This window comes from Orcinus orca, chromosome 3, assembly GCF_937001465.1.
Source record: "Orcinus orca chromosome 3, mOrcOrc1.1, whole genome shotgun sequence".
Taxonomy (NCBI): domain Eukaryota; kingdom Metazoa; phylum Chordata; class Mammalia; order Artiodactyla; family Delphinidae; genus Orcinus; species Orcinus orca.
Genome location: NC_064561.1, coordinates 61,559,912 through 61,681,807, shown reverse-complemented (window position 1 = coordinate 61,681,807; position 121,896 = coordinate 61,559,912). Strand labels below are relative to the sequence as shown.

At 43.9% G+C, this 121,896-nt stretch overlaps 1 protein-coding gene across 2 annotated transcripts; it reads right to left on the bottom strand.

Annotated features, from left to right (window-relative positions):
• Nucleotides 1-1,211: 1,211 nt before the first annotated feature.
• Nucleotides 1,212-115,823, bottom strand: DPYSL3 (dihydropyrimidinase like 3). Of its 2 annotated transcripts, none has more exons than XM_004280386.3 (14): nt 115,160-115,823; nt 39,576-39,664; nt 34,840-35,024; nt 32,228-32,392; nt 29,638-29,699; nt 28,652-28,732; nt 24,586-24,654; nt 19,954-20,074; nt 15,979-16,135; nt 15,163-15,304; nt 10,814-10,984; nt 9,413-9,592; nt 5,851-6,013; nt 1,212-4,447 (listed from the first exon to the last, which is right to left on the bottom strand). In XM_004280386.3, the coding sequence occupies exons 1-14, from the start codon at nt 115,538-115,540 to the stop codon at nt 4,359-4,361; spliced, it is 2,055 nt and encodes a 684-aa protein (XP_004280434.1). In that variant the 5' UTR covers nt 115,541-115,823; the 3' UTR covers nt 1,212-4,358. The 2 variants fall into 2 exon arrangements, with proteins under 2 accessions (XP_004280434.1, XP_004280435.1); XM_004280387.3 differs by lacking the exon at nt 115,160-115,823 and adding an exon at nt 67,807-68,011.
• Between the last annotated feature and the right edge of the window lie 6,073 nt (nt 115,824-121,896).

Genomic DNA, 121,896 nt, shown 5'->3' with positions numbered 1-121,896 from the left:
AGATACTGTGCTGAGAAAACAGTCGTGCCCTGCAGGCTTGAGAATGCTGCCGTGGCCACCTGCTGTGTTTATCTGCCTAGCATCCATGCCCTCCTCTTCTGGGATCACAAATTGATTTTCTTCGAGTTACGGACAGTCCACGTGGTTCAGGTGGCTCAGGAGCCGGGTGTGTTACCAGGTGTGGCCAATCAGTCCCAGTCTCCAGGCCACAGTGCCGAGGTCAATGGTGAACACGTGACCAAGCCAGACCAATCAGAATCCGTCTCCTTGGCTGGCACTACGGAGAGAACCTCTCTCCCCCCGAAATCTCTTAAGCAGGTAAAAACTGCAAACTTGGAGGCGCTGATGGTCAGTTTTGCTCCCACACGGAAAGAGCTTTCCTAAGAATGAAGCACTTACTAAAGGCAAGCAGGGCTAAGAGATGGAGAGAAACAATATTCTCCATCCAGCTCTGCTTCAATCTACCCAAATCTATCCCTGAAGTTTTCAGTTACACCAGACTTCAAAAAACCCTTTCCAAAATTTTTTCTTTGCCTATACACGTCTAACATTTGCCATGAAAAATGCCCTGCATAAATTCTAATTGGATCCAGGAGAGTTTCCCCAAAAGGGTTTAGTGTAACAGGTTTGGCAGAGCGTAAAAGATGATATAGAAGGTGGACACATTTTGAAAGACATAAAATTTCTCAGAGCTTTTAACTTGATGATATGTACGTTAAATCTCTCAGATTATTAGAGTAAACAATACTTTCCCCACACTCATTAGACACCTTGGGAACAGTCTGCTAAAGAATATACTTTGAAACATGCTTTGGTTGAATTTTCTCAAAGTCCAAGTTTTTAGAAAGAAGCAGAAAATGCTTTAAGGGGATGACCTAAGCAAACAAACAAAAAACCCAAAACAAACAAAACTTTTCAGGATCTGTTCTGTACTCAACTAGATTTTTCCCAAAGGGCCTTGTACATTAATGCTAAATTTGATGAACATTAAAAAAAATTAGTTATTCCCCAAAGTTTTAGTAATGGTCATCTAACTCTGTGGCCAAAACAAAACCTCAAGCTCAACTGAAAAGACGGAAAACTCCCACATTTTCTCAGGGTTTACATCAGATGTGCCCTCCTACTAATAACCCTGTCAGTTCTATGGTGCAGTTGTCACACTTTAGGTCGACCGGCATGACACACACAGAAAAAGGCTACACAACCACAGCTGCGATTTTATAGTTATTTTAATAACCAGGTTTACATTAACAGTCACTTGATGAACTTTTTTTTCTTAATTTCAGCTAAACTCAAAACACAGTTTTCTTCACGGTTCAAAGCAAACAGCTCTTCGCGTTCCAGAGCTGCCTCACAGCTACCACAGATCACAGGGAGATTTACTGTCTGTCCATAGTCACCAGACACAACTGAACACCCACACACCATTTCCAAAGGGGAACTTAAAAGGAATGCTGGCTGCTCAGGACAGCCCATGTGTACACTGGGACTCGAGCTGGAGTTTTCCAGGGGAGAAGGCCTGAGAAGCTGTGGCAGAGAGCTGCTGGGAAGATCTCTCAGGGGGAGGCCAAGGGCAGGCTTGGGATTGAGGCCTGTGGAGCAGAACATGACTCTGCGTGAAGTCATGAAGAAAAAGGCCATAGGATGGCTGGACTTTGAAGAAACCCATTCTCGGGATAACTACAACACTGCCATCTTTAGAAAACTTAGAGGAAATATCTCTAGTGGGGCAGCTGATTTAACAGTTCTACTAATGCCTTCTCAACTACCCAAGATGGTGGCCGCCCCAGAGAGAAGCCCAGGTGACTGACATCCCCCCCTTAGAGAAGGGCCAGGCCAAGAGATGAGACAGCAAAAGAAAGCTTGGGGGAGACGGAAGACCCGGCATGGCCTCCCACACGTGGATGAGATGCCAGGGAATTCTGAGAGGGCTGTGACTCACCGCCATGTTCTCTTCCTAAACCCTCAGGACAGGGCTCTTGAACGGGTCTCATAGAACAGGGCACATTGGAATATAAATGTTAACTTAAGTAACAAGGCATCAGAAATCAAAGTCAAGAATATGGTGGGAGTTTTCTTGGAATTCTCAGAACTTTCTACGCTTGGAAAGTTACTAATTGTACATGAAGACAGAGAGACTTCTCAGATCCTGTTGCCCATCGTGAAGACATACAGGGGTTGTTCCTACAGCACAGGAAACCTGTGTAGAATATAAAGTTCTGCTTGAGTGTTTCATTCAGAAGTCCCAAGTGCAACCAACTTGGCCATGAAAGATTTATTTTTCAAAGCACAGAGAGGTCATGGGGAGGATGAGTTGGACTCAGGCCGGGTAAGAGCAACAGAGGGCACACAAGTGGATGCTCAGACTAGAGTCATATACGTGTCTCTTCCTCCATCTGGTGGTTATAGCTGGTACTGCAACGTATCCTAAAGCCCAGCCCAGCCAATGAGGCATAGATACAGATGGTTCAGATCTGACTAGCTCCTCTGCTTGCAAAGCTGTCATTCTGAGTTCTGTTGTACCACAGGCCCCCAAATCTTTGAGTTATAAATCAAGAGCTACATCCTCCCCTTCGCTTATGTTTCCCTTAAAATAAAGGCACCGTGAAAAAGCCTTAAAAACAGCAAGACTCCTTTTATGAAGGGAAATCATCTTTTTCATGATTAGAACAGAAAGTAGCTTGCTAGGGAAATCCTCTTCCTTGGCTATTTCCAAATTCCTTTTAGCCACGTGTCCCCTTTTCTCTGGTCTTATTAAAACTTGCAGAGATAATGGCTTCTCCTATGCACCTGAAAGGTGCTCGAGGCCTGCTCTTTTCATGAAAGTATTTAGTACAGAGTTGCGGGGTCTACCAGCTGGATCCCCTGAGCACCGAAGTCTGATCCCAGGTTGAATCTATTTTTCCTGCATATGGGCCTCTTGGTTCTACAGATTCTCATTGGGCTCACAGAACTTGCTCCAAAACTGAATTTTCAGAAGTGGCATGATAGGGAATTGGACATTCATGTCTGACAGACAAGGTGGATACGAATGCTTTATGCTAATTTCCTTTACGTGTCATGTCACTTCCACTCACTGGGAGATTCTGGTACTAAAACAAAAAGTTCCCCTAAGGGATATGCTAACGGAAGGGGAAAGAGATGGTTCAGAATTGACAAAGAGAAGCACGGCCACAGAGCATGCACCTTCTGCTCCAGACTGGCTTTCCCACATCCCTGCTGGCCTCCCATAGGAGCTGAGACTCCTGATTAGTAATAAAAGCTAGGGAACATCTAAGCAAACACATTTTTAATAATGACAAAAAAATCATATGCAATCATGGATGTGCCTGGATCTTAGGAGATCAAGAGAATCACTCACCCCTGGCAAGAGAAGCCCATCTCAGCTCCAGTCCTAACTCGAGAAGCCCCCTGCTTGCCTGGTTTGCAAAGAGCCGTGAGAGGTGAGCTCCAACACGTGTTTAGAGGGAGGCGCTATTTAAGCGTGGCTGCCCTCCCCCCAGGGCCTGTGCTGTGCTCCCAGCTGCTGCCTTTTAAGAGCACCAAAGAGGCAGGGAGGGCAAGAGCAAGAGAAAGGTCCTTTCCTCTCTCCCCTCTTCCTTCCCAGCCCAGGAAAGAGAAGAATTTGAAAGCAACAGTGAGAAAAAGGCCCGGCCAAACACTGGCACGACCAAGCAGGTGGAAGCAATGGTTGGGTTTTGGTGTTTTGGTGTTTTAATAAAATGTTCCAAGGGATAAAATCTACTAGGAGGGGATGTGACAAAGTCCAGAACCCGAAGACTGCCTGCCTTCTCCGCAGACCCCAGGGGACCGTGATGGCGTGACAGCTGCCCCGAGTGGCCATCTTCCGTGGAAATCAACGTTACTTCATCAACACAATACACAAGACCCCTTATGCTCACCCACCCGCCTCCCCCGCACACACCCTACCCCAGTCCCTCTGAGCCCTCTGCCTTGCTCTGGGCTCCCACCACCCACTCACCCCAAATAACTGGCGTCCCTTTTGTTCATTTTCCTGACGTCCCAGCTTTGTCTGTCCCCTTGTCATAAGATGCAGCACTACACACGCTCTCAACACTATATAGCGGATGCTTTTACCTTAGTGGCCTGATTGCATGCATGTAAATGGGGGGTAGGGGCGTCCAACAAATCAAGGCTATGCATAAACAGAAAACAAAGCAATAATCGTAAAGCTAGGCAAGCGAGCGTTAACATTGGAGAAACATAAGGCTTGAGGCTTATTGATTCTTTAGATCGAAACTGTTTGGATTCACTTTCCTTCTTAAATATTGGTGTACCATTTTGGCTTCAAAAGAATCGCTTCTTGCTTCCGCCCCTCTCTTTGGGGGAGGGGTCGCTTAACTCAGGGATGTGATGTTAGAACGGCCTCCAGGGGGCGCCACGATGCGCTTGCTGGCCGAGCGGACCCCCTCATCCACTTGGGTGCCTGCAGGTGGCAATAAGTTCCCAGGGATTAAAAAGGGAGAGAGACAGGGGGGTGTGGACAAGAGAGAAAATGGATTAATTTGAAGAGTGTAAGATATTAAATGCCTTCCTCATCTCCCAAGAAACTTCCATTGCAGTCTGTCACAGCTATTCCAGGCTTTTCATACCCACCATCCTGAAAACAAGCCTTTGCCAGGAAAAGCCAGGGTCTTAACTGGATTTCGTCGGACCCTCGGCATCATAACAATGATAATAAAAAGAACAACGGGAATGATAGGAAAAATAGCTGCTCACATTCGTTTTGACGAGCAACGTTTGAAATACTCGTCAGATCATTCCATTCTGTCCTCACCGCTACCCTTGAGGCAGGTACTGTTATTACGTCATTTTACAGAGGAGGTGACTGAGGCTGTGAAAGGTTAGGCAACCTGCCCAGTGTCTCACAGCTTGCAGTGGTGATAGTCTGGCCTGGGGCCGCAGCTAAAAGGAAACACTGATATGATATGCACTCATGTCCTTTAGAAAGGAGCCAAAAAAAGTTTACCGGTGACAGTGGCCAGGGAGCAACAAAAAATGGAAAAACACTGAAAAATTTCTGGCAACTAGGATATGTGATCTCTGACAACGTCACCTTAACTTTTAGCACTTTTCGTCTTCCTCCCCTATGGCCCGTTATGTCTTTTCCTCCCTATCTTCCTGTTTCTCCCACTTCTTCCTCCTCTTTCTTCCCCACAGATACTGTCCCTTTACATGTCTCTTTCCTTTTTTGTCATCTCATTTCCCTCACTTTACAATTTCCAATATAGTGATGCAAATCTACACTTATTTTTCCCCATTTTAAGGCTACTGGTTATTGAGCAATTGAATATTTTCTATGAATATCATAGTTCTTAAAGATTCATGATACAGCTAGGCCATGGTAAATGTTCAGTAATTGCTAGCATTATCATCATGACAAGGAAGGGGAGAGTAGAATTAAAATCCTAGATTAGAAGAAGCTACTGCAATTTGAGCATAAAAATAATCTGAGCTATCTGGTAACCTGGGCAAACAAAGGAAAGAAAGCATACTGCAGGGCTCTCTGTTTAACGCAGAAAATCACTCTCAATTCATAAGGACGTCATCCCGGCCCCGCCCCGCCCCCGGCCCCGCCAGGTGTTATCTCTAAGCAGAATTGGCCATCACTTAAACCTGATCTTTAACCTGGCTGAGCCCTGGCTTCCTTTCCCACCAGGACTTCTCTTTGGTTCAGCAAACGTCCCAGCTTGCGGCCCAGTGACCGTCTCCCTAGAAGGCAATCTGGGTTAGCTCCCGGCATCACCGCTAACCTCGCAGCGCTGAGCTTCCCCTCCCCCTTCCGTCCTCCCTGTTTCACTACCTTCACCATCAGCTTCTCCGACTCACCTGACAGGCTAAATCCGGACTGATGGAGGTTCCTCACAGGCGGGTTGGGCCGCGTGGGAGAGCCCCGGGTGGAGCCGGCGGGGGTGCCCCCCTTGGGCGTGGTGGTCAGGTCGAACACCGGCCCGTCATACATGCCCCTGGGCACTGCGTGCAGGTCCGCCATCTGCAGCAGAGAAAGCGGGCAGCAAAGTTCATTCGCTCAACGGTTAAGGGTGTGTTCTAGGTAGCACAGAGGTGGCAGTGAATTAAGTGCATGTAGTGAGAGCCAGAAAGCAATAATCATGTTATTTTTACTAGGGATGCAATGTACAACATGATAAAGATACTTAACACTGCTATACGCTATAAATCACATCCTAAGAGTTTTCATCACAAGGAAAACAATCTTTTTTCTATTTCTTTAATTTTGTGTCTATATGAGATGATGGTGTCCACTAAACTTATTGTGGTACTCATTCCATGGTGTGTGCAAGTCAAACCACTATGTTGTACACCTCAGACTTATGTTTGTGCTGCACAAGTCAATTATATCTCGATAAAACTGGAAAAAAATTAAAAGGTTATTTTAAGGAAAGGAGAAGCAGTATAAAATAAATAATGTGCGGTGTTGTGATAGAGTGACCATGGAGGTGGCGGGTGAAGGCCTCTCTAAAATAGATGAGCTTCTATCTTAAGGACCAAAGGAGATTGTTGGTGGGGCCAGGGTGGAGGGAGGGAGGGAGGGAGGAGGCTGGGGGAGGTGTGGATGGCAGTGTTCTCAGCAGAGGAAACTGACAGTGGGAATGTCATCAAACAGAAGAACCTCCCATGCGGCTGGAGCAGAGCGGTGGGAAGGGTAGCAGTTTGAGATAGGGTCGTAAGTGCTGGCAAGGACCGCATGGGAGCTCCATCCTCACACTCCTCAGCACAGGTCAAAAGCGGCTGTCCTCATTGACAGTCATTGAAATGACTGTCCTCATTCAGTGGGTCTGACCCCCTGGCCTCTGGCTGTGATCCCACAGCACCTGCCCTGGGACCGTGGAACCCGCCAGCAACATCAGCAGAGGCCAGGCGTGGTGGAACCAGAGCTCACGGTCACATGAAACAGGGCGCCTCCCACAAAGGTGCTCACAGTCTATTATGCAAACACCGCAAGACCACCCAAGGCAGCAGAATGGCCGGCGCACAACCTCTGCCTGTTTCTTATCATTGCCCAGAGGTGAGGCAATGAGGACACGCCGACAGCTGACATCACAGGACAGCTCGTTGTAAGATCCAAGGAAGCTGGCCACAGAGGCTTCCCTCGCATCCGTCAGTGACTCAGGTGCAGGTGCAGAGGCAAAGCTCACCAAATTTGCAGATGTTAATGATTCAGGTGAGATGATGACTCTATCTGGACTCCCCCCAAACCTTGACCAATAACTGTATTTCAGTAACATCTCTTGGGGTCCAGAGGCTAAGTCACATTCATGGAAATACAAAGCTGATACCTGAGACGTTTGAGTTTCATTCTCTTCTCTATTAGGCCAAAACTGGAGTGTGGAATTTTACTCCATACTAGCTACCTTTAAAATACCACTCATAAAGAGAGAAGAATGGTGAAGGGATTTAGAGCACTGTCATGAATGAATAGCGGAAGGCTGCAGGGGTATTTAGACCGAAGGACAGATGGCTTTGGGAACACAGAGGTGCTCAGATGGGTTTAACTCATTCTGTGCAGGTGCCTGGAGCAGAACTGAGCTTGGTCTGCTGCAGGGAGGTAGACCTGCAGAACGAACGAAGTTCGTTCTCCGATGGAGGCCACGGATACGGCTGCTGCCACCCATTGGGCTCTGGAGGACATGGATTCTCTCTGGCTTCTACTCAACAACTGCCTCGGTAACCCTACGTCTGAAACTACAAGGAACTTCCCAAGTAGGAGCTCAGTGATTGGACAACCAAGATCATGCTGGGGCTATGTGCACAAAAAAGGCTTCTCAGAATTCTGAATATTTCAATTTATGTTTCTGTCTCCATCATAATTCTAGAATCCTCTATTTTTGATTTTATAACTGATTGGATTATCTGTTCCCCTTCCAATAAAACATTAAATTTGAAAACAAAAACAGACAAAGAAAAGAAGTTGGTTCTCACAGGCAAGGGTGGGCAGCTGCCTCATGAGATGGGAAGGCCCCCTGTGTTGCCAACATCCACCCAGAGGCTCGACGACCACTTACATATTGAGTTTCTGTGATTCTCTCTCTAAGAGGTACTGCAGTGGGCACCCATTTCCTGTCCCCAAGCCCCCGCCCCAATGTCGCCACGACTGAAGACTCATTCTCCCTGCTGGTGCGGGTGTTGGCAATAGGAAGGGCTCACCGGAGTCCCACCCAAGAACTGCCCTCAGATGAAGAGAACCGCTAGGCCCAAAGCCCCACCCTCTGCGCCGGGGCAGCCCACATCCCATACTGGTTTGTAGGTTGGCGGGGGTGTGTGTGTGTGGAGGGAGTGAATATAAGGCCCAGACCCCTTTCAAGGACCAGCCCAGCTGAGGTCCAGCTGAGGCCTTGGTTACAGCTGCATCCCAGCCTGACTTCTCCCTCTGCCCTGTTCTGCTTCCTTCATTTGGCCACAAGGGGTGATCCTGAAAGCAACACCCAGGAAACCTCTTGCGTGAAAATCTCCCCTTCGGAGCCTGTTTCCCAGGCAACGTACTCTGCAGGGAAGTTGGAAACCCCTGGGATGGGTCCAGGCACAGAGGTGGCATGGTTCCGTTTCCTCTCGCCTGGCCCCCAGTGACTTACACAGGGAGCCCCCTTCCTCCTCTCCCCACCATCTCCCCCATCCCATGTGCACAGATGACTTTATTCTGTCTTAACAGACAAGGTCAGTACCACGGCTCAAATCCCACAATCCCAGAGCTGGTCAAACCCTGTTTTGAGGAGCCCTAAGGTTTCCCTACAGGAAGGCGACCTGGAGATGAGTGTGGGGATAGGAGAGGGAGCTGGAAAGACAGAGTTCTGGGCCTCACCCCTCCATCAGCTAGAGCTACTCTGTCTGTAACGTGTAGGGAGGTAGGCAGACATGTACACAAACGTGTACCCATATGGCTGTGTATGCATCTACCTATTTATCTGTGAAATCAGGGACATAAATAAGATTTTATATGAACCACAGAACTTGCTAGAAGAGTTATAAACATCTGCCCCAGTGGAGCAGCATCAGACAGATGCGGGATGGAACAAGGAGGGGTGGGTGGGGACTGCTGGTTCTCTTTGTAAGCCTTGAAGAGTAAATTATTAACAAAAAATAGATACTTTATTTTGAATTATTAAAATGTTTAATTACTTTAAGGAAAAGCATTCTAAAAACGGGGGGAAATCGTTTGCAAAAAAGCTTTCTTTAGCCAAGAAAGTTTTTGAACCCCCCTTTTATAGTCCATTAAATCTGTGCAATGGTCCTTTGGGAAGAGATCGGTGCTGTGAATTTCTTTGGGAGGATCTAGAGCACACAGACCCCTCCCAATCTCATGGTTCCTGTCCCTGTGCTGAATGGGACACAGAGCCCATCCCCCCCCCACCTCTGGGCTCTGCCTGCTTCTCACCTTCCTCCGGGCTTTAATGCGCTTGTAGACATAGTCCGAGTAGGGGCTGCAGGGAATGAAGCGGCCAGCCCCCTGGGTCACGTGCAGGTTGCCATCTTCCAGCATGATTTTGCCCTGGCAGATGACCACCAGAGGAGCCCCGCGCAGCTCCATCCCTTCAAAGATGTTGTACTCTGCAGCCTAGAGACAGGGGCGAGGGACAAAGCCTTGGTTATGGGTGCAGTAAGGACAGAAAGAGGAACGCGGTTCTCCTGTGCTTGGGATCCTGCCTTCAGCATCCCTAGGAACTGATTCACCAGGTAAGCCAGGAACAGCTTACAAAGCATCTGCAAGCTTCTAGTGGGTGGAGGCCTCGGGAGACAGATGCTTGCTAAGAGTGGGCTTCCTGGCCAAGAGAAGCATCCAGTCTTAAGTAAGGTCCTCACGTGGAAGAAAATTTTTGTCACTGGCAGTGTTCGAAGAGAAGGTGGATAACTACCAGAGATGGTGTATTTGCCATCTTGGACTGGGTAGATGGGTTACATGACCCTTAAATCCCCACTAGCTCGAAATTAAACAATGTAATATGACACAGTGTTGAAGCAAAGGCCACTGCCACCCCAGATGGGCTTCTTCCCTACCTCCTTCATTTATCCAATAAGTGCAAGGCATTATTGAAAAGTGGTTAAGGATATCAGCTTGGAGTCAAGTTATCTGGGTTTGAATCCTAGCTTCCCCATTTACTTGCTGCATAAATTATTTAATCTCTGCATCTCCACTTCCTTAATAATAGTGCCCACCTGAAGAAGACTGTTACAGAGATTCAACAAATGAAAAGCACAGTGCCTGAGACATAAGTGCTTGAAAAATGCTCTTTTTACTAACAAGCACTGTATTTTTAAAACCCTTTCTGTTAGGTACCGGGCTTTAACCGTCATCTTTCACATGGAACTCCTCATGAGGAAGGCATCAGAGCTGTTCACCAATTTTTTTCCCATTCTTTCTCCTTCTAGGCACAAGGTATCCATGTACTTCCTGACCTCCTGGAATAAAGTATGGCCTCCGGCCTGGCTCTGGCCAGTGCAGGGTGAGAGGAAGTGAGATCTCGGAAAAGCTTTCAAAGCCGTGTCCTGGTCCCCGACCTCAACAATCATAGCACGTGTAGAGAGCTGGTGCCTCTACCAGCCCCCAACCCTGAGCGACTGTGATGGGCAGAGCCCCTCTCCTCTGCCAGCCCATTTTGGAAAGCAGGAGTGAGAAAGAAACTGTTGAGGTTTTAAGTCCCTGGGAATTGGGGGTGGTGTGTCATTGCAACACGTCCCTGCCTGACTATCCCGGTTCAACACAAACACATGTCTCTCACCACCACGTTCCCTGCCCACATTCCCCACTCTGCTCCACTCCCACCTGCTCAGGTCTTACCGACTGGTGGTTCTTGGCAGAGACGATCTTGACGGCATCTGGATCCCAGATCACCAGGTCGCTGTCAGAGCCCACAGATATTCTTCCCTTGCGGGGATACAGATTGAAGATCTTGGCAGCATTTGTGCTTGTCACGGCCACGAACTGGTTTTCATCCATCTTCCCCGTGGCCTGTTGAAACGTACACACACAAAATGGTCCATCTAGGGCCTCTGAGCTCAGAGCAGGGGGACCACGAAGGCCCACATATACAAAGAGGGACCTCTGAGACGGTGAGCACAGAAGTCCACCCAGCAAGCTACAGAATCAGTGGGGCTGTCACCATCACCCAGAGAAAATGGTTAAATGCATGGCTTAAGATGGAAGTGACGAAGAACTACAATCCTGCAGCCTGTGGAACAAAAAACACATTCACAGAAAGACAGACAAAACGAAAAGGCAGAGGACTATGGACCAGAGGAAGGAACAAGATAAAACCCCAGAAAAACAGCTAAATGAAGTGGAGACAGGCAACCTTCCAGAAACAGAATTCAGAATAATGATAGTGAAGATGATCCAGGACCTCGGAAAAAGAATGGAGGCAAAGATCAAGAAGATGCAAGAAATGTTTAACAAAGACCTAGAAGAATTAAGGAACAAACAAACAGAGATGAACAATAGAGTAACTGAAGTGAAAAATACACTAGAAGGAATCAATAGCAGAATAACTGAGGCAGAAGAAGGGAGAAGTGACCTGGAAGACAGAAAGGTGGAATTCACTGCCATGGAACAGGAGAAAGAAAAAAGAATGAAAAGAAATGAAGACAGCCTGAGCGACCTCTGGGACAACATTAAATGCACAAACATTCACATTATAGAGGTCCCAGAAGGAGAAGAGAGAGAGAAAGGACCTGAGAAAATATTTGAAGAGATTATGGTTGAAAACTTCCCTAACATGGGAAAGGAAAGAGCCACCCAAGTCCAGGAAGCGCAGAGAGTCCCAGGCAGGATAAACCCAAGGAGAAACACACCGAGACACATAATAATCAAATTGGCAAAACTTAAAAGACAAAGAAAAGTTATTGAAAGCAGCAAGGGAAAAATGACAAATAACATACAAGGGAACTCCCATAAGGTTAACAGCTGATTTCTCAGCAGAAATTCTACAAGCCAGAAGGGAGTGGCATGAAATACTTAAAGTGATGAAAGGGAAGACCCTAAAACCAAGATTACTCTACCTGGCAAGGATCTCATTCAGATTTGATGGGAAAATCAAAAGCTTTACAGACAAGCAAAAGCTAAGAGAATTCAGCACCACAAAACCAGCTCTACAACAAATGCTAAAGGAACTTCTCTAAGTGGGAAACACAAGAGAAGAAAAGGACCTACAAAAACAAACCCAAAACGATTAAGAAAATGGCAATAGGAACATACTTATTGATAATCACCTTAAATGTGAATGGATTAAATGCTCCAACCAAAAGACACAGGCTTGCTGAATGGATACAAAAGCAAGACCCATATATATGCTGTCTACAAGAGACCCACTTCAGACCTAGGGACACATACAGACTGAAAGTGAGGGGATGGAAAAAGATTTTCCACGCAAATGGAAATCAAAAGAAAGCTGGGGGCTTCCCTGGTGGCGCAGTGGTTGAGAGTCTGCCTGCCGATGCAGGAGACACAGGTTCGTGCCCTGGTCCGGGAAGAGCCCATATGCCATGGAGCGGCTAGGCCCGTGAGCCATGGCTGCTGAGCCTGTGCGTCCGAAGCCTGTGCTCCACAACGGGAGAGGCCACAACAGTGAGAGGCCCGCGTACCGCAAAAAAACAAAAAACAAAAAAACAAAGAAAGCTGGAGTAGCAATACTCATATCAGATAAAATAGACTTTAAAATAAAGAATGTTACAAGAGACAAGGAAGGACACTACATAATGATCAAGGGACCAATCCAAGAAGAACACATAACAATTATAAATATGTATGCACCCAACATAGGAGCACCTCAATACATAAGGCAAAGGCTAACAGCTATAAAAGAGGAAATCGACAGTAACACAATAATAGTGGGGGATTTTAACACCTCACTTACACCAATGGACAGATCATCCAGACAGAAAACTTAATAAGGAAACACAAGCTTTAAATGACACAACAGACCAGATATATTTAATTGATATTTATAGGACATTCCATCTGAAAACAGCAGATTACACTTTCTTATCAAGTTCACAGGGAACATTCTCCACGATAGATCACATCTTGGGTCACAAATCAAGCCTCGGTAAATTTAAGAAAATTGAAATCACGTCAAGCATCTTTTCTGACTACAACACTATGAGATTAGAAATCAATTACAGGGAAAAAAACGTAAAAAACACAAATACATGGAGGCTAAACAATATGTTACTAAATAACTGAGAGATCACTGAAGAAATCAAAGAGGATATCAAAAAATACCTAGAGACAAATGACAACGAAAACATGATGATCCAAAACCTATGGGATGCAGCAAAAGCAGTTCTAAGAGACAAGTTTATAGCAATACAATCCTACCTCAAGAAACAAGAAAAATCTCAAATAAACAATCTAACCTTACACCTAAAGGAAACAGAGAAAGAAGAACAAACAAACTCCAAAGTTAGTAGAAGGAAAGAAATCATAAAGATCAGAGCAGAAATAAATGAAATAGAAACAAGGAAAACAATAGCAAAGATCAATAAAACTAAAAGCTGGTTCTTTGAGAAGATAAACAAAATTGATAAACCTTTAGCCAGACTCATCAAAAAAAAGAGGGAGAGGATCCAAATCAATAAAATTAGAAATGAAAAAGGAGAAGTTACAACAGACACTGCAGAAATACAAAGCATCCTAAGAGACTAGTACAAGCAACTCTATGCCAGTAAATTGGACAACCTGGAAGAAATAGACAAATTCTTAGAAAGGTATAACCTTCCAAGACTGAACCAGGAAAAAATAGAAAATATGAACAGACCAATCACAAGTAATGAAATTGAAACTGTGATCAAAAATCTTCCAACAAACCAAAGTCCAGGACCAGATGGCTTCACAGTTGAATTCTATCAAACATTTAGAGAAGAGCTAACACTTATCCTTCTCAAAAAAAAGAAGAAAAAAAAAAAACATAAAGAAGATGGAAGTGACTGCTCTGGAAGTATGCATTTTTTTCTGGACATGTACATACACTTACTTACTTATTTATCCCTTCTAACTCCAAAAAGGATTATAGACAGTTCACAGTAAAAACAAATGTAATTATCAGCCCATATCTCAGATAATATGTTTGTATTTGCATGGGCACAGGATAAATATGGAAGAACCTCACCCAAATGATAACAATGGTTATCCCTGGGTTGTGGGATTATAAGTGAGTTTTGTTTTCTTTCATGTGTGTACTTTTCTGTACACTCCAAATGTTCTTTACTGAGCATGTATCATGTTGGTAATTTTAAAATATATATTATTTTTTAACAGTTCCAGATATGCCAAGATAAATATATACACACATTCATAAATAGATAACAATGTAAAAAAAAGACCAAAAAAATCTAAGTTTGTAAGAGAAGAGACAAAAATATTTATACTTTCCCCCTTCACAAAACAACTTGGGTAAGGAAAGAAGAATTTAGTTTAAAATCTAGTTTTGCGCTTCCTGGGAGCCAAGAAAAGGGAAACTTGGATTACACTGTGTAGATATGTATTCTATTTGGCTCTGAAATGAGTGGCTTCAGGGTTTTAAAAATAAAACAGAGGGAAGTGATCAACTTAATAATGAGTTATTTATTAATTTTACTCAAATCTTAGGAAGTGACTTCATTTGCATGACTTTTTTTTTTTTTTTTCAGCTTCTGTGATGTTAAACAAGGAAAATAAAACCAGGCCACTTTGCCAGAAGACTTTGACAGACAATCACCTGTACAGCCCGGATGACCACACACCACTCCTTGGTGAGCAAATGACCTGAGTCTTAGTCACAGACCCTTTGCTTATCATTTCAGAGGGTTATATCCAACCCTCTCAAAAGAGATAATAAAACCCTCCAAACAAAAAGAATTTTTAATTCACTATTATTTTAAGCACAGATCATTCATACCATCAGATAAATGATCTGTGTTTCTGGTTCCTAGCCCTTAACAATCTAGAGGAGGCCTCCTCAGAACCTCAGGCCCCAGGATTCATCACTCTAGAAGGGACATTCCCAAACCACCTGAGCCACCTGGCTCCAGAGACACCTGGGCAGGTATGAGGCCTCATCTGTGCCCCCAGCACCCCCATGACAGGGCAAAGAGGAGCAGCGGCAGGAGGCTCTGATCTGGCCCTGGATGCCCTCCTATGACCGTGGTCCTTACCACGGCCTTGTCCCAGATGACAGACATCCGCTCTTCCACACCGCTGGTGCCCTCGGGAATGGCTGTGAAGTTGTCCTTCCCAATGGCCTTCTGGGCAGTGCTGAAGGTGCAGTGGGCACTGCCGGAGAGCTGCAGGTCCCCACTGGCGAAGGAGAAAAGCTCCATGTGAACGGGGAGGCTAGAGGCACCGCAGGGGCCCAGAAATGAGGGTCTAGGGTAGGCATGTGGAGTGCCATGACTTGAGTTTGGAATCCTTCTTCTCCCTCTCGCCAACTATGCGAACTTGGGTGAATTTCTTCCCCTCCCTAGGGCTCAGTTACCTTATCTGGAAAATGAGGGGGTGGGATTAGATCACCTCTTGTGTAACAAAAATGACCCACATGAGTGATGGGACTTATCCACAGAGGGCAGCAGCAAACTAGTCTCCCTGTAATTTTGGTTAGGTGGTCATCAAAACAGAGCAAATGATTTTGTCTCCCGGACCCTCAGTTGCTCAGTCTGTGAAATGGTGATGACAGTTCCTCACTCACAGCGTTGTTATGAGGAACAATGAGATCACACGTGTAATCTCACCCTAGTGCTCGACATACAATATGTATTAACTGCTGTTACCATTGCTAATATGATCACTGTAGTATCTTTTAAAATACACTAGGGAAGAGCCTGTTATCTGTGCTCAGCACTGCAGGGGAATTCTCGATATTTATTCCTCACTGCAGACTCTAGTCTAGCGGATGGATGGGTGGCTCCAGTCTTCATCCCATCGTTCCCAAGATGCCTCCACACAATGCCCGCTGCTTGTCATTCTGCACCAACCTGGCCAGCAAGGAGTTGATGTAGTCAGGGGTAGTTGGGTCAGGACTCAGAGGCGGGGATGTCACAAACGCAGCCGCCTTGGCCCAGTTCTTGCTCCAGTAATGGGTCCCATCCGTGCCCAGGCTGGCGGTGATGGGCTCACCAAAGACCACGTTTCCTGCAACAGGTAGGACAGAGGTAATGGGTGATACAATATATGTGCTGCCCTGGGCCGGGCTTAGATAATCATAGCCCCTAAGCCTACTCAAGGCTGTGGCTCTGGAGTCAGGCAGGCCTGGGTTCAAGTCCATGTTCCCCCACTTTTCTAAGCCTCTGCTTTTCTATCTTCTAAATGGGAACAATTCTGTATTCTGTAGAAGCCCCTAGTTGCAAGATGCAGCATCAATTCTCAAATTCTGAGGCAAATTAACATTTGAGGCAAAAAAAAAAAAAAAAAATATATATATATATATATATATATATATATATATATATATATATATATATAAATTGGAAGATTCATCCTCATTTCAGAAATGTTAAAATGTGGAATAAATAGGTCCTGGGGCTTCCCAGGTGGCGCAGTGGTTGGGAGTCCACCTGCCAATGCGGGGGACACGGGTTCGTGTCCTGGTCCAGGAAGATCCCACATGCCGCGGAGCGGCTGGGCCCGTGAGCCATGGGCTCTGAGCCTGAGCGTCCGGAGCCTGTGCTCCGCGACAGGAGAGGCCACAACGGTGAGAGGCCCGCGGACTGCAAAAAAAACAAAAACAAAACAAAAAACAGGTCCTGGAATTGATGAAATAAGACGACGTCTACTTCTCAGCCTTGTGAAAAAGAAAGGTTTGGCATACACAAAGTGTCTGCCACATAAGAGATGCTAAGCAAATGTGATTCCTTTTACACCTCTCAGTCTTCCCCACTGTAGAAGCCCAAAGCCCCATACGTGCCCACATCACTGGGAACCGCTACCTCCTGCTGTCGCAAAGACGTGCTTTGGTTCCACAAAGTAAAACCAATTCCTGAGGATGACACATCTTATTTGCAACATGTTTGTTACTCCTTAACCTAAAGCAATGAGTAATTTGCTCAAGGACACCCAACAACCAGGGACACAGCAAAGCTGAGGTTAGCTTCCCGGACCCTGTGTCTAGAATGAGAGGCTGCAATGCCCAAACGAAGGAGAGGGGAGGAAGGATACTGGGACATACACTGATCTAAACTGAGCTTGTGAAAGAAGAAGGGATAGTGATACAGAAGGTAAATGCTATCTCATAGAAGGTGGGCTGCTATCAAGTTTCTCTGTGCCAGAATCTTGGGCTAACGATTCCTGTGCAGCCCTTGGCTTCTTTAAGTTTGCTCCTCCATCTTCCACATTCAAGTTCCCCACAAGGTGGAAGTTTAAGAAGGCTCTATGGCTAGGATTACAGGTTTTGCCTTGCTTCAACTCCAATCAATTTTAGGTTTTAGTTGCCTGGATTTCTGTGTTGGGAAGAATTCTAAATATGCTTCTGGTCTCACTAGAAAAGGCTCAGGATTGATTTGTGATGTCTGCCATGGGCAAAAGAAGGAAGCAATGGCAATGATTCATATAGGACAGACCTGTTCTTTGGGGCGGCAGTGAAAAGGATCCACATAGGACTGAAGAGAATCTCAAGGGCTCTCCAAAAATATTTACCAAACTAAAGCATATGGGACCAAAAAGAAACGAAGAAATGAAAGTCAAGGCAAGCATTCAAGTACTATTAAGAGAAATACAACCTTAAAAGTGGAAGACCTATCCCTTTGGACTATCTTTAGACGGAAGACTAGAATAAGTAGAGATTGTAATTACATTATCGACACAATTGGATTTGGAGACTAGCTCTCCAAGCTGGGAGATTCTGGACAAGACGTGCTACAATTTCCTCTTCTGAAAAATGGTGATAATAAATGCCAGTTTCTCCTGGTGCTTTGTGAATTCTACATAATAATACATTTAAAGTATTTCCCCTCAATGCAGGGCATACAGTTGGTCCTCATTAAATTGAAATTCCTAATGTTGATTCTGAGCAGCCGTGCAGAGATGCTGAGGAGCACTTGGGGATTAAACACCCTGGGGCTTAAATAGTCCCCTGGTCCAGAGGGAAGAGTGAACCCTGCCATACACTGTCTTCCTGCTCTGAATGCTCTTGACTCCTTCCCTGAGAATGACGGTTCATGAGATGTTTATTGGCTTCCATCTCAGCAGCCGGTTTTTCATCACTAAAATAATGCCTCCCTTCCACCCTGGAGACACAGCTGTACTAGTTCTCCTTGCCAGAAAGTCATAAGCCAGGAGGCTAAGGGTGAGGAATTTTTCTACATGGAATTTAAAATAAGACCCAGCATATAATTGAAACACACTGTCTTTGAAGCCCCCAGGTCATCCGAGAATGGGTCCCAAGCAGGATGTGGCCATCAGCACGAGGCATGACAGGGTGAGGATAGTAGGTGGCCGTGGGGAGAGGAGTGGAGGTGTCCCCGTGCACTTTTCTTTTCCTTTTTCCCTTCTCCAAGAATGGGTAAGCAGCACTGGGCTTCATTCCTGGTTCTGTCCTGATGACTCATACCCAGCGAAGCAGCCAGGCCATATCATATGGAGACACTTAAAAGCTGAGCGAGAAAACAGCAGGCTTCCCATGAGCAGGGTAAGGTGAGCAGGTGGTGCCCCAGAATCTGCCAGCTAGAAAGGCTGGCGGGGCAATTAGGGAGATTCCCCTCCCGTAAGAAAAGGGTCCCGTTTGCCAGAAGGTCAGGCAGCCAAACACTCGGCCATCGGTCAGCTGGGACTATTTTTAGCCGCCCCAGTCACTCACATGCGGAGTTTTACAGACCAGTTCTGGGTTTGGTAGATGAATCATTCAGCTTGGTCCCACGGGCACACGGCAGTCACAATCATACAGCCGGGCCTAGGAAATCCTCCCTCCCAACCAAACGCAGAGCCCTACGGCTCCTGTGTCTCAACCACACTCTGTTCACAAGGGAGCCCATTAGTGCGTCACTGAGGACGAGAACGGAAAGCAGGAAAGCAAGTTTTGAAATGAGGGTAAGCTTGAGCTTAGCACGAGGTGAGCAAAGGAAGCCGAGTTAACAGCCATGGAGAAAAGAAACAGAAGTCAGAAGGCCATGGGGACAGAGCCAGGTCATGAAGGCCACACCGTTGGATGTCCTTTGGAGACCCATTCAATGCCTTCTCTGAAATAACCTGGGCTACCCTGAGTGGCTCAGGGGGTGGGACCTCCTCCCTATACACTGCCCTCAACCCTGGCCAATCAATTACACCACCTCCGGAGCAGATATTGGTTCAGAGATGAGCCCACAACCCAAGCCAAGGCAGTGGCAGTATTCCTGGGGACTTTCGCTTGAGCTATTGGAAAAGATGTTCTCTACTCCCTCACCATGCCCCCACCAAGTGTAGAGGACAAGAACAGCTCTTAGCATTTATTCCTGTCATTGTTCATACTGAAAAGAGAGGAAAGCAGAGTCCAGAAAGGAATAACAGTGATAGAGCTCTAATATCAGTGTTTAAACCCCTTGATCCAGCCATGCCTGAAACACCCTCAACCAATAATTTACTTGTTGAAGTCCATCTGAGGAGGGTCTTTGACTGCTGCACCAAATATGATCTTCATGAATATGTCCAGTTATAAAGTTCAGATAACATGAACTGACAGCGAAAGATCCCAGGGAGGAAAAGAGAGGCACCAATTCTCCAAAGAACTGATTCAAGCTGTGTCGTCTCGGGCAGACCACTTACCCTTCCTGAGCCTCAATTTACTCATCTGCCAAGTAGTAGAAATCCTGGGATCCTGCCATCCACACAGGATGCAGAAAGGATCCAATGGGCTAACAAGGATGAGGGGCTTCCCTGAGAGCAAGGCAATGAGCAAAATAGGCACCATGTATACAGGACAGCCAAGGGAAAGGAGCCACATGGCTCGTTAGGGGCTCTGAGATCTTCGGAGCACAAATCACCTTTTTTCCTGGCTTGTGAGATGAGGTCGGCTGCACTCTTGCTCATGACCTTCGTGACATAGAGAGGACAGTTGGTTTGGCTGGCGATGGTGATGGCACGGAACACAGCCTCAGCTTCCAGCTGCAAAAAAAAAGTCCCCGGGAGTCAAGGGGAGCACGAACCTCTCAGAGTGCCACTCCCCTGTCTCTACAAACTGAGAATGCAGTGCTGCACAGAGGTTAAAAGCCTGGAAGATCTGCAGTTAGACGCCCTGGATCCAAACCTCAGAACTACAGCTTCCCAGCTGTGTTGCTTCACTGGGCTTCTCAAAAGTGCAGATCAGCCCAGAGATAAACCCACCCACCTATGGTCAACTAATCTACAACAAAGGAGACAAGGATATACAATGGAGAAAAGACAGTCTCTTCAATAAGTGGTGCTGGGAAAACTGGACAGCTACATGTAAAAGAATGAAATAAGAACACTCTCTAACACCATACACAAAAATAAACTCAAAATGGATTAAAGACCTAAATGTAAGGCAGGATACTGTACAAACTCTTAGAGGAAAACATAGGCAGAACACTCTATGACATAAATCACAGCAAGATCCTTTTTGACCCACCTCCTAGAGTAATGAAAATTAAAAAAAATAATTTAAAAATGGGACCTAATTAAACTTAAAAGCTTCTGCACAGCAAAGGAAACCATAAACAAATCGAAATGACAACCCACAGAAAGGGAGAAAATATTTGCCAACGAAGTGACTGACAAGTGATCTCCAAAATATACAAACAGCTCATGCAGCTCTATGTCAAAAAAACAAACAACCCAATCAAAAATGAGCAGAAGATCTAAATAGACATTCTCCAAAGAAGACATAGAGATGGCTAACAGACACATGAAAAGATGCTCAACATCACTAACTATCAGAGAAATGCAAATCAAAACTATAATGAGGTATCACCTCATACTGGTGAGAATGGCCATCATCAGAAAACCTACAAACAATAAATGCTGGAGAGGGTGTGGAGAAAAGGGAACCCTCTTGCACTGTTGGTGGGAATGTAAATTGATACAGCCACTATGGAGAACAGTATGGAGGTTCCTTAAAAACTAAAAATAGAGTTACCATATGATCCAGCAATCCCACTCCTGGGCATATATCCAGAGAAAACCATAATTCAAAAACATACATGCACCCCAATGTTCACTGCAGCACTATTTACAACAGCCAGGACATGGAAGCAACCTAAATGTCCATCAACGGATGAATGGATAATGAAGATGTGGTGTGTACACACACACACACACACACACACACACAGGAATATTACTCAGCCATAAAAAAGAACGAAATAATGCCATTTGTAGCAACGAGGATGGACCTAGAGATTATCATGGCCCTAGAAATTATCGTAAGTAAAGTAAGTCAGAGAGAGACAAACATCATAGGATATCGCTTAAATGTGGAATCTAATAAAATGGTACAAATGAACTTATTTTAAAAACAGAAATAGAGTCACAGACATAGAAAACAAATTTATGGTTACCAGGGGTGGGGGAAAGGGGACAGTAAATTGAGAGATTGTGACTGACATATACACACTATTATATATAAAATAGATAACTAATAAGGACCTACTGTATAGCACAGAGAACTCTACTAGCTACTCTGTAATGAAATCAACTATACGCCAATAAAAATTAAAAATTAAAAAAGGAAGTGGAGATAGGGAGGGTGTATCAGGGGACGGTGGGGTGAGAGCAGTGCCTGGCCAGAGTGGGCGCTGCATCAGCAAAGCTAGAGTTTTCCCTTGGCCTATTCTCTCCTCTCCCAGTGATTATCACAAAGGCCACATGTGATGGAAGTCTTTGCTCCCCAGTCTGCCCAGGGCAGAATCTCTGGCAAAACACAATCCCAACACCAGTATGTATAAATAACCAGTGAAGGCAACTAGGCATTAAGTCCTTTCCTGCAGCAATGGGTGGTCAGTGATGGGTTCGCTCCCACAGGCATTTCTTACACTAATAATTCCCAGGCTTCTCAACACAAAGATTTCGTTTATCACTGATTTTCCTCCAGCCCACCCTAATGTAGAATTCATGTTTTCAAATATACTAACCGACCCAGTTGAATTTAATGAGTAAGAAATAATAAATCATCCCTTATTTTATTAACAAAGCAGGATCTTAGAGCTCAGCCTCTCTCATGAGCTGGATCTGTGTTCTGGTTCTGCCACTTAGAAGCCAGGTGATCTCAGGGATGTTACACAACTTCCCAAAGACTCAGTTTCCTGGTCCATAAAGCGGGGATAATAATAGGACGTGACACACAGGGCTGTTCAGAGAATTAACAGAGTTCATCCTTGTAAGGCAATTAGGTCAATCCTGGAACAAGGCAAGTGTTCCTTGAAGGCTGGCTATTGGTTGCATTGCTGATGACGGCTTCTGACCAGTGGGAGAGGCTGCGTTACTACCCAAAGCCCGAATTGGTCCAATTCAGCCCAACGCAGACACGCTGGCGTTTTTCCTTTCAATCAGCAACAGCTCCTTTTTAGATGGATATGACCCTCTGGTTAGCCATGCAACCCAACACTTTAAAAAATATCGAAAATAGCTTGCAGATACATGCCCAGTGTTTGTATAACGCAAACCAGTCACTGCCCTTGGTGAGTGTGACTTAGGAGAAAGACTCTAAGAACTTGGCTGGTCCAGCCAGCATCCCCCAAGCTGCACTTTGTTCCACGTGGTGAGATCAAGATCCTGGAGCCCCAAGCACAGGTGAACGTGGCCACCTTCCTGAAGCACCCAGACGTCAGAGTGGCTGTCTCCGAGCCTCGGCTTCAGCTCTCTGAACAGCATTACTCCAGATGCTATCTAGGTGCGCTTTGAACTGAAGAGGGGCTTCAGAGCCCCTCCTGCGCCCTCCTTCTTCATGCCTGTGCTGCCCACTCCAGCTCCTCCACGACTGCAGTCCCGGCCCCTTTGATCTCATCCCCCCTGCTCCAAGCACCGCGGGGTTTTCAGCACCTTGACAACATGACTATCTTTGGAAGGTTACATCACCCTCCAACTTCACCCAAACGGGCTTCCAGTGTTGTCGAGATCTGCAGCTGAGAGGCTTTTTACTAAAAAGGAGATGGGAACAGGGAGGAGAGTAGGGTTGGTGGGGTGGGGGGGGTTGGAAAAACAAACCAAGGAACAAAAATAGACTCTGCTCAGAAATCCCCTGGCTGCTGCTGCAGAAATCGATCTTGCCAGGACTTCTCCACAGTGAACAGCATTGAAGAAGTTTCACAAACAGTACTGATCACCCTGGCCTACTCACACAGGGTAAACAATTTTCCAGTCCCTCAAACGTGATGGCCAGTGGCTTAATCTCTCTGAGCTCCTGCTTCTTTATGTAACGATAATACCCAGACTGGGGCAAGGATAACCGTTATCTCCATTAAATGCAATGAGCATAGTACTGGGTATAGGCAAATACTCCAAAGAAGGGACCTGGTATTAAGGAGACCGACTTTTCCGGAGGGCTGTGACTGTAACCTTGATCACACAATTATAAATTATTTCAACTGGCAACAAAAATATCATTAAACACAATGGAGCTTCTAGGGTGCTAATAATGTTCTGTTTCTCCAACTGGGTGCTAGTTACACAAGTGTGTTCAGTTTGGGAAAATCCATTCCTTTATGAGAGGAACAGTATTCTCTATGTGTGCTACGTTTTCTTTTTTAAAAAGATCCTAACAGAGACAGCCAACGGGAATACTGTGATTTCTGGTTCTGGCTCCTTCTTCTTCCTGTTGTAGAGAGTACAGAGCTTGGGATGATACAACAGGAAAGGATTTGCTTTGTTGACATGGAGGGCCTGGAATTTGCTGCAGGTGCCAGACCCAGGCTGATCTCCCAAAGCCAATGTGCTCTCAGCCATATGGGCAGCCCATTCCCAGCTCCAGGCCTGTGCCAGCAGCTGAAGCTGCTGACAGCTCAGAGACGTGGAATCAGCCACTAGTTACCATTCTTTGGTTCTTTAGCTCCTAAGCACTGATGCTAATCAGCATTCATCTTACACGTGGGAAGAACGCACCTGGATGACCTCATCACCATACACAAATCAATAGATATAATGTGTGCGACAAACCCATTCGGCCCCCTGTCGATATTGTGCAGGACTCATAATATGGAATAAAGCAATAGTGGAAATGTCTGAGATTCACATGATTAAGAAAGGATTTAGATATTTACCAGTCCTAATGAGTAACTGTGCAACACCCTCCGACTTGTATTGTCTTTAGAGAGATCAGGGGCCACAAGTAAACACTCCCTTTCCACTCCTTGCTAATTTCCTCAGGGGCCTTGAGTTGGGTCTGTCAGATGTGGTCTTTGGAAGCAATGTTCCAGTTTCTGTCTGGTATTCACAGAGTCCCACCACCTTTCAGAGATGTTTGTTCACACACCTTATGTGTGTGTGCCAACAGAGGGGGAGCTGAACGCAAACACTACAATGTAAAATGGGCAGCAGGCCATAAAGCAGGCTGCTGCGATGACGGGAGTCTCCCGGAAGATGAGGCTAAAAAAAAAAGAGCCTCCATTGCTACTGCTTCTCTCCCTCCACCCCTCTCCCTACCACATCCTCCTGAAAATTACCTCCTCTGGTCTGCTCAGTACATGGCCTTCTGGGCCAGTTATCCCCATTTCCAACATCCGGGTTTGCTCCTAGAATGAGAAAAGAATGGAGAAGAGTTTTTATATGAGCTCAACCAAGGTTTGAAAGAGTTAGGCTGGTATATTCTAATCTAAAGATGTGTTCAAGGGAAAGAAAAGAATCAAATGGGGATGTTGAACAAATTTGTTAATTCTATACCTGGAATTGCAAAACAGGGTAGAGTCTTAACTAAAAGAAGAAAAGAGGCTTTAAGGGTGGCTTTTTTTATTAAAAGGACGACAGTCTGTCAAAGTATCAAGTTTTTTCTCCATTACACGTCAAAAGTCGCACCAGCTCACTTATTCATTTCTTTCAGATGCAGACACCTCTGAAAGGACACTGGCTTAACTCGTTTGTTTATTCATTCATGCATTTTGAAACCCATTCCTTCAACAAAATGTATTGACTACCTGCTCCGGGAGAGGCTCCAGGTTAAGCACTTGAATTAACTTCACGGAGCTTACAGTTTCCTGCTCTGTTTCTCAAAGTCCGCTCCATCCACCACCTGCATCAGAATCTGCTGAGTTGCTTTTGTAAAAGTGCAGATGTCTAGCTTTACCCAGGTCTACCAACTCAGAATATATGAGATCAATTCTAGGTTTCTGTATTTTAATAAGCCCCTCGGGCTTTCTCATGCTTTCAATGTTTGGCTATAATAAGCCGATTCAGAATTTCACCAGACTAAATCATGCCTCTAAACAGCATTACCTGACTTAGCCTTTTGGTCAAATTCTATTTAACTAGGCTGTGGATGTGGCAGAGCTCTCTACCCCTCACAGCTGATGGCTAACTTCCTCAGACTCGGCCAGCTTTCTGGAAGCAGGAGGCTGGGCTAATCGGAACTGGCACAGATCTTCAGCCGCAGATCTGCAGTTCTGCAGGCATTCACGCTCCAGCACTGAGGCCCGTTCCTAGGAACATCGCGCTGGTGACACAGGAGATGAAGGAGGGAGTGAGCTGAACGAGGCTTTGTCTCACCTGGAAACAATGAGATGCTTACAAAGGAAGGGATCCCTTCGCCCTGGCAAAGAAGAACTCTTTTTTTGTTGGGTTTTTTTTTTTTAATTCAGGTACATTTTTTAAAGAGGAGGAGGAGGAAGGTGCGTATGCTATCAGCAACCACGAGAAGTAAAATGGTCACTGCCTCTCGCTCGACAGAACTGGACCAAAGGTCAGACAGAGGCTGATACTTCCAGCAAAGTACTTCCACTTTTCATTCTTCCTGTTCCATGTATCAAAGCTTAGATTAAATACAATTTCTTCCAAACTCTGGTGACTTTTGACACTGAACTGCCTCGTGAAGTCACACAAGGGTTGAGGTGTCCAACTAAAGCATCTTCCATCTCACACGACGCTCTCCTTCCTATCTGGTCCAAAAATACTGCGACAACGCACAGGATGGAACTCGCTCGAACGATGGTCTCCGAGCACATTCCAATCACCAGGGCAACTTTTCCATAATACACCTGACTGAGCTCTCCTATGACCTCCCGAATCTGGATCTCTGGAACTCGGAGAATCCCAGGGAGCGTTCCTTAAGCTCCACGGGTGATTCTAGTGCACTGCTCGCATTGGGATGGCCTATTCGCAAAGCCACGGTGTCCCTGTAGCTGGAAGGTTAAGAATAACACGTAGGGCTTCCCTGGTGGCGCAGTGGTTGAGAGTCCGCCTGCCAATGCGGGCGACACGGGTTCGTGCCCCGGTCCGGGAAGATCCCACATGCCGCAGAGCGGCTGGGTCCGTGAGCCATGGCCGCTGAGCCTGCCCGTCCGGAGCCTGTGCTCCGCAAAGGGAGAGGCCACAACAGTGAGAGGCCCGCGTACCGCAAAAAAAAAAAAAAAAAAAAAAGAATAACATGTAAAGACCCATGGATGCCACCTGACATGGGTGGGGGAGGTGTGGGCACCTAGAGGCACCGATCGCTGCTGTGATTACGTCACAGTTTTGGTTGCTCCAAGAGGAAAGGGACCCTGTCTTTTTCACCTTCCCCCTCCAAGGTTTGGCACATAGTAGGCACTCAGTAGATATTTGTTGGACGAAGGGCTAAAGACGCTGTACTCTCCGACTGCCCTTCCAGCTTGAAACTTTTGAAAATGTCCCTTGTTGGTACCCTTAGAAAATACTTCTTGCTCTTCAGTCACTCTGCATAACATGTAGCAAAAACTCCGAGTATAGCAGCTGCCTTCATTTAAACAATGTGATAAAATCTTTCAGCTTGAGCTGAATTTAATAAACACATACACGAAACTCATCCAAATGGAAAAGCGCCTTTATTCTTTTCCTGACCGGGAACAGATCTTCCCAAGGTGGGGCGGAGGCGGGGAGGCGGTGCGGAAGCAGACACACTTCTGTGCTAAGAAGCCTCAAAAGGAAGCTGGAAAGGGGCTCTGAGTCGGAGCCTGTCTGCCTCCACATAGGCTAGGATGAAGAAGAGGGGGTCTGATTGCTAGGGCATCTGGAGGGAGGGCTGGGGCGTCTGGCTGCTGCACGGAAAGCTTGAGAATGGGGAGGAGAGACAGCTCCACCACCACCAGGATGCCTCCCATGGGAGCAAGGCATCTGGAGCCTCTTCGGAAAATGACTTCATTATCTGGGTGTGCGGGGGATGTGGGAGAAGGCTGTCAGGGGCCTGACTAATTAACCTCCTCGGTCATAAGGGAGTGGAAACTGCACGCTTAACTCACCTCCTCCGCTAGAGAGACAGCCCTGAGAGTCTGAAATCCTAACAGCTGGAGCCTGCACAGCCCAGGCGCTGCCTCTCCGGGAGCCTGCAGCTGGACTGGTGGAGAAGGACCCTTCTCCACCATCTCTGGGTAAAGATGCTCACTGAGGCACATCCCCTGAGAAGCTAAGATTGTGTCCTCCCAGTTGCTGGCTGTGATCCCTGGGCCAGTGACCTCATCCTTCAGAGCCTCAGTGTTCTCATCTATAAAACAGGGAGGAGGGTGGGCGCCACCTTGAAAGGCTTGGGCGAAGATTAAATGGGAACATACGAGAGCCCTGACTAGGGCTGGCACATGGTAGGAAGCGCTCCCCAGGTGGGTCCTGCTGTTAGAAGCTGACGGGTCTGAGACGAGGGTCGGCCTCAGTGTGTTCCCACACCCCTGCCGACCACATTCGCCATGTCCTGGACAACTTCTAAAGCACAGCCCGAGTACTCCAGAGCTCTGGAATGCATCTGTTTTGGCTCCCTGCTATAGCCTAGTGCTGCACAAGGCACTGCACTGGCACAAAGCACTCAGGAAATACTCTTAAAAGAATGAATAATGGTTTCTTGCTGTTAATGTTATCGAATGGACTAAGAGAGCTGACACTGTTTGCTGGCTGCCGCCTCCTAGCGGAAGCCAATCCTGAATGCTTCCGAGATCAACAAAACCCTGGCGAAGACACATCTGTGCATCTAGCCCATTAAGCAACCCAGGAGATGGCGAGAGAAGTGCTTTCTGCTTCCTTACAAATGATCGATTTGGGCCTTGGGGCCCTTGCTTTCATCACTCTTTCCTCAGGTTTCTCAATATGATTTCTAGGAAATCAGTGGGATGTCTGATCCCCACAAGACCTGAATTCATTATCTAAGGCCATGAGTTCCGCAGTCCTGGCTCAGATTTCCAGCTTCTGAAAAATGCTGTCTTAGAGTTTTTCTTTAGGACTGAGCGTGACACGTACCTTGGACTCATTTTCAAAACAGACTCAGCGATGCTCTCCCACTAAATGGCCCAATTTGAAAACCTCCTCTGCCAGGATGCCTTTTCTGATTCCCCAGAATGGCCAGACGGCTCCCTGCTCTCCAGCATCTTCTGCTTTCTCCCTAGCTTGTCTATTTGCCCTCATAATTCCTCCTCCTAGACTGTGAGGTCCTTGAGGGCAGGTTCTGTTCTTAGCAGAGTACTTACGAGGGTGCCTGGCACATACTGAGAGCTCTGGCAACAATGAAGAAATGAGAAAATAAATGGGAGGCAGACCCTAGCCCAAGCAGGAAGTGTACTGGAGGGAGCTGCGCTGTGTTACCTGGGCAATGATATCCCCATTCTCAGCGTGCACCTGAGCGATGGCTCCCAGCTCTCCCAGACAGGTGAAGATCTCATACAGCTGAAACAGAAATGAGTCTTTGTCACATTCACAAGACCCAGTGCCTTTAGCAATCTCATGCAAGGGCCAACGACTAGGGCCAGAGCTAAAATAAATGGGATGAACTAGAGGAAATAAGTGACTAGGGCAGAAATACAGACTAAAACATGCACAACCAAAGAGGAGTGCTAATCCAAAGGAACTCTAGGAAACTGTCTATATAAGGAACCCAGCATGTCTCCTAGGCAGACAGGGCACACATCTAACAGAGTGATACTGACCCCCCTACTCTGCCTCCTGCACACACTTTAAATGGAATTACTTCCCACTGAACTCAGATAGAGCTTCAGAATCCTTCTTAACACTCCTGAAAGGCACTGCAGCCTGGCCAGAAGCTAACTCAAAAGCTGAAACCTCTATCTCTTAGCCCCTCAAGGCAGACCACCCTTCATCTCCTTGCCCGGTGGTATGGGAATTCATTTTCTGTATTTCTTCTGAGAAGCTGAGAGTTGTCTAAAACAAGCACACCCCATGCATTTCGGAGAGAGTCAGAGGCAAGCTGGTACGATTACCCCAAAGAGTAGACGGCCCTCCTTAATCCCACAGGGCTGAGCACTTACACTCCCCCGAGTTCCCGAGGGGTGTAGAGTTTGTTTGGTAGATGGGAGATTTAGACACGCCCTTCCTCTTGTCCTTTTGAGAAGGCTGCTGCCAGTGGAAATGTTAGTTCCCTGTCTGCCTTGCCCCGGGCACCCTGCCCGTTACCTTATTTAAAATGTAGCGTAAACGGCGAGGACTTCAGGAAGCTCTCTTGCCCAGCAGTCTCCCACACTGACCACAGTAACTCATGTGCAAAGAGCCAAGGTCACCGGCAACCACAGGAAAGCCATCCAGAGCCCCCAAACCACACAGTGATGGGTTATTACCTCTGTGTTCGACATTTGATACAAATCCTTATAGGCCATGTAAACCATGAAGGAGTTCACCCCTGCAAGAGAGGGATGGGAGGGAAGACAGGAGGAAGACAGCATTATCACGACCCTGCTGCATCCTGTGCTCCCACTGTGACACCCCCCGGGCCCTGAGGGCATCGCAGGCCCCTGCCCAATGCAAAGCGGATGCGTCCCATTCTCCAAGAGCATTTTTCTATTTCCTCCTCTACCCTGTAAAATTGACGATTCCTATGACGTCACAGCAGAATGGTCTCTTCTTCTGCGGCTCCTTCCTGCCTCCCCCTCCACAGTTCCCAGCCCAGAGGGCCAACAAGCCTCGACCCTGCTCAAGGCAGGATACAGTGTCAGGAATCACTGCAGCACACTAGCCGTGTACACACACTAGGAGTGGCACCACGTGCTGGGTCAGCGAGCTTGGAAACGCTAACCCCTTGAGCCTCGGTTTCCTCATCTGTAAAATGGAAACATAACACCATCCTGCTTCGTAAGGTGGTTGGAAACTTTAAAAGACAACACATGCAAAACTCTTAGCACCAGCACGTGGTTGATCTCCTGGGAGCGGTTTATTTTGCTCTTTGTGAGTGCCTGCTCTCCACCAGGCCTGGGCAAGGTGTTGGGTCTGAAAGAGAACTAAGATCTAGAGCCTGTCCTAGGGGAAGTAACAGAGCTAATGCAGAGAAGTCAAGGTTCACCTTGGGCTTAAATATCTAAGTCACCAGCGTTACAAGGAAAGAACCATTTAATTTCTCCCCCCAAATACACTATTAATAGAGTAATTTACAGAAACAGGTGGGACTGGGGGACAGAGAGTCATTTAGAGGAAAGGAGGGTAATTTTGTTCTCCAGCCATTAGGGCCATCTCAGCCCACAGTACTCCAGGCCAAAAGTGGACTGTAATCTGGGACCTTCCCTACCCAGAATGGTGCAACTCAGGGCAGTTTTTCCCAACACAATCCTTCCCACAAGCCTCTGGGTCATCCGTGGTATGACTCAGTCCCTTCAGAAGGGAAGTGGGGGGCTTCCCTGGTGGCGCAGTGGTTGAGAGTCCGCCTGCCGATGCAGGGGACATGGGTTCATGCCCCGGTCTGGGAAGATCCCACATGCCACAGAGCGGCTAGGCCCGTGAGCCATGGCCACTGAGCCTGCGCGTCCAGAGCCTGTGCTCCGCAACGGGAGAGGCCACAACAGTGAGAGGCCCACATACCACAAAAACAACAACAACAAAAAAAAAACAGAAAAAAAAAAAAAAAAAGGGAAGTGGGTGTTAAAGCCATTCACTTTTCTACCTAGTTGAGATGCAGTGTGAAAGGAGACACAGAAAGAAGGGAGGCAGGAGACTTCCCTGGCGGTCCAGTGGTTAAGACTCCACACTTCCACTGCAGGGGCCGCGGGTTTGATCCCTGGTGTGGGAACTAAGATCCCGCAAGCCGGCTGTGCGGCCAAAACAAAAAAAGGGAGGGGTTAATCTCACCCTCTGTATCAGATAGTGAGAACTGGGCAGAGCTTGTGGGGTGAGCGGGGGATGCAAAGGAGAGCTCGTCCTCTGGGAGGTCATCCCCTCCCCCAAACCCCGAGCACACTGCCTTCCACTGCACTCCTGGCCTTTGCATCAAGACTGCTCATCGATAACAGTATTATAAAATTTGTATAATAATAATTATAATAATATTATTAGTACTAGTATCGTAGCACTATTGTTACTATTATAACAATATTCTGCATCTTGCGGCCTTTATCCTATTGCTCTGCACCGGCCTGCTTCCTTTTGCCATGGATACTGGCAGAGGCCATTCCTCATACTCCCCTAAGTCCTCCAGGCCCCCATCGGATGCGGAGCACGTCACATGTCTGCGGGCATGTAGAGAGGGTGGTGCGTGTGTGAAATACTTGACCATCAGAACACAGAAAGAAGTAAACATAGAAGAATCTAAGTCAATGGGAACCTAAATCATGGACTCATAGAGAGGACACAGACACACGCAGATACATACATACACACATACACACACACACACACACACACACACACACACAACTTTCAGGCCCTAAGCTCCTATCTGGAGTACGAACACATCTTTGCTCCCAGAAATGTCTTAGCCTTTTCCGAGGATGCGATTGTTACATAATAGTAATGGTTGGATCTTTGGAATCACAATGATAGAGGTTAAACATTCCTAATCTCGTATGTACTAGCTGTATGACCTCATGTAAGACGTCAACCTCTCCTGACCTCAGTTTCTTCCTCTGTACAATGGGCAGTATTGCACGGAGGTGCAGAGCACAGGCTTTGGGTAGATCTACTGCTTACAAATTCTATGATCTTGGGCTACTTATTCGGAAGCCTCAGGTTCTCCAACAGCAGAGTAAGGATAATCATCCCTATCTCATGGGGATCCTGTAAGGAATAAGTAGGACGGCATAAAGTGTCTGGTCCATAGTGGAACCCCTATATCTGGCATTCATACTCAGGGTTCCAGGGTCCAGCAAGGAGAAGCGACTAAATGAGTGGACAGTACGGGAAGGACAGGCAAGGGGGAAGGGAGGAAGGCACATCTGGGCTCACCTTTGTCCTTGATCAGGCTCTGCACTTCCTGCTTGACGCTGTCATTCCAGTGGGTAATGTCCACGTGTAAGGAATAGTCACAGCAGCTCTTGCCATCGGCCCACTCCCGCCACTTCTCATAGGCCTCCGTCAGGCTGGACTCGGGCTCGGGCACCACGTGGTCAACTGAACAACAGAGGCCCCGCACGGGCGATTCATCAACACAGCCTTTGGTCCCCTCTGTACAGGTCTGCTCTTGCTTGCTCAGCTACGACAGCAAAGTCTCTATTTCCTGAGCATAGGATTAACCTTAGAAAGGGTTCCCGGGTGGTTTCAAGGTTGCTGATGATTCAACTGTCACTTAGCTGTGGGATCTTGGGCAAATTACTAGCTTCTCTAAACCTTAATTTTCTCATTCTTAAAACGGGCACCAAGTGGGGATGGGGACAGGGGTAACACTGCCTTCCCTCTAAGTTTGTTAAGGGATTAAATGGGAAAATGCATGGAAAGTGCTTCACCTGATGCCTGGCACATAGTAAGCGCTCCGTAAATATTAGCTATCAATTGATGAGCGCCTACTGTGTGCCATTATTACCAGTATTACGGGAGTCACTGCTGGTGATCCAAGTTGGACTCCCTTTTATGGGCAGAAGGAGGGGCTTTAAAGTTATGTCTGGGCACAAGAGAATGAATGCTCGTGCTTACTGCCGTAGCAAAGACCTGGTATCGGTTAAGTGAACTTGACGCTTGGCCCACAGATATTATTTCCATGCAAACTTTTTGTCCAGAATATGGTTTCTTTGAGGCCAAAACCTACTCTTGCAGTACCTGCAATGGTGGATAATACTTTTAAAAAGAGTAAGATTTACACCAATAACATTGGTGAGGTTAAGGCAAAAATTAGAGTTTTTCATAGTTCCCCATGGCAGTCGAGAGAAAGTATGAATTGGTACAACTTTCCTAAGAACAATTTTGAAATGTATATCAAAAACCATGACATTTTTCATACCTCAACAATTATTCCTATGCCTAAGAATTATCCCTAAGGAAATAAACACGGCTATATGCAAAATCTGGGTTCTCAAGATGTCTGCCACTATTTATATATTCATGTAAGTGAAATACTGGGAACAAAGTCTTACAATAGGGAAGTTTGGTTAAATACATAAATTGTGATACCTTCATAAAACGGATGTCAGGAGCCCATTTAAAATTTGGTAGAATAAAAATAAATGAATGGAAAGATATACATGATCTATTAATTAGTGAACATAGAAGGCTAAAGCACAGTATGTTTATTACAATCCTTTTTGTTAAATAGAAAAAAATATATAGCCAAACTGTGACAGTGAAGTGAGATTTATGGAGTTTTTTTTCTTTTCTGCATACGTAGGGTTTTTAAATTATCTACAAAGGACATGTACACTTCTGTTGTTCTTATATGCTTTCCTCTCTTCTCACGTGGAGCTCCTTCCCTAATGCAGAAGTCCAAGCCTAGTGCATATGTCCAGGTTTCTGAACAGGTCCAGCTCCTCGGCAAGATGGCAGAAGGCCGGGCCAACAGCACTGATTTCCTCAGCCTTCTAGCGCAGGCAGCCTACGTGCGCTTATCGGAAAGCAAAGGCATGGAGCTATGTTACTGATGCTTGGACCCACACCAGGGCCTTCGTGGGCAGGCCGCTGCCGAGAAGTCAGCTGGCTTCCTCCCTTTGGTCTCCCAGAATTGCACCTTTTATGGCCCTGGCACAATTTTCCTGGGTTCCCACACCCAACTAGCTGAAGCTGAACCCTGCTACTGCTCCCGTTGAAAGGAAGCAAAAGACAGTGAATAATACAGCTCAGGCTGTACTGAGTTCTTAAGTGGATGTATACCGTGGTAAACAGTGCTCTTGCTGACCACGTCGGGGGCCAGGGCTGGGACGGGAGCCAATTCATTGGGATTCCTTTGGCTTAGGAAGGAGTGCCCTGGAATGCTATCTGCTCAGTAATCCTGGCATTCAACTCCCTAGGTCTGTTTGGAATTGCAAAAGTCACCAGAAAAACAAAACAAAACAAGAGAAACAACCCCCCAGCTTGCCCAATCTTAAAGATACGAATTGGTCAAAACACAGCACAGACTAAATAACACTAACCACCAATGAAGCCTCCTAAGCTCTCAAGAACTGTTAAGTCTCATTATCATTCTCTCTGGGATGCTTCTCAGCCCCATTCTCACTGCTCTGCCTGTACTCTCTGCCCCTGCTGCCTCAGACCCAAGTTGGAAGTCCTGAAATTACTTTTTGCCCACGATCCACAACTTTTTAAGTCCACTTTCCACAGAGACTGGCCCAGAGGTGATACGTGCTGATTCCCCACCCATGGTATACCGGACCCCAGCTCTAAGGCAAACAGAGAAGACACCTGCTTTCAAGGTCATGAACCTCCTGAATCTCCTCTATGTGGTTACAGGAGCTGCCAATGTCCTCACCATAACCAGCTTTTCTCAGGTCTCATCAGGCAGAAAGTCTAAAAACTGAATTGAGGGGAAGTGTACGAGTTACCAACAGAGACCACTGCAGTTAACATGTTAGTTAAACTCACTCCCTAGGACCCCTGGCACGCTTTACAGAAATGTGTAAAGTCGGGGGACTTACTGATCATGGTGGTGCCCCCCGCTAAGGCAGCCTTGGTCCCTTGGAAGAAGTCATCCACTGTGGTCATTCCCTTGTAGGGCATCTGGAAGTGAGTGTGGACATCGATGCCTCCAGGGATCACCATTTTCCCATTGGCCTCAATGGTCTTCACCCCTCCAGGGACAATCAGATTGTCTCCAATTTGCCTGGTGAGACAGGGAAACAACCAGCAATTTAAAGGAATGACTTCCAAGATAAACATAGTATTATAAGGATTTGCAATGTTGTAACTTATGTTTATCAAAGTAGTCTTTTGCAAGTGATTCACAAGTTTAGCAATCTAGAAACAAATAAAGACAGGTATCCATAACAGAAAACATTTTTTTTATTACAAGACATTGAATATAGTTCCCTGAGTTATACAGTAGGACCCTGTTGTTTATTTTATATACAGTAGTGTGTATCTGTTAACCCCAAATTCCTAAATTATCCCTACCCCCCTTTCCCCTTTGGTAACCATAAGTTTGTTTTCTACGTCTGTGAGTTTGTTTCTGTTTTGTAAATAGGTTCATTTGTATCATTTTTTTAGATTCCATATACAAGTGATATCACAAGATATTTGTCTTTAACTTACTTCACTTAGTATGATAATCTCTAGGTCCATCCAGAAAACAATTTTTTTATAGACACAAAACAATCTGATATGCTGTTTGGTAGGACCGTGTGTCCTGGCTTAGTACCGTAACCCCAGTGGCTTAACCATGTCTAGAATATAGGGTGTGTAATAAATATTTTTTAATAAGTGTTTTTAATATCCTTTTCATTTTGTTCTTTATTTAAAGGTCAGGAAGAACATTTGCAGAAGGACCAAATGGCTGTAAAATAATGAACTGTTAGGAGAGACTGAAGGAGGTAAAGAATCGTTTTAAAGAATAGGTGTGTGAACTTTGCTATCCTCTAAATGGGTTCATCTGTGCTCCTAATAACAAATGGAATCTGTCTAGGGCATTTCACAACTCAGACTTCACTCTCAATTCCATCCTTCCCTGACAGTTTATCTGTCAATCACAGCTGATGGCAGATTCTCAAAGAGGAAGCCAAAGACGCAGATGCCTACACCAGCTGCTTTTGTACGGTCAGCATCTCAGTAGAAGTTTCAAGCCAAGGAAGGTGATTATGACAACCTCCACCAGACACAGCTTCACCCAAGAAGCTTCAGAGCATCCCAGGGAGGCAGAGAGGGGGAGACTGGGGTGGGAAGGAAGCCAGTAAGTATGCCAAGGGCACACTACACAAGACAATTGGCAAATACAACTACTCCTAGCACAATGTAACCACATAGACCATCTATGTTGCTTAGTTCACATCCTTGATTGAAACATCCAGTTAATTCCAGGTAGACTTATGATTCTTTTTTTTTTTTTACTAAACTTATTTTATTTTTGGCTGCACTGGGTCTTCATTGCTGCTCACAGGCTTTCTCTAGCTGTGGCGAGCGGGGGCTACTCTTCATTGTGGTGCGTGCGCTTCTCATTGCAGTGGCTTCTCTTGTTGCAGAGCATGGGCTCTATGCGCACAGGCTTCAGCGGTTGTGGCATGCAGGCTCAGTAGTTGTGGCGCACGGGCTTAGCTGCTCCACGGCATGTGGGATCTTCCCGGAGCAGGGCTCGAACCTGTGTCCCCTGCATTGGCAGACGGATTCTAAACCACTGCGCCACCAGGGAAGCCCTAGACTTATGATTCTTAAGGCTCTACATTATCATGAGCCCTCTCCTACCTTGGGGACACATGTACCCCACTGCCAGTGGCATGAATACTTTCCGCTTTTGTTCACAGCCAGCTAAGAAAGACACTTTCCTGGGGTAGGAAGAAGTCTACCACTTGCCTGACAAAATCTAAGTTCTACAACTAAAATGAAGTCTTCCTGACATCTCTAAGAGTTCACCCTTACCACGTCACCACTCTGCCATTTCAGAGCCACCACAATTCAAAACACACTGTGGAAAAAATGCAGCCTTGATTTTAACTCCATTCTAGTCCAGATACTGGCCAGTGTGTTCTCATTTCCCTCCCTCACTGATTCACCTCTAAGAGAAATTGAGAACCAAGGGCATGAAGAGTTGCCTGGCTTGGGTGTGCCCATGTATGTATGCTTCTACCAATTTTGACAACTGGTTTAACACCCAGTCTGAAAAAGAAAAGCCTTCCCTCCTTTTCCCCACTGAACCAATCAAGGTCCCCTTAATCCTTGAAGGCATAGCTTCTATCTCCCCTCCTTGGTCAAGTTTCTACTGACAGCCAGGTCTAATAATTAAGAGTGTGGCTCTGCCCTGGATGTGAGCTATGTGGATTTGCAATCTTGGATCTGCTAATACTAGCGTTATGACTTCGGCCAAGTTACTTAGCCTCACCATGTCTCAATTTTTTCATCTGTAAAATGTAACAAAAGTGCCTCCTCCATAGGTCTGTTGTGTAGATTAAACATTAATCTGTGTTAAGCCCAAAGAACACTGTTAGTTAGGCACATGAAAATTTAGTAAATACCAGCTATTATAATCAATAACCACCTTAATCTCACATAGCCCTCTCCTTCCTCTGGATCTCATCTCTTCTACTAATTTAATACTCGATATTGATATTATCTGGTGATGTCATGTGCTTTGCATGTACAGACATGTCACTTCCCCTAAAAGACTCTCAGGTCCCTGGGGGAAGAGAGCACGATGATTTGGGTCCCAATGATATCTACCATAGCGTGTGACATAGTACGTGTCCAGTGCCTGAGACAACTTCTTTGCACATAGCAGGTACTCCATCAATCTTCACAGGAAACAACTCTGTAAAAACTGGAGGAAATTATTTCTGTTTTTATGCTCTGTGAGTTAAGAATGTTGTTGGAGATATATCATTTTATAGGACTGGATGAAGATCATGTTTATACACCCTTTTCTCCACCACCAACACACACATCTGATGGTTAAATTCCTTCTATAACATCCTTGACAAGTGGCCTTCCAGTCTATTTTAATAGAGATGGCAAAGAAGACTCAGTTTTTGTATTCAACTATGGTAGTAGGTGCCTGAATCACTGCGTGAAGATGGATTCTGAGCCTGTATTTAGGGCTCAACTGTGAAAAGTTCTGTGATCAATTAGTGATGCCTGCCATGAGCTCTGGAATGAGGAAGAAGCATTAGGTACTAAATTTTTTTCCAACTCTGAACATCTCTAAATGAGGGAACACACTTCCACCAGAGAGTGGACTATACACAATAATGTTTTAGTAAGAGAAAAATGTAGAATTAATCGTGGCTCATATTTTGAAGAAAGTACTGTTTTACACTGGTTGGCTTGTCTAACAATTCCATTTTTCCTGCTTCTAATATGAAAAAGTATTTATGCAAATTGGCAAGGCTACCAAACACAAATATCTTCATTCTTGCATTTGTTACTCATTCATCCATTCATTCAGTCACTCATCCATTCATTCAATGCATTGATTAATATGTTGATCTTTAGCAAGTTATTTACTCTCTCTTCCTCTTTCTCCTCTATCCTCCTCTGAAAAGGGGGTAATAAGAGTACTCACTTCATAGGATTGCTGGCAGATTAAATGATAAGGCATGTAAAACATTTAACGCAGTGCCGGGCACATACTATATACTCAATAAAAGGTAGCTCTTACAAAAGTCTCTATGTGTTAAGTACTGGGGTAAGTGCTGCAGATACGGAGAAGAATAAGATATGGTCCTTGCTCTAAGAGTGCCAACAGTGTCAGAATTGCTACAATTGATAAAAGCACAGGGTTTTTAAAAGCTCATCAAATGGAAAGCTAGCCTAGATTTAGGGGCTGGTAAGGAATGTTGGCCTACAGAAAGTTGTATTTAAGCCAAGTTTCCAAAGATACGTAAGCAATCTATAACCAGAATCTTAAGCTAGCCAATGAAGCTAAATAAGATAAAAATAAAACTGAATGAGGCCAGGGATGGCTCATATGGTGGGTTGGATATACCAGTTTTATACAATATCTTATCAATGTGGGGAAGTACCCGGCTTTATGTGATGAAGGCTATGTGTAAATCAAATCCTTTTTAAAGGTCACTATGAAGCTACCCATAAAGGTTACCTGGCTGTGCTACTTACAGGCATCCGATAGCAAACCATTTTGTAAAGTAATTATATATCCCTAGAGTATCTATTTGGAAACCTTGCCTGTCCTATGTATGTCCTATCTGTGCTCTGCCTATCCACGTCCTACCTAAGTCAAGGTTCAGTTTAAATGCCCTCTCCATCTCAGAACCTTCCTCTGAAGGGATTTCTCCTCCCTGTGCACTTCTAAATTACTTATCCTCATTTGAACTCCTTTGGTACCTATCACACTAGGCCTTATATTTTTAGGGTGCTGTGATTTGTGGACGTTTTCCAGTGACCTTAAGGACAGTGGTGACATCTCCCAATTCTCCAAGACACATAGAGTGCCCATCAATGCAGCTTGCCCAAAGGGGCCCTTAGCATCATTTGGGTGACTGAATTCAGATTTTTCATTTCACTCATGTAATCCAAGTGAACTAAGGCTAGCTCCCATTTCTAAGGGATTATGTGCATCCAGACTGAAGGGCTAAAATAAAAACTCATTTTTAAGGAGGAGAAATGAAACACACAGAAGCGACGGGTTAGTGAGCAAAAAAGAAGCAAGTTTCCTTCTGAGCCTCTAACGAAGAAAGTTCAAAAGACAAAGCAAAGGGTACTATATACCTACTTTATTAAGCCGTCTTCCATGTAAATATCAGCGTAAAAGGATTGATCATCGTTGACGATTCTGCCTCCCTTGATCAGAAGACGGTCGCTCTAGAAAAGAAGGAAAACAAACGGGAGTCATTCTCACAGCTAGGATTTCAGAGAAGAGAGGTCTGCCGAGGTGCTCCCAATTCATTGTTTTAGACGTTTAGCAGAAACCATTTTCTTAAGACATCTGTGTGCTCAGTGCACTCAGTCTTTCTGTTAGGTATCCAGTCTTTCTCGTTTGACCCTATTCAAATTATTCTGGAGTTTCACCTCTTGCTTCTGCAACCTATCATAGCCACTCAGAAATGTAGCTACTCTTTATATTGGCTTTTTCCAGAAAGCACTATATAATGCAAAGTGGGATAACATCTGCCTCAGTGCCTAGCACTCTGTCTGGTATTCTGTTGGCACTCAATAGTGATTCCCAAAAACAGAACTTAGGGTCAGGCATACAATGAAATGGCCTTTAAAAGTCTTTATATGACAGGGGGATCATGTTATGTTTAAAATTCAGGATACTTAAACATGTGCACACATGCACACAAAGTTGTGGAATGTATAACTCGAGGTGGAGAAATTATGCAGGATTCGTATTTGCTTCACTATACTCAGTATTTCTCACATTCTCTGAAACATATTTCTTTATTGCTTTTCTTGTGAAAAAAAAATTTCCTTTCTTATGAGAAACGTCTTTTTAAAAATTATAACTTAAATGAAGTTTGGATAAGTGATCCAACTGGAAACAAGGCACATACACTCCGAAGTTATTAATAAAATATAAACATTTTATTTGTAAGTCAGGAGAGACACAAATCACTAGTCAGCTTTAGAGATCACAGATTTCATTAAATGAATGGAGCTTAGACCCCAGCATGAAGGATGGACATAGCTTTGTTGGGTTCATGGGGGAGAAGAGAATCCCTAGGAGCCTGGATGAGTGGAACTGCAACCTAAAGAACAATGGTGGGCTGCAGTTTGTTAAGAATTCAACATACAGACTTCAACTCTCCACCCATCCATCCATCCATCCATCCATCCATTATTCACACATCCACTCACCCAGCAAATAAGTATCTAATATTTATTGTTAAATAGTGGGGAGGATGCAATTGTGAGTGAGCCACACCGTCAAGGTCACTGCCTGGATGGAACTTAAGGGGAAGTCTAGCAATAAAGAAATAAAGTCATCAAAATAAGTAAAACAATGTAAAATTGTATCGAGTGTCACAAAATACAAGGGAGTGGGGCTTGTTTAAATAGAGGCTGGAAAAGGCCTTTTCAGGGAAGATCAATTTAGATGGAGAACTGCAAGCAGAGGGAACAGTGTGTGCAAAGGCCCTGTGGTAGGAAGAAGTTTTGTTTCTTTGAAAACCTGAAAAAGATCAGTGTGGAGGAAGCTTAGGGATCAAGGAGGGAAATGGCATGAGATGATGCTGGTGAGGGAGGGCTTTCAAAAGAGGACATAGGTTTCATGGGGGAAGGAAGCCCCACAGACAGGCTGACTTCTGGCTTCCGAAATCAAAGACTGTGAACAGGGCCAGAAAATGAGAATTGAAGCTAGGACTCCTCTGGGGATATAGCCAATTACCACTTACTCTCTCCTGCTTCCAAGGTATTGGGTAAGAATAAGAAATTTCATCATACTGTATTGTCAGGGGGAAGGATTTTTTAAAGATACAGATCAATGAGGTGTTGAGACAAAACCTACATATATGGCAAAGAAGATGTGCTAATGAGGTCAAATACAAACTACTGCCACACGTGATCTCCAAGCCCCTCAGGAGCTGGCCTCTGTCATTACATCCACTCTGTTAGGTTCTATCACATGTTGCCTCATATTTTATATGGTGGCAAAACTAAGAGACACGTAGTTCCAGCCGCCTATCAGGCTCTCTGGCCACTAAGCCTTTGCAAAGATGTTCTCTCCGCCTTCTCCTATGTTCACCTCCCACTGACAACCATCCTCGCCATTGTCAAGCCTCAATCAAAGGGGTTTTCCCCTAGGATACACTACCTGACTTTCCAGCAAATGCTACCTGCTCCCACTGCAGCTGAAACAATGAATTGTTCTACAAGAGTTGGTTTACTGTTCATTGGTCTCCTGACTAGACCAAAGACTCCTGTAGTCTTAGAACTATGTGTCTTTTGATCTTTTTACCTTGTTCCCATCTTCTGTTAAATATTGGTTAAATATTGGTCAAATGAATGGCTGAAGGGTGGGACACAGGAGGTGGTATTATATATCAGAATGATAAAAAGGCCATCTGAGTCAGAAAGTTACGTGAAGTGGTCGGAATATTGGACTTGTAAGGAAAAACAATTTTAATTGAAGGCTACTGTAATCTACCACTTGAACAGAAATTGCAAAATTACAGGAGGCAGTCCTAGGACTGTGCTTCTCAAACTAGGGTGCACATTAGAAAAATATAGATTCCCAGGCCCTGCTCTAGGCCAACAACTATGTATTTTATAAGCTCTATAAACGGCTCTTAGGCAGCCATCAGCCAGCCCACAGCAAGTCACAGACCAGCACCAGGAACCACTGCCCCAGACACAGTTTGTGTTGTCTGTGAAGGCAACAAAATTTCTCCAGCAGGAGCTTCATACTAATAACAATCTTGGCAACTATAAGAGTTCCCTCTCACAGCTCAGTGCTTTTATGATGCTCTTTGTCTTTCTAGCAAAGAGCTGAAGTAAGCTGGGTTAGGGAAAGGGGCCAGTTACTGCCTGAACTGAGCCCAGTCATGAAATATGACCATCCTCCTGCCTGGGGGCATCCAGTCCTGAGCCACTGGGGATCATCACTTCCTTCAATAAGCATGAAATATCAACAAAGGGGAAAAAGCTATCAGGCCCCTTGTACATCAGGGGTGTAGTAAGAGGTGACCCAAGTGGAATTAACATCACTGAGATGGCATTGTTAAAAACTGTTCCAATGCCAGTGAAATAAGCTTGACTCAATCATCAGGAACCTAAACAGAGCACAAAGATGAACTGTAGGCCTGGTGTAAGTTTCAGAGATGGGAGTAACAAGACCCCTGCTGTATGCACTATAGTATTAATATTATTATTTGTCTTTATCACGTAGAGCAGAGATATCAAAACCACAACTCACAGAGCTCAAGCAAATGCTGTTCCTGGGGGTCTTCAGCCTGTCCCCTGAACTTTTATTAAAGTGGTTAATAAAACTGCTTTATTAATTTTAACTCTTTCCATGCATGTGGGATCCACTACAAAGGACAACCCAGGCAAACAGTCATCAGACACAGAAGCATGTGAAAGGCAAGTCTTGGACTTGGCATTGAAGAATGATACAGCAACGACTGACCACTCCCAGGCCACATGAAACCAGACCTCACTGGTTATGGAACATGCTTGTCTGTGAAGTCATGGACCAGCCTCAGGCAGTAACACATTCTGGGGCCCAAAGCCAACAAGATGAACAGCTCTGACAGCTCTGGTTAAAAGTTACCCTCGACGGCGTTAGAAAGGTGAGCATGGCTCTGAGGGGCTCTTTGCTCTCTGTTCTCAGTAGCTGAGGCGGTCAGGAACCCGAGAGCTGACGCCCGAGGAGGTAAAGTGGTCTAGATGGGAGCCGACCAACGTTTCTCATGCATTAATAGGTATTAAGGATGAAGGTACTTCTAGAGCACACAGGGATAGTCCGGAGGGTATTTGGAACCCAAGATGAAGCTCTTCAGAGCCTGCAGCACCAGGCCAAGGACTCTGGCTGCTTTGGGCCCTGCACGGCCACCAGGGCTGAGTGAAGCCTGGTCTTGCAGCCCAGAGGGGTGCCAGGGGTACCAGCTGCCAAGCTTGGGCTCCACTGAGTTCTCCCACTACTAGGAGAATCGGGCCGACCACTTAACCAGGTGTGCGATCTTGAGTTAGGACTTAACCTCTCAGCACCTCAAGTTTTTTATTAGCTCAGAGCGGATAATAACACCTAGCTCACCTCTCAGGGTGGCTGCCGGGACTAAATGAGGTGGATGAAGGGGGAAAGGTGTGTGTGTGTGGTGTGTGTGTACATGTATATATAAAATATCTAACACAGTAAACACCTATAAATATTAGTTATATTTATTCCACTCATTATTTACAGTACTTTAAATTTTTATAAAATGCCTTAAATTAAGAAGCATACTGGGGAGGGATTATTGTTCCCATTTTCCCAATGAGGAGATCTACACAGAGAGACAGATGACTTTCTCCAAGTGACAGCGTTGATTAGTTCCAGTTGGAAGTAAATCCAGGTCTCTCATCTCTTGGCACCAAACTGCTTTCCACCTGAGGCCACTGCACCAATAGTGCCTAAACCATATGCCAAGTGGCTCTTTCCGACAGGGCTGTCCTCTCTGTCTGACACTGCATCTGACAGTTCCAGAGCAGGAACGGCTGACTTCCTCTGCAGAAGGAAACTTCAGGAATCCAATCACTTGTAAGCCACTACTTATAAAACCAGTGGATTAGACCTGCCCCTTATGGCCTGAACGTGTTAATGCAGCTTATAAAGGGACCTGATTTACAATCCAGGGTAGCAGAGGCCCCTGAAGTTTGATAAAGTCCGACCCTTTTTCCTTCACTAGGATATGACGATGATTAGAAAAATCAAGCATAAAAAATCAAGTCTGTGAGAAAATGGGACAGAAAAGAGACAGAGAGAAACAAAGAAAAGAAGGAAGAAAGGGAGTGAGAAAAGACAGAGGTACAGAGGGGACAGGGGAGCAAGAGAGGGAAGGGAGGGGCTTCCCTGGTGGCGCAGTGGTTGAGAGTCCGCCTGCTGATGCAGGGGACGCGGGTTCGTGCCCCGGTCCGGGAGGATCCCACATGCCGCGGAGCGGCTGGGCCCGTGAGCCATGGCCGCTGAGCCTGCGCGTCCGGAGCCTGTGCTCCGCGACGGGAGAGGCCAGAGCAGTGAGAGGCCCGCGTACCGCCAAAAAAAAAAAAAAAAGAGAGGGAAGGGAGGAGGAAATAAACTTATAACAAGGGATGCTGTTAAGAATGGCTGTGATTCAAACTTGAATAGAAAATGCAAGCACAGGATCTTGAACTTAAGCCGGTTGGAGATGCTGGTTCCCATTTTAGTTTTCCTCACCTAGTCTTCAACGTAAAGAACTTAAATTACCACGTCTGTCTGAGCTAATGAGAATATGCCTCCCAGAAAACCCAGAGCCCTCCGTGGATTTCTTCTCACTCAGTAAAATCAGCCCCAGAACGGTACTTAGGACACATCTGTCCTATGCTCTGCAGACATGCCAGCAGCTCAGAATAAAAACTATAATCCTAGGAAGAGAAAAAGAGAATATAAACTGAAGAAGGAGTCTTCCACAATAAAATCTTTTAGTACCTGTGTTCAAATCACAATGCGCAGACTCTGACCCTCAGTGGGGACTCAAGATCCTTTCTAAGTCCAGATGAAGGCGCAGGTGGTTATTTAAAATAAATTCCCATCTGGGTAATTAGATTTGACTCCCTAAAAACACTCCCATGCTTAAGAATACAACAGGATGGATAGACTACACAGATGAAATCTTGTAGCTTTTCTTCCCCAAAGCAGCATCATTTAAAGAAGACAGAGAAAAGGCTTTCTAAGATAGTCCTGGTTGCCTCAACATGGTATTTAGGAAAAGGTACTGAATAGGCTTTCAGGAGACCAGAGATCTCATCCCACCTCTGCAGTTAAATATTCAGCCTTGGGTGAGATGCACAGGCATGAGTTTGAATTCTGCAACGAACACTACCTGTGTTTGGGAGAGTGACTTCACCTCTCTGGGCTTCAGTTACTTCATCTGTGAAACGGGGGACAATGGTATCTTTCTCTCAGGGTGCTGGTTAGGATTATGGGGGTTCCTATAGGTAAAGGGTTGAACTCTGCTTGGCAATTTATAGATGCTTAGTACATGTGAGCTACTATCATAATTATTCTTCCTTTCAATCATAACTGGCCACTGTACAATGGCCCTCTCACAAATATTCTAGAAGAACTGAACTAACACTCTGTTCATCAAAATCTAACAGACCTTGCCATAAAGGGAATTCCAGAGGCGCCAGTCCCCCGCCAACCCCCAGCAACTGTTTTCAGCTCCTGCCACCGGCTGCCAAGGTCAGCCAAGACTTCTTCTTTTAAACCCACTCCCACAGGACAAGTTCCCACGGCCCCTCCAAGTCACTCTTCCGCTGGAAATAAGGCTCCATGAGCAGATAACAATCTACTTGCTCTCCTCCAGCAGGAATGCAGAGTGGGTGGCAAGGTCTCAAACCTGCCCCCAAACTCACCCTCCCTGCCCAATGCATGGATCTGTTTCCAGGCCCCTCAATGACAAGCATGCCATGGAGACGGAGAGAACGAGTAAGGTCAGGGAGGAAATAAGACTTCTTGAAGGGCAATGCAGCTTCCTGGCTCTGAGTCTTTATTGAAACCAGGCATAGTTGTACAGGGCTGGCTATTACAAACCTCTGAACTGCTACAGATGAATCTCAAAAACATCCCTCCTTTCTCTCACCACCCAAACATACTTATGACCAAGTGTGCACCATGGAGGCTAATGGTGGGAGTGGGTGGGGAGGAAAGTGGGGAGGGGAGAGTGGGGGGGGGGCACTCCCTTCAAAGCACAGCCCACCGAGCAGAATGCATAATGAATGGCAAGCACTGTTGTCTCTTTCATGTGTTTGGTTTGGCCCTGGAAGGACAGACCACAAGGTAGGAAAGCAGTAATACAGAGGAAGCAGTAGCCAAGGGCAGGTTTAACCAGGGCAGGGTGGCAGCTCCCCCTTCTGAACTAGAACATCAAAGCCAGCTGTGCGCATTCTTCCCCCCAGAACTTCATGTTCACCATTTTGAAGACGTAATTATCAAAGGGCCAGACAAGTGATGTGCCCTGCCCTGGGTCAGACTGGAGTGGCGAAATGAACCGTGGATGGCATCTTAATCCCAGCGCCCGATAACACTCTCCCAGTCTTTAACAGGGTTCCAGACACGGATAAGCACGAGTGGATAACCAGACAGGGAACCGGGGGAGGGGAGGGATGACACAGCGATGGACAGAGGAACCACAAAGCCATTCCAACCTCAAGCAGGAAGGTCAGCTGGGCCTGTGAAGCCCAAACCTCAGTCACTACTGTGCTATTTTCATGATACTGGACAGATCCCGGTACAAACTGTACTGTTATTTACTTAATATTATCCTGAAATAAATATATTTTAAAAGTAAACACTGTCTCACTCCCATAAATTCTAAGCCAGTATCACTTACCAAAAATAGACAGTAAACCTAGGAATGAATACAATAAAAACCTCATGAAACTTTGGCTCCATTCTCTGCCCTCAAAAGGGTTCTGAAGGATGAGCTCAGATCTGCTACCTTTGTTAAAAGGAAGATTACCCAGTGTCAGGGTGGGGCGGGGAGTGGAGGGGTGGTGTTCAAGACAAAGTAGCACTATGTTAAGACTTTTTCCTCGACCTGCTCATAAGGTTAGAAGAATAATTAGAAAAGGGACAAAATTTCTCTCTTTGTGGTTCAGTGTCATTGAATGCCCTCTTCCAGAATCACCTAAAATGATCTAACGTAACAGGAGGACTACCATCCCTGCTCTTGAAACATGGACCGACATGGACCAACGTGAGCCACCACGGGCTTGAGCAGTGTCCAAAGCAGAGTCACAGGGACGTCCCAGGTACTGGACAGCACAGCACACGGAGGATGTTATTGGAATGAAGGATCACCGTTTCAGAAGGTTAGGGAGAAGGAGAGAGAGGGGCAGGGTGGGTAAATCTAGTATGAGAACAAGCATGCCTTATCATAAAATAGGATGTGACAAATCTGGGTACAAGAAAAAAAATGTGGTCCATCTTTAGCTGGGCTTTGGAGAAGGAAAAATGGAAAGGTTGCTGTCTGGACGGAAACCAGCCCTAATCACAGTTTGCAAAACCATTCAGAATTTAGGTAGCGACCAAGGGAGTTTGGAAGCCACAGCTGCATTGGCATCTCTGCTAACTCACTGTGTGCTTCTAGGCAAGTGGCTTGATCCAGCTCTGGGCCTCAGCGTCTTCAGCTGAGTGAAGGTGGAGCTCTCTAAAAAGGCCCATTTACGTATCTGTAAAGTACAGATACTAATGCCTACCTCCCCAGCTACTGTGAGAATTAAATATCATGATGCAGGGTCGGGGCACTTCGAAAAAGCACCATGGGTGGCAGGCATTACAAATATTACCACTACTACTAATTTCACGACGGTGCTACCACCTCTGTTTTATTGCTCTGATTATGTACATGTACAATTGAAGGCAAATCCAAATTGCAGTATAAATGTAAGGTAGCTACTACTATTACATATAAAGTGCCTGAGAAATGTGTTGCTCAGGACAGAGTATAAAGGAGAATATAGTTTGAAGAAAAGTCAGTGCTTTAGAGATCTAATTCATGGCCACATTTGGTCTGGGTTTATAGGAGAGTTTTGTGTTGTGTTTGTTATTTGGGGGTTTTTTGTTTTGTTTTGCATTGGTACTTTTAGGCCTCAGATCCATGTGTTATGGGTGAAAGCTCTCTGTCCCATTTGCACGCTAGGAAACTGGGGTCCAGCTATGTTCAAACGGGATCCTGTGTCCCATCAGCTCGACAGCCTGTGTAAAAGCCAAACGCCTACTTCATCAGGAAGGAGGGCCTGAAATTTCAACCAGGTCTCGATTCTAGGGATAAACAGGTTTAATAATTCATTCCTGAAACGTACACTTGTGTGACTACTGGCTGTGAAGATGTTATGTTAGGTGTACGGGAAGGCAAGGACAAAACAGTCGGAAAAATTAAGCCATGACCACAAATAATAATGTGAAGTAAAAAGAGCGAGGGTAAAACTATAGAGGCAGTGAAATGATCAGTGGTTGCCAGTGCTTTGGGGAGGGAGGGGGAGGGAGAGGTGAATAGGTGAACAGACAGAGCACTGAGGGTTTTCAGGGCAGTGAAACTATTGCATAAGATGTTTTAATGGTGGATACAAGGCATTATGCACTTGTCAAAACCCATAGAAAGGTACCCCCAAAAAAGAGTGAACCTTAATGTAAAACTATGGGCTTTCATTAATAACATATCAATGCTGGTTCATCAACTGTAACAAATGTTTACCACACCAATGCAATATGTTAATAACAGGGGAAACTTGGGGTGGGGGGGAGTGGGAGGGAGCAGATGGGCACTCTTACTAATTCCTGCTCAATTTTTCTGTAAACCTAAAAGTGATCTGTTATACAGTGGAAACTAACACACCATTGCAAAGCAGTTATACTCCAATAAAGATGTTAAAAAAAAAAGTGATCTGAAGAGCAAAGTCTGTTAATTAAGAGAGAGAGAGAGAAATGGGAGAAAAATCCTCTGGTAGAAATCAAAGAAGGGTCCACAGAGGCGAGCCGAGGTGGGTCTTGGGAAAATGGTTAATCTGGACCCACAGGTATGACCCAAGGCAAGTGGGGGAACAAGAATTCGTAACTAGCATTTACTGAAAACTTACATGTCAGAAACTCTTAGAAGCTTTATGTACATTTTGTTCAATTAATCCTCAATGAAATGAATTATCTGCTGTTTTCTCCCCATTGGGTTGATGAAGACATGGAAGCTTAGGGGGGTTAGTGCAGGGTCTGGTGTCACATAACCAGTCACTGGAAAACCAAACGTATCAAGGCAAGAAATGCATTTCAGGGGAAAATTGTGGAAATGGGTGGGGTCCCTGATGCTTTGGATTCTGGAAGAAGGGGATGCAAACAGTGGCTGGCTATGGGGTTTGACCTTTATCCCACAGGTCCTGGGGAGCTGTGGAAGGATTTTGAGAAAATGAGTGAAATACAATCGAAGAGTTAAAAAAAAAAAAAACGCTGACAGAATGGTCATGCTGGAGATAAAGGAAGGAACTAGTTAGAATGTAACAGCAAGCGGTGGGGGGTGGGAAAAGGAAGAAAAAGCAACAACCTATATCACTCAGGATGCCAGGAAACAGATGGAATACTCAAATTGGATTATTAAAGTGCATTTAACAAAGGGATTATTTAACAAAGCGTGGGCAGGGTTTAAGGAAATTAAATGGATCCAGAGCACACCAACAACAGGGAGAAACGCCATCCCCAGGCCCAAGGAGGCCAGAGGAGTGATTACCGGAGCTGAAGAGGGCAGCTGTACGGAGAGGGCACCTGCTGTGACCTCCAGCAGAGGCACGTCGTGGCCACTCCACAGCAACCCAGCAGCAAGGAATCAGAGGGAAAACACCCTGATTTCGTGGTCCACCCTCCCTCCAGTCCCTTAGTGGTGCCACATCAACTAAATCCAACCAGGAGCCCAAGGGCAAAGGACCTATTGGTGCAGCCCAGACAGGTCCAGGGTGTGGAGCAGGACAGAAAACCTTGGCGAGGGCAGCTGAAGAGGCAAACAGAAAACATCCAGCCTAGTCCCTGAACATCCAACCATTGGACACAGTTTAATAAACTGCAATACAGCCACACTGTGGATTATGGTGCAGCTACTTTTTAAACAGGTTAAATCTATATCTTGAACTGAAGAAATATCTAAAATAAGTAAGTGGCAATGTGCAAAATACGATACTGTCCTTGCAAAAGCAAACAAACAAGTACTATTATTATGTTTCTGTATGAGCAGGAGAAAGGTCTGGAGGGATGTATACCAAATTTGTCAACATTAGGTATGGTAGGGGGAAAGGATGCAAAGGGAGGAGGTATAAGGAACTTTTTTCTTTTCTCTTTCTCCTCTATTTACATACATTATTTCACTAGTTGCACAATGCATATGCCATTTTATAACTTTTAAAAAGGATTTAATATAGAAAATTATAAAAAGGAAAAAAGAATAAGGAGATTGCTATGGTCCAGATGACAGCAAGAGTATGGATTAGAACATGTATGGTACACTGCAGAGGAAAGCTGGAATCTAATTAGCAACTGAAGGGGAAGAGAAAGTGACATGCCACTATTTACAGTAGCCAAGGCATGGAAGCAACCTAAGTGTCCATCGACAGAGGAATGGATAAAGAAGATGTTGTATATATACACAGTGGAATATTACTCAGTCATGATAAAGAATGAAATAATGCCATTTGCAGCAACATGGATGGACCTAGAGATTATCATACTACGTGAAGTAAGCCAGACAGAGGAAGACAAATACCATATGACACCACTCATGTGAAATCTAAAAAATGATACAACTGAACTTATTTACAAAACAGAAACAGACTCACAGACATAAAAGACAAACTTATGGTTACCAAAGGGGATAGGGGTGGGAGAGGGATAAATTCGGAGTTTGGGATTAGCAGATACAAACTACTATATATAAAATAGATAAACAACAAGGTCCTACTGTACAGCCCAGGGAACTATATTCAATATCCTGTAATAAACTATAATAGAAAAGAATATATATGTGTGTGTGTATGTGTTGTGTGTGTATATATATATATGAATCACTTTGCTGTACAACTGAAACTAACACAACACTGTAAATCAACTATACTTAGATAGATAGATAGACAGACAGATAGATAGATAGGAAGTGAAGTGCTAAAGGTAAATGATATTTCAAGGCAGCCTGGCCAGGAAGAACCGATGAATAAAAATGCAGAAGAGAAACGAGTCACAAAATTGGGGTGCAAGAGCATGTAGAATAATTTTGAGGTGCTGGTTAGCCACACACCAAACAGGCAGGAATGGGGACTTGAGATTTAACAGGCTGGTTAGAAGCTGATGGATGGAGTTGAGTTAACCCTACACTGAGATGTCTATACCAACTGAAAGGCAATGAAGGGTAGTACAGACGCCTGGAATGGTAGTCAGGACCCGGATTCTGGTCCCAGCTCTGCGAACCCAAGCTAGGCACTTTGCCTCTCGGGGCTGCTGTCCACTGAATGGGACTCTCTTCCCTCTTTGAGAAGCAGCTCTCTCTCCACTTTGATCATGTGTGCCTGGCAGCTGGCTTTGACTGGGCCTTTGGAATGACAGGAAAGCCCAGTGAATTCCCGCTATTGCTTCTCAGAAACAAAAAACTCTTTCACTAAATCTGGAAGCCAGCCAAAATGCAATCCCCAGAGGAGCAATACGGGCTTGGGCCTTGGAATGTGTGAGCGGCACCTTCAAATGACAGGCGATTGCTCCCCATCTATTTGTGAAGGCCACAGCGATTTTTCTCCAAGTCTGACCTTATACTTTTCAATTGGCCAGGGCTGCCTGGGGACTGCGGTTGCAAGCACACAACCACTGGCTTCTGCGACTTCCTAAAACTGGCCCGTGGTGGATGCGTCGACAACGTACGGCTGCCATGTTGCAGCTCACACCAGGTGGCCACAGAAAGGGCCCTTGGAGAGACAGCATGGGAGGGAGGGACTGTTTCAAAGAGCAGAGATGCTCTCGGTTTGCTCTGCCAAGGAGTCCAGACATCAGAGATTGGGTCTGTACAGGGCAGCAAAGGGGCCTGCCTCGTCAGTCACTTTGCAGCTAAAAGATCTAAGTGGTGAATCTGCCAGGGCAGCTCAGTGGAATGGTGAGAAAGAGAAGGGCTTTACAGTCACAGTCCCGGCTGTAAAATGAGGACAATTATATCTGCTCCAAAGGACTGAGGTCAGGAGTCAAGCCCAAATTCTGGTGCATGGTAGTGCTCAAGAAACGCACGTTTCTTTCAAAGTTGGACTCAAATCTTATGTCAATACCTTTCACCTGGATGCCTACCCACTCTCACTGTTATCTCTGAAAAGTAGCTTGACTTTTTACCTCTTTTTAGTTTACATATAGGCCTTAACTACCTTCCTGTAAGAACCCAAACATACTTCCTAACGAGTATGGGAAGCAGAGGAGGTGGGGCATTCTCTCTTTTTTCTGGCTCTTTCTTGACACAAGAAGCAGACAGTGGTGATGACTGACTCTCTGGGTCACAGCCTTCTGATACCTGCAAACCCACAGCTCTGCTTTCGTTCGATAGACCGGTGTTTAAGCACTGACTATTTTTGACTCTTCGGCCCCAAACTTCTCCAAGTTATATTGACAGAGAAAACTGCAGATGCTCTGAGAACAAGGTCTTCAGGAGATCAGGCAGACTTGGAATGAAATGAACCCTTGAAATAAATATAATTGAGGTACCACTTGAAAATTATCAGAACGCAAAAATGAGACTAGCGGGCAGTTAATCCTGCTGTGACAAAAGGTTTCTTCATCTTCAATGAAGATCTAAGGCTTCACACAACAGGCACTTCCTGGGATATATTCAAGACTGCTTTCTATTTGCAAATGCTATGCTGACATTACAGGAATTGATTCCCTGTGGCTAAGGGCCCGCAGACTTCATCCCTACTTGCAAAGCCATGAGTTACCCGCTTCTTTTCCCAATGATCACTGGTTCACTTTCTGTGATTCTAACACCAGGAGAATGATCTTCTTTGGAATAGTTCCAAAACAGTCTGTTCTTTTATGACGTGTCTCTGCTCAGAAATGTTTCCAAAAGTGCTAAGGCAACTGAAGTTTCCAGTTGCAGGTGTTTTCTGCATTCCAGAATGTGTATTGTGACATGTATTAAACTGTGTCTAAAAGAAACAGCAAAGGAGTTAGGACCTTTGCAAGTCTCTTCAAGTCATCTCAGATGCAGCAGGTTTTCATCTGTGGTATGACGTATGTCTGTTATCCCAAGTCTTTTCATCTTTCATTGATCATTTCATTCACTTGAGGTTAGACCACAGGGCGGATAGTTTAGTTGTCTTCTGATAACCCTGTTTCCTTGACACCCGCTCTCCCTAAACCACTTACTAAGGGAAAGCACATTAGTTTAAAGTAAAGGAACAACATGCCTTTTCATTCATTTATTTATTTATCCATTCATTCCTTCATTTAACGTTTGTAAATGCCTCCTTTTCACAGTACTAGGGATACACGAGTGAACAAAATTAATTCCCTGCCATTGCAACTGTAGGAGTTGAAACAGCAAAGAATAAGTCAGCCAATAAATAAGTACTGTCATTTCAACAGTGATAAGTGACATTTAGAAAGAAGGTGAGGGACTTCCCTGGTGGTCCAGTGGGTAAGACTCCGCTCTGCAATCCCAACGCAGGGGGCACGGATTCGATCCCTGGTCGGGGAACTAGATCCCATGTGCATGCCACAACTAGGAAGTCTGCATGCCACAATTAAAGATCCCACATGCCACAACTAAGACCCAGCGTAGCCAAAATAAATAAATATTTTTTTAATTAAAAAATTTTTAAAAATTTAAAAACATAAAGAGGTGGGGGAAGGAGGCTTGGAAGAAGGTCTGGGACTGCTTCTGATCAGGTCTTCAAAGAGGGCATATCTAGGAAGCTATCAGCCAAACTGAGCTCCACAAGTAAAGCCTCCTAGAAAAGACTGCTCCCCACTCCAAGGGTGCAGCAAGGACAGAGCTCTGAGCTCCAGATAAACACATCAGGTCCAAGGGAGAGTGAGAAGGGAGGACAGCTGATGCCAAGACACTGGGGGCAGTGGAGATAGTCAGGGCCAGGCCACGTGGAACCTTGAGCACCATGGTCTGGGTTTTATTCCAAGTGCAACCGATTTTTGAGCTGGGGAGTGACTTGATCTGATTTACATTTTAAAAGGATCACTCTGCTTATGCATGGAGAAATGACCTGATGGTTGGCAAAGTGGAAGCACTGAGACCATTGGAGGGTTCCTGCAGTAAGGCGATGGAGGCTCAGCTAGGGTGGTGGCAGGGATGAAAAATGGTGAGAAGTGGCTGGATTAAAATTCTCTTTTAAAGGTAGGGCCCACTAAGTTACACAGCTGCTATATAGCTGAGCTGGGCCTTAACCCCAACACCTGCTGGAAACAAAGCCCGGCCACCTCTTAACTCGATTGTGTCTTCTCACTGATAAAGTCCAAGTAAGTTTAACCCATATGTTTTAGAAATGATAGACCACACAACCTTAAAACAGGGAGGGCACAGCTGCAAGAGAGCCATCCACATTCAATATTTCAAGCACCTTCTGTTTCCCATATCATAACAAGCGGTTTTACCAGCAGCTCAAGTTCATTTAATTTTTTTTTGATTGATTACATATTTATCAGGTCTTATTGTTGAAAACACTTCTAAAATAAGTAATTGTAAAACTCTGGCACAGCTTCCACGTCCCCTCATGTTACAGATGTACGGGTCTGGTTTCCTGCTTTAGCAAATGTGACCCAGCGCACGTAACCGATTCTCCTCTGATGGGTCACATTTCTTTGGGGCCTGGGGCCCATCGCTATGAACATTCATTCTTCATTATGTGTAGCTGTCCACTTTGACATGTGAAGGTATAAGCCACTGGGAAGGCTCTGCAGTAGACCTCAAATACCTTGATTATCTTTTAAAATGTCCCTGATCTCCATTTTTACCCTAAAATCAAGGGCCAGATATTTCCTGTTCAATCGATTAAGTGGATTCCAGGTGACTGAGACTTCAGAGTATATTTTTTTCTCTTCCTAACTTTAAGCAACTTGATAACAATGGTTACTAAACCGCTTGGGTTAACTTCAGTGTAGTGGGTGAGGGTTTTAAAGTCAGACAAGGAGATGGATTTGGACCTAACACCACCTGCTTAGCTAATAAATACGAAACTTTAGATAAGTTAAATTTCTGAGCCTCAGTTTCTTCATCTGTAAAGTGGAACTAATAATAACTACACCTTAGGCATGTTATAAGCATGAAATGAGATGCCATATATAAAAATATGATTGAAAATCAAGTCAGTATGGGCTTTGGCATGGCATTATTTCTTAGAAATACTAATTACCTGGGTTTCCCTTTTCTATTCATTGAGAACTTCCCCGGTTTGAAGTTTTGAATTTTAAATGTCTTTGTTCTTAACTTTTCCCCCATATTAGTTTGCAGCTGCCACAACAAACTGTCCCAGACTGGTTGTCTTAAACAACAGAAATTTGTTTTCTCACAGTTCTGGAGGCTAGAACTCCAACGTCAAGGTGTCGGCAGGGTTGGTTCCTTCTGAGGCCACTGTCCTTGGCTTGTAGATGGCCAGCTCCACCTCCCTGGGTCCTCACACGGCCTCTCTTCTGTGTGTGTCTGTGTCCTAATTTCTTCTCATAAGACACCAGTCGTACTGGATCGGGACCCACTCTTAATGACCTTATTTAACTTAATTACCCTTTTAAAGACCCTATTTCCAAATACAGTCACATTTTGAGGTACTAGGGGGTTAAAACTTCAACACATGAATTTTGAATGGACACAAATCTGCCCATAACACCCACCCCCTCACATTTTCCTCCCGGGGGGAAAAAAAATTGTGAGAAAAGCACTGAGCCAGAGCAAGGGAAATGAGTCCTTTGCCTCATGTTCTTAAAAACTATTTTGCTGTGTGACCTTTGGCAAATTATCTTCCCTCTTTGGCCCACTTTTTCTTAATCATTAAAATGAGAGGGTTGCAATAATGGATCGCTTATTTCTCTTCCTGCCCTTAACTGAGCAAAGCTAGGTTGGATTCTCACAGCAAGGAATCTGAGATAGAGCATGCAATGAAATAACTGGAATCAAAGCACAACAAAACAAAACAAAAACATGCCTTCTTTATGGAATAAACCTAGGACGAATTTTTCTAGAAGCAGAGGATTACATTCAATTGGTTTAAAATGTTTTAGGTTGCTTAAAGCCCTTTCTCTCTGTAAGGCCATAATTTAAACCAACTTAGTTGGATAAACCAGAAACCCCATTCTGAATTTATCAATATCCCCAAACAAAGTAATCTCATCAAGATATGGGGCACAGATTGGCTTGGAGGGAAAGAGTGTATGATTTCAAATAAAGGTCTCCTTGAAAGAATTAAGGGGGAAAAAATTTAAAAACAAACGCACATACACACAGAAAATGTGAAATTAAAACCAGCTCCCAAGCTCACAGGTTAAGCCATTAAGGCGAGGGAGGGGAAAAAGGAATGGGCATATTTCCTCTCCAGCTGTGCAGCTTTTGGTCCTAAGACACTGTGTACCTCCACAAATGTCAACAGCCTCAGCAAGACAGGGAGGCGAGCAAGGGTGGTGGTGAAGGAACAAATGTGCTCATTGGAGAGCAGGAGAAAACAAAGACGGAAAGCAGAGTTTTCCCTGGAAAATGGCAAAACTGCTGGAGCAAGTGGAGTGATGACAAGAATATAAGACTAAGATTAAACATACTAGGACTCAAATCAGAGTCTGATGCTCACAAGCTGAGCAACTGTGGGCACGTTACTCAACTTCTCATCCTGGGGTAGCTTTTAATTTAACTTCAGCTAAAAAGCAGTAACTGAAAACACACCCACCATTTCATTTTTGCTGTTACTACCAAGATCTCGGAAACAACCAAAAAAATCAAACCAAATGGAATTAACTGAAGCACTGGGATAATATGTATGTATTTAAAATTATGATATGTAAAAACAGAGTTGCCATGTGATCCAGCAATCCCACTCCTGGGCATATACCTAGATAAAACTGTAATTCAAGATGATACATGCACCCCAAGGTTCATTGCAGCACTACTCACAAGATACGGAAACAACCTAAATGTCCATCGACAGATGAATGGGTCAAGGATATGTGGTATATATATACCATGGAATACTACTCAGCCGTACAAAAAAGAATGAAATAATGCCATTTGCAGGAATATGGATGGACCTAGAGATTATCATACTTTGTGAAATAAGTCAGAAAGAAAGACAAATACCATATGACATCACTTATATGAGGAATCTAAACTATGACACAAATGACCCTATCTACAAAACAGAAACAGACTCACCGACATAGAGAACAGACTTGTGTTTGCCAAGCAGAGGGGGAGTGGGGGAGGGGTGGATTATGAGTTTGGGATTAGCAGATGCAAATTATTATATGTAGGATGTATAAACAAAAAGGTCCTATTGTATAGCACAGGGATCTATATTCGATATCCTGTGATAAACCATAATGGAAAAGAATATAAAAAAGAATGTATATATATATATAACTGAACCACTTTGCTGTACAGCAAAAATTAACACAACATTGTAAATCAACTATACTTCAATTTAAAAAAAGAATAAAATTATGCTATGAAAGAATATTTAAAACATGGAAAGATGTCATAATATATTATGGAATGAAAAGCGGGACATAAAATAGCAGGAACAATATGCCATACTATTTTAATAAACAGCATATATCGTAGGAAGAAAAAATTTTATTTTATTTTTTAATTATTTTTGTTGTTGTTGTTTGTTTTTTTTGTGGTACGCGAGTCTCTCACTGTTGTGGCCTCTCCCAGTGCGGAGCACAGGCTCCGGACGCGCAGGCTCAGCGGCCACGGCTCACAGGCCCAGCCGCTCCGTGGCATGTGGGATCTTCCCGGACCGGGGCACGAACCCGCGTCCCGTGCGTCGGCAGGCGGACTCTCAACCACTGGGCCACCAGGGAAGCCCAAAAATTTTAGATGGGTATACTCAAACTTTACAATGACTATCACTGAATGATTTCACTGTGGCCTATTTTTATTGTCCTCATTTTTTTTTTTTTTTTTTTGGTAAATATTTCTACAACCATCGTGGGGTTTTTTTGGTTTGGGGTTTTTTTTTTTTTTTTGTAATTGGAAAAAAATTCCTACTCACTTTGTAAATTTCAGTATCCTACAGTAAGGCAGACAGTTGAAAAAGCCCTAATTCAGTCAGTCTCAAATTGGGACTTGGGTTTCAGTTTCCTCATCTGTAAGGGGTAAGGGGAGACTAGACTGAAAAATTCTTTAAGGAGCTTCTGATTCCATGAGTTTTACAAAGCCCCATCAAGTCAAAACCTCAGTGGAATCTTGCTTAGGATTTATTCAAGAAGGTGGGGAGGCCAGCGTGGGATATAGAATGAGAAAGTGGCATTCAAATCCACCTGAAGAAGAAGCCCTCGTTGGTATTTTTTGCTAATTCAACTCAAATAGCCTTTGGTGCTGGGCATTGTAGGCACCTCCCTGGCAAGCTGGCTCTGAAAGTACAACAGTGTGGAGCTGCTCCTGGCGTTCCTGGAAGCAAGGCTGCTCCGAGGGGAAAGCAGGAGAGCTTCCTGAACCAGGCAGGGCTCCCGAGTCCAACCCCATGCAGACCAGGGCACCAATAGGCTGTGCTTCCCATCTGCCATAACCTGACCCTCATGCCCCACTGGAAATAGGTGTGGAGGAGGACTTAACCCTGGACTTAAGTGAACTCCAATTTGGACCAATGTCTCATGACCCCAGAGGTGCAAGAAGATAAAAGAAGGTAGAACTTAAGGTAGCACCGTAGAGTGGGGTTAAGAATGTGGTTCTGAGTCAGTATGAAGTTTGGTTCCACCACTGAAAGGCTTGTGCGATCGTAGGCCAATTTCCTGATCTCTCGAAGTTTCCTCATCAATAAAATGGGAAGACCTAGTTGGAAAGCCAACTACCTAATTGAGTGGTTTTCAGGATTGCATGAGATAAGGGGAAAAAAGCACTTAATAAATACATGTTAATTCTTATCATTATTTTAGATGCTTCTGCGACAAGCATCACATTGCTAGGCAAAGAGACGGTGGTCAATAAAATATTCAATCAAAAATAGAAAAAAGGTATTATTATACATGATTCATTATATAAGACACATTTTAATACACATAGTACTTTAAATGCAATCTTTTAAGCTCCATGAATATATTTAATTCTCCCCTTTGTCTTCCCTTATAGATGCTCCCCTTAAAAAGATCTAGTAAGTATTATTACACTTAGAGTATTGAGACCATCGACTGTATAGTTTACAGACAGAAATGAGCTTGGTAAAATGTGCTTTAACTGTCCCCATCCCTCAAACCAAAAATGAATTTTAGAATAAAAGCTAATAACAGGAATAGCTGCAAGCCCAGAGAAAGCTGACAGACGCAATAGGATGAGGGACCGGAAATCTCTGGGAAAACACACACACAAGCACAAAAACATTCCATTTTAAAATGGCCAACACTACTTGAGATGAGAAGGAACTACTTAGCCAAGCCTTAGCCAAGCCTTCTGAAAGGTGGAGTTCGCTGTGCAAATGCGTACTAGGCTATCTACTGGCTGGTAACAACTGGAATGACTTGTGGTTTCTGGGTAAAGGCAGAAAACCCAGAAGATCAGTTAAGATCTCTGTTAGATCCTGGCTCAGTCATGTAGTTTTCTCTATTTGAAAGAGGACATAAAGGTCTCCATGAACTCTTTTAAATCATTTGCAGTAAGAGAAACGATGAATCTGTTTGCAAGTAAGAAGTACCCAGGTAGGCCCCTGAAAGAGGCCGAAAATGAGGCCAGATGCAGAATTTGGAAGAAGGAGAGGAGCGGAGGCCTGAGAAGGAAGAAGTACAAACGATGGACAGACTCCCTGGCACATCTGCCCCAGTCAGGTCCTGGACTACAGTTAACTCTGACTGGTCTGCTAAAGCGCTGTCATGTTTCTCTTCGCCCAGGGATCCCATGCTGGTTTCTTAGAGCCAAGCCTTATCTCTTAAAAGTGAATATTCTAGAAAGTTGTCAGTGAAAGGCAGGATAACGTAGAAGCCAAACGTATACACGTTCTGATCATCTGATCATTTTCTCGCTTGCAATTATTCCTGCAAGGTAAATGTTAAATAAATGTACCCATTCATTCAACAAATGTTTACAGAGGGCTTACTATGTGCCAGCCAAAGGCTACGTGCCGGAGATGCAGTGGCAGCGAAACCAAAATGCCTCCCTACCTCATGGAGCAACCGTGGCGTTATTTGGCCTTTGGGGGGAAGTTATTTCCATTGCATGGGAGCCACCGCATTTCAAATACTGGCAAAAGCAAGTGAAAAGAGCTTGCGGAGCATCTATAGACTCGGAGCTGTTCCCTGTTGGTTTGCTTGTTTGTTTGACCAGTCTAGATTTGGGGCAACTGCTGCCTTTGTGCCATTATCAATGGTAGCCTTATCCAGAAGAGACACTGTACGTTCCAGCGAATGAATCGTGGTATTATTTTAATAATACTCATTTAATACTAAAGCTCTGCTAAGGAAAAAACCTATCAAACATCATTATTCCATTGCTCTCTTGCACAGAGCCTATTAACCAAGTATTACTCTCTGAATGAGAAAGAGGCTAGGATTTTCAGGGTAAAAAACAACCAAAGACCCTTATATCCAACACAGATGTTGGCTGGTCCCACTGAGCTTAAGCCAACAACTACTGCCCTCATCCATTTTCTCACTGCTCTCTCTTCCCTTATGGGGAGGGATCAGAACTCCTCTCTGCAAGTTTGGAACATAGTACAGAGGGCTGACCATGATCTCAGGAGAAAATAGAAGACAAAATAAAGGCTCACAGGGTCATTTGCACTGGCAGGGACTCGCGGATTATCTAGTTCAATACCCACATTTGACTGATGCAGAATCTGAGAGGGATAATAAGGGGTTTGCCCAGAGTCACACATAAATTAGAGGCAAGGGCAGGCCTGAACCGCAATGTGCCAACACTCCATCCAGGGCGCTCTTCCTTTCCCTGTGTCATCAAACAAGAGGGCCCCTTTGCTCTACCTGTCAGAGGAACCCCTCTCTTAAAAAATAAAATCTCATTTTATCCTTCATAGCTCACTGTCCAGCCCGTCCATAGCAAAAAGACTAACTTAGCCAAGAGAATTGTGCCCTTTAGTTCCAGATGTTCCCGTTCGTTCCTGGACCATTCCCGAGCAGAGCTCCCCCATCTGGCTTAGAGTGCTGGGTGTGTCCTCTGTTCCTCGGCCTGGCTGAAGGAGAACAGAGAGCCTGGCTCGTTCTATGTCTGGGAAGAGGACAGGGACAGAGAGTGAGAAGGGGCCTTGGGCCCAGATCTGCACTTATGCAAGGCAGAAAAACAGCATCTGCATTTCCACCCTGAACACACACATGCTCCTGGGGAAAAGAGCCAGAAGCTAACTCAGACAGCTGGCAGAGCAATGCACGACCCACTATTAGAAGGACATGGGCTCAGTCGTTCCAGTGGTGATGTGATAAGGTTTGACCTGACCATTCCCACCCCTTCCACCCTGTGAACACTGGCCCCCTTTTTTGAGCTAACAGGTCTGGCTAGCTGACGGCAAGGGGGTGGGGACAGTCACCTGTGAGTATGGAATTGCTGCTTTCCTACCTATGAAACCAACTCATCTCTGGAGGAATCAATGCCAGGATCTTACTTTTGCAGCTGTGTGACTTTTGTCAAGTTACTTAATCTCTCTGAGCCTCTATCCAGAACACAGAATGATGGTTAACCATTATAGCTACAGGAGCTGTCATGAGTCAAATGAGATGACCCATGTGATTTGCGCTAAGGCTCTCGATAAATGGTAGTGATAAATAATAGCTCCACTATCCTTACTCCAAGCACTGAGTCCCCTGTAATCTAGTTAGCAGAAGAAATGTTCCCCCAGAGAAGTCATTTTTATACTAGACTCCACATACAGACTAGGGCCAAAGAAGAGGCCAAGTTGAGGGGCTCACCCTATTCCACCAAATTACTTTTTGGTCTATTTCATATATTGAAATAGATACATATTGAATTTGATGAAAGGGAGATTTCACAGTAGAAGAGTCTGAAAACAGAGGAGCCTATCTCTCTGGGTTGTCCAGGGTCCTTCTCATTTGTTTCCCTCCGGCTCCAGAAAATAGGAGAAAAGGTAAAGAAGAGCATTGATTTGAGGAGGGTGTGGCCAGGGCGCAGTCCAGTCCTCCGATTAGCATCCATTCCAGGAGGTGATGGCATATTTACATTCCCAGTCCCTTTAGGATTAGAAGCAGTGATTTAATCAAAGAGAGGTACATTTACCTCCTAGGGAGGCATTCCAACTGTTGTAAACATTCTGTGATTTTTCAAATATAATAAGCAGACATAAACAGTTCTATGAAATATGTCAATGGGTGAAGAAGAGAGGGCCCTTTAGGATATGAAGAGTTTCCTGGTTCTTTTCCAAATCATTTTTTTCTCCCTAACTAAGGAGAAAGGACAGAGAAAAAGCCATTCAACAGTGAGTTGTGAAGAAACTGCTAGAAAGGGTATCCATAATCTGCGGTCAGTCTAGGCTAGAAGCTGATTAGGACCGAAAGCAATATAGTTCAACTGAATAAGGAAAATGCCCTTTCTTTAGGTTAAGGGAGAGTCTCTGTATCCAAGTCCAAAGGTAGTCTAATGGCCTCGTTAGCGTGTCAGAAATTAAAAACAAGCATAATTCTGAGAAACACTGTAAAATAACTAAGCAGGAAAAAACAGAGTTTTTATAAGACATTGTGTTAATTTTTGTTTGGGTTAGAAAACTTGTATTAAAACATTGATCCCTAAGTAGCCTCTTCCTACTTCAGACCTTTGTCAAGTCCTCCTTTATTAATTTCCACATTCCAAAGTAGTTAAGATTTTATAAATAAATCAGTTTCCTATCTTGCATACGTTCGGGGTTCAGAGACCACGGTCCACAGTCGCTCCTTCATCTGAGCCTTTCAACATCCCGGTGAGATAATGAGGGAGGATTTTTATTTATAAACTGACAGTTCTACTACACAGACTTGAATCCTCTCAGGAAATCTATTCCTCCAGAATTCCCCCAAGTGCCCAGCTGGCTCCGTCACAGCTACTAATAGTCAGAGCTCTCTTTATCCACCTGAGGCATTTTGCTAGTGTTTGAGCAAGAGGAATAACCTGGCTGCGAATCACCACAGACCTGTTCAAAAAATAAAGTAACAAACACACACCCCAGGCAGGGCTTGAGCTGAGGTTTCTACGATCAGATATCTAAGATGCTTCCCATTCCTAAGTCTTTGATATTTTTCCTCTGTCTTTTCTCTGGAATTTCCCTTCCAAGATGCCTTACACAGATCAAGCTGGCTTTGGGTGACACCTCTTCTTTTGGTCTCCCAAACTCTGGACCTCCATCTCCTAATATCTGCTCCCGATCCAAAGTGACACCTACTGAAGCAAAAGGAAGACACAGGTCCAGGGAAGGAGTTGCACTGTCCCTTCCCCAGGTTCTAGTCTAGTTCAAGGCCCCCAGTTCAGAGATCTGGGTTTTCCTCCAGTTCACATAGCTCCTTTACTTCTCCTCCCAAGTGAAAAATTCCCATGGCACCCACAATGCTCACAATCACACACTTCAAGTGAGATCACAGCACCCTGACTACGTACCCTAAGACCAAACTCTCCAGGTCGTGTTCTGGACAGAGGATGGTGTCTTCCAGCAATCCTAAACATCACACACATACACCCCAACTTTCAGTGTGGCAGAAATGCATGAGCTGCAAGATAGTATTTACAGAAATCCAACTGGTATTTGCCAAAAGCCAGTTCTCGGTGATTTGTCTCCTAGAGGGAATTCTGGAGCTCTTTATCCACAGCTTTCAAATTTTCCACTGCAGGTACCTCTGGGAAGCAGCTGAGGCTGTGAAGTCAGACAAGACTTGTGTTGGATTTCCAGCTTTGCCTCAAATCCTCAGTGTGCAACTCTGGATAACTGACTTCATCGATCTAGGTCTCAATTTCCTGAACTGTAAAATGGGCTTTTGCAGAGACCCTGCTAAGAGAATACAGGTAAAGCACTGGATCCTAAGTGTTAGATCTCCACCCACTCTTGCAGTCAGCTTCAAGTTGTAGCTTATCTCAGAAGAATACAATGACTTGCCAAACTTTCTACCTGCAGAATTGAGATGGTCAGCTACCATCCCCCAAGTTTACATTTATCCAATGTAAAAAGTAAGAGAGACCATGTTATAGGATCTAAACCATTTGCCCTACTAACACCACGTAATAGTGATGGTATGGGCAGAGCCACCAAGACCAGTGCGGTGGTGAGGGACATGCACTTTAATTTCCATCAGGTGTGGAGGCTTGAGTCCTGCCTCAAACACTTATTATATCTATGACCCCGGGCAGAAGCAAAGAATCTATACAATAGAGATAACTCTAGTACCTCTCAGACAGTGTTGATTTGAGGGATTAAATGAAACAATGCACATAAGGCACAATACTTGACACAAAATAAACACTCAGCAGGTGTGAGCTGTTCTTAGTAGGAACAATTTTTAATTCATTTATTGATTTAACCCATCATCGCTAGGCATCTATGTGCCACGCACTGTGTAAGAGGAGACAGAGGTGGACGACGATACCAGGTCCCTGCTCTGATTGGCTGGGCCACCCAAACTGCTGTCTCTGCCATTTAGAAGCAAGGGCTAGTGTTGGGGTAAGGACATGCAGATTACTCAGGTAGGTGACCTGAGAACAATAAGATCTGAGGCCTGAGCTACTCCCAGGGAAAGCCCCAGCCAATTCTACCAGCGACAGAGAAACCAATAAACACAGGGTAGTAGGAAGGCTTTACTCTCAGGAGGGCAGCAAAAAGAGGTAGAAGGAAAAGCAGGAGATAAGCAAACAAAACCTTACTGTGTCCCCCAAATTGTGCCTGTGAGGCAAAGGTACTCAGCAAGAAAGACTGCCCCCATCGGTCCCCAGATTACAGTGACATTCCAGCTACTGGGTGGGGCAGTTCACAGACCGGAATAGAGAGAGGATAGGAAACTTATCTCAAATTCCATAATCTTACCATTTTAAAAAACGGACTAGAATTGACAGCAGGAGACATATGTTCTATTTAGATCTTTAATCATACTTTCTGTATATATAGACCTGTGTCCGTATTTTTATGTTTTTAGCTATACCTAGGAAGGGTATCTCACCCCTGGTAGTATGCAGATAACCGTAATCATCTATGGACCTGCAAATGTACAAAAATTAAAACACTGTTTTGTTCTAAAATAGAATTCTTCTTCAAGGAAATACAAAAACAAAGCATGAGAAAAATCAACAAATGGATTCCTTGCCCCCAAGGACCCACACTCCCATCCTGCCATGTCCCTCTGCCTCTCCCCAGCCCATACCCCTCTCAACAATGAATGCAAGTCAGGCCGGCTGGAAGAAATTCACAGCCACCGTCCATTCCCGTCACAGCTGCCGAAGGCACAGCCTCAGCTTCAAGGCAGAGGCTGCTATGCAGCACCACGCCCCACACGCAGAGAAAGGATGGAAGCAGCACTGAAAATGAAGGATGCACCCCAGGGAAGACCATTCAAGTGGGAACAAAAGGGAGCCCCCTGCAAACCTGGCCCTGGGACTAGGGCCCAGCCACACTTACAGGGGCTTCTAAGGCTGTTATCATATGGGCTAAATTTCTGTATCTTTCCTTAAAGGTGGCTTAAGTGATACCTAGAAGAATGGGCATGGCTCTCAATGCCACAGCATAGGCTGAATCCATAAGAAGAACCATTGCAGTCTTCAGACTGGGAAGAAAAATGTAATCTGTTCTCTGCTTATCCCAAACAGGAGAACTGGCAAATGCACACTGGATATAAAGCAAGTGGCGTATATGCAACATAACTTCCACACATCATAGCATGAGAGCTGAGGCTCATCTCTCCTGAGTTAGAGAAATAAGTATAAAGATTAAGCTTTTGTCTCAATCAGCTTTTAAAAAAAATAATACCATCCACAGCTCTTTGCAAAGACAACTGGCACTGAGAAAATACCGTGTATTATAAAAGACTCACTATGCTTTTACAATAATGTGAAGTCAGTGATATCAGGCAGTGGTCAAGGAGGATGGGCTTAAACCCAATGCCTCTACCTGGCAAAAGGATCCCTACCCATCCCAACTCTATCCCCCTGGGGAGTGTTGCTTCCCTAGGAGCAAGTGGACAGCAGGTAGGGGTGGGGCACGCTTGTGTCCGGTGAAGCTCAGGTGCATGAAAAAGGTAGGGTACTGCCGTAGAAATAAACCACTTGACAATAAAGTGCACTAGAGGCAAGAACAGCTTCCTCCTGCCTGCAGAGGGGAAGGTCCTGCACTGCAGTCAGGTTGCTCCAAGCCTAACCCAGCAAGTGCAAAGGCACTCATGCCCACAGCAAAACCTAGTGGATCCCGGCAAATGAACTACAGTAGCAGGTACAGCACTGCCCTAGGGCAGCTGCAGAGCCTCCCAGGGGCCAGCTGATCACTTCCTTTGTTCGTCTTGCAAAGATGGAGTAGCCACCCATTCCCCCACTACACACACACACACACACACACACCATTCACTACAGACAAAGCACAACCGCACTGCTTCGTGCTCAACTAACAAATGACAGTGGGTTTTCTGTTGTTTTTGTCTTGCCCCCTTTTTGAAAATGCCCATTCCAGCCTGTCGTATGTCCCTTCCATTCGAGGCGTCATTTCAGCGCAACCTGGAGGAATCCCGCAGCAGGGAGCAGTATTCTGCCGCGAGAGCTGCTTGCTGGACGCCAGCGAAGATGAGGCTTCTGTACCTGATTATGGCACATCTCCTCTCCACCCCGCCCTAGACGCTCGCCCAGCGCATCTGACACCCGCCGGCCGCGGGAGGCTCGGCTTTGCACACAATGGCAGTTGGACACGGCATGCACACAGCGTGCGCTGCCACCGCAAACTAAAATCTGCTCTAAAAACTCAGCTTTTTCTTGGGATGAGGGGGAGAAATGACAGGAAAAATGTAAAGGCATCAAGGGCAAAAAAAAAGTTGGTCATTCTCACTACAGCCACGGTAGCTGTCGAGTCCGAGTATGATGCACCGAAATATGAACTGGGTTGAATACAAGCAAGGAGTGGCCAAGGTGAAGACGGATGTCCAGGCATCCCATCACCGTCGCGGGGTGGTAGGGTAGGGGGGTGGGGGCGGGGAGCCACGGGGCTGGAGCTCAGAGAGGGGCGCGGTCGGGCTACCAAGTACCCCTGGGGAAAGGTGTCATCTCTCCATACCCCGCCCCGCCAAAAGGAACCTTCTACAAAAAACATACCTCGCCTGGGGCAGCACACACTGACGACCCAGGCGGCGCGGGGGTCCAGGGAGGGCCGAGACCCCTGTGTTATTTGGAAACTACCGGGTGGTGGGGAAGGAAGATAAATAATCCAAAGTTCTCCACGCCACTGTTTGGGTTTCCTCTTTGTTTGGTTTTCCCCAAATCCCAGGGTCGCTCGGTCTGGGTGGCGCCCCGCCGCGCCGGCCGGACTGACCACCGCTCTCCACACACCACCCCCCCGCCCCGGCCCCGGGCCCCCGTCCCTCCCCGGGTACCAGCCCAGGGAAGCCGGCGGGATCCAAGCCGCCCCCATCCGCGGTGCAGCCGGCCAGGAGCGAGCGAGCCACGGCGGCGTCCGGGCGTCCGACTCACCGTGATCCGCGGGATGTTCTTCTTGCCTTGGTAGGACATGGTGGCGGCGGTGGCTGCAGCAGCTGCCTCCCTGCCTCCTTCTTCTACTCCTGCTCGCCCGCGCCTTCCTCAGCGCACAGCGCCCCAAGATCAGGTGGAGCGAATGGTGCGCTGGCCGCGGCCGCCGCCTCCTCCTCTCGCCTCCGCCCCCCTCCCCGGCTCCCGCGGCGGCTGCCAGAGACAATAGTAAATCTCCCCGGTCCCCCTTTCACCCCCGACCCCCCCACACACACCCTCCTCCACTCGCGTTCACGCCCGGGCTTTTTTTTTTTTTTCCTTTCTTTTGCGGTGCCAGCTGGGACCCCGTAAGACAAGAATGGCTGATCCGCGACTCCTCCCTCTTCTCTCTTATCCCTATTGATTTTCCTCCTTGCATCTGCCTCACCCACTTTTTCTTCCTTTTTTTTTCTGGTGACTTGCGAGTGCAGCGGAGCCAGACTGCTCCACCGCCACCAGGCGGCGCGAGGGACTGTTCGGGGCGGGGATGCTGCAGTCCCTGGTGTCGGCGGCAGAGAGGCACCAGCGTAGCCCTCCTGGCCCCGCCGCAGCCCGGGAAAGCGCCCACGCCTCCGACTTGCCCGTGGTCCGATTCCCCACCTTCCCCACCCTGGTTTCAGAAAGGAGACGGCTCTGGACTTCCCTCCCGGAACCCGCTCTCCTTCGCCACCGCGCGGGCTGGATGCGACGGCAGCTGCCTTTGTTATCGCGGAGGCCGAGCGCCGCCTCTGCTGGTCGCTGGGTGTGTAAACAGCCGCCGCGACCCCTTAGAAAGCCGAGAACTGGGCTGACTCTGTGCAGCCTGGCCGGCCGCTGCTATCCCGAGACCATGAAAATAGGCATTAGAAAATGCGAAGCAACCCCTCACTCTCGGACGGCTGCGAGGGGGCACCGTGTCAGCTACCATCAGCCGTTCTCTGTATTGTAAAAATAATTCTCAAAATAATGTTTTAAAGGAACTCCACTGTCTGGCTCTCAGAACCGAAGGAAAAGCATTAACGCTGCTCCGTGAGTAAAGAGTAGAAAACACCTGTAGTGAGAAGCCAAACGCCCTGGCACATTACTGCGCAGCGGTGGGTTTTGTGAGGGATCTGGTATGCGCTGTTCACAATGCCGAGTTTACTTTAGGCAGGGCTGATAGACAAGAGATCAATGTGCTATGAGGAGCAAAAACATGACCTTTCGGTGCAGGAATATATTATCCTTTTGCTACCCGCTTCAAATAGAAGGCCAAGGGGGGCATGTTTGGAGGAGCCACTGTGGCTCGGGGCTGAGGGATGGTCGGATGAGGGAGCTTTCTCAGCTCTCCTGAAAAAAATAATCCCAAATATACCACTTGGATAACAGCAACAACAAAAATGGCTTGCTATGCAAAAATTATAAAGCCCTCGCAAGACAAGTCTCCCACGACCACCACACCCCATTGTGGATCCTAATGCTCCCTAAACAGAAATTCTGTAGATATCACGGAGCATGACTAGGTCTGTGTCAGAGATCTTTAATTCACATTTCTCCAAGGCAGGCCACCGACCACACTTCGGGATATCTCCTCATTAACTTGAAGGCTTCCTTTGCAATAGAGAAGCTATAAAAGCATCCACAGAAAGAGGGTACAGAATACTCCAGCTTGGGCTTTCCATAAACCTGAAATGAACCAGCCTGGTCACATAATCAAACGGCAGACTAAGCCCCCCTGAAACACTCCTTCTCAAGTGAGTTAATCCAGCGGCTGGTTATTCATGGGTAACTAGACTGAATGCAGTCTTCACAGGAGAAGTCCACAGCATTCTCCACTTTATTTCTGTGATACTCTTGGAGGATGAATGCAAGGCAAAGGTCACCTCCCTGTACTGTTTTGCAAAGCACGGGTGGGGGGGGGGGGAGACTGAAGCGAAAGGCACGCCCTAAACATTTTGCTTTGTTCTTAAAGCTTAAGTGCTGAGACCACTAGCCAAGAGTTGTGAAATTACAAAGCATTCTGGGGATTGGCATGCAAATGAGCAGGATTATATTTAGAACAGAGTAAAAAGAGAATTAACTACATACTATGCAACCCTGCAGAGGTCTCTCTGAATCTTTCCCATAGTTTTAACTGCTCCAATTTTATTTGAAGGGACCTTGCAAGTTCTTAGGAAAAGCAAAAAATATGTAGGGGACATTTACAATCCTAAAGAAATACCACTGCCTTCCTTTTTTTAATTTCATGGGTTTGTCGGGTTTTTGTTTCCTTTCTTTGCATCCTAATTATCTCTTCTGTTACTGTCATTATAATCCAGAACACTCTCTACTAAATAGATTTATACCATATTTTTGATCACTTGATGATTTTGTGTGTGTCTGTTGTTTCAAATTACAAGACTTGGTTAATCTCTTTGAGGTCAGGCTTGCATGCAAGAAGCCATGCAGAATAGGACTTGTGATGTGTTTCTCTGGATCAGACTGCTGTGAAAAGCCATGCACAGGAATGCATAATAACCAGCTAATCGGTTCAAGCTGTTGCCATCAGCAGAAATGTACAACAAACACTGTTTTCTCCCTCTTTCATCCCCTTCAATCATCTTTCTCTTTCTTAAATCAAAATCAAGTGTCTAAGATGAGTTTGAAGAAAAGAAGCCTTCCTTGGCGGTGCCTTTCTTATTCAAGGAATAAGAAGAAAGGCTGTGATCAACACAGGATGCCTCTGTGTCTGGCCAAGAGAGTGAGGAGTGGAACCAGCATGGGTGTTTTCCACAGTAGAATGACTCTGAATGGTTTTCCTTGGATACACAGCAGTACTTGGCTTTAGATATCTCAGGAAACTATGAGAGAGGGAGAGGGAGACACTGAGCGACTTTATGGTCCCAAAGAAATTTAATTTTGGCCACCAAACCTACCACATCCATAGACTTCCCACACCTCAGTCAAGGCTACTTTATTCTAGTTGCTCAGACCAAAGGTTTGGCATCATCCAAACCTTGACTTCTCTCCTTCAGTCCAATCCAGTTTGCACTCCACATCCCATCTGTCAGGAAATACTATTGGTTCTGTCTTTTACATATATACACACTGTGATCTCTTCTCTCCATCTACAGAGCTTCTCTCTGTGTCCAGCCACCAGCAGCTATCACCTGGACTACTGCAGTAACCTCCTAACTGGGCTCTCTTCTTCACTGTTATTCATTCATTCTCACAATACTCACACAGTATTTACCCTGTGCTACAGGTGTCAATAATAATAATAATATCCTGGATCTCAGGGAGTCTATTTTATACCCTTATTCAAGAGAATACCATCTGTCACCTGTTAGCCCCCTTCTATGCTTTATTTATCTTCACAGTACTTTTTCACCACATAATATATTAATTTATTATTAAGTATTATCTTCCTTCTCATCCCTAGAATGTAAACTCTCTGAGGGCAGGGAATGTGTCTCTTTTATTCACTGCTGAGTCCTGAGTGTGTGGAATAGGGCCTTGCCCATAGAAACTGCTCAATTATTATTAGGTGAGTGAATGTAAGAATGTTTCAAACTGTGTCTGAAGAAAGAGATGGAATAAGAACTTTCCTGTAATTGAAGGGCATGTGGTAAGAGTCTAGATTTAAGAATATTTATGCTTCTGTAAGCCTTCTTAGAGTTGCCTGATTCTAGATTTCAGAGCAAGTAAATTCAAAATGGTGAGGAATCACTTTGCTAATAGGATACAATCACAAAATTCCAAGGCAATACATGGGCCAAAGAATGACTCTGTAGAATAGATTTGGTACCTGAGCAGTGATTAGAGAGTTGTGGCTCGAAAGGACCTGCCATCAAAGTGTAAGAGAAGATCAAAGGCCTTGTGTTCATTTAAAGAACTTCCTTTTAAAAAAAAATGAAGGAACTTCCCTGGTGGTGCAGTGGTTAAGAACCCATCTGCCAATGCAGGGGACATGGGTTTGATCCCTGGTCCGCAAAGATCCCACATGCCGCAGAACAACTAAGCCCAGGCGCCACAACTACTGAGCCTGTGCTCTAGAGCCAGTGAGCCACAACTATTGAGCCTGTGTGCCACAACTACTGGAGCCTGTGTGCCACAACTACTGGAGCCTGTGTGCCACAACTACTGAAGCCTGTGTGCCTAGAGCCCGTGCTCAAGAAGAGAACAAGAGAAGCCACCGCAATGAGAAGCCCGCACACTGCAACGAAGAGTAGCCCCTGCTCACCACAACTAGAGAAAGCCTGCCTGCAGCAGCAAAGACCCAACACAGCCAAAAATAAATTAATTAAATAAACTAATTAAAAATGAAAAAAATGATATTGAGTTCAGAAGGAAAACTATGGACTAGAATCCAGGATGGTATACTGTTTAAGGATCTGGACTTGGGAATAGAGGGACCTCTGCCACATTCCAATTCATCCAGCTCCTGTTTCTATGACCTTCAGCAGATTATTTCAAGCTTCTGAGCCTTGGTTACCTCACCTCTAAAATGAGCATCTTATTACCTACCATACAGTGTTTTCGTGATGATTTATTAATTCATTCAATTAATATTTATTGAGTACCTATTATAGGCACTAGGGATACAAATATTTGAATAAAATTGACAAAATCCCTGCCCTCTTGAAGCTTCCATTCTAGAGAAGGCATAAATCAAGAGTAAAAAGTTATATAGTGTTTTCAAAAGTATATAGCGTTTAAAATGGCGGCAAGTGCATTGGGGATAAATACAGCAGGGATGGGGAAATGAAAGTCATTCCAGTGTCTTGAGGATGGGCTGGAATTTTCCATATCAGGGATCACAGAAGGTCTGGTGAGATGGCGGTTGCTTGAACCAAATCGTAACAGTGGAAGCAGTGCGAAATGGTCAGATATTGGATATGATTCAAGGTTAAGCCAGCAATATTTGCTGATGGATTTGACTGGGGTATGAGAAAAAGAGGAATCAAAGATTACACTAAATGTGTCAGCCTGAGCAACTCAAAAGATGAAGGTGAGATAGGGAAAATTGTGGGAGAAATGGGATTGGGGGGGAAAGTCAGGAATATGCTTGTGGACCTTCCTATTAAACATCCAAGTGAAATGTTGAGCAAGCAGGTAGATATTCGAGATTAGAAATCTAAGGGAACAGCTGGGCCAGAGATACAAATTTGGGAGCAGTCAATCTCTAGCTATCATATAAAGGAACAATGCTGGATGAGCTGACCAAGGATGGGAGTGGAGGTACAGCTCTGAGATAAGTAAGAGCATCCTGAGGATAAAGGAAGAACCAGAAAAAGCATCAGAGACAGTGGTCAGTGAGACAGTGGGGACACCATGAGAGTACAGTATTGTGAAGGTCAAGAAATAAAATTATTTCAAAAAAGAGAAAGTGTTCACATGCTGTTGAAAGGTCAAGGACGATGGGAAATGAGAGTTCATCAGTGCGTGAAATCACCAAGGACCTTGACCAGAGCACCTATAAAATGAGTATCTTCATACCCACCTCACAGTGGGGTAGTTTTGTATATGTGTAAGCAAGTATTAAGTTATTCTGGTCAGATTTACTGCATACCTACCATGTGGGTATGTGTGCCAGAGCAGTCTTAATGAAGTTGTGGAGCTGAAATCTGATTGGAGCGTTTCCAAAAGAAAATCAAAGTGGAAACTGGAAACACCTAATACAGGCAACTCTTTCAAGGGTTTTTTTTTGTAAACGGGGACAAGGATACGGAGCAGTAACTAGCAGAGAAAGTAGAATCTAATATGAGGGAAATAGCACGGCTTATGCCAACGGGGCTGATTCAGAAAGAAGAGGAAACTTCACGATGCAGGAGAGAAATGGAACAACTGCTGTCGGGGTTCTTGAATAGACAACACAGGTGACATCTAGTGTTCAAATGGAGGGCTTCCCCTTAGCCAGGAGCAAGGACTGTTCCTCCTCGAGTAACTAAGGGGAAGAGTATACAGCACAGAGACAGGCAGCTAGGTCAAGTTCATGGTGGGAGTTTATGGCAGCTCTCTCATGACTGCGTCTGTTTTCTCTGCCATCAGCTAAGACAGTCTGCGAGAGAAGGTACTGAACGTTAAGAGGGGAAAGGAGCTGGTATAAAATCAGTTTTTAGGAGATTCAAGGGGCTAGGGAAATACCATGTGATTCCCTGGCAGCACTAAGGATTCCCCTCAGGGAGCGGCCATAAACTTAAAGAGAGACCCGTAAGCATGGTGTGACTACGCCTCCAGTCATGTACAGCTGTATACGTGCAGGCATGGAGTAGGCAGCGTGTGGACTTTCACAAGGGTTTTGCTAGATGAGTGCTGAGAAGGGAGAAAGAAACTCAAGGGAATTGAGGATAAACCGTGGGATCTAAGCTGGTTAAGAGGGAAGGGAGGGCACAAGTGTATATGGGGGTAAAGGACAGTGAACATATTGAAGATTAAATAAGATTATTCATGTAAAGCTCCTAGCACAAAGTTAATTAGACGGCAGCTATTCCTACCATTATCTTTAATGTTCTGATTATTATTTGCTGAACTCGTTTGTGTCCAGGACTATGTCTTATTTATCTTGGTAGTCTCCAGCTCTTTTATAAAGCTTGGAATAGAGTAGAATCAATGGGGGAAACTTAATTGAACAGAGGGGAAAGTCAAGAATATTCTGTCTTCCTTTTAACCTCAAAAATATCTAAAATAAGTGCTTAGTAATTCACACAGTTTTGACTATTAAAAACACTTTCTACTTTTTAAAAACAAATTTATACTTTGCTCTGTTGATAGGGGTAAACGTTTCCCCCGGTCCTGATTTGAAGGATGAAGAAAAACATAGTCCCAAAACAAATACGTAAGAGTTTTGAAGGGGCAAAAGACATATACCAGGCTTTTGTGAAATATATAGGCTAGTCTAGTGTGAATAAACATTTCATCTCAGAACTTCCCATTAAGTCATTTGGATCCATTAATTTTACCTACATTTCAAACAAAGGAAATCCTAGTCGTGTACTTCCAGTGTCACAGAATGAAAATCAAAGTGGTGATTCACCTGCTATTATTAGATGTTTACATATTAAATACACAGAAATAACCTGACAAACAATCCTACCCTTGAAACAGATAAGCCAAAAAAAGAAAAAAAAATACGATAGCCACAGGAAAGTACTCCCAAGGGCTTATTCCAAAATCAAACTTATATCAGCATGAGCAAGGTATGCAATCCTACTTCTTCCTGGATGGACGTTCTCATTCATTTCCTCAGTAGAGAATGATCCTGCAGGCGCCTGGCCTCCTCCGCACAAAGCCTGGGAGGCCTCTTCAGGTTGTAAAGACAACTTAGTCCTGGAAATACTTTTACAGCACATTTACATCAAAGGCTGTCCATTCTGAGCCGCGCCTGGGGCAGGAAAGGGCTCTGCAGCAGATCCAGGATGCAAGTGCAAACAGCCCTGCCACTTCAGCCATAAGACCCAATAAACTCTACAGCACTGGAGGTACTTGTGGGAAAAGCCACCACGTGAAGGTTATGCAGTCCCAACAGAAGTATCACAATCTACACTCTTAGGGCTCTGGAGTAAGAAAATTATGCACTATTTGAAAAATAGGTCCTTGAGTGCTATTGGGCCCTGGTAGAGACGGAGGGCTTGACCAGGGTCATGAAGTGGCCAGAAATGTCCATTATGAGCTGGGTTCTATCAGACCCACCAAGTCACAAGACCAAGTTGGCCCAGCAGCAATTGATCCTGAGAAGGGCGTGGCCCCGTCTCCCACGTCATCCACTGCTGCTGTTCCAGTACCTTCCTGCTAGCACACACCTATAGCCCTGAGGATCAGCTGGTGGAGGAGGAAAACACCTGCGCCTGACTTCTAGATGCGCTGGCTCGGCATCTAGATCACACTGAAAACAGACCATGGCCACTGGACAGTCCCACCCAGGGGTGGTGTTGAAAGACAATAGTGAAGAGCTCTCCTCCCAAATGTCCAGTTTCAGACAGTACAGCTAGTCATCCACTTTGGAAAGAACAGTGACTCAAGATTATACGTAATGTTGAGGAAGAGAAGTGGCTCAAGATTATACAGAGTGTTGAAGTATTCCTAGGAGGTAAGAGGAAGGATTAAAGATCGAGGAAACGGTGGCCTTAGCTAGCAGCACGTGGTAGACCAGGGGAGTGGGCATAAAGAGTGAAGATATACGTATTGTATTTTAACGCCCTCCAGAGAGCACCCATCACGGAAGAGGCACTAAACGATGCGGCAGACAAAATGACTCGGTCAGCTGACATCAGCCACCCTCCATCATCAGCCACCCTCCATCATCAGTCACCCCAGTGCTGGTTCAATGAGCCCACGGATGGTGTAGACAAGACATGGTGACAGGGATAGAGGCCACGCAGGGAACCAAGACCCAGTCACCAGCGCTGATCCAGCTACTGGTGCCGTCAAACATCCATCCTGCCGCAACACAGAGCAACACTTCCTCCCCAAGGTGGCACCATGCCTCAAAGATACACACAGCCCCTTGTGTAGACGACCTCAGACCCCTTTCACGCTGGAAAGCACAGTGATTCACTTTTACAGAAACAAACACATGTTCTAGATATGGATTTGCATCTTCTGTCGCTGTGGCCTCAGTCAACCCTATGTGAGGGCTTACGGAGTGTCTGAGGCACTGGCATGGGATCCACATAGCACCACACATCAGACCAAGGGGCTTGTTTAACAGCCAATGAGATGCAAGAAAGGCCACGTGACTGCGGGATCCACCAGCTATATCAAATACCACGTCACCCTGCACCTGCCAACCTGAGCGAGGAGGAATGGCCTACCGAAGGCACAACCGAAGCACCATTCCAGAGACGACTCCCTGCAAGGATAAGGCACCACCCTCCAGGAGGCACTGTGCGTTGTGAATCTGTGCCCTTTACAGGGTGCTGTGTTTCCAAAGGGAGAACACATGGATCCCAGAAACAAGGGGAAGAAGCAGGAGCGACCCCTTTTACCTTCACTGCCAGGGACCCAACTGGGAAATACGTGTTTCCCATCCCTGCAACTCTGGGTTGTTTAGTGTCTTTTCCCCAAAGGGCAAGTGCTTCTACCAGGGGGCACAGCAAGAACTCTGCTGAACTACAAATGACAGCTGTTATAGGGCACCTTGGGCTCTTTGTGCTCAGGGACTAAACAGGCAAGAAGGAGAGTTGGCATCCTTCTGGGTAGGACCGTGAAGAGAAGGAGGAGATAGGGCTGCTATTGCACAATGCGGGCAGGGAGGGGTATGTCGGACACTCTTAGGATCCACAGGGGTTCTTTCAGGTACAGCCCTGCCTGAGCTTGATGGTAAATGAACAAGTACACCAGCTGTAACCTGAGATGGACATGGTGACCGGGGTCTCTCACCCCTCAGAGACGCAGGTCCCTGTTCCAACACCAAGTACACCACCTGGACCAGCAGAGGAGCTCGCTGAGAGTGAAGGGAATCTAGAATGGTTAGGAGAGGACATTCATGAGTACTACCGTGGCCCTAAGAGCAGCTGTGGTAAAGAGGCCCTGAGATCCCCAAGAGAAGAGGCACACACAGATCCTGGAGTTTTTGCTCCCAGAAATTACACAAGGAGGTCAATCTGAGCAGAGCAAGGAGGCGTCTGCATAGACACAAGAATCTCCACCCAGCCCCCAGTTCAGAGCTGAAGGACTCAGCCCCTCAGGTGCTCTAAGCCCCTTCCTGGAAACTGCCCTTGTCTAAGGTACCCACTCCCGCAAGGGCAGCCTGACCCAGTAATTGCTAATGTGAGCATATAAAGGCCTGGCCTCCCAGGTACAAAAGGGCAACAACTCTAATGGATTATCCCAGTGTCAGACCTATAAGGTCAACTGAAGCCTTTGTTAAGACCACATCACAGCTCAACTTCTCTCTGCCCGATACTTCCTTTCCCTTCCCTTCCACAGATGTCGAGCCTAAGCACACTCCCTAATACGCTTCCTGCATCTTATTTTTCTCAGAATTTTGCTTCCCAGGAAACCCAACCTGCAACAGTGAGGCTGGTATTAAATGAATATTTACGTGGAGTGACATTTTTTATTTAGCCAATGTTTTTTTTTTCTTTTTTTGCGGTACGCGGGCCTCTCACTGTTGTGGCCTCTCCCGTTGCGGAGCACAGGCTCCGGACACGCAGGCTCAGCGGCCATGGCTCACGGGCCCAGCCGCTCCGCGACGTGGGATCTTCCCGGACCGGGGCACGAACCCGTGTCCCCTGCACTGGCAGGCGGACTCTCAACCACTGCGCCACCAGGGAAGCCCAATTTAGCCAATATTTTTAAATGTATAGATTTCATATTCAAATTTAGATTTCTTTAAAAATTGGAAAACTTGGCAATTCTGGGCTCGTAGATACACAGTGTCACCCGTCAGCTACAGCTGAACACTGGCTGCCCCTTGGAACAAACATGTATTCCCCAATTAGCTATAATGTCTGCTACTTCCTCTTCCTTCACGTAGGGTTGGCTTCCATGTTTTTATGCCACCTGCCTGGCTTAGAGTCACCTGAATTTCTGATATCCGACCATTGGAGACTGAGTTATTTAGGCATTATGGAATAGGAACTCTGTGTCTCAAAGGTGAGGGCTGCTCTTTCCCTAAGCAGACGTTGGTGCCTGTTCAGAACTGAGACAGCAGTGAGTTATCTCTGGGGAGCAACCTCCTCCCCAGCCCACCCTCACTCCACCCGCATTGGGCCCTAAACCACAAGATTGAATCCTGGAACTGCCCAACCCTCTGCTAAAAGCCTGTTTGACAGCATGGGCTGGAGCCGCTGGATCTATGGTCACATGCAATCAGTTTCACCTTTGGGCTGAATGGAAACACATGTGATTGGATTCCGATCTCTCCGGGCCCAGCACAACAGCTCACCCCCAGATGAGGGATGTGAGACTCACTCTTGGATGGAGGCTCAAAATAGCAAGCCAACCCCCAAGTGCAAGGCTGCAACCCCAGTTTATACTTCCCAGGTTTCCCATCCACCTCCAGGAAGGGACTTTGGCTGCATGTCTTTTTTTTTTCCCCTCCAGTTTCCTGTACTCAGCTGTAGCAAAGGCTCCAGGGCCATAGGGCCTCATCAGCCTCTGGCTCCCTATCTTTTCAGACAAATAGGAATGGCAGAGACATATGCCTGAGGGTCTAGTCACAGGTTTTTCTGAGCAAATTCCCAAAGGAACAGTGGAGTGGAAAACAGGCTCCTCCCACACATCACTGGTGTGTCAACAGATAAGCGCTTCTTAGTTGGACGGGTCACCTGTGTGCACTGAATCCCAAGTGAAACCCTGGATTTCTGACCTCAAGACAAATGCTGACCTGGCCCCAGGCAGAGTGCTTGGTCACTTTTGAAGGTCCAGATACTCATTTTTTTATTGGAGACAGTGAACATAAGAGGCAGGAACCAGAGACTGAAATAGAGAAAAACGTAGGTTTTCTAAATTCATTTCAAATTAGCTGACTTTGGAATTAGCCTGAAAAACTTCTAAGCTTGCCTCATCTGTAAAATGGGTCAGTAGAAGAGCTGAGTGGATATGCTGACACATACATGTTCTTTCGAACATGAAAGCACAGGTCTGATAAAACAAACAGATGAGCTGATTCATTTAAAAGGAGTTGCTGGTGTGTATCTTTATGGCATAGAGTGATTAAAAGAACAGGTTTTGGAGTCCCTGTGACAGTGAGTGGGTAAAAAATGGAGAAGCCCTGACCAACCTAGACCCCAGTCAAATTCTACTCTTGCTTCCCTGCTGTAATCATACCAAAGCTGATAAGGACTGTCTGAATTTACAGTACAATATACTGAGCATCTTCCAAAAAGGTGTGTATAATTAATACATATTTTTAAAAGTAACCAAGTCCTGTGTTCATGACTTCATAGCCACAAATAATTTCCAATGACCTCCAAAAACCCCAAAGTATTGCTGACAAGAGAGATGAACACATTTTGTTATTGACACCTGCCTAGTTTATACATTTCCTGGGTATTCTCTATAGCGAGAGAGAAAGTAATATATAACAAGATGCTGGTTAGTAGAATAATGGTTCTGCTGTAAGCTAATGCCACTGTGGAAAACAATTATTATAAACAGCCACATATCTCTGACTCAGCTTTAATTAAAATTAAAGTTAAGATTGGGGCCACTCTCTTTTTTCTAAGCAGGAGCCCTGGAAATCACTTGTAGGGGTAGCTTTAAGGGAAACGGTTACTGAATATTTACACATTTACTAAACAATTTAAGGCGAATCTGTATTTAGTCTCTACTTTGTCAGCATAAAGTTGAGTTTCTCTCTAAATCCCTAAAGCTTCTGTAATGTTTTTTTTTTTTTTGCGGTATGCGGGCCTCTCACTGTTGTGGCCTCTGCGGAGCACAGGCTCCGGACGCGCAGGCTCAGCAGCCATCGCTCACGGGCCCAGCCGCTCCGCGGCATGTGGCACCCTCCCGGACCGGGGCACGAACCCGCGTCCCCTGCATCTGCAGGCGGACCCTCAACCACTGCGCCACCAGGGAAGCCCCTTCTGTAATGTTTTAATGCAAGGTCTCCTCACTTAAAACCTTGGGATTTTGAAAGGTTCTCATGGGAAACTACTTTATCACAAAGTTTGTTGTAAGAGATCCTACTCAGATAAAGGTAGAAACTATGTTTGCCACACAAGGCTGATTTGACTCATTCACTTTGTGATGACAGATTTACTATGGTCTTGCTAACTGACTTCTCATTAACTAGTATAAAAAGATGGTATCCTGGTGGCGCAGTGATTGAGAGTCCGCCTGCCGATGCAGGGGACACGGGTTCGTGCCCCGGTCCGGGAGGATCCCACATGCCGCGGAGCGGCTGTGCCCGTGAGCCATGGCCGCTGAGCCTGCGCGTCCGGAGCCTGTGCTCCGCAACGGGAGAGGCCACAACAGTGAGAGGCCCGCGTACCGCAAAAAAAAAAAAAAAAAGATGGTAAAGGCTCTTAGAAGTAAGGAAAGTATGAATGACACTCATATGACATTTTTTTTCAAGTAAAATAGAAAGTAACTAGCCCATGAACCTGAGAACATAAGATAGGCTATTTTCCATGACAACATCCATACAAGAGAAAAATATCTGAGGCAGCCACCTGCCCACCAGGGACAGAGTGAGGGACTGGCTGGTCCTCCTCCCCTGCCAAAACTCCTATGACCACTGGGCCCCCCTCAAGCTAACATCACCCTGGGAGCCTGGCCTGCGCTGCCCTCCCCTGCACCCTGGAGCCGTCTGCCTGATGCCAGCAGTAGATTCTCCTTCCCTAGCAACGCAGGTCTCTGCACCCTGATGGCTGCTGGAGGATGGTGTCCATAAACCTTGTTGACTGATCCCTGAGGCCACTGGCTTTCCTCCCCACTTGGCAAGAATCCACTGTTACCCTGATAATGCCCAAGTGGGCACACAGAGAGCCCACTATGGAGCTCAGAAATGGAATCCAACTCTGCTAGTCACACAGATAGCAATTCTAAGCCATGTGGTGCCTGCTAACAATGGTGCCCCTGGACAAGTTCATTTAAACTCAGTTTCCTCCTCTGTAAAATGGGCTAACATGGTTAACTTATATGGTATGAGGATTAGGTGAAATAATGGACAGTACCTGATATTCTGTGAATGCTTCAAGAGACTGGATGGATTGACCTGACTAATTAAAATACTGCATGATGTGGCCCAGGGCACAGAGTGTTATTGAGCGCACCCAGTCCAAAGAAAGCCGAGCGAATTCCGTAGGTATGTATTTTGGCACATTTTTTCCTGGGGGGGGTGGGGGGCGAGTCTCTAGTTTTCTTCAGATTCTCCAAAGCGTGCATGTGCCCAAAAAGATCAAGCATTCTCATCACTGATGCGACACCACTTCCCAGCCCTCATGCCTAGCCAGACCTACTCTCTCGGTGTCAAGCTCATACACCCAGTAGCACAAGGGGTGTCTCCACCTGAAGCCACAGGCACCTCTACCCCACTGTGGTGGGCTCTGTGGTGCACCACCCAGATCCCCCTTCGGGAGGAAAGGGCTTATGATCCCAGCTACGTAAGTGCCACCAGCAGAGGCTCTCATCTGTCAGCCGCCTTTGCATGTTGCTTCAGCTAAGGAGGTCCACTTTGCCCCAGATGACATTGCCTTGGGGGGTGGCGCACATCCAATGATACAAATGACTCGGGTCAGACCTGAAGGTTCGCCCTCTCTCCAGACCTCCTGGTAGGGGCCAAGCTGTGATTTCTGTTGAAGCTACACTTTCCTTCTATTCAATTCTGCTTCCTTTTCCCCTTCCCCTTCCTTCCCATCCACTGGTGTTGATCTCAAGAGCATCCCATAGAAAACCTTAGGCATGTTAATCTTGTCTTATGATCTGATTCCTAGGAAAACCGGAACACTCAACATGTCTCAGATAGGTTCCAGAACCTTCTGTACTTTCTCCAGTGCTCTGCACCTCAGTGGGTGATACCTCGTTTCACCTGCTCTTTAACCAGAAACCTGAGCCGTAGTCCTTGGTGCTTTTGTACCGTCTGCTTCCCCTGCTTGGATCAACCTCAACCAGTCTGGGTCCTTCTTATCATTCTGCTCTCATCTTAAATGTCATTTATCTGTATGGGAGTCTCCAATCATTCCCCAGTCCTCTCAAGTTAAAGTCTAAGATTCTTAATATGATGAACAAAACTTCCCATACTAGGCCTCTCCTCACCTCTGTGGCTTCATCTCTCTTAACTCCTTACTGTACTTTATGTTCCAATAACCCTAGGAACCAGGCATTTCTTTCACATCATGTTGTTGCCTCCAAGTGCTTGCCCATGTCATACCTTCTGCTGAAACGATCATCCCCCCTTCTTAACTTGGGAATCTCCAAACAATCCTTTATGACTCAACTCAGGCACTACCTTCTCCAGAAAGCTTTCCCTGACACCCATCCAGTGACCCCTGGTGCTTCCCTGAGTCTCTGCCAACTTCCAGCACCACGCTTACAGCGTATGTTAAGATTATCTGTTTTGTTGGCCATCTTCCTCGGGCTCCTTGAGGGTATGGCTCTGTTTATTCATTACTGTATCCCAGTGCCAGCACAGTGCCCTAGCACATAGATAAAGGCACTTATGAGATGTGTGTTAAATGATGGCCTTGGATGAATACATACCAACGTACATATATACATACATGCACGCATGCATACACACACACATACATACACAAACAACCTCATACCAAACGTAAACCCACCTTGGAGCAGAATCCTGAAGGACTAATGGGTTGGCTGAAGTGGAAAAAGTTTAGGATGGGCTCATTTGCATGTTAACAGGATATCAATCCAGCTGACTCAGTGAAAACATCTTGTTAAAAAGTTCATCTCAATAAAACAATTTTTTAAAATGGGGGTGGAGGGGACTGCATTAAAAAGATTCAACTGTAGGTATCCAGCCAGGCTGGAATCAGGATCTGTCAGCCACCATCTCTTTTCCCCTCTAAGGTCTCACGGACATTCACTGTTAACATTAGCTACATCCTTTCTCTAAACATTCACTTACTCCATATTTCTTTGTTCTAATCACACTGAGAGAATAAAAGGAGTATCTCTTGGTTCTAATTCCCAACTGGAAGGAACTGGCTCTGCTTGAGCCAGGTGTTACCCTACAATCTAATCACCTATGGAGACGGAATGGGGGAATCATGACATACACATGGCTGCAAGGAGCCTACCCGTGTGGATGCAGAGGCCATAATGAGCTCGGCAGAACTCAAAAGACATCTAGTGATTCCTACTTGCAGTCCACGCAAAAGGGGCAGATGAGGGTGCACCAAAACTCATACTTCATTACCAAGGAAAAGAAAAAAATGACGAGTCACCTTTAAGATAGGAACTAACAACAGCACAAGAGAAGAGCCTGAGATAAGTTTTGCAATGGCCATCCTTGAAAACGTAAATTTGCCTGCTTGCCATATGCTAATAAGTGTTCACAGTCCGGATGTCACACGCATCTGCGTCGAGATCTCTCCCTCTCCCCCCACCACCTCTCGGGCTTCTTGGTCTCTGTCTTTGATTGTCTATTTGCACTAGCTTCATTCTTTTTTCAGATCTTCAAAGAGATCAATTTCATGAGACCATAAGCAATCTACCCACTCAATCCTACAGGTAAAACACACAAGACTAGAGAAGGCATATGGTTTGCCCACCCGGACCCCTGAATTTAGTAACACCATTATTGTAGGGTTCTGACTCCTAATCCAGAGATCCACCATCCATTACCTACTGCCTCACTTCATCCTGGAAATACAGGACTGTGGGGCAGGGTGGGGTTTATCCCCTGTTCAGAGCTTCAGTCGCACTAAGCTCAGTCTCAGATGAAATAAAATTGGGCACAGGGCTTCCCTGGTGGCGCAGTGGGTGAGAGTCCGCCTGCCGATGCAGGGGACGCGGGTTCGTGCCCCGGTCCGGGAGGATCCCACATGCCGCGGAGCCGCTGGGCCCGTGAGCCATGGCCGCTGAGCCTGCGCGTCCGGAGCCTGTGCTCCGCAATGGGAGAGGCCGCAACAGTGAGAGGCCTGTGTACCGCAAAAAAAAAAAAAAAAAATTGGTCACAATATCAGAAAGAGATGGGTCAATCCTGAGCCAGAAACAGTTACTATTCTGAGATCCAAGACGTCATGACAAGGTGTTGCCGTGAAAAGAGAAAAAAAATAAGGAGTCAAGAGATCCACGTTTTAACCAAGTCTATTTTATGAACGAATTGTTTGACTTTAAGCAACTCACTTAACCTCTCCTCATCTCTTTAATGGAGAAAAAATTATTTGCTTCCAACCTCTGGGCTGATAATCAACTGAGATAATAGAAATGCCCTTGTTTGAAAAAAATGCTCTCCAAAAGGCTATCTGAACACCAGGCCGCCTTCATATTACTTTTCCATCATGTCTCAAACATATCCAAAATTGATATCCGCTCAAAAGCCCATTTACCATTGTTGCTTTCCAAGTATGACCCTTCCTTTATGTACCTCTCTGTTTTTCAAATTATGTATTTCTCCAGATGCATGTTTCTACTTTCCCAGGCTGATCTCATTTGTTCATTTCCTGTCCATATTTCTAATCTCTCTAGGTTGCTCTGTACTATGTCTCTTCCTCACTAGTGTCTCTAACACCATCCTATTTACCCTCATCTGAAGATATAATTGCCCTAATAGGTTTACAGACTCTTTCCAAGCCATTAATAACAATGCAAAATGAAATGTGTCTGAAGCCCATCTCTCCAGCATCCTCCTGGAAATTGCAGCATGCCATTTTTCATTCTTGGGTTTTTCAGCCAGTTTTGAGGTCATCTGTCATAGTTCAGAGAACTTCCTAACCCAACCCAAGACCGTTTGGTTTTTTTTTTTTTAATCATATGGGAACCAGACCTTGTTTCTCCTGCTCCTGTTTACTATTATTTTATACTAAATAAAATAAAGGACAATAAGATAAGTTATAACATGCCAACGCATGAAGCCAGGCACTTAAACCCCTGAGAATCAATTAGTGGGTTCCTATCCAAGGATCTCCTGTCTCACAGCAATGCGAGTGCTCACTGGGATTCTGCCCCTGTGTTGCTCCAGAAATCAGGAAGACCTAAGTTTTCTGACTGGAATTCCAAACCCTTGTTGTTTCTTTCCAGGGGAAACCTGCAGCCAAGTCCCTCCATAAACCTGAAGAATGGGAGGTATAATCTTTGAGGCTCACTGCAAAGAAACAGTTTCTCTTTGTGGTTTTTCTCAACAAATTTGCTGACATTAGAGTCCCGTCTTTGCTACCACTACAACACTTGGCTGTTTCTAAAGAAAAAGGAGTTTAAAGAAGACAGAGGAAGAACGCAGAGACTAATCCACGGGGGAATAAACTTGAGAAATGGTTTCACTGTCATATTATTGCACACAATTTTCTTCTTGGCATGGAATTCTTTTTTTTTGTTTCTGTTTTGTTTTTTAATTGAGTCTGGCAGTGGGTGCTTTGCCTTCTTCGAATCTTTAGGATCTATCTCTTCACTTCTTCCTGAGCGCTTCTGGCCATGGGCTTTCCCACCAGCACTTCTGTTTTTTTGCACTTTAACTTTGATTCAAGCTCCAAACAGTTGGAAATCCAGGATGAACAAAACCTCTTTCTGAACTCCCAGAAGGATATCCAAATTTTGTCAAAATTTAAAATATGAAATTTAAATATGAAATTTTAAATATTAAGAATATTTTAAACACCAACAACCTTAGACATGCTAAATTTTAGTTTCTGAATAAAGCGGAGAGAAAAGCTTCAAGGACCTAAATACCCTAAGTTAATTGCAGAGTCTGAAGAAAAGTCTAATTTAAATTAATTCCTTTCATCTGGGAAAGTAGAAAAACACGAATTTGGGGCACAGACCTGGTTTGCTAACTTGGTTACATCAAATACTTGCTTTATGAAACTGGGAAATTTTCTTAAGCTTTTTGAGTTTGTTTCCTCTTCTATTACATGGCGATACTACTACTCCCATCGTGGAGCAATGTTTGGATTAAATGTGCATAACAGAGGCTAGTAAATACAGTGTCTGGTGCATAGTAGGTGATCGGTAAACATCAGCTGCTTCCCTTGTTCTCCTATATATACAATGGGAAAATATGTCATCCTTTATTAATACACATGGCTCACTTTCTCATAATACTGTTACCAGGCTGTCACGAACTGGTAAGGGGAAAATGCCTTTTCATGAATTTAATATGAGGATGATGATACTAGGCAGGCAGCATTCTAAATGCATTTATATGCATTATTTCATTTAATCCTCACAAAGGAAGGTAATTTTACTACAGAAAAGGATGCAGATGTTGAGAATGGTTAAGTGACATGCTAGTTGTAGATGGGTCAGGAGTTGACGTGTATCCTGTAAAGCATTACATGTAATGCCTGCCACATGGTCAATTCTTAATCAATACTAGAAATTTAGTGAAGGAATAAGTTTTTTGTAATACAATTAGATCCCTTCTTGTAATATCCTTTTACTTTTTTACCATCTTTATTGAGCTCTAACTCACATACCATAATGGTCACCATTTGAAGTAACCAATTCAATAGTTTTTTAGTATGTTCAGAGTTGCACAAACATCACCACAATCTAAGTGGTGAACGTTTTCATCACCAGACACGTCTTTTATTTTTTTAAATCTGGATATTCAGAGATTTCTTAAAGGAGAAAATATCATAAATGGCAGTTCTCTCATACATTGTTGGTTGGGGAATGTACAGCCACTCCAGAAAATAATTGGGTAGCTTCCTATAAGACTAAATATGTATTACATAATACTGTATGTCAGCTACATTTCAATTTTTTTAAAAAAAAGACTAGGGCTTCCCTGGTGGCACAGTGGTTGAGAGTCTGCCTGCCGATGCAGGGGACACGGGTTCGTGCCCCGGTCCAGGAAGATCCCACATGCCGCGGAGCAGCTGGGCCCGTGGGCCATGGACGCTGAGCCCGCGCGTCCGGAGCCTGTGCTCCGCAACGGGAGAGGCCACAACAGTGAGAGGCCCGCGTACCGCAAAAAAAAAAAAATTAAAAAAGACTAAACATGCATTAACTATTCAACTTAGCAACTGTACTTTTGGGCATTTATCCCGCAAAAATGAAAACTTACATTTCCATAAAAACTTGTACGGGAATATTCATAGCAGTCTTATTCCTAAGAGCCAAAAAGTAGAAACAACCCAAATGTCCTTCAACAGGTGAATGGACAAAGTCTGGTACACCCACACAATGCAATACTACTCATCAACTAAAAGGGTCAAATTATTGATAGGTGAAAAACTAGGATGTATCTTAAGGGAATTATGCTTAATGAACAAAAATAATTTCACAAAGTGACATACTATATAATTCCACTTATATAATGCTCTGAAATTGACAAAACTGGAGAGATGGAAAACAGGTCAGTAGTTGCCAGGAGACAGGGATGAGGTAGGTAGACAATAAAGTGGTAGCATGAGGGAGTTCCTTTGTAGCGATGGGACAATTCTGTATTTTGCATCATGATGATTATATGAATACGCACGGAATAAAACTGCATAGAACTATACACACACAAACACACACACGATGACCAACTTGTGTCAAGCCTAAGAACTATCTCAAAATCATACATGTACCAGTTTTCAGGTCTGGGTATCTTTAAAACTCATTTTGACTTTCCTTTTGAAATGCCATTATTTTCACTATTTTGAAATGATTATAAGTTTACAGGAAGTTGCAAAAATGGTACAGAGAGTTCTTTGAACACTTCACTCAGCTTTTGTCAATGGTCACATCTTACATAACAGAAATACAATACCAAGACCAGAAAACTAACATGGTACATCTGTCGTCATTGTTAAAGACCTGACAGAAATATCTAAATCACAAAACAAACTGCTCAAAATGGAAAATTATTCAAGGGAATGGAAAGAACACCTGGAATAAACAGATGAAAGCAGAGCCTCAAAGCTGGTTTATAAATATAAGCTAAATTAAAGAATAAGTACAAGATTCCTTAGGAAGGGTGGAAATATCTAAGTAATTAGAAACTACAGAAGAAATACCACAACAAGGACTGTCTTAACATGTTATCATAATGAGGAAGGTGACTCAAACTCTTGAAAACACTCCTAAAGGTTTTAGACAGGAAAATTATAGTGAAAAAAGTCTGAAGTTAATTTATTTGGATTAAAACCATGAATACAAAGTAGCTTGGACACAAAGTAGGACAAATGAACACATCCTCAGAAACAAATATATGCAATTACTATACTGCTTCTACAGATAATAACAGTAATAATAATGATAAGAAGTACAATTATTAAATGCTATGTGTCCAAGAACTTTCCTAGGGACTTCCCTGGTGATCCAGTGGTAAAGACTACCCGCTCCCACTGCAGGGGGCCCGGGTTCAATCCCTGGTTCGGGAACTAGACCTCACATGCTGCAACTAAGAGCTCGCATGCCACAACTAAGACCCCACATGACACAACTAACATCCTGCATGCCGCAACGAAGACCCCGCGTGCCGCAACTAAGACCCGGTACAGCCAAATAAATAAATATTAAAAAAGAGAAAGAACTTTCCCAAATGTTTTACATCTTTTTCATAATTCTCATAACAACCTGCTAATACTGATACTATTATCATGGCCCTTTTTACAATGACAGAACTGAGGCACAATGAATGTATATAACTTGATCAAACTCATATAGCAAGTAAGTGGTGGACCTAGAGCTGAAATTGATATAGATACAAATGGTCATAAATCCCATTTTGAAATGCAAAATTAAATAAAGGATATAAATTAATCTATAATTTTAGCATGGAAAATTAATCCCTAATACCAATTAGTCCCTCGATCACCTAAGAAAGGGAGAAACAAATTGATTTTATTGAATATTAGAATTAACAAAAGCTTTCTGTTATCCAGGGTCCAATCAGAGGACAATTTTTTAAGACTATAAAATAATTGATGTTCATAATGATGAGAAGAGCAATATGATAGATTAGACAAACTAACCTTTCCAACACAAAATATAAATGCATAGTTAGGGGCAAAAAAACATGAGAACTGAAAACAGAAGTAAGCAGAAGAGCTGACACTTTGGCTGACTTATGGGAATTTACCCATCTTGGTAACCAAGGGTCTGGGTTTTAAAGCTCTGGAAGGACAAGAAATGAGGCCGTTTGGTCCTCACCAAAGAGGGGGAGACTGGAACAGAGACCGACCCCCCCACATAAATTTTGGCCCTCCCATGAAAAAAGTAAATTAGGAAAATCTTCTTATTAAAAATGGATGATGACATGGAACTTTTTTGCCTTGGCCCATGCTCTTGATGGGATATTGTGGGCAAGTCTCCTCAGAATTTGTCACAACGGGAGGATGTTCACACAGGTTTAGATTTTATTTTAAACCAGCAGGAATTCTTAAAGTGGGATATTAACATTAAAAATGATCCTGGCAAAGAAAGCACTGGGGTATCTGGCAAAAGCAAAACCACTCAAAAAGAGATACCCTAGACCCAGGTTCATTAGACTCTTTCAGAAAAGACATTACCTAAGATGAACTCACAGGTAGAAATTACAAAACACATAAGAAAATAATGTACCATGAGCAAGATTTAGCAAACACAGTAAGTTTACAGACAACCAAAAACTTCATATAGAACAATCAGATACAATAAAATCAATATGTTTAAACTGATGAAATTCCCAGTAAAAATAAGAGATAAGTACAGGAACAGAATCAGACACTATCAAAACAGAAAATGAAAATTTAAAAAAGGAGAAAGGAAATATATCTTCTGGAAATGAAAAAATAGCCAGTGAAATTAATAACAGACAGTTAGCCAGCAGAGTAAATACATCTGAAGAGAAAGTTTGTGAGCTGGAATGTAAATATGATCAAATAACTCTAATTCTGGTGAAGAACAAAAAGAAGTGGAAAATATAACAGAGAGATTAAGAAACCTAGACATTAGTGAGATGGTTCACCATAATTAATAGGCATTTCAGATAGGAATGGAGAGAGGCTACTCTCCACAGATAATGGCTAAGACATTTCCAGAACTGCTGAAAGTCATGAATCCTCAGATTCAGAAATATGCTGCATTCAGAGGAGAAAAATCTTTACTAAAATTGCAGAACTCAAAGTCGAAGATGCTAAAGGCAAGCAGAGAGAAAGAAAGATGATCGACAAAGGAACTTAGATTCTGAAACCATGTAAGATTTTGAAAGTTCTTTGACATCTTTAAAGAAATATCAAACTCCACCCAGTACAAGGTGAATGTTTTAGCATATGCTATTTATTCCTATTCTCAGTGACCCACACAAGTCACATGTGGAAATGGTAACAGTCTTCCCTTTGGATGTAGTATACAGTTTTTCAAAATCTCTACCGCATGATGAGATTAGTCTTAAGAATGTGATCTTGGGCTCTGGAGTCAGATGGCAGGGATTCTAACCCTGACCCCTCCCACAAGAAGCTCTCTGACTTTGCGCAAGTTATTTAGTCTCTGTTTCATTTCATGTATCCATAAAATGGTAGCACTCATAGCTTATTATAATGTTTTGAGTTTTAAGTGAAATGATTCATGTAAAATGCTTAAAACACTGCCTGGAATACAAGAAACACTCAATGAATATTACCTAGCATTATTATTATTACCATATTTCATTTGATCTTCACAATAGTACTGCAGTGGAGACTTTGTTTCCATCTTCCCAGGGAATTGTATGATTTGATAGCTAACTGCTCATTCAGAATTACAATTAGACTTTTTAGAGCTGGGACCAGAATTCATGTCTCTTGTGTCCTACCATTTCGAGCTCTCTCTATAATTATTGCACTTATAAAAATGTTTTTCAATTGTGGATTTATCCTGAGTTATCCACTACATAAGATAACACACCTCTCAAAGTTTCAAATGTTTCTTTTGTTATTACTGGTCTCTTAGAAGTGGGTCACAGGTCTTATTAACATACACTCTGACTTTTTATTTTCATTTTATCCGTACACACCAGCGTCAGTGAGGACTGGCATTTAGCTGTGCATATCTCTATCTATAAGGGAGGCTGGAAAATGGAGTTTTCAAGCTGGGCACACCACCTCCCTCAACAAAATCGGGGCTGTCTTAGGAGACAGTTGAGTATTGGTTAGACAAAGGCCATAAGATATAAGTGTGGTCTGAGACACAGATGGCACTTTTGGAAGGAGGCAGCCAAGAGCATGCAAGAGGCTCCCAGAGTTTGTGGCCCTGCACATGCTCTGTACAGCTCTGCATTATTTGGCCCTGGCCAACCTCTCCGACACTGACTTCTGCCCAGTTTATGCCATCACCATCTATAAGATTTCTGGTTCTTAAGTATGCCATACTTTCTCTTTCACAGATCACTGGCCTGGAAACACCCATTTCCCCCACCCCACCCCATCCCCCCACCAGCACACACAGGCGTACACACCCACCACCAGCACAAATTTCCATCACCATGCATGCACATTTTGCCAGGCTAACACAAATACACACTGGGGCAACGTGAAGCCTTCCCTATCCCCCAGGTCCCAGTTCAGCCTCCCATCTGTCTCTTAGCCCCTGCGGCCCCTTGTGCAAACCCCTGTTGTAACACTGATCACATTGATCACTGATCATACTGCAAGTGTGTTTGTGAACATGACCAACCTCCCTCCCACCACTTCCCAAACCATTAGAACCTTAAAGGCAGGAACACTATTCTATTTTCATCAAGTCAGGTGTGCAACTTACTCATTTTTGGCTCACCAATTATTTGCACAGTATCTGGCACCTAACAGGTGACCAATAAACATCTGTGGATTAAATAAATTAATACTTTCACTCTATTTCAGGAGTTCATAAAAGGAAAACCATAGTGCAGATAGGCAGTCATAATAGTTATCATATATTGAGGGTTTATGAAATGTGAGGCATGCTGGGTTTAGGGCTTTACATGAATTAGCTTCTCTGATTTTTCCAACAACTCTATGATATATATACAATTCCCATGCTCATTATACAGATGAAGAAACTGAGGCTCAGAGATGTGATTTGCCCAGGTCACAGAGTTAATAAAACATGGTGTAGGGATCTGAACTCTGGTTGTTTCTACTCCACCATCTAAATCCCTAATTACCAGGCTATGTTGCTGAAACTCAAGCTGGCTGCATGTTCCTGAGAGGGCGCTCCAGAAGGAAGTTCCAGAGCACTGAGGAGCTGGGTGATAATGCAAATCTTGCTGACTCCGAGAAGGACATTTTATCTTCTCCAAAGAGAGAATGAAAAGAGAGGGAAGTGAAAGCCTAGGGGAGCTTTAGGTTGGGAAAGAGAGGAAGCAGGATGACAAATTAAGTAAACTGAGAATCCCGCATCAGAGCAACCGCAGATCCAATCTCAGACAGGCATTTCGTCTATTAACACCATTCTGACAACCAGCTAATTAAAGACCTCTGGGGAGAGGGTTCCCATCTTGACTCGTAAGGGCAAGTGCTGAGTTCTGAAGCCTGTTCTCTACATGGGGCTTAGCAAAACCAGCTTCCCAGCTGGCCCAATAATCCCTGAAGCAAGCGTAACACCCAAGTCCCCCAGGAACACAGGCAAGGGCAGCAGATTATTCAGAAAGCAAGCTTAGCACGATAAGAGTAATAAAAGCTTACATTTATTGGGTACTTGCAATCAGTCTCAAGCAACGGAGTGGTTATTTCATTTAATCCTCCAAAAGAATATAATGAGATAGACATCATCCCCATTTTACAGGCAGGGGACCAAGGGGGCAGCAATTGTGTCTGTTACTTTTCTACTGTTTCTCAGCCCCAAGTTCATCCTTCCACATTCTATACACTCTAATCTCTACGTGGCTGGAACTCTGCAAACTATATCACCCAGGGCCCTTAACCAGCTAGTTTCCTATTCAGCAAATAGGAGGCAGACAATGGAGAAGAGAAAGCCAAAGAAGGGGAAACAGACCCTTTCGTGCTTCCCTGTTCCTGTAGCTGCAGTCACCTCCAGCCTCCAGCTTCTCTCCACGCTTCCACTCCCAGTTTTTCCTTGTTTGTTTAGATGTTTTCATTGAAGTACAGTTGGTTTACAATGTTTCAAGTGTACAGCAAAGTGATTCAGTTATACATATATATTTTTTTTTTCAGATTCTTTTCCACTGTAAGTTATTACAAGATATTGAATACAAGTTCCCTGTGCTATGCAGTAGGTCCTTATTGTTTATTTTATATATAGTAGGGTGTTTTGCCACTCCCTCTCACGGGCAGCAGGGGCAGCCAGGTGGAGCTCTCTCCTCAGAACTCTGAGTGCCAACCCTGCAGGGCAGCCCCTCTGAGCACCGCATTCTGGGAGCCTCTTTGTTCCCTCAGCCTTGGGTGGTTGGTATTTCCTCTAGTTATCTCTAAATTCACTGCTAAGTTCCTTTCTGCTCTGGGAGCTCCCAACACGTGTACACTCAATTCTCTGTATTAAATCCTTCTTTCCGAAGTACCTATTATGGTGTCTATTTTTATGACTGAGGCTGGACTGATACAAAGATGTTGACTATCTGTCCAATATCACACAGCTTGTAAGCAGCACACTGATCAGGAAGCCCAGGTTCTCCATAGAAGTTTAAATAGGCAGCTTTATCTGCCCTGCGGAGCTAGGGCCATAGCAGACAATCGATACAAATGTGTTAAAATGAATCCATTTCTTAGTGTCATGGCGTAATTATATTTTCATTAATAACAATTACGTGTATAATGCTTTAGAGTTTGGAAGGGATTTCATAGCCATCACTTCCTATGATTCAGGAAAGAAATATAGTTAAAGGTATAACCTCTGGAGTAAGATAGATAGCAGTTTAATCTTGGTTCTGCCATATAATAGCTGTGTGATCTCTGGAAAGTTACTGAACCTTGTTCTGAAACTTAGTTTTGTTATCTATGAAATATGGTTACTCAAACTATACACCACATGTGATTGTTGTGATCATTTAATGTCATATAATATATAAATATATATATAAAACATGTCAAGGACCGTGTAGGGTCTGAGACTTTATCCTGCTTACAGCCTAACAAGTTAGCTTGTTAGTATTTCCCCCAGGCTGGCAGAAGACAGGAGACTCCTGGATCAGAGACAAACAATGTTCTTACTCAGGACAAAAGCATTAGCCAGTTTCATGTTGGTTTTCAGGGATTGCTCACGCCTCCCAAGTCTCATAAGGATGAAGACTACTCTTTGTCTGGGGGAAACGTTACCTCATCTCTCAAGCTCGCTCCTTGAAAACATAGCCATGAGAAATGATCCAAGAGCCTTCAGAGCCTTGCATTTGGGGGGCAACCAGCAAGAACATGCAGCAATACTAAAAGTCCATGCTGGGGCTTCCCTGGTGGCGCAGTGGTTGAGAGTCCGCCTGCCGATGCAGGGCACGCGGGTTCGTGCCCCGGTCCGGGAAGATCCCACATGCCGCGGAGCGGCTGGGCCCATGAGCCATGGCCGCTGAGCCTGCGCGTCCGGAGCCTGTGCTCCGCAACGGGAGAGGCCACAACGGTGAGGGGCCCGCGTACCGCAAAAAAAACAAACAAAAAAATCCCCAGTCATGAAGGAATACTTGCCCCAATTTAGAGTTGAGGAAAGTGGCTCAGAGACATGAAATGACTTGCTCAGTGGTGATACCCTTTGGGGAAGTGGTGGTTATGCGTCCAAAAATCAGAAGTCAAGACACCCAAATACCACCCCCATTCCTCTCCAGCACAATGCCCATTGGTAAGGACAGGTGTCAAATACCATCAGTCCAGGACTGGCTAGATAGTCTGTGGGGCTCAGTGCCCCTATTTCTAGAATTCTTGAACTTTAGAAGCAGAGGGGACCTAAATATAATCTATTCTGCAGGTCCCCAGCTGTGTTTACCAGAGACCTAGTTGTCCACTGAGCTCCCTCAGAGGCCACCAAGAGTGGACGTGGGACACAGGAAAGGAAGGTTGGGGAAAGCCTCCATCCAAGCAGCTCCACTTTTACTGGGGTTATAGATAAGATTACTTTCGATTTTTTTTTTTTAAAGGAGATGTATGCTCCTAGGAAATCTCAAATTTAACGCAACTAAAATTTGATTTTAAAAGTAGAGAAACTAGGCCCAGAAAGGCCAAGTGATTTGGCCAAATTTACGCAGTAAGTTACAGAACAATGTCTCACCCTCGCTCTCCTGGCTATCAGACAAATGTTCTTTCCACCAGGCTGGGGGTGGCCTCAGATAAGTGCTAAAGCTGTTATATAATGAGATGTGCTTCGAAAAGCAGACGGTACCAATCCACTACCAGAAAGCCATGCACTTTGAATTGCCTGGCCAGACATGACAATGACCTCTCCTACCAGCACATGCAACAGACTGCCTGAAGTCAGACAGCCTGGCGTGACTCTGAGACACTGCATAATGAGCTAGCTGATGTTCCTTTATTCACGATTTCATTCAAATATTTAATGAGGGTTTATTATATACCAGGGACTGTGCTAACTGCCAGGAGTACAACTGTGAAAAATAAATTTTGATTAAGTTGCTGAAACTTTCTTACTCATTCATTCAAAAATATGTACTGAGCACCAACCATGAGTTAACCACTGTGCGAGGGCACTGCCCTCAATGGGTTCCAGGCTAGTGGGAAAGAGGTAAATGAGAACTTATAATACAGAATAATAAGTATCAAACAGAGGTGCGTTGGTGAGTACACAGGTGCACCCCACCTGGATTTGAGGGCCCAGAGAAAAGTCCTGGAAACACTCAAGATGAAGCTGAGATCTGAAGGAGAGCGAGTGACAGTAGCCCAGCTACCTCATCTGTAAAATGGGAAGAATAATATCTTCCCCTCAAGGATGCTGTGAAGGTCCAAAGAGATATTCATGTGAAGCGTCCAGCCTGGCACACAGGGATGGCATTACATGTTACTTCTCTCCCTATCTTCATACACACAGGAGCTGACCAGGGCCTTCTGTCTGTCTGTCTGTGGCTGATGAACAAGGAAGTCAGCAGCCCACACAGGAAGAAATCTGGCTCCAGCTTCCTTAGCATCAGGGTCCAAACAAATAACCAGGCCCAGACACTGGCCTTGGAAAGGAGCCTGCACGGCTGGCCACTTCATTCAGGAATCTTACCCTGTGGCAAAGACTGTACCAAACACAGTTTTCCTCCTGAAGTGGCTTCCTCCCCCCTACCACCACCCGGCACCAAGTGATTTATGTCCCATTGAGGACCTTTTCCCCTTCATAGCCCATCTGGCCTTCCTGCCTCAGCCTGCAGGGAGGGTGTAATCCTGTGTTTGCAGCTTTACAGATGGTTTCTATGGAAACTATGACAATATTACAGTTATTGTGGAGCCACGTCACTGCTAATTGAATGAGGAGACGGGACTTGAAAGGGGAAATGTGGAATTAAATATCAACAACCTAAGTCCTTAGCAACAATGACTAGTTTTTCGTAATGTGGTTCCTACCCACAGTAACAAACAATAACAAACTAGTATTTTTCTTGTATTAACAATGTGAAGAAGGGTTATTTCTCAAATCCCTTCTGGAGATTACACAGAGAAGATAAAAATCAGGCCCCAAGCCAGTGCTTACTGGCAATAGTCAGAAATGAGAATCTCACTTATATGTGGAATCCTAAAAAAAAAAAAAAAAAAAACCAAAAGTGCAATTCATAGATACAGAGAAACTGGCGGCTGTGGCCAGAGGCAGGGGAGGGCAAATGGGTCGAAGGGGTCAAAAGGTACAAACCTCCAGTTACACAATCAGTCAGTCACAGGATGTAATGGACGGCATGGGAACTACAGTTAATACTACTATATTGTATATTTGAAAGTTGCTACGACGGTAGATCTTCAAAGTTCTCATCACAAGAAAAAAAATCTGATAAAAGAAGCAATGAGAGCAAGGTAAAATTTTAGATAGAGGTTAGAGAATTGAGGGGTGTAACTTAAGTAACTGAATACTTCTAATTTCCACCATGTCACACAAGACCAGGCTACAACTGCATAGGATTTGGTGTGGCTTGTTAACTGCTTTCTCTAATCATCAGAAGAGCTTTGCAGGGAACTGGGAAATAGAAATGCTTATTTAGGGAAAAGGAGTGGTCAGCACCCATTAATAGTTCCCAAATGTTGAGATGATAAAGCAGCCATAAAACCAGACCTCCACTGAGGGTATCTTGCCAGCACTGTTCTTTACTTTTCTTGTGGCCTGTATTTTCTTCCATGAGAGGTTTAATCTTTTCTTTTTGATCAACTACGTCCTGAGGTGTATTTAAGCAGGATTCTTTTCTTTGAAAGAGAAAATGCAAAGCTCTTATTCAGTTTGAAAAGCAATGCAAGGTCACTGTAAAAAAAAAAGAAAGTGAAAAATGTTCTGAAGAAATAGAAGAAAACGTAAGTTAATCCACTATCCCACTGCTAAGATTTTGTTAAATTTCTGTTTACTTTTTTATTGTGGCTGAGAGTGTGGGTTTGGGGATTCAGACAGAATTCTGGCTTTGCAAACTGTTTGAGCTCATGCAGGTTACCGAACCTCTGTAAATCTATTTTCCTACTCAAGTTGTTGATGGTGACTTCCTTCAGAGAGTGGAGGGACTAACCCAGGAACACCTTCTCACGCCTCTATGCTTCCACAGCATTGTTTTTAATGGCTCTATAGTGTTCTGTCCTATGAATAGGCCATAAGTTATTTACAATGTCCTGCTATTGAGTCAGGTGTTCTCTATATTTAATATTAAAATAAAAAGCGACTTCCTATAAATAATCTCTAGTCCTTCCTTTGCTTCCTATGTAGTATTCAGCAGAGGGGTTCAATTCACCTAGCTTACAGCAAATACACTGAGCACATGTGACTGTGGTGAACATGAAGGAAGAGCAGCCAGGAGTGAGTGGCGGGTCCTGCCCTCACAGAGCTGAGCTAGTGTGCAGAGTGGAAAGAGCGCTGGGCGGGGAGATAGGAAACTTGGGTCTTAGCTCCACCCTCCCAACCCCCTTCTCGTAAGTGTGTGACTTGGGTATGTGACCTAATCTCTTTTTTCTCATTTGTAAAATCGATGTAATTAGAGAACTTCCCTCCAAGGTTTTTGTGAACAGAATTAAACTAATAAACGTAAAATGCTTTAAAAAGTGCCTGGCACAGCACCATTTACAACAGCCAAAAAAGCAGAAATGACCCAAATGTCCATTCGCTGGTGGACAGAAAAACCGAATGTAATAATATCCACACAATGGAATATCATCCTGCCACAGAAAAGAATAAAGTACTGATGGGTGCCACAACATGGATGAACCCTGAAAACATTATGCTCGTGAAAGAAGCCACACACAAAGGAGCTTCCTAGTATATTTTTCCATTTATATGAAACGGCCATTACAGGCAAATCTAGAGAGACAGAAAACAGACTAGTGGTTGCCAAGGGCTGGAGGGAGGGGGGCATGGGGACCAACTGCTTAATGGGTGGAGAGCTTCCTCTTGGGGTGATGGAAAACTTCTGCAACTAGATAGTGGTCGTGACTATACAACATTGTAAATGGACTTACCATCACTGAAATGTACTTTACAAGGGTCAAAAATGATAAATTTTGTTATGCATATTTTACTACTGTTTAAAAAAACAGTGCCTGGCCTGTAATAAGCACTCAATAAATTTTCTTTTTCATCTTTATTCCCATCTTGAGCTCTCAGTTTTCCTATTTCTAAAGTGAAAGAGACAAAATGGTCTTCGAAACGGCTTCTAGCTCTGAGATTCTCCAGTCTAGTTGGAAAAATCTGTCTTGTGATAGAGAACTCTTTTCGTGAATATCCATTTCCTCCCCTCCCCCTACCCCCGACCTGATGCAGGCCCAGCTGCCCGCTTCTGAGCGCTCATTTTTTGAAGCTGCCATCACCTCTTCCAAATGAACCCTTCAAGTACCTGACAGATCCCCGATTGCTGGTGACCCGGAAGAGGCTCATAGTGGACTCTCAGTAAGTATCTGTTGGACCCACGAATGGTTGAGAGAATCAGGGAAGGAAACAGTGAGTAGATAGCCACTGACACTGCCTGCAGGCCTCAAGGGGAGCCAACTGCAGCGGAGCTCCTGACCCCTAAGTCAGGTTTCCTGAATGGTGAGCACACGTCTTCCAAGAGGTAATAAACACCGGCCCAAGGATACCCTTTCCCTGAAAATTCCTAATCACCCTTCTACTGGACAAGCCATTATGTCAGCTCTCAAAGCTCCCCATTTTTAATCTGTTGACAAGTCTTAAGAGTAGGAGGGTGGTTCTCTTTCTGCTCAGGTTCAAGTAGGCAGAAGGAAATTAAAAAAAAAAAAAAAAGAGTGAGTGAGCCTAGCCTTCTCCCCGTTCACTTAATACTACCACCTTCTGTTAACATCTCCAGGAGGTCTTTTCCACAGGCCCCTCTCCTCTCTGCAGCTCCAAGCTGTTTCCTGCCCTCGCACCTCTCCTTTTTCGAGCACCCCAGTAAAGCTTGACCTCCTCCATCGTAACCGTTCAGACTTCCTTTCTTTCTTTCTCGCTGTCGTGTCCAGGTCATCCCCCTCACCCTCTCCCTTTCTCCTGTCTGCTCTTTACAAAGCCTTGTCTCCACTTCATATTTCATTCTCTTAAAATAGCTTACATAGTTCTCCTCTCCATGGTCAGATATGTATTTATTTTTAATGTCCTCCTCGAATCTCAGACACCCGGAAAGGGGGTCAGGTGTTTCCGAGCCTTTTAGATGATCTCGTGTAGTTCCTATACCTACTTCAAATTTCTACATCTTTTCATATTGACAAGTTGCCATAACTCACTCTGCCATTCCAACATACATGCACACACACACACACACACACACACACCCCTATGCCCCTTTTCTTATATTCAAGATCAGGGGTTAGCAAACTATTGCTCTTGGGTCAAGTCCAGTGCAACACCTGATGCTGCAAATAAGGTTTTATTGGCACACAGCCACAGCCATTCATTTACATATTGTCTATGGACAGCTTTGCTATACAGAGCTTAGTCGTTGGGACAGATAGCTTATAGCCTGAAAAGCCTAAAATATTTACTATCTGGACCTTTACGGAAAAAGTTTACAAACTCCTATTGTAGACAATTGAGTGACACCTAATCCTTCTATTTGCAGACACTTAGCTGAAAGCAAGCATTGCCAGATACTGTCTTCATTTCAAATCACCTCCACCCACTTCAAACTCCCTGTTCCCCACCTGTAATCTCACTGGCTTCCTGACTCTCCCTTGGTGGTGTGTAGAAGAAAACTGTATCTCTGGAAAGGTTTTCCCTCACTACCAATTGTGTGACATACCATCATTTATCAACTGTATTATTTTCCTTCTTACTCAGTATCCATTTATCATACAATTTTCCATTTCATTGGCTTTATTTATTTCTATCTAAGTGACAGGATGTAGTCAGAGGAAAACAGCCCTTCCCCAGCCCACTTCCAACTCCCTGTAAACACTGCATCTTTTCTCTATGGTGGACATAGTCTAGCTTCTTGGAAATAAACCAAGTGATTCTGCCCTCAAAAGAGACTGTCATTAATAGTGGTGTGTGGGCTCCAGAGTCCTGCAGACCTGGATCTGAGCTCCATCTCTGCCACAATCCTTTGAATACTATCTGCCCTTAGCAAGTGCCTTTAAATCAGGTCAAGCAACCAGCAAGCCACAGCACCCAATAAAAATAATTATTAGACGAAAGCAAAAATAAACAAATGGGACCAAATCAAACTTACAAGCTTCTGTACAGCAAAAGAAACCACAAACAAAATGAAAAGACAACCTATGGACTGGGAGAAAATATCTGCAAACGATGCAACCAACAAGGGCTTAATTTCCAAAATATACAAACAGCTCACACAACTCAACAACAACAACAAAACCACCCAATCAAAAAATGGGCAGAAGACCTAAATAGACATTTCTCTAAAGAAGACATACAGATGGCCAACAGGCACATGAAAAGATGCTCAACATCGCTAATAATTAGAGAAATACAAATCAAAACTACAGTGAGGTATCACCTCACACCAGTCAGAATGGCCATCATTAAAAAGTCTATAAATAATAAATGCTGGAGAGGGTGTGGAGAAAAGGGAACCCTCCTACACTGTTGGTGGGAATGTAAATTGGGGCAGCTACTATGGAGAACAGTATGAAGGTTCCTCAAAAAACTAAAAATAGAGTTGCCATATGATCCCTCAATCCAACTCCTGGGCATATATCTGGACAAAACTATAATTCAAAAAGATACGTGCATCCCAGTGTTCATAACAGCACTATTCACAATAGCCATGACGTGGAAACAACCTAAATGTCTATCGACAGAGGAATGGATAAAGAAGATGTGGTACATATATACAATGGAATACTACTCAGCCATCAAAAAGAATGAAATAATACCATTTGCAGCAACATGGATGGACTAGCAATTATCATACTAAGTGAAGTAAGTCAGAAAGAGAAAGACAAATACCATATGACATCACTTACATGTGGAATCTAAATTATGACACAAATGAACTTATCTACCAAACAGAAACAGACTCACAGACATAGAGATCAGATCAGACTTGTGGTTGCCAAGGGGAAGAAGGGGTGGGGTGGGGGGGGAGTTGGACTGGGAGTTTGGGGTTAGCAGATGCAAACTATTACATAGAAAATGGATAAACAACAAGGTCCTACTGTATAGCACAGGGAACTATATTAAATATCCTGTGACAAACCATAATGTAAAATAATATAAAAAAGAATATACATGTATAACTGAATCATTTTGCTGTACAGTAGAAATTAACACAACACTGTAAATCAACTATTCTTCAATAAAGTAAATTTAAAAAAAATAATTATTAGGCATTTGGTGCATTTCATGACAACTATCTTGAGTCCTTCTCTACTTCTTCCTTCCCTTGCTCTATCTCCTGGTCTCTTTCTAGGGCCTCCTAGCTTCCAGTATTTTCTGCTTTAGCCACTGAGCTCACCTTTGGACTTGGCCAAACTCTGCTTTCCTACTTCGATTCTGAAAGCCCCATCCTCTTACTCTCCAAAAAGTCTCACCAGTAGATATTTTATTCTGGATAATCCTCTTAGCCAAACCAGTGCTAGGTGCTCGACCCCGTTCAGAACTAATTCTTAGCTGCCACCACATACCAGGAGAACAGCAAAGTGGTATAAAAAGCAGTTGGACAGTCTAAGAGCTTAAATCCTACTTTGTCCATTTCTAGTTATATGACTACAGGAAGTCAAGTAATCTCTCTGAGATTCAGTTTCTCTCCCAGAATACGTAGCTATTAATACCTATTTTGTAGAGTTATTGTGAGGGTTAAAGACAGCAGTACCTTGCATAAATTAGTATTCCATAAGTGGATCTTTGCATTAGAACACACCTTGAACCTCATATTTGTGCCCTAAACTCAAGGAAAAGTAAAATAACAATAGATTTTGGTGGGAACTACTTTGGTAGAGAAAAATTCTATTTTTTCATGGAACTCCTTTTACAACTTTAACTTTCTTCCTGTCTATATTTTTATCTCCAGCTAAAATTTAAAATCTTCTTCTTCCCATGTCTTTTACTTTGTCCCCATTTACCTGGTTTTGTGTCCCCTTAATCTCATCTGCTATTGAGCAATTTGGCCGAGACTGTACCCATGTTTCTTACAGAACTTACACAAAATACTCTCCTGGCTTTATACACTGCAGAATCCTGCCGCGTGAAGTTTCACATGGGAAACAACCATTCCATACTCAGTGTTCCTGCAGCTGAAAATGACCACACCACAGGTGTCCATTTCTAGGAATTTTCCACTTACAAATGGTAATGAAGTGAATATGCAAAAAGATTTAGCTAGAAGGAGGTCTAGCACTTCCTTATTTGCAGTAGCAAAAGAAGAGAAGGTAAAAATGAAGTCAAAACTGAAAACAAAAATATAAATGTCCAATTAAAGGCATAAGTGATTAAATATGTGATGCCTCACAGTAGAGTCCTATACTGCTATTATAAGTTATACTTTGGAAAATCTTTGATGCTCTGTAAAGACGCCATAATAACTTAAGTTTAAAAAAATAGTTTAGGGTTTCAGATCCAACATGTAAGGAGCTAAGAAGTTGCCACTCCATCCTGACAAGGAAAATGCTGAGCAAACTAATACACAAACAACTCTTAACGTGAGGACACAGGGAAAACCACTGCCCCCCAAACTGGAGAAAACAGGTGAATACAGAATCACAACTTACCTGAACAGAAAATCAGAAGCAAACACTACCAAGGGAACCAGTGCCAAGGTAGGAAAACCTGAACTGGGATTGATGAATTGCTGGAGGCTCAGCTTGGACAACTCTGAGAGTTAAAAACTTCAGGGGACCTAGTTATCCAGTTAACAGAGAACCCTCACAGTTCTGTGACTGTTACCTCCAAGAGCTTCCCCTGGTCCTCAGAGCCAAAAATCAGAGAAAAATCCCCTGCTGCTTCTGGCAGGGGGAGGAGAAAAAGAACCCTTTTGAAATACACCAGAGCGTTCTGTTCTTAACAAGGCCTGCCTTCAGAAGTAACTAATTTATCAGAGCCTAACCTCCCTGAGGGGGAGGAAGAAATACCCAGCACTAGCCACCTCCAGCCTCCTGTGTGGGAGAAGGAAAATACGCAACTCCAGCCCCCTCCAGCCATCCTGTCCCACCTAATAGGTGGCAGGGAAGGACTGTGAAATTGGTGAAGTTCACAGTTCAGAGGCACAGGTTCACCGAAAGACTGAGACCTAATCATAGCACTACAGAATGCTTCCCCTACATCCACATCTTACCACCACATTAGTAAAGGTCTATTTATTGTAGTTCCTTTTACCCAGTACATTGTGTCCAGTTTTCAAAAAAAAATAACAAGGCAGGGACTCCCTGGTGGTCCAGTGGCTAAGGCTCCAGGCTCCCAATGCAGGGGGACCCAGTTTGATCCCTGGTAAGGGAATTAGATCCCACATGCCACAACTAAGAGTTTGCATGCTGCAACTAAAGATCACGCATGCTGCCACAAAGATCCTGCGTGCCGCAACTAAGACCCCGCACAGCTAAATAAATAAATATTTTTAAATAATAATAATAAATAATGAGGCATACTAAAAGCAAAATAAACAAACCAACAAAAAAATACCCACAGTTTGAAGAGATTGAATAAGCATTAGAAACAGAGTCATATATGTCAGGAATGTTGGAATTATCAGACAAGGAATTTGGAAGAAGTATGATTAATATGTTAAGGGTGTCAATGAAAAAGGTAGACAACATGCAAGAACAGAGATATAATATAAGCAGAGAGATGGAAATTCTAACAAAGAATCAAAAAAATTGCTAGAGAACAAAAACACTGTAACAGAAATGAAGAATGCCTTTGATGGGCTCTTTAGTAGATTAGATACAACTGAGGAAAACCTGAACTCTGAATGTGAGGTTATAACCACAGAAACTTCCAAAACTGAGGAAAGAGAAAAAAGACTGAAAAAGAAAAAAAAACCAGAAGAGAATATCCAAGAACGTTGGGACAACTACATAAGGTGTAACATGTACATAATGGGAATACCAGAAGGAGAAGAAAGAAACAGAAGCAATATTTAAAGCAATAATGACTGAGAATTTCCCCCAAATTAATGTCAAGACACCAAACCACAGATCCAGGAAACTCACAGAATGGTAAGCCAAAAAAACAAAGCAAACAAATGAAAAAACTACACCTAGGCATATCATATTCAAATTTCATTAAATCAGAGATAAAAAAAATCTTGAAAGAAGCCAGAGGGGGTAAAAACACCTTACCTACAGAGGAGCAAAGATAAGTACTGCATCTGACTTCTCAGAAATGATGCAAGCAAGAAGAGAATGGAGTAACATACTTAAAGTACTGAGAGAGAAAAAAAACAGACTAGAAATCTGAACTTGCAAAATATCCTTCAAAAGTGAAGGAGAAGTAAAGACTTTCTCAGACAAACGAAAATTGAGGGAATTTGTCGGCAATAGATCTGCCTTGTAAGAAATGTTCAGAGAAGTTCTTTGAAGAGAAGGAAAATGGTATAGCTCAGAAATCTGGATCTACATAAAGACAGGAAGAGCACAGGAGAAGGAACAAGTGAAGACAAAATAAAATTTTTTATTTTTAATTGATCTAATATGTAACAATTTGTTCAAAATAATAATAGCAAAAATGTATTCCTTTATTTATTTATTTATGCTTATATATAAGTGAAATGAATATCAGCAATGACACAAGGAACAGGTGGGAAGAAATGAGACTATTTGGTTACTATATGGTACTTGTACTACCTGTGAAGCAGCACAGTGTTATTTGAAAAGTAGACTTGGGTTAGTTGTAAATGGATATTGCAAACTCTAGTGCAACCAATAAGAAAAGTAAAAAAGAAGTATAACTGATAGGCGAAGAAAACAGAGAAAATGGAGTCGCATAAAATGCTCAATTAAAATCATAAAAGGCAAAAAAAGAATGGAAGACAAAAATAAGAACAAGGACAACAAGTAGAAAACACTAACAAATACAGTAACTATTAACCCAACTATATCAATAATCATTTTGAATGTGAATGGTCTAAATGTGCCAATTAAAAGACAGATGGTCAGAGCTGATCAAAAAACACAACCCAGCTATACGTCGTCTACAAGAAATCAACTTTAGATATAAAGACACATATAAACTAAAAGTAGATGAATGGAGAAAAACATACCATGCTAATACTAATTAAAAGCAAGCAGGAGTAGCTGTATTAATTTCAGAGCAGACTTCAAGTAGGAAAGTTATCAGGTATAAAGAAGGGCATTACATAATGATAAAGGGGTCAATGCTAAAGGAAGGCATAACAATTCTTAATGTATACATGCCTAAAAACACAGCATCAAAGTATGTGAGGCAAAATCTGATAGAATTGCCAGGAGAAATAGATAAATCCACTGCTAGACTTAGAGATTTTAACCCCCCTCTATCCAAAATGGACAAATCCAGCAGGCAGAAAATCAATAAAGACATGGCTGAACTCAACAGGACTATCAATAAACTAGATATAACTGATAGCTACAGACTATTTCGTCCAACAACAGCAGACTATACATTCTTCTCAAGCTCACACAGAATATTCACCAAGATATACCACATTCTGGGCTATAAAACATACTTTAACCAATTTAAGAGAATAGAAATCATATAATATTTATTCTCAGACCACAATAGAATTAAACTAGAAATCAATAAGAGAAAGATAGCTGGAAAATCCCCCAAATAATTGGAGATTAAACAACACCCTTCTAAGTAACACACGGGTCAAAGCAGAAATCTCAAAAGGAATTTTAAAATGTTTTGAGCTAAATAACAGTGAAAATACAACATATCAAAATCCGTGGGATGCAATTAAAGCACTGCTTAGAGGGAAATTTATAACACTGAATGCATATATTAGAAAAGAAGAAAGGTCTAAAATAAATAGTGTAAGCTTCCATCTTAAGAAACTAGAAAAGACAAATTAGATCCAAAGTAAGGAGGAGAAAAGAAAGAATAAAAATTAGAACATAAATCAAAAAAAAACAGCAATAGAGAAGATTAAACGAAAAGCTGATTTTTCAAAAAGATCAATAAAATTGATAAGCATCTAGGCAGGATAATTAAGGAAAAAAGAGAAGACATAAATTACTTATATCAAAAATAAAAGAGGGGACATCACTATAGATCCCATGTACACTAAAAGGATAATAAGGGAATATTATGAAATACTCTACACCCATAATTTTTATAACCCAGATGAAATGGACTAATTCCTTGAAAGACACAATCCGCTAAAACTCACACAAGAAGGAATGGACAATCTGAACACTTAATGGTGAGAAACTCTAAGGAACTGACATTATCCAATTTCAACACTTACAGTAATCAAGACAGAGTGGTTTTGGCAAATGCATAAAGAAATAGATTAATGGATCAGAATAGAGAACCTAGAAATAGAACCATATAAATACAGGCAACTGATCTTGGACAAAGGAACAAAGGGAATACAATGGAGCAAAGATAGTCTTTTTCAACAAATGGTGCTGGAACAACTGGTCATCCACATGCAACAAAATGAATCTAGGCACAGATCCTATGCCCTTTACAAAATTTAACTCAAAATGGATCACAAACCTAAATGTATCAATAAAATGCAAAATTCTAAACGCCTAGAAAATCAGATAGAAGAAAACCCAGATGACCTTGGGTATGACAATGACTTTTTAGATACAACAACAAAGGTACAATCCATGAAAGAAATAATGGGTAAGCTGGACTTGATTAAAATTTTAAAACTTCTGCCCCACAAAAGAAAATGTTAAGAGAATTAGAAGCCACAGACTGGGAGAAAATACTTCCAAGAGGCACATGAGATAAAGGATTCTTATCCAAAAAATACAAAGAACTCTTAAAACAATAAACAATAATAAAATGAACAACCCAATTTAAAAATGGGCAAAAGACCTGAACAGACACCTCACAAGAAGAAGATATACAGATGACAAGTAAGCATATAAAAACGTGTTCAGCGTTGCACGTCATTAGGGAATTGCAAATTAAAGCAACAATGACATACTACTACACACCTATCAGAATGGCGAAAATCCAAAATAGCGATAACACCAAATGCTGGCAAGGATGTGGAGCAAAAGGAATTCTCATTCTGCTGGTGGGAATACAAAATGGTACAGCTACTTTGGAAGACTTCTTACTTCTTCTACTTTGGATATTTCTTACAAAACTAAACATACTCATCATATGATCCAGCAATCACACTCAACTTACTCAAATGAACTAAAAATTTATGGCCAAGAGAATGGACTTGAGGACACGGGTCGGGGAGGGAGAAGCTGGGGCAAAGTGAGAGTAACATCGACATATATATACTACCGAATGTACAATACTTAGCTGGTGGGAAGCAGCCGCATAGCACAGGGAGATCAGCTCAGTGCTTTGCGACGACCTAGAGGGGTGGGATAGGGAGGGTGGGAGGGAGACGCAAGAGGGAGGGGACATGGGGATATATGTATGCATATGGCTGATTCACCTGGGTGTATAACAGAAACTAACACAGTATTGCGAAGTAATTATACTCCAATAAAGATCTATTAAAAATAAATAATAAATAGAAAAAAAATTATGTCCACACAAAAAGCTGCAAATGAATGTTTACAGCAGCTTTAAGTCCTAATTGCCAAAACTTGGACACAGCTAAAATGTCCTTCAGTGAATGGATAAATAAACTGTAGTTAATCTAGACAATGGAATATTTAGTGCTAAAAAGAAATGTGCTATCAAGCCATGAAAGGACACAGAAGAAATTTAAATGCATATTACTGAATAAAAGAAAGCAATTGAAAAGGTTAGACATTATATGATTCCAACTGTATGACATTCTGGAAAAGGCAAAACTATAGAAACAGTAAAGATATTTATAGTTGTCAGGGGTTAGAGGAAAGGGAGGGATGAACAGGCGGAACACAAAGGATTTTTAGGGCAGTGAAAATACTCTGTATGATACTGTACTAATGGATACATGTCACTATACATTTGTCAAAATCCACAGAATGCACAACACCAAGAGTGAACCCTAATGTAAACTATGGACTTTGGGTGATGAGAATGTGTCAATAGGTCCGTCAATTGCAACAAATATACCACTCTGGTGGGGGAAGCTGATAATGGAGGAGGCTATGCAAGAGTGGGCGCAGGAGAAATATGGGAAATCTCTGTACTTTCCACCCAATTTTGCAATGAACCTAAACCTGCTCTCAGAAATAAAGTTTATTAAATGTTTTAAAAAGTGGTAAAAAAGACTGTTTAAAAACAGATAATGCCGCATGTTCCCACTTTTATTTTGGAGTAAAGAAAATACACTCTTGTGTTAATGGCAGTTTTCTCTGAGAGATTATGACAAAAGGCAGTTTCTGTTTTCCTCACGTGCAGCTATTTGGTTCACCTTTGTTCCTCTAACATTAGTTTTTGATTGCTCACCTACATAGCTGGTGCTTAGTAAATGTTTTTGAATCAATGAGAAAAGAGAAAATTAGTGCATGAAGGGAGATTTGGGGACTCCTCATCGTATTTATGGTGACCCTTGTTATCCACACCCCAGTGGCCCAACCCCAGACATATATTTATAAAGAGTACACTGAGCAGTAGCCATCGCCTGGCCTGCAGCCTCATCACAAGCCTTCAATGGTTTGAAACTTTTCTCTTAGATGTTGGTCCATAAAAGACGACATGTCCCTGAAGAACTCAGGCTGACAGTGAACTCATTAATGACTATTATATTGATATTAGAACCACTGACTGCTATGGCTTTGTTCCAAAGATCATAGACTTAACAAGCACTCACCCAACTGGGTGGGCAAGATGAGCCACCAGGGTACAAGAAAAACATATCACGATTTATATTTATGATGATATCTCTTCTTTTTTAGTTTGTACTTTTTCTTTGTATCTAATAATGTCATAAGATATTAATATATCATTTGTATATGTAATTTATATATATGCACATGTGTGTACATATATGTATATATACACATATATAGAAAGAGAGCATGCTCAAAAAATTTTTGCATAAAGGTACACAATCAGAAAAGTTTATAGACCACTGGTCCAGCCCCTTCATTTTAGAAAGGAGGAAACTAAAACTCAGAGAAAAGGGAGGTAACTTTCCTAAATTGTATAGCTAGCTGGTTAAAGGAAGCTAATGCTTTACCCAGTTGTCTTTTTTTTCTGCCTCATCTCACTGTTTTTTTGATGGTGTTGAACTATTTTTTGAATGCCATGTGAGTCCACGTTAAGAGTACAGATATAGTTTAACATGACATTTTCCTGAAAGTTTAGTTTTTTAAAAGTGCTTACACACCCAAATAGACCTTCTGCCTCCTCTTGCAAAAGAACGGCTGAACTTGCATTCAAGGATTCCATTCCCCTCGGCCAGATTTCCTCTTCCTAGGAAGCTTTATCCACTGTCTCACAGGAACATTATTTGATTACTGGAAACTAATCATAAAGAGAATCAGCTACAGAAATCACTCACAGAAAAGTATCACAGACCAACCTCTGGCTTCCAAAACATTACTTACAAGAGCCGTCAGCAAAACCTTGTCTCCAGGGCCCATTACTTTGAGGGAACTCTGCCAATCGCAGCACTACTTAGAAGGCACATTTTTTATGTCCCTCAAATGCCTACTGTCAGACTAAACTAAAGTTCTGAATGGTTTCAAACACACCCAAGTTTGGCTAAGTAAATGTACTCCCAGATTCAAGTGTGGCCTGAGGGCCAGGTAAGTAAGAACTTCTTTTCCCAGCCTGAGTGCAAACTTTAGTTTGTCCGAGCAGCCTTGTAAAATTCATTTACACTACAGCGTTTCGATCTGGATGACTAGAGAGGCCTTTATAAGCCTAGAATTCTATTGCCAGCTGTCTTCCTTTGTGAAGGTTAAGGAGGAAGACTTCAATTTCTCTGAATCATTTTGAAAACCATCACCCAGGACAACAAAGACAAATGGTAAAAGGTAAGAGGCACAGCTCATTTGTTTCAAATCCTCTCCTCCTAGACCCCAAAGCCCTGCTGACTTCATAGGGAAAAATCTTGCACAAAAGTGGCCCACGTGAGAAGCGGGGAACTAGAAATGACCCCCAGTTCCCGAAAGGGAGTTATCAATAGACCCACATAATCATAATGTCTTTACTTTGTTTTCACTGGATGACAGAGTCTGCAGAATCATTTGCTCTTGGCAGACTATATATCATAATTCTCCTCCCTTTAGTAATTTCCTCACTGCTAGAAGTGATTTCCTTTCTGCATGCATGGAAACCATCTTGACAAATGGTGAAAAAAATATTTACTTTTCACTTAGAACTGCTTTTTTATGTACTGACTGTCAAAAATCATAAACAAAAAGTTGTGTGGAAGAGTTTGGCAATATGAATGCCTATCATGAGAAAAATGTAAATACATAATTTAATAAGGTGTTTACAAATAGATCCAGAACCACAATAGAAACAGCCAGTGATACCTCAAACCTGGAACATGGCATTTGGAGTATAACTCAGTGACATTTTTTACATTTTTATTCTGCCAAACACTTTTGTTATTTAACCCTTTCATAATTTATTCTTTTATTAACTAAACTCATTTCCTTCAGGTGGGAATTAATAACTAGGTATGCTAGAGACAAAGCATATTTTAATTTTATCATGATATTTTAAAAACCTCTTTCTATAGCTTCAAAATCAACTTGGAAGAATAAGGATTTTGCAGCAACTGTTCTCAAAGACTGAGCAACTGAGCTCCAAGAATTCTGAATAATGGACTGGCAGGGAGATGGAGAAGGTTTCTAAGGTGTATGTAGTGGGAAGGTCCGTCCTTGCCTTGCATTACAGTAACATGTCCGGAAAAGACATAGATAAAGAGATAGAGATGTCAGGCACATAGAAAGTGCTCAAAAAGAGATATTTATTATCAAATCTGCAGATAGTCCAAAACTGGAGTAAGGGATATTGTACTATAGAATTAAGCTTCAAAATTATCATTATAATAGAAAAATAAGCAAAATTGTAATGAATATTACAGAGGGAAAAAATAAAATCCTGCCGTTAAAATATTTTTTTCCTTTTGGTTTTGTTTTAAGTTCAACTGTACCAACATAGTATGTAGATATCCTGGCTTATGTGGAAAAGTTTCTGAAGGCTGAATGACATGGAGTTTATTATGGAGACAACAGTAGGACATGGATTAATGAATTATTATGTGTAATCTTTACTACAGAAACATAGGCTGTGTATAAATCACGGAAAGTAACTAGCCTAATGCATTTTGCCATGGCCACATCCCATCTAGAACACTGTGTTCAGTTCTGGGCACTATATTTTCAAAAGAATATTTACAAAATATAGTATAACCTGAAAAGGAAATCCAAGTGATAAAAGGCTCATACAATGCAGAGCTGAAGAAGCTAGGAATAATAAGGCTAAAAAAGAGAATTTTAGCAAGAATGTGATAATTGCTCTAAAACATATAAAAGGCAGTAAAAATCAATGAGTAACAGTAACAAACATGTATTGAGCACCATACGCAAAGTAGTCACTGTTATCTGCATTTTGCAAAAGAGAAAAACTAAGGCACAGAGAATAAGTTACACATTTATGGTCACATAATTTGTAAGGGTTGAGCCAGTTTTCATCCCACTAATGCACCCCAGATCTGGGAGAGATCTTAAAGCTATTTCCCAAATATTTCTAACCTCTATCTTACAGGATCCCAGTAAGATTGTACTTTCTCAGTTCTTCAGAAGTTGGACATGGACTGATGATTTGCTCTGGCCCATGAAATATGAGCATAAGTCATGCTCGTGACTTCAGTGTGGGAGTTTAAGAGTCTGTGAGCAATTTACCACATGCTTTTCCCACCATGGATGTGAGGACATGGGACCTCCATCAATCTAGGTCTCTGAGGAGCAATAATGAACAGAGCGGCCCTGCAGATCCATCACAGACAAGGAGCAGGAGCAAAAAACAGTTATTGTTTGATTAAGCCACTGAGATTTGGGGACTGTTTGTTACTGTGGCATCACCCCACCTTTTCTGACAGATACACAAGCCTACATGCCTAAAATGATTAAGATATCTCAGAATAAGGAAACATAGTTATTCTTATATTTCCAGTGGTCAGAACTAAGAATAGTTTGTAGAAACTGCAGGTGGTAGACTTAGGCTTATTTAATTTTTTTAACATAAAGTCATCCAAAATGGCTTCATGAAGAAGTGAGCTCCCTGAAAATGGCAGTATTTAAACAGAGGCCAGATGATGATTTTGTACCTATGTAGCAAAAGAGATGGGTTCGTTAAGGGGGTTTTATCAAAGTTTTATCCAGCACCTCCAACGTGCCAGGCATTTCAGCCACAAAGATAAATCCAAACACCCGATCCCTATCCTCAAGGAGATAATCAAGTTCAGAAGTAGATAACCTCTGCTGTCTCTTCTAACAGTGTGATTCAACCAAATTAGAGATAATAACATGGTCTGGATGAAGCTGACAGCAAACCCAAACTTAGAAATAACCATGTAGCACTAGAAATCCTGGTTGTATTATTATTTTTCAATTACGAGGCAAAAGTACAAGGTTTGCAAAAGGAAGGAAAACGAAAGACTTGTTGGGTTTAAAAGAGGAACATTTTCCCTTTCTCTAGTTACCATTCTTAAATCTTGCAAACCAGGCATATTATCTGGCTTACATCAGGGGTGTTCCAGCAAAGGGAATAGCACTGACTCAGGGTAATTGTTACCGACCTTTTCCATCACCTCTCCCACCCCTTAGAGTCAAGAAGGGAACATTTCAATACTGATCAAAGTCAGACCTGAAGAGAGGCAACAACCTTTCCCTAGGGCCATTCTTCAGTTTAGAAATCAGCCAAACCCTTTCCAAAATATCAGAAGATTTTCCTAGAAGGGTATTTGAGCAAGGCCTAGAGAAATCCCGTATACTAAGGATGATGTGAAAATCACAAACTCAGTAAGTGATTCCAAGGCACAATGACATTGTTCCCCAAAGGCACCTTAAAACAGTACTAATTTCGGTACTTTCTTTCCCACTATTAATACTTAAAGCTTTATTATTTTTAAACTTCCAAAAATCACACAGTGCAGAGAAGTCCTGTCCTTTCACTGGCTCGCTGCATTTTAATGGAAAAACATCTAAAACTTGGGTTAGCATTAACTGTAATAGTTCTCAGGCAAACATTTCCATTTCAGGTTATTATTCATAACAGTATTAGTGCAGTATAATATATGCAGCTGGATTTTGCAGCCATTATCTAGACAAGGGTGAGGTATCTGATTACTATTGTTCCCCAACTCAAAAGCGTCTGTTTGAACTCTGAATACTCCAATTCTGCCCAGGCCTTGAATTTTCTGGACTATGGTCCTGATTTTCTATGAAATAAACAAATAAATCAGGGCAAGCTGGCTTTCAGTGCCATATCTTAAGTCAGCTCAGTGTGACATGAGTTTCTAAAAAACACACACACAAGAAATTGGCTTTGGCACAAGGAAAAGCAGCAGGGAACTTGCAGCTCGTGCTAGTTTAATGTGTACCCTTAATCCTCTCGCCTATTTTTTAAAAAATACAATTAATACTCTTCCAAAGACAGCTGGATCCCCAGTCTTGTGCCAAGCTACCTACACAAATATACTCTTTACAAACAGAGATGTGAAATGTCGATCTAGGACAGAAGAGAGGCATGGGGTTTTGGGTGTTTAGTCTAGTGGCTCCACACTCAAAAGTTTCAGGGACAGAGCTGATGTCGGAAGAGTGAGAGGGGAGACCGCCCACCCTGTACTATCATCCGGGTACTATGGAGATGACCCCATTTTCCCAGGACCAGTCTGCCCTCTGCCCTGGTGACCTGGGTTGAGATTTAATCTAGAGTCAGAGGGGAGACCAAGACAATTGTGCTAATGGGTACTCAGACCTAGAGAAGGGCTGGAAATCACTCAGCCCTCCTGGGCTGGCCCAGCTGACACACCCACACAGAACCGATGGCCCGGGGATGCGGCAGGGAGGCGAGGGGACCCACGCACCCCGTCCCGCGCGCACTGAGATGCTACAGTTGAAGACACGCGCAAATAATCCAGATCCGGGCCGGGAGGGCTCGCTGCACTCAGAGGAGGATGCCCTTTTCCTCCCCCTAGTCCTCCATCCCCTTGCAAAGTGAGCAGGAGAAAGTTGCGCCTGGGCCATGGCGCCCCGGGCTGGGAAGGGAACGAGGGCAGGCAGAGAGGAGATCCGGGCCCACCTACCTTGTCCTTGGGGCCGAGGTTCTGCAAAACCTCCTTGCCCGTGGCGCTCCGGATCTCCACCCCAGCGGGAGCGGGCGACGCGGGCGCGGGCTCCCGGCTCTCCTCTCGGCCTTGGCCCCGGCGCGGTGTGTCCCCCTCGGCGCCGGACCGGCTCCCCGAGCCTCGGGCGCTGCCCTGGCTGCTCCGGGGAGTCTTCGCGCCCCGCTGCCCCACGCTCAGGGCATCGAAATCCAGCGTCTTGCTCTCGAAAGCGCCCTCCACGTTGCAGAACATGCCGCCGTACTTCTGCCGCGGGACCTGGTCGGTGGTGCCCGGCCTGGCCAGGTACACGGGCAGATCGTCTTCGTGGGAGCTGTCCCAGCCTCTGCGGCCCGAGGCCATGGTTGGATCGCGACAGTGGCCCACGGGTCCTCTTCCCGAGAGGCGGAAAGGGCAGCCGCCGGCAGCGTGCGCCGAGCCACAGTGATTGGGGAGGGAGGAGGCGCCTGAGCCTTCGCGCCAGAGGCGGCAGTGCTGCTCCGGTTCCTGCCAGTCCCCTGCGAGCCCCAAGCCAGCGAGCGCGGCGCGGGGGCCGGAGCGGCGGCGTGTTCTACTCGCCCGCCTCGCCCGCCCTGCCGGCCGCACCTCCTGCGCGCCCAGACCCTAACGTGTGGCCTCCCGCGATCACGCTTCCCCGCCGCCCATCCAAAGGAGAAATCCAATTTGGCGCGCGCGCGCGCACACACACGCACGCTTCCCGCTCGCCCAGCAACGCTCAGATTCACCCTCAAGAACTCGCCTCACTCACACGTGCGCACAAACCCTGCTTTACACACACTCACTCCGGAGTTGGCCTTCCAAACACAAGTCTCTCTGCCCTACTAAGGTAAAGAAACCTGTTGACTCAGGTGGGTTGATTTAAAAGCCAAGTCCTTCCTGATTTGGAGCAACACACACGCACAAACTCAGATTTACCAGACTCACAATCCCAGACCTGTCTCATCCTAATCTTAGAATTGTCTCACAATTGCTCCCAGTTCTAGAATCTGCCTCACAAACCTGCACCCTCACGTAATGAACTCCTGAATTATTGGTTTACAGAGCCCTACAGACAGACCAGCTTACTTCACTGACAATCACAAAAACCTGTAACTGACTCACACATTTCAACCCATTCTTACTTCATATCTACCACCCTAGATTTTGCTTTTTATCCACCCTTAATTTGCATCACACACAATTACACAACAGATCAGACTTGCCTTGCAAAATACTCTTCATACCCTGTCTTCATAGCACAGCCCCCTGGCTGATACCTCACTTACTGAGGCCAGAACTGTACCCCTGACCTCACACAACGGTCCAGATTTACCTCAAAAATGGACAACCAAAGACTTTGCTGTTCCTGTTAGCTGACACACACACAGGTTTTACTCGTGCTGGTGCACACTCTCACAACCTCATCCTCTTCTCCACGTCCACCCACATGCACTCTAGGCCAGACTTTGCCACATAAACACAGAGTCCACAAACTGCAGAGCTCACCGTAGGTGCTACACCCTGAACTTGCAATGCTCACCTTCAACTGGGCCCCGTCTCAGAAATTCACTCATGCGGTTATTTAGTCTTCCAACGTGAACTGTGTGCCTACTATGCTCTTCAGAAGGTACTGGAGCAACAGTGTGAAAGAAGGCAGATGGAGGCCTGTCCCCGGCAAGAGTGTAGACTACAACCACCCATCTGGGCAGCTCAGTCATTCACTAGTCTGCCCAACTTCATCTTCTGAATTCTCCACTACATCATAAGCTCCACGAAGGCATATACCCCATCTGTTTAGTCTACCTTTGAATATCTTGAGTCTAGAGCATCTATAGGCACCTAAGGTACTCTGTAAATCCTTTTTGAATGAATGGATCATGATGACAATAATAAGAACAACAATAGGGAACATTTATGATGTGGTTGCTGTGTGCCGCTCATTAATGTAATTGTTTCGCATATATGTATTAGTTCATTTAATGCCCATAAGCATCTGGCAGGCTTCTCATGCACACAGAAAGGATGTTTAAAGGCATCTGCACTGAAGTTGATGAACTGAAACTCTGAACTCCAATATGGGGGGGAATTAGGATATTGGAAAATGGGATCTCGTTGAAAGGCCTGTAAAAGCCTTGGAGGTTTGAGGGATGGAAGTTGACATGAACTCAGATCAAAGCCAAGTATGTTGACACAAGTTATACTTATCCCGAGTGAGGAGAAAGACACTTAAAAACTGTCTGTGTTCTATCAAAATTACTCGTGATTTCTTAAGCTGACTTCCTCTGGGCAGCTGCTCCTTTTTAACAAATGCTAGTTGATGATGGATAGACTCCGAAGTTCATGTGAGAAATCAGGGAAACAGGCCATTCCCTCCCTCTTTGCTCCCATAGGTTACTTCCCCCCTCCTCTTTCCTATTGCTCTCATCTTTCCTCCTTTCATTAATTCACCTACAGACTGTTAGTGGGACACTTGCTATGTGTCCAGCATTGTCCTGGGTTCCCTCCTCTGTGGAACATAACTCTAGTGGCAGGGAACTGACAGTACGTAAGAAAGATTAGGTCAGATAGCCACAAGAGCTATGTAGAAAATAAGATAGCCAACATTTTAATTGGCTGGTCAGGAAAGACTTGAAGTCTTCCCCATCTGACTGTAAACGCCACTGGCATCTCCACCATCAGCAAGGGCAATGGTAAAGATATTAGCTAACGTTTATTAGGAATTCATTCTGTGCCAGCTTCAGTCCTAAGGATTTCCACTGCGTCTTGATTAATCTTAATAACACTACAAGGGAGGTGCCATTATTTTACTAGAGAAGAAGCTAGAGCTCTGAGTAAATGCCCAAGTTATGACAGAATCATAACTGGAAGCAAAGTATGGGCCAAGCGTCCAAGGTTTCCTTTGAGACAAGCACATTCTGAATGTAGATGCAGGCTTGTCTGTGCTCCCACGTGTGGGGGCAGATAAGCCCCATTTTTAGAGCTGCATTGCCTCATGACTAGTCTGTTGCAATGTGTATGCTCCATAATTACATTTGTTGATGAAACATCACATTTAAGAGTCAACAGCTGCATATGCACATATGTGTTTAATTAAGAAAGCCAAGCAGTCTTGAAATGAAGACTGAAATGGGAACGGTTGATCTGACTCCAGTTCTGCAACTATGTGGCCTTAGGCCAAGCATCTTACTTAACTTCTAGATGTCTTTCTCCTTCATATTTACCTCACCCACTTGACAGGATTATTAAGGACTTCATTCCTTGAGTAAAAGACATTGTGCTGAGAATTCCATATGCATTGCCTTAACCTTCCTAACAACCCCATAAATTGGGGATGATTATTATTCTCATTTTACTGGTGGGGAAAACGAGGCCTAGACAAGTTAAGTCCCTTGCCCAAAGTATCATGCCTAGTACTTCAAGCTAGAATTCATATCCTCTACCAGCTAATTCAGAGCCTGTGCTCTTAAAAACCACTCCACAACAGAGTTTTCTTGTAAGAATCCAAAGAGACAGTTAAAGACTAAAAGTAAGATGTTAACAAAGGAAATTATTCTAAGTACCCCCAGCTGTTGTTGGGCAGAAGTTAACTTTAATTAAGACAAACATTCACATAAAGAAGTATCCTACAATGTCCACCCAACGAAGGCCTTAGCCCCATGAACACAGAGTGATTTTGTTACATCTCCGCCTGGTAAGGTAGAGGAGACATTACTTAAGGCAGTCACAGACATAAGAGCACCATTATGTCTATGGCCACCTTAAGTCACTTCCTAGTGAAAAATTTATCCAAAACCATATGCAAACAGCAAACTATTTCTACAACATGGGCAACAAAATAGAGCTTTCAACTTGTCACACACCAGATCAAATTTGCATTTCCTGTAACTGCAGTAAATGACTTGCCACTTTGCATTGAGATGACTTGTGAAGTGAGCCCATTGCATATCCGATTATAACTTTAGGGCAATGTATTCCAGAGGTATCTTCTATTACCTATAGATCAGAAGAAGGCAGAGAGATTTCTAGACGGTAAGCAATGACATGCGTGGAGCAATCCCAATACAGCAGAGGTTAGGATACCTTTTATGCGAAATAAACTGCACTGCAGTCTTATAAGGCAAAAATCTACCCAACAGAAGATAAAATTTTAATACTCACTAACGCTGTGCCTCCATACTCAAAACAAGGAGAAAATAGAGGATTTATGCAGTTTACTTTGACTCAACAGTGAATTTAAATATCTCTGATCAGAACCCACCCTCTGTCTTTTCCTTCCTTGAACTGCAAGAATTTGAACCTACCTTATCTCTTTCCCACTTCATGGGTACAGACACTAGACACCTCATTCTTCACCCTATAAATGCCATATAGGAATCAGACAATCTTTTCAAACTATTCAGCACTCTACCTGACACACAGTAGACGCTCAATAAACATTAGTTCCCCATTTCCTCAGAGTATATTTAGATATACCATTAATATCACATAGAGTTTGTAATAACGAGCTTAACCATGTCCTGCAACTTTAACTTTGCAGGGGTTTATGGAGCGAATTGACACTGTAATAATGTTTTGTATGTGTTTTTTATGTTTAAAAATGACTATTTTTAATATACTTCCATCACACTCTAAGAATTTTCCTGACAGGCCACTACTCCGTTTCAGCTCAATATTTGGTGACCAAAGTGTTCATTAGAAATCTAAAAACAGGGTGTTTTTCAAATATATGCGCAATGATAAAACCATCTTATAAAAAATTTTAATAATCCCAACTGTGTACACAGAAAAAAAAAATCCCTGCTATTTCATGAATATATACACATAGGGGGGAACTATAAGAATACATATAAAAATATTAACAGAAAGATGAGTTGTAAGATTATGAGTAACCTTTAGTTTATTCTTTCAAGCACTTCTATATTTTCCAAAATCTCAAAATTTCTATAAGTGTGAGTTAACTTTTAATAATTATAAAGTTTGTGGTTTTTTAAATGTATGTCCAGGGTGTTATTTTAGATCAAAATACATTTATTGATCATGTTGAAAATTGCTGATGAATTATTGAGCAAAGCTGTTAGCTCTCTATTATGAAGACCTATTATCTAAAATGAAAAATAAAAATAAAGGAAAATTAACCTCCTCATCAGGGTCAAGTTGTCGTCTCATGCAAAGCATCTCAGCAGTTGGACAGCTGAGTGAGAAAATGATCATTACGATGAGGGTGTGAAATGAGGGCTTATAAAATGTCCTCGAGGCAAATCCTTTCCACACCAAAGGATTAGTTAATAAGACAAGACATAATCACCTTCCTAGTGTGGAGCTGTTGGGGGTTCCCTTCCCCATTTTATACACAAAGCATCTCTCTTTGATATTACTGTTCTCAAATCTTTGAAAGCCATTCCCAGTCATGGAAGTTTCTTTTGCCTTAAGTGTGAAGAAGACAAACGTTGAAGTAGCTGCTAAGATGATAAAATAGATACTTACGTGGAATGCTCTAATGCTCTAATTTCCTCGATGCCAGTTCACAGGTGCAACTTAATCTCCTAAATGAAAATCTCTCAGTAAGGGCCAGACATAAATCGAGTTAAAGGATAAAACCGAAAAAACAAACAAAACTTATAACCTGTCCAACCCCTTTACAAGCCACAATGTTCATAATACGTTTCCAAGATTTTTTAAAATGTACTTATTTTGTTGTTTTTCCAGTTACTCTTCCTGTGGTTTTGCTCATTTACAAATTAATCTCGTTGGTTTTACATTATTGTTATACCAATCTTCCTCTGATTATTCAGAATAAAAATAATTCTCTCTTACCTTTTGCCATTCAGAGAAAAATATAACAATAATGAATTATTTGCTTATCTCTCCCTCCCTCCCTCCCTTCCTTCCTTTTCAATGAAAATTTCAAAACTACAGAAAAGCAAAGGGTAGTTTAAAAATGCCCATGTATGCATGCTCTAGAATTTATAAATGTTAACGTTTCATCATATTTTAATGACATATTTTAAGCAATAAAACAAAATAGAGTTGAAGTGCCCTATGTATCCCTTACCTGTTCTTTCTTTCTCCAAATGAAAAAAGAACCATTAATCTACATTAATATCTCATATTCTCCTAGGGTCTTCTATCTGTTGGAACATGATCCTTTACAATTTTTATAACTCTTTTTCTTACCAAATAAACTACTGTCCTAGTTTAATTACTTGTTTTAAAAAATAACCACTCGTCAGGGATAATATACAGAAGCCCCTTACTCCTAGAGAGCCAAGACTTGCAAAAGTAACTTTAGGGTATCTCCTGTTAAAACAAAGGTGATCATACTTCATGCATTAGGGCAGAACATGTTCAACTCAAACTCTAACAGAAGGTGTGTGTCTTCAGAAGACTGGGTTTCTGAATCAACCAATACAAATTCTGTTAGAGACAGGGTCAAAAACCAACTAATTTTCTCTTAGTGAAAATATTGCTGTTTCGTAACTTGAGAGGCTCAAGGACCCCAGACATGTAATGTACACTTAACATTTAAAAAGATGACTTTATTTCAGTTTTCCCTTGAGCCTAAATGAAGTAAAGCGCAAAGAAAGGTAGTCAAAAGAAAAATGACAATCTAAAAAGAGAAGCTTTTTTCATTGCAGACAGAAATTTGCTGGCTCCACAAGACTAGCGAACATCCTGGCTCCAACATAAATAGCTGACAGGCAAGAGTATGAATGACAGAT

Bases quoted from the DNA above. Each gene is read 5' to 3' on its own strand.
- DPYSL3 (XM_004280386.3), bottom strand. From the start codon at position 115,540: ATGGCCTCGGGCCGCAGAGGCTGGGACAGCTCCCACGAAGACGATCTG. The intron at 24,655-28,651 runs GTAACACAGCGC...TTCTCATTCTAG, and splicing joins ATGGGGATATCATTGCCCAG to GAGCAAACCCGGATGTTGGA. The intron at 4,448-5,850 runs GTGAGTCGGAGA...TGCCACCTGCAG, and splicing joins GTCCGGATTTAGCCTGTCAG to GCACCCAAGTGGATGAGGGG.